The sequence below is a fragment of the Syngnathus typhle genome, linkage group LG14, assembly GCF_033458585.1.
Source record: "Syngnathus typhle isolate RoL2023-S1 ecotype Sweden linkage group LG14, RoL_Styp_1.0, whole genome shotgun sequence".
Lineage (NCBI taxonomy): Eukaryota > Metazoa > Chordata > Actinopteri > Syngnathiformes > Syngnathidae > Syngnathus > Syngnathus typhle.
The window spans coordinates 7,124,279-7,252,670 of record NC_083751.1 but is presented as its reverse complement, the minus strand read 5'-3'; the positions used below and the strand labels follow the sequence as shown (position 1 = coordinate 7,252,670).

The following is a 128,392-nucleotide window of genomic DNA, read 5'->3' as shown; positions in this document are numbered from 1 at the left end:
TTCTAGCAGCGATTACAAGCATGTATATTTTTGTTTTGCAAAAGTTTGAACAAAACTTGACTTGCTAATAAGCTCAAGCATCTATAGTTTGTATCATTATTTTTTTAAACCCTGGGGATCACCTTCTGTGTTTGGAACAGTAATGTTTTATGGAACTAAGCTATATGTACTTAAAACTTGTAATTGTGTTCCTTTATACTTTGACAAAGCAGTTACTTTTAATTTGGTCGAATTAATCGGAATCCGAAATTGAAGGGAGTAATGTCTGTCCACAATGATGAATGCTTCAGTAAGATTTTGCCTCAATTAAATTTCAGGCAATTATTCTAGAAGATTATTGACCTCTAAAGGGACTACTGAGGTCACATATTGTCCACTGTCTTTGCAGTGCAGTATTCATCTTCATTAGGGAGAACAATTGAAGTTGTTTCCTGCTCAAACGAGAGGGTATTAACGCAGACAGATTAGCCTCTGCACAGTTCACTAAGAAAGTTGATTTCTATTATGGTCACCACAGGTAAAATAAGATTTTCTTGCACATGTATTTTTTTTTCTCAGCAAATTAAACTTAGAGCGCTTAACCAGTAACACTGCTTACACTGCATGGTTCAAGTAAGACTATTTATATCTACTATAATTGTCATTCAGCAGCAGAGTTGTTTTGATAATGCTTCAGATAATCTTTCAAACTGTTCAGCGTTCACTCATGTAAAAAAAGTATATACTATATATTGGATTTTTACGTAATTTCTCACTGGGTCTGAGGAACATAGTCCTGGAAAATGTGCAATAATCATTAAAAAAAAATCCATTTAATGAAATGAAGACACTACCCAGGGTTGATTAGGAGTAAGTATACCAGTGAATTTGTTGTCAGAGACAGAATGCCATCTTTGTTTCTGGAAGCCTCCACCAGAGAGTAAAGTTTAACACTTAAGTATAACACCCGAGACTTGCAGTTTACACCCCCTTGTGTGAAAAGCATTTGTCACAATCACAAACGCTGGCATTGACATTGGCACTAATGGTTTAAATGAATAAAGTGGCAACTGCTTTCTGAACACACATGAAAGAATGTTCCACTTCTGCCTGGTTTTATCTGAAAGGCACACTGATACCATGTATACGATGTTGCGCTGCATGATTGAGGGTTAGGGTTAGGCCTGCCAACCATGTCCAGATAATACATAGTATGATCCCTTTCACTTATTTCTAAGGGACCTATTTATTTATTTTGCCTTGAAGCAATTGCACAAAAATGGGCTGCACTACTTTTTTGCAACCTACAGAAGTGCTGTTGATTCAACTATCGTAATTTCTGGACTATAAGACGCCCTGAATAAAAGACACACCAACTAACATTCGGGAAAAATCCTGTTTTGTTCCTATATAAGCCACTCTAGACTATGAACCGCAGGTGCTTTAATGTTTAATTTCCATATATAGGAGAATATGAACAAATCATACAATATCACATATGTCATAAAAAATCTAGAGATAAGACGCACTGGACTATAAGCCGCAGGGTTCAAAGCTTGTGCAAAAAGTAACACCTTGTAGTGCGGGAAATACGGTAGTTTGCAAAATACAACCTAAAAGTTGAGCAATATTAGCATAGACTTCTCTTAGAGTTGCCATTTCAGCTTGGTTGTAATTTCTAGTCATGCCAAGTCTTTTTGCATTTATTTTTAGTAAATGTGATTGCGCCATTATTTTTGTGGGCATGACGTTGTAGTCTTACACATTCTTCTTGTCGTGTGGTAACAATTGTGGATATTGATCCTCAAGTCTGGAGAAAATTGACGAGTCCAGTGGAAAAAATGCTGGTTTATTTTTTCAGATTTCTTTCAAAAGTCTTGCAAGAGAGGATGGAAACTTACAGATGTTCTCATTTGCTGGCCAATGTTTTATAATTCTTGATTATAATACATCAGTTTGTTGAATTCTAATTATGATAGCTCCATTTTTGACAGAGTGCCTGTCTTCCCCCCCCCCCCCCCCCCCCCCTCTACTTGTTGCACTTGTGAGTGAATGGGTGTCTCGCTCAATCATTTCAAAGCACACAGAGCGCGGGGCTGCGTTTACAGTGAAAATGCCACATCTTTTGAAAAATATGTCCATTTTTCCACAAGACAGACTTATAGCATGGCAAAATGAAGCAAATTGGAACTGTTGGCCTCTGCTGAACCATATTACTGGGGACCATATATCATTTTTTATAGGTCACAAGTGAAGCACATCTGTTTCCACTTGCCTAAGTTTCCATACAAAACATTTGAATAGAGATTCTTCATGTATATTCTTTGCTCCCTTGCTCTCGTTTAAACCAACATGCGCCTCATACATCAGCCCACCCGTCAAAAGAGCCAAAGGCTGTTCCACTACAACTTTCTCAGCTCGTTTGATTAAAGAATGTAGTCGTAAGAAGCCTTACGATGTTTACACCACAACACGATGATTTGTTTATGCAGCGCGGTATTTTAACAGTCAACTTTCCTGACAGTTGTGCAAGCCAGAGCCCCAACATGGCCAAAGTGAACCTGGCTTTTTCGCTCAAATTTGATCTCAAAACCCCTCATGTGTTTGACTTCTTTTTAATTACTTCCTGTCTGCTGGGTCAATTATAAGCCCTGGGTTCTTTTAAGGGGGAGCGTAGCATTTTTAACAGACAGAGTGATTAAATAACTGAAATGTGAGCACAATCATGAGATCATTCATTGGGGCTTAATTTGATCATATGTTATACCGTATACCATTTCTAAATGTACTGTTTAATTTTTATACAGAAGTTGATTACTCGTGCCGCCAATCTTGAGTCCATTTTAATTAAACCAGCAAAAAAAGACAAAGAAGTCTTTATTGATTGAAGTAGTTTGAAGGCATAGGACACTTGGAAGTCTTGCGCTGTTTTTCCATTATTGATTTCAGTCATATGCGTGCCACCCCGTTGTCACTTAATTAAATGATCGTATTCAACAAAAAGTGTTTAAAAGCTCAAACTGTCCCCACACATATAAGACAGGTTTCCATTAACACATTAACACACCCTAGAAGAAGTCAGTTTGTGTCACTCTGTGTAATATGGAAATGCTTGGGCAATTATTTTCAGCAGACAGTTGAATGCCACAAGGTTGTAAGATTTAGAATTTGATTTTAAAAAAAAGAAGAAAAAAACAGACCTCTAAAGTTATGCAAAACCTCAGCGCTCGGTCTGACACTGTGTATAACACTTTGCAAATCTTTTTCAACTTTTTGTGACACTTATTCAGAAAGGAGCAGCAAGAACAAGACGTGTTAAGAGAAGAAGAGAAATAAAGAATATTAACCGGAAGCTATATGAGGTCAACAGACTCACCTGGGATGAGTCATACATAATACTATTACCCGAATGTTTTTCAATTTTAGAACAGTGGTTCATTTCTTGATACATTTGTGCTAATAATTGTTTAATAATTTGGAGGCCCCGTTTAACTTAAAATGGTCCAAATCGCTAGAATATTTTGATTTGATGATCTTGATCTTTGATAAAGATTTTTGCCTTGTGAATAGTTACCGTGGACTGTAATCATGAAACAAGCACACAAGCCAACTTACTTATTAGTAGCGACTCAATGTGACTGCCGACCAGTCGCCTGATTAAGTCACTGGGCAGTTTAAGTTCTTAAATATTGGGGAAGGGGGTGACTCTTGCCGAATGCTCAAGTGGCACAGGGCAGCTTCTTAAGCCATGGCCCGGAAAATCCGAGCAACATGAAAAACAGTATAACGGTATATTACGACTTTGCACATTTTCAGCAATTATCTTTACACCCGTGACTTCTGTTTAGAATCAAATCCATGATTGCACTTTACAGTAAATTTGACAAGGTTAATGACAATGACAGTTTGACTGATTGCTTTTCTCTTTTCATTAATTCCTGGCAACAATTGATGATTAACATGAGCAAATTGCAGGGTAAGTATCATACATTGAATGGTTTGACCGTAGAGGTTCTGCTCGACTAGATTGCGACATAAGATTTAAATATTCTGTCAACTGTTAAATTCTGAAGCCCATATTAAATTTAATAGTTCATGGTTGTTCATGAGTTGATTCCAAAAAGCCATCTAAATCACACAAAATAAATAAAAAGTGAACCTGTACAGAGCCTATTGCTAACCCAAAGGAAGTCCAGTTCAACCCGTGCAAAAACAGGGCAGCTCCATGAGGAGGTGAAGAAGTAAGGTTAAGTCTCCAAGTAGCATGGTTGCCCATGGCTACATAAATATTAACCAAGTTGCCTCTGTGGTGAGACTAGACTCCTTTGATTGAAAGTCTACTGCAAGATCTTGATATATCCAAGGAGATCACTGAAGGCACCCTTTCAAAATTGATGCGTGAATACCAGGAGAGTCCATGTTGAGCTAATGTGAGGAACTTTCCTTCGGAAAAATCCGTTTGCTCTTTTTCATGCAAAGGGCAAAAAAAAAGCATTGTATAATAAAGTCTACATTAACATTTTGTTCTCTTTACCATACCATCGCCACACCCCCCAATAGCTGTGCCTGCAGCTCGGAGAAGTGTCTTGGAAATATAATTAAAAAAATGATGCCAATAATATTAATGCATTGAAGGAATTGATTTCTACAAACAGTCATAGAGTGCAATAAATAATAATATCATTGAACTATCCCATGATATGCTCTATGATGGACACATTTTAAAGCATTGGTAGCATTCAACAGTGAAAGTGAAGTAAAAATAATATAATTAGACTTGAACTTTCTTTCAAGTCTACTACTCCCTTAAAGTGAGGAGTCCATTTATACTATACTGTTACCAAAGGATCTACTGTTACTTTGATTCCAACCTTCAAAATCCCTTCAAAGCATGGATAATTTGTTTACTAACAATATGCGAGCACACAATGACCTTCTCAGTATTATATTAAAGTCTTTGCATTTTGCCAGCTACCTTTATTTCATTCCAAGTCATGCTACAGGCTGAAAATGTTGCAATTGTGTGCAACGGTGATACTTATCTGCATTGAAGAAATAAAGAGGCTGTTTTAACTGACTGTTTTTATTCATGTGTGCTGCCGAGTACATTTTATATCTTGCACACATCGATGTTTCGATGCAAATCAGTTAGCTCTACTTCTGTAGGAACACGAGTACATGGGTCAAGGTAGTGCATAAAATGAATAATATAAAAGGAGGAAAATAAAGAATGAAATCAGTGGACCAACAAGTTGTGATGCTTGTAAGAACCTTTGTTACTTGTTCTCTGAAACTTTAAATCTGACCAAAACCTTTGGCCACAGAGCTCTAACTTATCAGGGTCAGCCGCAGTTGCAGTCCTGTGACTGGTCATGTGTGCCTGAGATGTCAATCATGTGCAAATATTTTGGGAAGGAACCAATAAGCATTGTTCATGGAACAATTCAAGGTTAAGAGCCAGGCTTTGAGCCACATGAGAAATTGGGAGGTATGTTTGCTCACCGGGGATGACTCATTTGCCATTATCTCCACGTGATAAAACAATAGGGAAAAAAAAAATCAACAGGAGCTATGTCTTTACTCGTCAGCAAACAAACACACATCGTCTTTTGATTTTTATAGTTCGGGCGAGTCCTGGAATGTCGTACATACCCAGCGGATGGTGTTTAAGTTGGGTAAAAAATATATATATTTGATTAAATTGCCAATTTTCTTGTCCTTTTCGCCTTGTGAGGTAACAGAGCTCTTGAGCCCAAGTTGCCAATAAAACAGAGGAGACTGGCATATGCCAAATTCTGCCTTGCCCAAAACCTAAATATAGTAAATCTAAAATGATAATTTGTTGGCTGTTCTATATGAGTGACACTCACTTTTGGCTTTTGTGGGATAAAAGCCAAATAAAAAGCTTAATGCACACAATATAGGCATCTCAAGGCCCTTTACATTGATTGCGTCATGTAATATATTCAAATCAAGGTGCTAAATGACTGCATGTCCGGTAACTTTATGACTCAGAGAGCGATGGAATCACAGAGAATATTTTATTAATTTATGTATTCCAAAAAATCAGTTTCTGTTTATATATTTTATATGTTTGGGTGATAATTTCATATAAAGATAAAAAAAAAAAAGTCCAAGGTCCATTCTGAGTATATTAATGCCCACTATGGGCTGTAATCTTATTCCAGAAAAGAACACACCGTTAACACGTATGTAGAGGTGCTGCTGTATCAAAATGAGTTGTTACATCAGAATTCACGATGGTTATAATAATTTAGTTTGACCAATCTCCTCCTCTTTTACTGTGGCCCAACATTTAAATAACATTTATCAAATGTGATGGTTTAGTAAAAAAATCCCCAAAGATATGATGATTCTCTCTCATAAATGTGAGAATGAAATTAAAATGTACAAAACACCTAAATGTATCATGCCTGACTGTGAGCTCAGCACCCTTGAACTTCTGATCTTGTAAAATTGCTCCTGGCGCACAAAACTAAGTGCAGAATACGGAATTTTATGACCTTGTAACTCTTGTTCGTGTAGCAGATTTATTTTTCTTGCGAATGTCAAACCTTACTGCCTTTCAATTTGACATGAAATTGATGCTAATTTGATAAAACTTTATCCACAATATACGCTTCGTCTAATTTGCAGTTAGCAAGCATCAATTTGCGTTACATAGCTTCCCTTTGCAAGATACGTCGAGATGACTGTAACTCAAACACTTGTGACTCATATAACGCATAAAAGCACAAATACAGCACACGTTAGAAATGAGAAGAATATTACTGGGTGAATTCTGTAATAATAATCTGTCTTCACCTCATGATGGTTACGTTGAGTTAACTTTTCAAAGGAATGCCTTCTGTTGGCAATTTGGACTGCACACTTGTATGAATACAAAATTGCTGTTTAACAAAGCCATAAAGACACCACATGTGTTTTTAGTCTGTGCTTATAAATAAACATTTTTCCTGCTATGGATGCTTGCCACTGGGTGACCTTTTATTACATCTGTTTTCTCTTTTTTGTGCAGCCCCCCCCCCCCACACACAAAAAATGGCATGTATTATTATGTAAAATTATGCTTATAAAAATAAGTCAGCTACTTGCCTGTGTTCACCTTCACCTGGTGAGCATGACTCAACTTCACGTTTCCCCACAGTGGGTGAAAAGCAGTTTTTATTGAAGCCAGGTGCTTAGCCATGTCCTGCCTGGCTCAGAATATTTTAGGAGAGAACTCCTCAGCCACATCACAACATATAAAAATGCAACTCTTGTGCATTGACCTCCATTTGTTTTACGTAAGTAATAGAGTCCCTTGCTTAGTTGAATATTACACAAATTAAATTTTAGTAGATTTTTAATACAAAGCTGTATTACCCGGAAAAGCACCGGCTGTGAGAAATTAAGATCAATATTAAGACAATTTGAAAGAATTAGGTTATTAGGTTTTATTTATTGATTTATTCATTCGTGGGTGGTGCATTTTTACATTCCAGCTAGATTTCACATCAAAGCAATGACATCCGATTTTTTTAAATTAAAATCTGTTTTTGTTGCACCCCTAAGGTAGATGTCAAATCAACCCCTCTTTTATCAAATCAACCATTGCAAAAGCAGATATTTTGACATATACTCTCTATTGTATATCATTTTGATTATATTAGTGTGCCTCATTTTGTGTCTTTGTGTCAGTGGTTGTGATTTCCCCCCACTGTAATATGACAGTAGAGACTAAATCTTCGTTTTCATTGGTTGACTCAACAGGACTGCCCACGGTAGCACATCACTGTGCACACTAAAGCAAAGGATGCTTCTCAAAGCGGAAAAAGAGCCAATAAACGATGTATTGATAACATCCTCTCTATGATTTCATTTGAATTCCCTCAGAGTATAGAAAAAAAGATGGCAAGCTAAATAAGGCCCCTGCAGCTTGTCCTGCAACCGCCACACAGTCCAAATCCGACAGATCCAGTCCAGGCTTTCCAGCCGCCCCTGCCCTTAGTGGGTGCCCGCACACGGCAGTCTGCTCCCGGCCGTAGCACTGGCTGGCTGGCTCTCCTTACTGGAAGTCTGCTGCACGTCTGTTCCTCCTGTTCCATGAGCTTGGGCACCGATTCGGCTTCAAAACTTTCCGCCCACGGACGGAGAGCAAGACGTGGTTAGAGCCGGCCACCAATCATCTAGTGACACTTTTTTTTTTGTTTTGGTGCAGAAGAGAACTGATGGTGTCGGCTTGGTCCCGGCAAAGGTATTGACTAGAGCGGCCAGAGCGGCTTTTGGCAATGGAAGTGCGCCCCTGGAAGAGAGGCACGGCTGGGATGAGAAGAGAACCTGTCGCCGATTGAGAACCAGCCTGAGAAGAAAGACATGCCTCAGACCTGCAAAACCTTACAGGACCCCCAATCAGACATTATCTGACACCCCCCTATCATTTTATTCTTTTTTTTTTTCCAATTCTGACATTATTTCACCTGGTTTTGCTGCAAGGTAAGTTTCCGTGCAGTTTAATTGAGAGATGACTTTTAAATTTAATTGGTAGCAACTTTTGCCACTTTTGCACGCACACACCATCGCGTGTTTGCGACTCAATTAAAGGAAGCTTTTTGCAAGTTGTATTTTAGCAGCTTAAATGTCACGGGCACACGCTGACTGCGAGCGGATAACTCCAAAATACAGAAAGAAAATCCTTGTGCAACAGATGTGCGGCCACGTTTCAGAGATGGAAGCATCAGCGAAAACATTTATTTCTTATTAGTTCAGTTCTGTGATAACCTCCTCCTTTTTTTTTTATTATTATTATTATTATTATGATCATTTTTTTTTAAACAAATCCATTGATCCTCTTGTTAAATTCAGGGGGGATTTCTAGTGGAGCTGTGACCTAAGAAGTATTTTTTTTTTACCACATTCAATGACTAATCCTTTATAATTGGACAGAGGCTACATGAGGTTAAAAGTGGAGAAATTTAGCCAATGTAATAATTACTTTTTTGGGGGGGGGGGGGGGGGAGGGGGCGTGGTCCATCCGGCTGGTAAATGTCAGCGAAATGAGGCAAAATTGATAAATAAATGTGGCTGTTGGAGTCTATGCAGAAATACATCTACTTTAATTTTTGGCACAGGGTTGAATGCATGTGTTCCGGAGCTGGGTGAGCGGCGCGCCGCGGCGGGGCCGGTGATGCATGGCACCCCCCGAAGCACAGCAGCGCTCCTCGGTCATCCATCATTGAATTATTGGTCAAATTTAGCCGCGCATTTGGCAGATGGTCTGCTTTAAATTGTGCAGTATGAAAATGATGCTGTGATTTGGTCCGTGAGTGCAAGTCTATTTCTCACAATGAAAAGATTGATGTGCATTTTGGTACATTTTATGTCAAAGTGACTATTCAGTTTGGATCATTTGGGGATTCTTAGGAATTAATCAATATAGATTGAAAGATAACAAAACATGAGCTGAAAGTAAATCTTTATGCGGACAAATGCAATTTGTTTATGGTTTTGATTTAACCTAACCCATAGAGGTGATTCGCAGCTCTTTTTTTCAAATTCCATCCATAATCACACTGGAATTGGCTACCAATAGGAATGTTTTCAGAATTTTGGAGCTTCTCGGCTGTAACGTTGCCATGTCGCAACCGATTGTGCTGTGCTGTGCTGTGTGTGCAAAGCTTCTCAAAATTGCACAGTGATTCTTGTGTTGTGCTGTGTGTGCAAAGCTTCACAAAATTGCATTGTGACTCACCACCAGTGAGGTAAATTTAGGCCAAAAATGTTGGTCGATTTAAAAAAGTAGTCATTTTTCATTTTAGTATATTATTCAATACATTTCTTTTATGTTGTCTATCAAGAACCCTTTTCACCAATTCTATGTCCAGCCATGGATCAATACGGGCTTTCTCCTCCAAACTGTTTGAAGTGTCTCACATCCGTTTTCTCAACTTTTTTTTTTTTTTTTTTAAATTTTACACTCTCGCCAGTGAGTGTGAAAAAGGAGGGAGAGAGTGAGAGCTCATCAAAATTTGTGACATTATGGGCTGTTGCTTGATGCTTCCTTCTTGCCCATCCCACACTTGTTTTCTTATACAATAGACAGCAACTGAGATCGGCTTCTTCTGATGAATCGCTCACGCAAAGATACTTTTTATTTGAAATCTTAAATGATGATAACATGTCAAGCACTTTGCACTTTGGCTTTATTAAGGTCATTTGTTATTGGTTTAATATTGAATGGCTAGGACTGGTGGTAGCATTTGCTTGCTGTTGTTGTGTCTTTGTGCTGATGAGAAAATTGTTTTCTTCCTTCAGTGATCTCAAGCGTCGCATTGTAGGGATGCAGAGCTTTCAAATCCTCATTGATGACCATCCAAATATGCTCGGACTTCTTTTGTCTCTCCGCTCAGTCAGTCTTGTGTCGAGATTGTAAGGCTCTTCTTTCGTGAGCGAGTAGAGTGGAGGATACATAGAATAGGGAGTGGACTCATTTTGATTTACACTCCGTTGCCAATTCTGGCATATAAATTGTGGGTTTGTGGGTTTTTTCCTACATGGAGTCATGCTGGGTGGATAACTGCTCGCCGTTAAAAGGAATAAACAAGGCTGTAAAGAAAGGCAAGCATTGAAGGTGCGCGCTCTTTCAAGTACTTCCCTTTCTTGTGACTAGTTTTATTTTACGATTGCTAATCAGTAAAACACTGTGCGCTACTGTGTGCACCGACTCTACCACCACCAAACATTTGTTTCCACTTCCCAAAAGTCCCTGCAGTGCAACGAGGGAGGGGGGGTTTAAGGTTATTCGCGGGCTGAAGAAATTTCCCGTTTGCCGAAATAATTTCAAAGACGCGAACTAGGATAGCTTGCAACGGCTCTATTTCAACTACGATGACGAGAATCAATATGGCTGCCTTCCTCAGCTTTGTTAGATGGCTCCGTATTTGCCTTTTGTGAAATAGTAGTGCAAAGTGCAATGCATTGCACACACACACACACACACAAACAGACCCACTTTGTGGTTGTAAGTCTTATTTTACGACATGTTGCGCACATGCTTGGCTTTCACAACGGTGTGCATGATTTAAAACTGAGTATTGGTACACCGAGCAGAAGGGGGAAAAAATAGGCCAGCGGATGAATGACAGGTTAGAAGAAATATAATATTTTTAATGATGATAATAAAGAAATAATTGTAATCACAGAAATTAATTTGACCAATCTCTGTTGCTGGTTTAATATGAAGCAAGAATGAAGAAATGGACACAAACCAACATTCAAATTTTTTTTTGCGGTGTATGTAATAAGACTTGTGCTTATCTGTGCGCAGCTGCAACACTGTTTGGAGAAAATATTCAATTTGTGCATGTCAGAGGAGATGGGAGGCTGTGAGCAAACAGCATTTATTGCGGCTCTGCCATAGGAGCCACGAGCAAGGCGTGCATTGGGAGAAAATGGGGGATCTGCACGCGTCTGCCAGGGAAAGAGAGTCATGTCTCGGCTGGATTAGAAGAGAGCGAAGCACTTAAAAGCCCCTCCGCTGACAGGACACGGGCTGTTGTTCAGCGATGGTGTGGATAAACATGGTAGAGCAATATATCTGTCCTTGACTATTGTAACTTATTGCAACTGAAAGAAGTTCGACTCACTGCCTTTAGCATTTAAGAATGTTTAAGAAGGTTAAAAGAATAAGCTGTGGCTACGGTTGCACATTATTGAGCGCAGACTAATTTTGGGAATCTAAATGTCTTCCAAATGGATCTTGCACTTCGCCGCAGATCAAAATTAAGTGAAAAAAGTGTGTGTGTTGGGGGGAATATATGTATATAACAATAAAAATTATAGAATTCAACGTTTTAATGTTGAGTATTTCACAGAATACACATTTATATATATTTTTTTGCTGTTGGATTAGTTTGTGTTTGCAATTAACATGCATGACTTCCTAGGAAGATTTATCTAAAACAAAAATTGGAGACGGAATCCAACCAGCATTACAGAACAGTACTAGTAACACACAGCATGAATCATATCAATTCATTATTGACACAAAATCAATTAAATGAAATCATCTTAATCTAAAAAGTAATCAGAAGTTAGGTTGGCTACTTACCTTGTTATTCCTGTTTTAAATTAATCTAAGAAATATACTTTAAAATTAGCTCCACTGGACAATACTTCTAACACACAACATCAATCAGACACTATTATAATCAACAAAACAACAGTTTGCAATACAACAAAACAGTTTCGAACTTTACCAGACCACTAAAAGTTTTTGTTCAATTTTTATAATACACATTTAATTTCAGTTTAGTGGAATAGGTCTGCTAAGTAACTATTGTATCGTGCGGCGTGTGCTTGGCTGTGTTTGGAGCTTTGTTCTCGCACTGTAGCTTAGTTGCCAAGTCAGATGGAGTGGAGCGTCTGGCCTGGGACTTTCAGAGGAATATCACAATATCACAAGTCTGCTAAGTTGCTAAAAAAAAACTAAGCTAATCAGCAAAATAATTATCTGTTCAATTGCTACCATGCCAGAGACATCAAACGCACTAGAGAGGTGGAAAAACAATGAAATTATGTGATAATGATTGCTCACGCTGACAGGAGGCGCCCTTTTTTTTGCTGGGAGGTGGGGGTGTACGTGAGGAAAGATGGGACTGGAGGCTGCTCACTCACGAAAAAAAAAGAATGTGTACATTTTGAGAATGAGCATAAACGTCCATCATCACCTCTAATGAGCTTCTTATGTGTTTTTTTTGGCGTTGAAACAGAGAGCGAGAGAACAGTATTAGTCGATTAATTTCCTGCAGTGAATCATGGAACCTGCTGCTTTTATCTTCACACTGCGCTCCATGTGTGGGCCACCAAAAAAAGGTTTATGTTTGCCTCACACGCTCATAAGTTTGGCCCGCCGTGCGTCCCCCCCTCTACCCCTCCCCTGCTCTTCTCCTTTTCACTCTGGGCACAGATAATGTCTTTGCATATGAATTAACCGCCCTCGTTGAGCTTCTTTCCAGTAATTGAGAAAGCAGAAACCGTAAAACTATCATCATATCATATTTGATATGTTCTTCGCTGAGCTGCTTAGAGGGGTCTGCTTGGAATTCTTTCCAAAAAGAAATAAACATACTTTTAATTTTCTGGGTACAGTTAGAATGTTGTGCATGATTGAAAACTAGCAGGGGGGTAAAGCGCAGACTCAGCGGGTGCAATATGGGTCGCTCTAATTGTAAAAAAGTTAGGATGATGGATCAGGAGGTTGTTTTTTGACTGGCTTGTAGAAGAAAGATCAAAATATACCTGGTGATAAAAAATATGCCGCTTTATTAACCACTTTAATAAGATTTGACCTTTTTGCGATAGTAATGGTGATTAGTTAGTTATTTGACAATGTTACGTTTAATGTTTATTATTGTAGTTTTAGTCTGCATTCTATCATACTAACCAAATACTACTTATAATACATTTTATTTTGTGCAGCTAATGTTGAAAGTGTGTATGAGCAAAATTAGAGGAGTAAATAATACATACATGTCAGTCCTTCATGTTGTATGTTGATGCGCTGGTTTGAATGTGTTTTGTTGTCCTAGCGGGAGCCTTTCTGATAATGCTGCTGTAGCGGCTCACAATGTGCGTGCGTGTGTGTCACAATAAAGTTTCCGCTTGGTGCTGTCTTACCAACACAGTGCAAAATGGCCTGAGGAGGAGTTGTTCCTGACAGAGATGCATTGTTTGAGGCAGCCAATAAAAGCGTTTGCTGAGTGGCTACATCTGCGAACCTCCTCTTGACTACAGTGTGGGCCAAGCGACAACACGGCAACTGTCACTGCTGCACCTGCTGCTCTCTCCCCGCGCACAACACCTCGCTCTGTGCCGCCCGCTGAGCAGCCGCCGCAGATTCGCCCATCTCTGCCGTGGCTTTATCACGGGTCACCTCGACATGAGTTTCTTAGCTCTAGAAGACAAAGCAGAGAGAAAAGAAAAACAGAATTGAAATTGTTGCCCCTAAGGGTTGAGTTATAGTTTTGCTGAAGTGCAAAATCTCTGCCTGTAAAACAAAATAGGGTACAAGAGAGAGCTGGCTTAATATAAAGTGACCAGTCCGGAGAGTAATATTAAAGCTGGTTGTCTCTCCATTTTACTGCGGATGGAAAATCCATGACCTCCTTAGCACGCACGCACACATACACACACACACACGCAAAGAGCATTAAATGCTTATATACGTATGCTCAACTGCTATTAACTCTACAAATTTGAGTTCTGGCTCAAAATCTTTGCCCAAAATATGTATTGGCTATTATTTTCCGTTAAGTTCCACCTTCTTGTGTTTTACTAAAATGCATGACAATAATAACAATTGTGTGTCACTCTGTTGTTCAGTTTTATCAAAACAACTCGATGAGCAGCAGACATTTTGTGATTCTACTGCAGTGTGTGATGTTGGGTGTCACCTATCGTCCTTGCAGTCTTGACAGTAACTCGTTTTATTTCTATATTGTAGTGAAAGGCATTAGGGATTTTTTTGTGCATGATGTATGTTAAAATAGCTGAAATTGGTCTTTTTTTAAACATATTCCGACACAAAAAGTATTTATTGTTCAGTTGGAAGAGATTCAGACTAATGACATACATTTGGCGCGTTTCATTGAGAGATATGTGTGATAATGGCGTAGACTCACACATTGTGTGTAGGAGTGTGTGGGAGTGCGGGGAGGGGGCTAATTTCCCCCAGCTTTAGCCTTGCTTGTACAGCTGTGCCAGTCCCGATGGCATGGACTGCTGTTTTTTGGCTCCAGCTTCTCCACCTACGCTGCGGGGGATCTTGAGTAATAAACATCCTTAACATTGGTGATAAGTAACCCTTCACCTCCGGTCGGCATTGGCTTGATAGAGATGTCAAATGATTCATGAATGTAATCATGAAAATTGGAAATGAGAATATTGACACTTCTGATCTTTTTTGGCAAGTGTAGAGGAAATGTTCATCTATGTTGACTGGCCCACCCAATAATGCTACTCATACATTCCCTCGGTGCTGACACATTTGTTTCTTTCACTTATTGCTTTTTAATATTCTGTGTGTGTGTGTGTGTGTGTGTGTGTGTGTGTGTGTGTGTGTGTGTGTGTGTGTGTGTACAGGCTGCAGAACACACTTGTTTGAACAGAGAGGAAAAAAAATCTATTCCATTCTATCATATTTTAATTTACTTTGATATATTTCCATGTTGAAATAATTTGTGTGCAATAGTTTACCTTTAATTCGTTCAAGGCTAATAACAAAAAAATGACAATTGTATTTTCATATAATAAAAACAATTTCTACAACACGAGCCGATATAGTATTATTGCCAGCATGTTGTGAAGATGGAGCATTGCTCTTCCTTAGATTTTGTTGGAAGACGAGCGCCGATGAAATTTCTAGCTTCTCCTGGCATGCATCGGTAATTGTAAAAAAAAAAATAAAGTAATTTAACATTTTACAGATTGGTTTTATCCAGCTGTAAAATGTGTCTATATAATCCCAAATCAGTTCTCTCGCTGAAGATCGATCACACACCAATCAGTCCATACACAGTTCACAACACATGCAAAATTCTTTAGCCTTTTTAGACATAGTAAAGCAATAAATAAATAAATGTGCTAGTGCTTATGTAGATGTGATTGGTGGTCTTTTTATGCTTGTTTCTTTTTTTTTATGCGTATTTTCGTCCTGGGTTCTGAAGGTTAGGGGATCGTTGACATTTCAGCACTTACAAGGGAGCCACCAATTTGCCTCAATGTTACTGGGACACTCACTTTCTAACGACCAATATGACAAAATGTAATATGGACAAAATAAATGCTATAAAGATATTTCATTTTCTCATTGTTCAATGCACGTAAAAAAGAATCGTCCATCCAACGAAAAACAGCCACACACTATGTGAGAAATCCTTTGGTCTTTCTCTCTTCCCTTTTATTTTTGCTACTAAAATCAACTTACTCCAGAATCCTCCGGGATGCGGAAATTGTAATCTCGCGATCACAGCTTGCATGACATCACTTGCATTGACTGCAGAAGCTGAAAGTTGAACAAAACTTAAATCGGAAATATGAACTTTGACGAACAGGGAAAACGTAAGAGGAATGAGCCAGGCAGCCTGTTAAAACTCATTTTTTTAATATTATTTTTACGACCACAGATATTTCTTTTGACAAGGAGTGGTCTTAATAACGGATTAAATCTAAAATTATATATGAAATATTCAGGGCACACTCTCATGCGGCAAGTAGTTTTCTCTAGTCTTAATGTCCACCAACGACTACCGTGTGTTACTTCTTCCTATCCATCTGTCATACGGCTCTCCATGTGAGTCCAGTATGCTGTTTTTCTTTGAACTTGAGTAGTGCTTCAGCAGTGTGATGAGAGCAGGTCCATATCAGCTGATGAAAAATGACCATAAAGAGGTCAATCAAACGAGACTTGGAGAGAAAAAAAAAAGATGGTGGATTTTTTTTTTTTTTTTTATAAAGTAGAGCTGGTGGCATTTGTAGCATCATTCATCAGTTTGAGCTGATTACACTCCAAGTTGGTGAAGTGAGCTGAGGATGGAGCTTCTGTAGGCATTTCCATCACAAAAAGGTCTAGCCCGCCCGCGGACAGACAAAGAGCTACATTTGTGTAGAGACCAAGACCTGCCCACAGGATGGAAAAGTTTACTCCTACTTTGCCCGATAACATCTCCCTGACAGTGGAGGTGAGCTGCTTTCTTATTTAGCATATTTAGCAAAATAATTCCACCTATGCTGAAGCAGAGGACCTTAAGCTCTGTAAATGTAGCTACGAGACACCCGATGGTGAGAAGAATCGACATTGCAACGCCTCCTCACTTTTAGTTCACGGGATCCTTTATTCTCTCACCGAAGGTGGCCCCTGAGTTTCTTGTGCGTACTGGAGGGTTCTTGTTGTGGCCATACTGTAACTTGGGGAAGATAAATGCACTATATTCTGCTATCACAGACAAATAACTCCCTCGGCACATAAAAAGTAAAAATAAAAAACTGTGCCCAGATAGCTATGTCTAATGAAGCTGCGGTAACAGAGCACATGCAAGTAGAGCGTGCAGTGATAGCCCCAAACTGAAGTGCTAATTGATGCTCTGGATATTTTTGGCATGTAAGACAAAGATGGATGGCGGAGAGAAAGAATATTTATTAGTGGGCTACTCTTTTGAAGTGGCAATGTGTTACCGCTTAGAACGAACAAAAATGTATGTAAATTTAAAGTGCAGTGACAGATCCTTTAAAGGGCTGGAGCCATTCCTTTTATATTGCATCATTAAACCAGTTTGTGTTGTGCAGCTGGAAAACATGCTCTACATGTGGGAGTTGTTGAGAGCCTTTTATATATATATATATATATATATATATATATATATATATATATATATATATATATATATATATATATATATATATATATATATATATATATATATATATATAATTATTTATTTGGCCGACCTGTGAAAGTATCTTCCACTAGACTGAATGCTCCAGGTTAATATGTAATTCTGAAGTGGAGAATGTGTGACCTTGTTATCACATTCCAAGTGAGTTTTTATCTGTGATGCCATGATTCCGTACAACTTGCATTTGTGACTATAACACTTTGGTGTATTATCAATACAGATACCTACCTAGAGTAACTATAGTCACATTTTGACTTCATTCACATTCACAGGAGGTGGTTCAAAAGGTGCGACCTGAAATTGTTCTCCCTTTCAGAGTTTGTTTTGGAAATTAGAATCGCTTTGGTATTCAAAGTGAGAGCAGATAATTTTCCTTAGTGAATGTTTTTATCGCTCACGACTTTCCGGTCCCGTCTAGCTTTTCATCTTGTGTGGTTTCCTTGAAAATTATTCACTGCAAGGGAAAAAAAAACATAGTCCTTTTGCTTATCAGCCGGAAGCAAACACATTAAACACACACAAGGTGTAACACCAGTGATTGTCCAACTGTGGATGGTAAGACAGGCCATGAATGCAAAATGTGTTTCAATTATACTTGAATAATGTTAGAAAGGGGGTATCTATTCTTCTACACACCTAAACTGCTATATTTCTTTATTGCGGTTGCCGTCATTCGGCTGTGTTGCGCCAAGCGGAGTGACTTTCATCATGTCATGAATTTAAATATGTGCTTGACAACTTCTCTCTAAGCTTGGAACTGTCATTGGATCTGCCATGGCGCCCGGCCTTTTAAATTGCCTAATCCATTGTACAGTAAGCAGACTAGTGCTGAATTCAGTAGAACTTTAATTATTAAAATAGAGGAGTTGGTGGGGGGAGCGTGTTTGCATCACAATCCACCTCTCTGTCCACATGCTAATGAACAACTAAGGAAACTTCTCATCCTCTCACCTTGAACCCTTTCAAAGCGTTGCCCTTTACTCCAACTTGCTCCAAAAAAGAATGCAATGCGTCTTTTCCACACATATTATTTTATTCGTGTAGTTTTCTTGGAGTAAAACACAAAGCTGAATATAGCCTCACGAGGTTTAACAAGCTCCATTACCTGTCCGGGTGCTCTGATTTAGGACTGACAGGTGATTGCATTTACGAAATACAACACCGACCTCTTGGTGTGTGTGTGTCTTGGTGTGTGTGTGTGCGTGTGTGTGTGTGCATGTGTGTGTGTACATGTGCTTGCTGATGAGACACAGCCACGCCGGGTTTTGGGTTGACATACCCCTTCCCTTGTCTAATGAAGGCATTCATGCTGTCTTTGGAATTTAAAATAGATACAGCCGTGCCATGGCAGAAATTCTAAAATGCCGGAATGAAGCTGGCCACAGTAGCTGCTGTTGAAATAATTATTCGCTTATGGAATTGGTCTAATGAGTTTGTCTGCTGGATTTCATTGTCACTGACTGAATTAATTCCATTATTGATTGCATTTAAAATCTTACAAAGTTTGCATGGTCCATGGAAGAGCTCATCCATCTAAGTACGTGAAAGACCAAGTCATTTGTTTGGTTATCCCACACATCGTGTGGTACAGTGTAAGATCTTTTTGCTTTGTTCTATTTCAGTGACTTAATGTGGCACACATTATATTGGCCGTTTGTCCTTCATCTGGACTGCAGAAGGTTAAAAGCATCAATTAGACACCAAGTCATGGTCAGCCAAATTATGGTGGAAGCTTTTAATCTCAAAGAATTGGCACTCTTCAAGAATGAGTGACATACAACGATTAGCATCAGGTTTATTTTTATCATGTCATGAGGAGGTGGATCCAAGCCAAAGGTGCTATTGCATCATTGTTAGATGCAATTTTCACTAATGTAATGGGCTTCAATTATCAATTGCATGCACTGCTTTTGCACTCATTAACCCCGTCACACTATTTTTATTTTTGGAATACAGTACATTTCATTCACACACGCACACAAAATAGCACTAGGACCAATGAGGTCATCCATATCTTGCTGAAAGATTTGCCTCTGAGGAAGCTGCGGAATTTGACTGTAAAAGAGGAAACATGCCTCAAAACAAAAAAATAAATAAATGAATAAATAACTTGAACTTGCATAACAGTATTCCTTTGCTTAATTCAAAATCAACTCAGATCATGTTTCCTTTATCTTTGACACGTTTCTGTTTTTATTCATCATCTATTATGATTAGTCATTCTATGATTTCATAAGAAGGTTGTTAAGTACGGAAACTCAAATGAATAGCAGAACCCCAGCAGCCGTTATTTCTTATCAAAGCTGCTGTCATGTATTTTATAGTGGTGATTAATGTTTAGGTTTTTCCCCACTTGATGAGCAATAAAAGGTTTGGCACAAACAACATGTATTATGGTTTTATGCTATTTTATATTTGAGTCAAGAATTTACAAAGACTTTTAGGTGGATTTCCAGTATTCTCCATTATCTCCAACAGAGGCATTGACTGTACCTTATTTTAGCTTCCATCATACAGCATCATCATCTCAGTTACCTTGTACATGTTTTATGTCGCTGTCCTCTATATTAAAAATTAATATCCTGTTTAATACTGCCAGGCGATCACAGTGCATTATTGATGCTGGGCCCTTAATACAAAGACAGAGTCGTGTTTTTAACCACGCAGCTGCTCATTTTGAAATAAGGAGGGGGTTAGAGTGTCACACAAGCCGCTTACTGGTGCACATTCATGTAAATACAGCGGCGTTATTATTGTACAGTAAAACTACGCCGCATATAACCAAAGGGCTTGCTTCCTTTTTAGCTAACAAACATGGGCATGGTAATAAATAATTAAACCAATTTTTTTGTGAGGCCGAAAACAGTGAGAGTTTTACCTCACTTTTTGTTAGGCTGCGTTCACACTATGATCCTGGTGGCAACAGCAGCAAAGTTATTGTGCCATGAGAATTTGCGCCATTCAAAAAATAATCTTTATTCTATAATATATTATGTATCTTTTCTCACGGTTTATCACAGTATCGATGACGGGCTGTGGGGAAATAGGGCTAAGCTCGTACTGCCGTTCAATAAAGGTTTTTAAATATAGGCAATATTGAGTAATCAAAACCTTAATTGAATTACATGAGACTCGGTTGCTGAAAATATATATTAGGGTTTTCTTGTGTTGGATTAAGTAGTGTTTAGCTACACAGCCAAGTTCAGTCAATTTGGTTGCACTCATTTAGCCATGGCCAACTGGGTCCCACTGTAAATGTTGCTTTTATGGTGTCCTAATGTACTCTCTGATCAACAACCAGGCAGAGCATTTAAGTGCACATTCTAATTGTATTGGGTTTCTGGCCAGTGGAGTTTACTCTATAGGCATTGCATACATTTGGGTATTTAAAGGTGAATTATGGCTGATCAACTACCTATTGGGCTTGATTGGCAGCTCGTATCACCATGAAATGCCCATTTCCATTCATGATCTTCCTATTTATCCTACGGTATTAATGTCAGCCTAGTAATTACCAGACACGGGGAACATTTGGCAAAAAGACCGCTTAATGGTCCAGGCAGAATCAGTCTTATCTCAAGCGAGCTGAAAGAATAGTTTTGTGCTATCAGCAAGTGGAAATGACATTTTGAAATTCCCTTCCGGATAATCCACTTCAGTTGCCAGTTAAACATCAAAATTACAACTCAGATTTATCGAACCTGCATTACAAGTTTGTTGCTGTGTCGAATCATTTTGCGATAATCCCTATGGACGGACAGGTATAGGTATCTTGCGGAACTAATAGGATTTTCAGTGCATTGCTGAAGTGATTATAAAGCTATGGGTGTCAAATATATATATTCAGACAGAAAGTGATAAGGCTGAATCACAGCGCACACCTTTCCACATTTTCACTTATTTGCTGCTGTTTTGTCTACTAAAGTCTACCTGGACTGGATAAACTTTTTCTCTTTGTTTGTTGAGATGTTCCATTATTATAAATAGTATTGTTTAAACCAATGGCTCATGATTGCTTTATTTCATAGCCATATGTCCTGATCAGTGGGAAGCACAAATCATCAATGAATTGAGTGGCTCATAAAATTGATGAATGGTGCAAACACAAAAGCAATGAGCCCGACAGGCACCATGTTGCTGTCATAGGCTCTGTCGTGGAATTGTTTGTGCCTCTGAAACTGATGCTTGCATAGAAGTAAACTTCAAATTAGCTAAGATGGTATAAGAAATTATTGACTGCAATGTCTTGTCATACTTTGGGAAAGCTTTAAATGCAAATTTTCTCTTCAAATTTCTTTTATTTTTGCTTCCAATTTAGAGTCCCACTTTCCAACCCCCTGTTGCTTCACATTATCACCCCCACTGTACACCCCAATCTGATCCTGTTGCACTATGTGCAAGTTGGCCCTGGTATTCCCCTTGCGTGATCTCTGGTCAAGGCTGTTGTTTGGGGTGAGGGGAGGGGGGCACCAGCAGTCACACAGCATTTGGGAGAATGCCATTCCCGGGTTGCTCTCAATCATTCCATCTGCAGAATAGGTCAACGGATGATTCCTCCCTGCCCCATATCGAGCTCAGCGGGGCTCCAGACTCATCTGATCAACAGTCCACTCTGTCCTCGGGAGTGCAAATTTTCTGATATCCGCTTTCCATATTGTACTCGTACGTCTTCAGCCGTGGAGAAGCACGGACACAATCTATTCTGGGGAGAAGTATTTTCTTTCCGTGGAAGTGTCTGAGTGTTTGGCATCCTAGCTCTGAGTCCGCGGGTAGTTTAGTCCTTTCGAAGTTGTTGATGAGGGGGTTTTACAGTATGTATGAATTTATGTTTGCTGTTGGGAAGAACCAATAGAAACAACTTTCCGATTCAAACACGCGGTGATCCGTTGGCACTGATTTACATTTGAGGATAGATGAATGTCCAGGCCTCTTTTGCATCCCTGTGATGTTCTCTGACAATTAACATCCCAACTCTTTCTTGGAGTTTGTTGAAAGCAGAAGGGCTAATTCAAGGGTCAAGCAAGACTTGCAAGCTGTCAATCTTTTTATTGTAACTTGAATCCCCTCCCCCACTCAAGTCCTTTTATTCTCAGACACCCCCCCCCCCCCCTTCACCCTCCCAGACCTCTTTTAATAGAAAAGCCCAACTCTTCCTCTATTCTCCCGCGACCCTCTAACAGCCCAAGAGGGATAACCAAAAGCTTTGTCTTGGAGAAGCCATGCATTCTTTCACATCTGCCTCTTGTTCTCAGACCCCACCCCCAGCCCTTCCAATTCAAATTTCAAACTGCCCTTTTCAATCAGCCCTCCTCCTGTCTCTTCTAATCACCCCTTCCTGTTCGCTACAAAGCCCCTATTTTGCAGTTCACTATAAATGCAACTGATTTGTTTTAAAACAGTATGTCATACACACCCCTGGAGCATCTTCATTTTACGAGATACTTAAACACCTGCCTGTAATGATTTCATGCATAAAAAAAACTGAACAACAAAAAATGGCTCTCTCAATTTAACAACTGGCCAATCGGTGCTTTGATCATGCCTTTGGAATCAATCCAGTCTATTGCCGATGCCCTTCATCATCTGTCTGGCTCAAGTCTGTAGATGCAAACACCTGTTCGGTGTGGAGGGGGCTCAATACGATCACTGGCGGCGGCGCTGTTTAAAGGCTTGGGGAGAAAAAAGCAAGCTCCAGCAGAGAGTGGAGACTTTGGCGCGTCTAATGAGAAGAATACGTGTCAGTCAGTGTCCCTCCGGTCTGTGCTTTTGGTGTCTGTGCATGTTGAACACTCACAGCATGAGACAAAATACATTAAGTACAAGACTGTTATGATCGATTTGTAGAACAACTCTGTACATGTATGAGGGAAATAAACTCTGCATTTACTGTCATGGTGGCGGAGAAGTTCACTGCCTCCGAGGCAAATATGTTAAGATGCATTTGTTTTTTTGTCTTCAGGCAATTGAGGTAATGTGCTGCTCAGGTTTATGAGATTGTTTGGATTGAAATACAGACACAGAGGCATATAAGGATTAAAGTAATACGTAGTTCTGTGTTCTATGGAGACGATTTGATTTGACAGAAGACTTGCGAGTGTTCTCCTGGTAACGTCAAACAAGTTTGAGGTTAATCTTTTAATTCAGACCATTAATCTCAGCCGAACCAGGAAAATCTCTTTGTTAACATCCATTTCCATTAGAATTAGGGGAGGGCAATACTGTGATGTAAACAGCATAACCCCTCCACCCCACTCAAGGTCGTGAGCCGTCAGGGATCTGTATTTCATATTGCACATGACAAGTGAATGCTTATCTGCCATATTAACTTATTTGAGATTCTCTGCATGCACAGAAGAGGTCATAGAGTGAACTGGGTGCTAGATTTCTGGTATTTAAACATGATTTAAAGTAACCAGGGTAATAATTCATTATTCATTGGTCTCTAATACAAAAAAATCCATTCTAACAACTTCTAAAGGTCACAGCAATTATTTTAGCTAGTTTTTGAATGGGATTATTGTCATGCTTCTTTCTATGCACCATAAGTATTCTAAGTGGACAAAAGTCAATGCTAAGCCTGTGCGTGTTTACAAGGATCCCAAAAGCCTGTTCCCTTTGCAGCTTTATTGTACAGACGGCAAACACAAGGCCTCATCATATACACTAACAACTTGGAGGGAGAATGACACTCAGTAGAACTAAGACCTCCACCAAGGCGAAACAATCCAATCCAAATTTTGAAAACTTCATATATACCCTCCTCTATGTGTTTTCCAATTTAGGGGCTGTAAAACTTCAAATCAATAAAACTATATATCAATTCACTGTACCTAAACATACAATGATGTCGTGTCCCGTTTTCCCACTAACCTCATTATAATGGCTCTGAAATTAGAGGTCTTGTGTGAGGCATACTGTCATATTAGATGAGGTGATTATGGTGGACTTAATTACAACTTTGTTGCCTAATGTGTGCATGCTGCATGTTTTCATGCCCGTGAAGTACTACGCTGTCTGGGAACTAGCAAACACAAAATAGATCAAACGCTTTGCAGCCAAGGAATATTCTCCAGTGAGGAGGAGCTGGATTTTTTTGCTCTAGCTGCACGCGACAGGCAGAAAGTTGTGCATGAAGGCTAACATTCAGAGAACAGTTGCTGAGACATCAAGAAGGACGTAGCTGTTTTTGATCGGGCTGAATTTTTTTTGAGGGGAAAACAGTTTCTAATGTGCCCCGTTGCCTAAGTGATGCTACATCCCTTGGTAAATGTGCTGGACCGAGTTTAGCCCACCAATGTAAACAGGCCGACAAAAAGGGAGCTGTCAGTAGTGTGAGACGCCTGCCTGGACGTGCAGGTAGGCGTTAGGTTTCACCCTGCGTAGCCCCACTGGTATATCCATGACTTGGGAGGAGGCCATTTGCTTTTGTAGCGAAAGAGAGCAAAAACAAACATTCAAACAAAGTCCTACTAGTGGGACAGGTATGGATGAGGTGAGGAGACAGGAATCCTGCTCGGGAGTGAAAGGGTGGGGATGCGAAGATAACTTTGTGGTCAGTCACAACAAAGACTGTTGACCATTTGCTCTCAAGTGTTTATTTGTTTGCCGGCGCCTCGGGGGTGGAAAAGGCAATTTAGCTTCTTGACTTGCGGCTAGAATATCTTAAGCAGATAATAGTGGGGGATACTGACTCGTGAGTCGTGTAAGTCATATATTGGCCCTTTGTGATGATGCTGTAGATGTTTAACTGGTTCGGTGGGTTTTAAATATAATGTCACTATTTCACCAAACTGAAGATATTGAAAAACATGTCGGGTCGTGTTCACTAAGCCGTATGATTTTCGCATTTAACGCTGGCCTCAGCTGATTTAATATTTCTCGTGCATGTGGATACAAATAGCAGTGGAGCTCACAGTTGGCCGCTTCCTATCCGTTTGGCGCGTTTTCACTCTGGGCTCATGTCAACGCTCTGTCGGAAAGTGAGAGTCGAATTCAAATCGGAGATGTCTTCATAAATCAGCATCATTTTAAAATCTTTGTGATACGGCTCATGTGCTCCTGGGTGGTAGGCATGGGCTATGATATATAGATGGAAATTTAAAAAATATATAATAGTGGAGTGAGATCGAGGTTTGATAAGGTGTCACATCCCTCTTCCATTAGTCACAGTAGGGTTGGACAAGGGCGGGCTCTGTCTGTTTGACAGTATTGGTTGCACCCAGATCTGGCCCGTTAGGTGGTCCTGTTTCCAGATGCCATCAAAGGATTTCCCCCCTCTCACAATTATTGACTTCATGCACTTATTTGGCAGTTTGTGTGGGTTTGCAAAATGCTCAGCCCCCAAACCGCATCCAACACACATTTTGGAGACATCTTGTAGTAAATGTGCGTTCTTTTAGGACTCCAATTTCACCGTCAAACTGACGTTCCTTCTTGGTGTCCTCCCCTGACAGGTGAGAGGATCAATGACGACCATCTCTAAGATCGTTTGGATTGGACTTTTTCAATCAGAAGCTCTTTGTCACAACACAAAAAGCTGCAAGAGACCACCAACGTTTGGCGCCATGTGGAAACTACTCACCTTGTGCTGGTTTATCATCACCCTGGCGCAAGTCCACTCTACCGAGGGTAAGTGCACGTGAAACTCTTTGAGACTGTAAAAACCGACCACTTTGTTTTCATACCATCATTTTATAGCATCCTGTGAATGTGTGTTTCAGGCTCACTGGCAGTCAGGCACTCAGTGGGGAATTTTCGTTCTTATAGACTTATTTAGGAATTCTCGACTGAGCAATGAAAATGTAACGCTCATGCTGCTTCTCTGAGGTCCCACAGTGCATGTCTAAGTAATGTGGCTCAGAGGACCATAGGCTCAGGCGGTTGGGGATGATCGGGAGCTCTTTCATTAGCCGGTATATCTCAGACAAATTGTGATTTGCCAGAGATTTTCTGCTTGAGAGCGCCAGTTGTTCCCAGTGGCATCAGAGCTGGATGCTTTTTTCGAAATTTCAAGCTCAAATGTTTTGTGTTGTGGCCAGCGCTCACAGATTTCACACCTCAAATACGCTGATGTTTTAATCATGGTGCGTTTTAGCTTTGATTAAATCAGTCTCGGTTGTATCCTAATGGCCAGATTTATATGTCTAAACTGCATATCATAAACACTTTCCTCTACTTATTAGACTTTAATCATTGCAGTAGCGGTGCAGAACTTTGGTAATTGATGATTGGTCTAAAAAATGTTTATTTCTGTTTAGTGTAGTATATCAGAAGAACCATTATAGATTTGTTTTTCTTTGATGACAACTGTTTTAGCTCTTGCCCAGTCTTCCCTTCTGGGAATTTTTAACGAGTCCTATGATGTGAGATTATTGAAACAAATTGGTAGACTAATGCAGGATGTCATATAAGACGCCAATGACATACAATTTGTGTTTAGTTTATGTCATCTAGCTTGGATTTTTACAGTCACACTAGAAGTGGAGTGTGTAGCTGGCTCCTTTCAGCTTCACTGGGTTTGGCAAACACTGAGAAGCAGAATTTCATCAATGCTGGCAACATACATCATCTCATGTCTCACGTCATGCGGCGATAAGAGTTTGCAATTTTCCAGGCTTATAATGTGACTACACCTTGAGCAAATGGAGATTGCTGGAATCTTAGAGAGCTTGCGCTCTTACCTGGCACTACATGGATTCTTAACGCGGTGGTAGACTACTGTAAATCTAAACACGTACATAAGATAAACCAAACACATATGTAATTATGGCAATCATGATGCTGCTCTCAAGGTTGCATAGTTGTTCTCTGACATGTATTGCTGACATGTAAACGAGGTTTGCAGAAAACAAACAAACTGTCAGAAATATTTAGAAGAAAACAAAAAGTAAGTAGAAATCATAATTATAACATTCAATGCAAATCCCACTCAGTGACACTGTGTATGTGAGTGTGAATTTTTTTCTGTCTTCATACGTGACCTGTTGTGTTTTCAAAATTGTGTCATGTCCAACCCCACTTTTTTTTTTTCTTTTAAAGGCCAAAACTTGAAAAGTAGAAAAGTTTGACAGTTCTATCCTCTGCTAAACTAACTTTTGTCACATTTTAATAAGTTAAGCTTGTTTGACGTACATGTGGTTGTAAGTAGAAATATGCAAAAGCTATTAAATAATGCACACTCACTTTGGCTATTGATAACATTTGTCATTATTGTTAGTTTGCACCCCCTTGTTTCATGTCAGTCCCATTTCCCATCTCAGCTGCAGAGATCAGTGCTGAAACAGTTCATTACAAACAATATCCCCAAGTCCACACGCTTCATTAAACTGCGTCTATGCCTAATATCTTTTTAATGCATTTTTATAATTGAATTAAATGAGTTAGTGAAATGTTGTAAATAGTTTGAAGTTTGTATTTGGAAGGAAGACACACATACAACATTATTCCTTTTGCTGAAGGCCATTGTGTTGTGACCTCCAATTGCAATGTATGTCTCATCCTCCACGTCCAGGGATGTCACTTGGGTTGCGATCCACGTGTATACGTGTCTTTCATCTATATTTACACAGCTGGTTCACTGTCATCCCGAGCCTTTCATCCTATATTCCTGCTTTTGTTTTCCTTCACTACCTTATCTAGGAAAGAAAATGTGTGTCTATATATCTACAGCACAGAGCTAACAGACAAGTAAATAGCTTTTGTTTCAGAAATTTGACTACACTAGAGGTGTTTGTTTGTTTTTTCTTTCATTTTATGGGATTAAGTTTATATTATACTAAAATAAGAAAAGAGCATTTCCAAAAAATGTTCTTCCTTGCAGAAATTAATCATTATTAATATAGTCACATGTATAAATTTAATACCACCTTATCCTTTAAAACTTAAAATATGCAATTTTGCCTTACATGTTTAAAGAGTACCTATTACGAACAGAAGTCTTTTCCTTTTTCTTTTGTCATATCCACGTTTTGGAAACTACAGATAGCACCAAAATTTCATTACCTCACTCAGCGTGCATTCTCGAGCTTTGCTGTGACTTGTGTTTCTGGGCACATTGCACGGTGTGACTGTACAGTGATTGGTTGAATTTTTGTCACTATTCATGCAATCATTGGGTGGTCTTCATACAGATCTAAAAGAACGATTTGGAGCTCAACTGAAACGGCATTGTCTGGGAGGACATTTGGATATTGATTTTAGACTGCATACCAGGAAGTGCACATCATGCTGTGTGATAATAGAATTCGGATATAGTATTACTTAAGAGACAACACATTCTCTTTTCTAATCACAACTGTTGAATTTGATCACAAAGCATTTTAACTGTATTTCATATTCTGACCTAAATGAGTATGTATGAGGTCAGTAGTGATGGAGTCATCGCTGTGTTTGTAATGCTTCAGGATTGAGACTAATCGTTTCTATATCTCCTAAAAGCCTTTAGCACAAATTGGGGTGTGAAGTTGACATGGGTGTTTACCACAAACTGATAACGTCTCACAAAGGACATTCTTGCATTCCGTTGTGGGAGGGGTCAATGTCTTTGTATTTCAGGCTTGACCCATACCAAAGTCGAGATTTCTCAAAAGCACTGAATTTGACTTTCTTAAGCTCCCAAGTGACATACCAACCTGTTGGAATGCCTCTTGATAAATCACAAACTTAACACAGGTTTGGTAAAACATGCGTTGTCTCAGGGATAATCAAACTTGAGAAAAAAAAAAAAGTCCCTGTTGAAATATTAGAGAGCAAATAATATAAGTAAAGGCTACATTATGCCCCTTTAATATACCTTCCTTCTTGAACCTTCAGAACCAAATAGTATCGTTCCTTTAGATCCATAAAATAAATTTTATCTTTTTGTTCATTTTTTTTCCAAATAAATCAAACATACCCTACAGGAAGCACAAGAAAAGTTTATGTAATAAACAAAAACATCCAATGACCAGATAAATACTATTCAAAATACCTGTTAGAATGCCATAAAGTGAAGAATAGCAGTAAAGTACTTATGATTCAAATAAACACGTTTACAATCTGCTTTAAGAGACATTCAAACATCTCTACCCTTTAACCAGTAAAACACAAATAAATAAACAGTTTCACAGCTTCAGTTTTAGGAATGCAGGTTTGCCAGCTTGTTCTGAAAGCCCTGGTTAACCTGACTGTGATGTCTGAGTCTGAAAACAAAGGGAGCTATGTAAAAGGGGTACGTAAATAGGAGCGGTAGATAGTAGATGAAGAATAACTGAACTGAATAAGAAAGCAATACAAAACAGCTTTGTGAGAAAGCCACAGTGAGTTTCCTTTCAGGATGTCTTTTGTTGGCAAACTATACCACAGAATACTCCCAGAAAATAAAACATTCATCAGTCAATATGCACACACAAATCAACTCATTCTAGCAAAGCAAATGTCTGCATGCAAATATTACAATTCATAATAATCTAAAAATGCTGAATCTTCACTTGAGCGATTGAAAGCAATGCTCATCTTCAAAAGTCTGAATATTATTCCTGTGCTCACACAGAGGATAAAAAGTTTGCTTTTCAAAGGATTGTACACATTTATGATGAGCATTCATTGTTCAAGACTTAACATTTGCACATTCTGGATTGCGCACAGCACAACAAGAATTTTGACAATAGTACACTTAACACAAATAATCAAATTGTCTGTCATGGAAGGCGCTCAACTTTGATATGTAATCGCAGGTTCATTTCCTTTGTCCTCCTGGTGTCCTCTGTGGTCGTTACCATGGCAACCTCAGCAAATTTAGCCGAAGATGTGATTTAGAAAAGAATACTGTCATGTTTTGGTAATGTGTAATGCAGTGATGATTTCCTTCCGTAATACATGATTAAACTGCCTCCCAAGTCAGCTCGTGTTTTGTAGCCGAGCTGAGAGGATTTGTCGACCTCAGGAAGTGAATAACAATTCACGCTTAGCATCAGCAGTGTGTTCTCTTCAAAGGCTTTGCCTAAGATTGCTCGAATTATAGAGTGGAGCAATGTTTCTGTGTCAAGGAGAAGGGGGGGGGGGGGGGGGAGTTGCTACATGTCAAACACACAACTAAGAATCAATCAAGAAAAGATGTGCTCCGTTTCTCTGCTCCTGGTGTTTTAAAGTTTTTCTAACAGTGAACAATCAGAATAAGATGTAAGCAGTTGACAAATTACCATTGTGGCTTTAAAGGGAAACAACAATACAAATGGGATTTGTGTATCGAAAAAAACATGTAAACTAGGTCACTGGGTTTGTGTAGCTTTAATTGTAACTTTAATCATTTTATTCAGTCATTCTGTATCTCAGAGATGATTGACATGTTAATACTTGTCATGATTAAAAGCTTTCAGAGATCAAACTTTTATTTTTTTTTTAAGAAAAAATGAGTAACCTAACCAACTAACCTCACTTAACTAACCTTAACCCCTATCCTCCCTTACACCAACCCCTGTTTCTCGTCACAGCTTCACTTGTTTGTAGTACTTGAAATTTTTCAAGGACAATACAGAAGGGCACCTTTAAAAGTCCTTTCTTTTGAATCACGTGAAAGCAAAGGAGAAAAGGCTTTAAACCTTAATCTCAAAGTGAATGGAGTGAAATCGACAATCAGGGTGTCTCAAAATGTAATTACTGGAAGTAAAAGCTGAGAGCTTAATGCGAGCCAGAACCTGTAAGAACACCATCTTGCGCCACCCACTGCCATGCCACAATTTTCTCGGGTAGTTATAGCTCTTGACAAGCAAACTTAAAATTGCTCATAAAATGGTTTTCAAATCTATTATATACAAGTAAGTCCATTAAAATAAAGCTTTGCCACCCACTGCCATGCCACAATTTTCTCAGGTAGTTATATCTCCTGACTTCAAGCAAACTTAAAATTGCTCATAAAATGGTTTTCAAATCTATTATATACAAGTAAGTCCATTAAAATAAAGCCCCAAGTCCAGTCAAGCCCAAAAATGTTTCAAAAATAAAAGCACAATATTATCTGTCAAAATATTATCTTGTGGAACCTTAGACATTTTCTGCTAAATAGTACCAAAAAAGAAAAGAACCAAGACCTTAGTTCCCTCACGGTACGTATATGATGAGTTTATGTTATGACTAAAGTTGCAAACTTGTTTGGGTTACTTTTATAGAAATACCATAAAGTAACTTAAGTGTGTTTTATCTGATGTGAACTAAACACAAGTTCCTGAAAAAAAACTGCAAGCCTTTTAACAACACGCAACAACTTGTATTTGGTATTCTGACATCAAGACCGACAAACAAGTTGTATAGTCTGAGTTTTTGATCGAAACATTTTTATCTAAACATACCCTAAAACAGCAATGACTCACTGGTGAGTCAAACCAATCCTGTTGTTTTGTCTCTGCTTCTCTCGCTTGCTGTCATTTTGGTTGTCCATAACCAACTGTTGAATCTGGATCAACATGGTGCCAGGCAGGCAAGGGGGCCTTGTGTACGAAGGCCCACCGTGCTGTCATGTCTCTTTCATCACCAACCGGCTTTGGAGATAAGGAGACAATGAGCAGTGGCAAGGTGTAGCCACAGCCCCTGGGTCTCCTCCCTGCTGAGCACTTCAAATCCTCATTAGGATTTTCAGCAAAGGAAGGAGGGATTTTGTTGGATTAGTGCTTTGTCACAGCTGGCCCCAGGTTGGTGTTTGTCATGCAGAGCATTGCAGAGTGCTGACATACTCCCACCCATGCCAAACACACGTCTCTTTTCACCTGGCTACTAAGGAGAGTAATGCCACGTTTGGCTTGAACTAACAGTTTCATTCATGGGACTGCACTACAAATGTTTTTTTTTTTTTTTTCTCAGAGGTTGTGAAGGACACATGCCGACTGCACCACTTTTCAAAACCTGCAGTCGTTGCTCAAACGGTACAGCTACAGATTGATGAGTAGTCACCTGATACTTTTGGTGACAAAATGAGATAAAACATAAATCTGAAGAATGGAAATCCTATTTTTGATTGTGACGAGACATTGCCTCAGCCTCGCGTTTCCTCTTCTTTTATTGGCATCCTGTCTTTGCATCCGGTAGTGGAAACACCAGGTCAGGGTTTATTATTTAAAACCATACCACACATTCCAGTAACTTGAGTTTTCAGCTGATGTGTTAAGACTCCCTTTTGTACTTATTTATGCAGAGACCTTGCCAAGAATCATTAATTGGCTGTTTGCAGTCACCTTCGCTATCTCTTGTTACAGGAAACAGTTTTCTTTTAACTCTAATGTTTGTGAGTTATTACAAGGACATTACAAGTGGTGTCTCATTGATACCTTGATCCTTGCCAATTTTCTTGAGTTGTTGTTGTTGCTTGTATAATGAAAAGAAATAGTTTGTGTCTGTTTGCTTCGTGAGTCTTGTGGACTTCTCACATATAATACAAGATGACTTTGATCATCGAAATGTAGCCACAGCTCTAATGTAGTCCTTAACTGGAGAGTTTTTGTGTGAAGCTTACCTTTTCCCGTCATTCGCTGGGCTGATCCTTGTGGATAATGGCCATTCATGCAAGTCGCAGAAGGTCCTCACTGGGTGGGATCTCTGGGCCTCTTGATTAGTTATCTACCCTCATGCTTTCTCCGTCGGCCTTGTATTTTACCGTCATGCTTTGTCTAGTTTTGGTCATGCTTAGATAGAATCATGTGGGTTCCTTACAAATATATCCAAAGCAATCTGTAAAAACATTTTTTATAACCCACTGAGTCTCTTTTCTAAATCCCAAAGACAGGAAAAGATGTATGACATCACCAAGGCAGTGGTCTTGGGAAAATTAGCCACAGTTCTTATAACAAATGTTTTTGATGTGGATCTACAAGATGAGCGGAATGTTTTTATTATCAGATTTGGAAATTGATGTGCTCTCGTTTTAAAGTTGTGCTCTGTTATAATCAAGATTGTGTAGGTTTAATTCCGTTGCATCTTAGAAAAGAACAACCCTCTGAAATAAATAACAACATATAACCCACTTTTAAAACAGAAGTGTTGTGGACATAAAAGGCAGCAGATCTACCTCATATGATTGCTGCTCAAGTCCTCTGTGGAAAGGGCAGATGATGAGAATGTTTTTGATTATCCAGTAGATGGTATTTCAAAGCACAACCAGCATGGAGGCTTTGAGACCGACAAATGAACTAGCTTGTTTGGTCAAAGGGCAAATGGAGCTGACTTTTTTTTTTGCTACTGTATCATGGTGAGAATTTAATGTGACTGGACTGGAGTTTCGGGTCATATGAAGTTGCAATTTTCACTGGTCAACATGGATTGTGCTAGCACCCGACTGGTGCCAAGATTCAGTCTTACACCGCACATTGAGCTGTGATATATCTATCAAATTATAATCAAACTGCAAATTTTGAAGTGTCTGAAGTGCTGTTGTTGCTGCACTCAATTTACGAGCGTTTTGAGAGAGGAATCGTCAATGTTTTGGGGGAATGCTGAAACATGGCATTTGCATTCATTTCAATGGGGAAAGATGCTTTTCCGATAGCGTGTTTTGCTTTACGTACAGTTTCATGGAACAAATCAAATTAATCTTTTTTAAATGTAACTAGTCTCCTTTCATCACACTCATACAGCATTTTATGAAACAATTGAGTCCCCTGGAACATGAGCTCTTCTACTTCTAGCTAATTCAAGCAAGTGTTCAAGGGAGATGCTTTCACTGCAGATAAAAGGCATTTAGATCTCAGTATGTGAAAGTGCAATCTATTTTGTGTAGTGTTAAAATAACAACATAGAAATGAAAGATGTATATTTTACTGTTTTTTTTCAGATTTAAATGCAAGATACCACTGCTTGCATTTACCAGTGTCTTCTTTGTCCTTTTGCTTTCCTTTGTACTGATTTAGAACGGCTATAAATCCAGTTGAGGCTCCTGTAAACGAGGGGTGTTAGAAAGGTGGTCGTAAATACAAAGGATTTAGATCCAAAGCCTTTCAGAGGAAGTCTGAGTTGCCATTTATGAAGATTGTTGAGTAATTTCCTTGCCATATGATATAAATGGGCACAACTGACTCAGGGGAAAATGAATGTCGCATTAATACAATATATATATATATATATATATATATATATATATATTTGTAAGTGTTTGTAATTGGATCTGAAAGTCTTGTTCTAAATGCTCTGAGCTCCAATTTGGATGTCAGTGTCACTCAGAGCAGATTGATACTGCTAGAAGTAGTAGTTCTAGAGGAGAAGTCTGCAGTGATGGAGTTCATCGTCCCATACCTGTCTTGTTTCCTTCTTTAGACAGCAAACTTCTGCCGGTTGAATCTACAGTAAGTAGTTGGATCAACTTTTACCTCAATTACTTCCAATTGCTTCCAATTGTGACACAGTTGATCAAATTCATTCAATTATTACAAAATAATATATTGTGTAAATGTATGCAAATATTATTACCAGTTGTGATTACATATGAACACGTTGACATTAGTCTCAATCCAAGTGACTGTAGGCTGCCAGGGAAATCAAAGTTATTTTAGCTCATTATCCCATTTTCAAAAGTCACCATTTACTCAAAGAGGTCGTGAATTTCTAGTTTGGTTGCTGTCAGCTTTAACTTGTCAGCCCAGACCATTTGTCCCCTGACAGATCACTACGTCTTGACCCCCCGTGTGACTCAGCATTTGACCTTGTGAGTCATTATGACCCCTAAGTGTGTCCATATGTCAAGGGCTTGGGTCTCTTTTCTTAAGCCCCTTAAGTAAACTATTGCCTGAAGAAAACAGCAATCCAAGGTTTCCCATGTGGTAACATTACAAATCAATACTAATAGAGTCAGTCATCTTTAATTAACTGAGATAAATGTCCATACTAATACTATCTCAGTGTGGTGGGATTGTTTCTTGTTGTTGCTTTATCTTAATTTTTAATGATCACATATGGTTTACATAACACCTTAAAAATCCAGAAACCAGTTTGAATGAACCATAACCAGAAGATGTGACAGGGTGATGGCAGGAAACAGTTGCAAAACTGTGACTAGCAATGAGAAGGCTTAATCTCCTTTCGCACATACTGCAAATCTTAACTCTCTTAAACAGAGAATTTCTTTGTAGACTGGACATAGACCATAATTTGTCAATTTCTCACTCCATGTCATGTCCATGTGTTTAGAGACGTCTGTAACTGTAATCATTCATCACTTGTCTGGTCATTACACAAAAGTCCAAAAACTCAATTTGGAATGAATTTGAATTTTTCCGTATCACAATATGTCCTAACAAGATGGCAGCAAGTCTGCACTCTAGACTGAAAGGAAGTTGAATTAGGTGTGGTAACAGTGGCGTCCTAAGTGGGCTGGTCAGCCGATTTCAATGGCAGGTGGGGGTCAGTCGAAACACTAGCTGAACAAATGCATACACATGAGAGTGGAGTCTCATCTAAGGAGGTCCTACTTGAGGTAGTGCACTTGGGGAATGCAAACCAAGCAGATGGACCTCGCTCATTTGTGTGTGTGACCCACTGGGAAATGTTTCCTTATTGAATCAGGGAGCATCAAACGCTTCATTGGAGCAGAGAGCGAACCGAGTCGGAGCCGCTCGGCGTAGATGAGTCTATTTTTTTTCATCATTTGGAATGGAAACAATGGCAGTGAGCTGGCAAACACATCCCAAATCTAATTTGAAAAGTCTTTCAAAGAAAATATGGCTGACATCCTTATCACATTTAAACTTTTAATATGAGGTGAAATATTGTTAGTAATAAAGCAGCTTAATGAGGTCAAAAGTGGCTGCTCTCACCGGTAATCTTTGAAGAAACACTTTAATCCTTAATAATGACCCATTGGTTAACTTCACAACTACAAGTTAAAAAAAATATATAAATAAAAAATTGGCCCATTTTATATTTTCTTGACAGGGGATGTGCAAAAAGTAACTCAACAGAAGTATTATTTTCTTAAAGTCTTAAATAATACAGACAATATAAATCATCGAAACTTACTATATCATGACTATACAGGGACACTGCTATTTCTGATGAGGCCACCACAACATGGCTCAAGGTGCACACACAAAAAAAAGTGCAAAAGTATCACTAAAACATACTGGTTGGCCATCTTCGCCAAGGATCATGGCACATAGCAACATATTTGATGGTCATTGCAGCTATTTCATTACAAGAACATGTCCTTGTCTTTTTTATGGCCTAAAAAGCACTCACTCACACAAACACACACACACGCACACACACACACACACTGTGTCACACTCAGGGCGATCCGATATGAGACGGTGAGATGACAGTGTGTGCTTGTGAGAGTGCAGCCACCCGACATGTGCTGATGATGGGAAGTCAATAATGCATTATGAAAAAAGGGGGGATTTATGACCTTGATGAGCCCCATTGAGTTTAATTAGGCCTAAAGGTTGATTTACATACAAGTTTACATGGTGCTTCACCGGGCTGTGTATTTTCATTGCATTTCATCTCTACTGCTAAAAAGATATAATTTCCTCTCGGATTAATGAAGTAGCCAGTTATGACATTTTTTTTGTCTGGAAACAAAGACAAGACAAACCATAATGTCCTTGTAAGGACCTCCTTACATAAGAGTTTATACTTAAAACAGGGACAGATTCTAAATAGCATTCCCACATAGGCTTTTGTGCCCTAAAGAAGTGGAAGTGGTTGGTAAGAAGTACCCGCCGCGGTTCATTTTTTGGGAAAGAAGCCCACCTTAAACACCCAAAGTGTGTCCTGGCGGAGAAATGACAGCATCTTTTTCACAGTCATGTACCTATATCAAAGATGCTCTTGATAGCCCCCCTGCTGTTGCTATGGAAGTAGCAGAAATGTAAATGAACTGGAGGGACTTGGTTGGTGGGGAATACAAATGAGCTTCAAACACTTGTTTCCTTGCTGCTCTTTGCCTCGTCGTCTTCTACTATCCACTAGAATCATGTTTTCTCTCGCTGTCTTTGCAAGTACCCCTCCCTGAACCTTTCCTACTATAATCAAAATTCACACATTATATATGAATTAGGGCTCACAACAACCCTACACAAGTATAACAGCAAATGAAAGACAAAAAAAAATCACATAAATCCGATTTTCAATTGCTTTATTGACTCGTATTTTTCAAGAGACTATGAGACAAAGAGTTTTTGTTCTGCAAACAATTTTGGCAAGAAGTAAGACTTCAAATTGTGACAGCCAACATATCCATTAGTTTTTGTGTTTCTGTTGTTTCTCTGTTTTTTATTTTATTTTTATTTTTTTATGATGACCACAACCATTGTTAAATTTTTTTTAAAGAGAAGTTGGAGTACCACATCTGTGTTTCATTTATATTAATATATTTTATATTTACAGTATACATTTGCCATACAGTATAAATTTAAACTCTACCAACCAATCCAGAAAATGTCATAGTTTCTGTCTTAGAGAAATGCAGCAAAATGTGTCCTTTTATGTGGATATCAATGGAAAAGAAACGTCATAGCTCATCTGTCTCAAATGGACAAAAAAAATATTTCGAAACTGGCGAGTATGGCACCTCTAAAGTGAATAATGAATAAGTTGGAACAAACACTACCAGTGTAAGTAGTGCTTGTCCTTCATCCGCCACACAATAAAACAGCCCAAAAGGAACGTTAAGAGAATACGTTTCACACTAAAGTAACAATTTATTTTCTACAATAGGCAATGCAGCCCACCTCATATCCTGCTGTTTGCGGGATATATGAAATATTTTGTTCCTTCACCCCTGGGTAGACCTAACTTCTGTTGTTGTAAAGGATATCTGTGGATTATAGAGTCAGCTCTGTGGGAAGAGTCTTAACTTTAAGGTTTCTTTTCCCAAGTGGTTGTCCTTTACTTGTACCATCGAGAAAGGCCTGGGGGGGGCATAACTTGGAGGACTCAAGCTGTGTTTCCTGTAGTTGCCTCACTAATGCTGTGGGCCACATTATTCTTTCACCTCAAATCCAAGAGACCTTGTAGATTCGAGTGTACCAAATAATAGCTGGCCAGAGACAGATATTTTAAAAGCTGCTGTTTTGCCCTCAACAGCAGGGAAATCAAAGATTTTCGCTAACAGTAGACGACAAGCAGCAGGAGCGTCTGTGTCACACTCGCGACGAAAAAATTATCTGGTTTCCCATCAAAATAATCTGAGGACCTTTGTGCTCTGGCCACAGTGACGGCGGCAAGGGTAAAGGGCTGAATAGGCCTTTTGATCAGCCTTAAACCCAGGACTCTGTCTGGAAGCATGGGTTACTCAAGTTACAAAGGGTCATTTTAATAAGAAAACCTTTACTGGGTGCATGTAAGACTAAAGAGTTTTTTGTGTGTGCTGTTTCAGGTATGTTTGTGAACATCAATAAGTACAATTGAGATTTTTTTTTCTTTTTACATTTTTGAGAAATTAAGATATTTCTAAAATATTATTGTACTATGCATGTAAAACAATTGTGCTCAGTAGAGTGAACTACTGAGTACTGTACTGTACTGAGCATTATGTGCACTTTTTTTTTTAATAATCTTTGGCGTTGCTTGTTTCACGTTAAAATTTATATAAATAGTAACTATTAGAACTGTGCTCGATGCCATGGCCAATCTTTTTTTTTTTAGTTAGCACACTCACAGCTCTGAATAATAGCATGTATGCATTTTCCGTTAATTTATACGTGACTGTTTTAAGCACTTGATACACTTACATTGTTTTCCAAAACTTTTGTGAAGATCCATTTTCAGATGTCTGTGTTTCCAGGCTCCAAATTGTTTTCATGCAAACTATTTTTTTTGTTAAATCTCCAGTATGTTCTGAATGCCCTTGGTATGTGCAATATTAATGACTTGCTCTATGTAAGTACAAGGTTTAAAGTTTCTACATGACTGATGAAGACCCTAATAACGCCCTATTCCTATGAAGTGCGAAGGTACTTTGCTCATTACCCCCGCTTCAGTGACACTCAAATACTACCAGATGGTCACTTTACAATTGATTTGCCCCATCTGCATAAAAAAAAAAAAATCATTATTATATTATAGCACTAAAGAGACTGTCCATATAATGATTTTGTCTTCCATATGGGAAATTCTCTCAGTTCCTGAGCCGCCTATTCCATATTGGCCTAATGTCATTGCAAAGGTCACGCACGGCAATAAATGCCAGCTTAGGAAGCTTTAAATTGAGGTTCCTCATTGGTGCAGTAAAGTGCTATAACCCATGGACATAAAGGTCCGTTGCACCAATCAGAGTCAATTACCAGCATGTTATAACAACACGCGCGATAAGCAAAGGTTGAGTTGTCACATTGTAAACTACAACGGTCCTTAGAAGAGCAGACCTCCACCAATGAAGATCATCTTAAACTGTTTATCTTTATAGATGATTGATTCATACGTGTTATCTAACAAACTAACGAAAGTTCCCCTTCATGCCGCAAAGTATTTTCAAATAAGTAGTTTTTTATGACTTCTATGACTTATGACAATGACATGTCTCCACACAAGAGAATATGAATTGTGGATTTCTAGCAAAGTTGCCAGTATGAGAACGGAAGGAGAAAAAAATTGTCCCAATAAAGGCACATTGAATCTATTATGGTTGTCTTACATGTATCTGCAGTGTTTTCTCTGATTTAAATTTGTCACCTATATCTCTGTCTGACTGAGAGAAGCTGAAATGCTTTTCAAGTGCTGGGATGGATGAATTGACCAGAATACTTGATTAGGAAGCATGTCGACAAAACCCCGATAAGGATCTGGTCGGTTATCTTTCTGCTGCACCATGTTGCCATGGTCACAGCACTGTGCTTTCTACCTAATATGCTACTGAATATGCATTCGGTTTTTGCGGTTTAATATATGCATATAATTAGATTTGGCTAATCGATTTGTCAACATTTCTGCTTGCAGTCTTGAAAAAATAATTTAACATGTTTAACATGTACAGTATAGAGTGTTTACTATAATAATAATAATAATAATACATTCAATTTATATAGCGCTTTTCAATAACCCAAAGACGCTTTACATGGAATAAGAAAAAAAAAGAGTGGACGGGGGGGGAGACAGTAGGTTATAGTTAACAGGACATCGGTCAGCAGTGCAAAGGGGATGGATGGAGGAGCAGGAGGGGCGGGAGCGGAGGTTGTTGAGGTTGCCAGTACGGGAGGTGGGGGTGACGGGGGGTTGGTAGTCCAAAACCAGTACATTATTAGTACTATTACTATTAGTAACAAAAACTTGTGACTAACTACTGTGCACTATTTGGCCTCCATAACAATTGTTTATGATTCCATGCGTACAAGAAGTCTTGCTTGTATGACTCATTTGCATTCTCCAATTATTTGATTAAATGGCACAGTAAGTGTTGGATTTAGGTTGGATTTAGTGTGATCACACACAGTGATCAAATTATCCTGTTTTAATTGCGATTCATGAATATGCCAGTCCTAGATTGATGGTGCTGTGCTGTCTTAGTTATTTCCTGTGTATAAAATAGAGATGTGAATTGCAGATGTGTAAACACAAACACTGTTCTACAATAAGATGTGCAAGACCACTACAATAGTTAGGAATCATACAACCACAGTTGACCAAAATCTGCTTTTGGACGGGTTCGTTTGGAAATTGAAACAATGTTTCACATTGTGAATAATGGGAAATAAATCATTTGTTCCAAGTCCTAAAGTACCACCATCATAAAAAAAACATTATAAACTGCAGAGGCAAATCTACCTACATTTAATAAATATAAATTGAAATGTGGCATCACCTATTGCAGCTATCATGTCAATCTTGTGGTTAAACAGGCATAATACAATACAAGTGGTAGTCATGTATTTATTCTGTGAATGGTTACAGCTTTGATCGAAATTGCTCTGTGTTGTGTTCACTGTCCTGTTGAGTTCCTGGTCCACACAGTAGTCTGGGAAAGTAGTACAGCAATGGGTCTAATCAATGGAGAGCAGCTTTTGGACAATAATGTACTGAGACAGCTGAAGAATTAAGTGCATTTCGGGGACACACCAATTCTTCCAATGTCTGGATTTTGACTCAATAATCAAGCATTATTACAGGGCTTGTCATCTGCGTGGTTGGAAATACATCATCATTCCCGAAATACACGAGTGTGACTAGTTTAGTGTTCATAGGTGTCAGTGTATAGCTGCAGTCTGCTTTCCTACTTTAGTATGACGACTACATTAGTTTGGAATAATAAAACCAGAAAGAGAGTTTTCAAAGGCCCTCAAGTGATTTAAGTATTTTAACAGCTATCGCCTCATACTGAGCACAAGTGGGTTTGGCCGCCAAGCTGGAGATCAAACTCAAAGGTTCCTGCACATGGTAAAAGAGCCTTAATCACTTGCACTGGATGACCACAAAGAGAAGAATTTGAAGGAAAGTGGAAAGTACACCCATATAGTATACTGGGAGCATAGTTTCCAGGAAAAAAAAAAAAATAATTTGAAGTCAAGCTCTTAGTGTTATGCTGCAGTAGGCATTGGACATGATGCTATCGTTTAGTTTTGTGTTTGTGTAAGATGTGGCATTGTCTGATGTGCATTGCTTTTACACATTACACCGTTTGCTTTTAAGCACGCTGGAATGAAGTCAAAATTGGATGTCGACAGCTGTTCCTAACCTGGCATGTTTTCTTTTTTTTTTTTCCACACCGTCACACGAGATGTTTGTCACGAGCCAACATGTACACCAATAAATTGTTTAGCACCTGAAGCGTTTTTTGACTCCAGCAAGAAAAGGTTACGAAAATAAATATATATCAATGTTTCATTTCTTTTGGTCACTTTACACAAGATTTCCTTTAGGAGAGGAAGAAAATATCCTTCCTTGATTAGATGCCCCTAAGCAAATGAAGAGGTTAGTTCGGCTGCCCCCCGCCATACAAATATACCCTTTGTGTACTCTAAGCTCTACTCTACACTAAGCATCTTTAGAAGAAGAGCTTTCACCTGATTGGTACACAAATAGAGGATCAGGCTATAGAAAGTGACATTTATCTTCCTTTATAAAATACCACGGTAGCATTTTCAGGTTAGGGCCACAATTCAACAACTTAATCCCCCTCCCATTGTAACATAGCATTTAATCAGACAAAGATAATTGTATTTGTACTTAATTGATGAAGTAGCCACTAGGGTAAAATAAAGTGAGCCATTCCAAGTAGTTTTAGTAGGCCTGAAGTCAGTAGTTAAGGCAACTGCTGTTGGAAAAAAAGTGCTTTGTAAACACAAGCAAATGCAAGTATGGATTGGTCTCATTTGTACCGGTGCCAATGAAATACAGCAAAACAAGTGCATGCAACCCAGCCACAAAATCCTCATTAGAGAGCCTGCAGCTCTGGAATATAGCTAGCACACTGGCATTTAAAGGGAAAAAAAAGGTAACAGATGCTCAAAATGGGATATTATGATTCAGTGCTGCTTGTGGTTTTGTACAGAGGAGCAGCTGGTGATTTGGTTAAGCTTTATATCAATGTGCTGTAATACTTGACGACATGGTGCGCCATGCGTAACCAAAAATGTTCTCTATTTGGAACTTTACTTCTTTATATTCTCTATGAGATGGGCTTTTTATGCCTTGTTATTGATTTGGATTTTTTCCCACCCATACTCAAACACCATTAGTGCTGCTGGTGATACTCTTTCCAACTAAGTAAATGAAATTGCATACAGTTGATTTTAATTGTTTTACTCATTTTTTAGAAAGAAGAAATAGTGCAAAGATGTTTTTCCTTGTTCACATCTATCTCTTACATATTGTATGGTGTTTCTCAATGTCGACCCACTCCGCATTGATTCTCACTGATAAAGCTCTCTTTCCACTCCCTCAGGGTTCAGTCGGGCTGCCCTGCCATTTGGCTTAGTACGAAGAGAGCTATCTTGTGAGGGTTACCCCATCGATCTGCGCTGTCCAGGAAGTGATGTCATACTGATCGAAACCGCCAACTATGGACGGACAGATGACAAGATCTGCGATGCCGACCCTTTCCAAATGGAAAACATCAACTGCTATCTTCCAGAAGCATACAAAATCATGTCACAGAGGTAAACTTGAACCTTACAGTTGTAGAAGTTGCAGTTTACGTGGGTTGCCCAGAGCAACACACTCTGAATTGCTGTCAAATGTTTAGGTTTTATGCTTTGCCCCTTGTGTGTTTTCTTTTTCTTTTCTTTTTTTAAATCCCTCTGCTTCTCTTGCCTTAGGAGGAAAATCTTTAACACCGTTGTTGTCCGATTGATTGACTCCATCAAAAATAGACTGACTCAGTTTAGCTGTAGAACGGGAGAAAAAGAAACAGGCAGCGCTATCCCTTCTGCAAGAACACTAGAAACATTTTACAATTCTATAGTAACATCTGCAATATACATCAGGGGTCACATTACATTATATTTAATGTTTTTATATGTAATGAGGAATAATTTTGAGATTGAGCTTTTATACAACACAGATTGTGGACCTAACTCCAACTGGTGGTTTGGCTTGGTTCTCCATATCGCTTACGTGCAAAGCAGATGATTTAGTGTCTGTGTGTGGTGTACATGTATGTTCACATGCAACTCCTGTTGGGTTCCATTGCCATTGCTGTTAATATGAGCCCTTAAACATGAGAGCAGTTGTCACACTTGGATGCCGTTAGAGGCAAAGTGCAATGGATAGATGACCTTTGAATGCCACTGAGAGATACCGGATGGTAGAAGAACGTCAGCAAATTTGGTTAGCCGCTATGGGAAATGAAGACACAAAACAGCAGAGGTCTTGTATGCACGAGGCTTATTGTCAAGTCCTGTTTGATGAAGTCAGATAGCTGACTTGCGTTGTCTGTCTCGAAAGAGGATTGTCTCCCTCCTTTTGCCCCTGCGCATTACGGAAAGCTCAACCTCACTTGGGCAAGAAAAAAAACAAACTGAAGCACAAATGCTGCCCAGCAGGAGCTGCCTGTGAAACAAAAGTGGAACAGTGTTGTTGAAATATTTTTGGCCTGTATCTTTAAAAGAAGGATCAGGTTGTATGCACTTCCTGAGCGTGCCAGAGGCCTTAGTAATGTTAGTTATTTTCAGTGTTTAAGTCCCACTGCAGAATTGCAGTGTTTACTCTCTGTTTGAAAACTGCAGAAATGAAGTTCAGAGAACCCCAAATTATTGCCCAAAAATGAATAACAAAAATTCAATCAATATCCCATTTCTTGAGGTTTTGCAAGATATTTCATCATCTATTATGCACTCGATTATTTTTTGTTGTAAACCAACATATGGTATTTAAAAGCAGTGCAAAAACTTTACTGTTATTAAAACAATCCATGATATCGCAACAAGCCACAATTAAATTATGATTTATTAGTTGATTGCCATATAATCTAAAATGTCAAGCATAATCAACAGAACATTTGCACCCATGTGGAAATCTTTGTTCACGTTTCCACGTGTTTGGTAAGTGAGGAGAACTGGAATGGGACTTGGTCATATTTGATCAATCATTTTGGCGCTCTCATTGGTTGGCATATTGCATTCATGAGCACAATGATTTAATGAAAACAGCCTTAGGACTACTGCAGCTCGATTAGAACATTCACCTGCAAGAAATTAGAGGACTCGAGTGGCTGATAATCTGGACATGCTGCATTGGGGTACCATTTGATATAATTAATATGACGATAGGAAAATGTGCAAAGAAGCGTCTTCCTTTGAGCATTACATCTGATTATTGTTATTTAAATATTTTGTTATTTATGGATTCAATCATTTAAAAAATTGTAGGTGTGAGTAATTCAAAAATAATTATTTATGATGCCGCTGATGATTTATTGGCCATGTTTATGAGTAAAAGTCCAATTTCTTTTCCTTGCTTTATTAATGAGGAAACTTTGACAGTGCTGCTTATGCTCATCATTTCACGTTCATACTTTTGTCACATGCAATTTACATGCATTACCACACGTCCATTATTGAAAATCACATTATCTTTAAAAAAAAAAAAAAATCTACAATTTCCATTGGGGATTCTTGACATGTCTCACAAGTAGAAGATTAAAAATTTAGTTTTGTCCCCCCCTCAGTCCTGTAGCAAGAGTTGCATTTTATACCACAACAATGAACGAGCTGTTTCCATTGTTTGCATGAATAGATGAATGCCTTAAACTGAGGAGAGTGCTTACCCCATTTGCAACTTTTTTTTTCCTGATTGCTGGTACCCAATAGGAGATAAACCTTAGATAAAACCCTAAAAATTTAAAACATTAGTTAATGGTGTTTTGAATTATATGTTGTTTTTTTTCACCTACGGACAAGAGTTCATTTGAATGCTTCCCACCTGGGTTAATATGATCACTTTCACTTGACCAAATGAACCGCACTGCCAGAGCAATCACACTGGAGTTTACTTCAAAGTGAACCAAACCTGACTAGTGTGAACAAAGCCTAAAGGCAAGTCTTTATTAAATCCCACTGGTTCTTTTGAAAGATCGTGCCCTCCAACTTTTTATAACAATCCCAGGACAAGGATGATGGAGAAATCTAATCACCTCTAATCAAATGACGAGGAACACAATTAGGGCAGGAAAGGTTCCCATAAGAAATGGGAAGATGTCTTAAGTGTCTCTAAATGGTTCCGCAGATGAAAACATTTACAGATGTGTAAATTTGACAGTTCTGCATAGTATTAAAAGATTCTTGCCACACAATAGACAGAAGGAACTGAACTTTGTGAATATTTTATGAATATCTCTGGATATTTTAGGAAAAACCATCCTCCTTTTGGTATTTGGTGGTCGACGCTAAAATATCTGATGAAATACAATACTAAGAAGTGGCTTCCATTGATTGATGTTTTTAACTAATGAGCTTCATTGCAAGTATTCAATAGCAAGGGCATTGATTACTACACTGTAACACGGTCCAGACGCGCCATGCCAGCACGTCATAGTTCTTGCATGGAGTGAATCATCCACATAAATGATCAATGTTGATAGCTTTCTAATAGATGAGGTAAAAGTCATCAGACCAATACGTCCTGGAGTTGACGTAAAAATCATTAATAATTAAAACGATAAGGAACATTCAACAAGGAAACATTTGCCTTTTGATGATGGGATGTTATATAAATACAAACGTTCACATTAGGGGGTGAGAAATGTCACACGGCAAATCAAAGGTGTAATCATCAATGTTTTCTTACCCTTGTCAATCTTTGTAAGGCAGTTGAGGAGAAAACATTAGTGTTCACTCTATTTATATCAGTGACAGTGGTGCTTGCACGGCCCTCTGAGGAGCTCCATTGTTGCCGTCTGACAGCACAGCGTCTCGCGTATGCACGGCGAGTTTTATTCAAAGCACAGCAGATAAACATTTCATAAAGATCCTCATGCAGCCGGGCTATTGCAGAGAGCCGTGCGCAAGTCCACGGGCCATGAACCTGCCCCTGCTCCTTCGCCAGGGTTTCTTTGTGGGTAAACATCTATTACCCATAAAATAAATTACCTATGTGCTCAATATTGAAAAATGAAAACTAGTAGTCCCAGCACATAAACACAAGCACGTGACAGGAGTTACGTGTTTGTGAAATGCTTTAGCCCGATATCACCTCAGACCTATGCTGAAAGGAGGAGGCTAATTGTTAAATTCTAATTGGCTGTTTGGTGCAATATTATTGGGTCACCCCTTTAGAAAATAGTCTAACCATATACTGTTGACGGTTGTAAGCTAGGCAAGTGTGTATTTTGCATCCTGTTAATAATTGTGTGTGTTGTTTTGTTTTTCATTCTGTGCTCCTACAAATGATTTTACTTTTCAGTGGCCTGCCTACAATCAACAGGCCAGCCCCTTGAGAGAGATCTCTGGTTTGATAATTATGCCGTGAACCTCATCAGCATTACAGTTAAAATGAAGCGAGACAGGTCACTGAGTTGAACAGACGCTAATTTGATTGAAATTCATACTGGGAGCACTAGGACGTTGACTCTTCCATTTTCTGTGTTATAATACTCTCACTTAAGACCCTCTCTCATATTGCTGCAATGCAATGTTGTTCTTTTTTTATTTTTATTCATGACTGCTTTCTTCATGACCTCCCAATGGCGTCTTAGGATATTATAGACTGAGGGATGGAAAATTGAGCAGGGGGAAGAAACTCATCTGAGATTCACCGATTAAAGTGCGTCTTATCTGTGTCTAAAATATCTGCGTCACATGAGAAGTACCAGATGAATCAAATGAACGGCATTACATTGTGCCATGAAGTGCCCAATTGGGTTGCATTTTTAAGAAAGGATTTTTTTTAACAGTTGAACATTTAAGATTACTTTTCTCATTTCATGTTTACATTTGTGCTACATAAAACAAGACTAATGATACGGTGATGACGATGCAAAAAAAAATTGGTACAATGTTCAATGAAAGTAATATTGTAGTAATTTTAGAAATAAAAACAAGTCAATGCAATATAGAATGAGGGATACACTAAAATAAAAACAGAGTAAAAATAATGGCATGTTAGTAGTACGTCTCTGAGGGCTTATTTTATAAGAATGCAAATAAGTACAAACTGTAAATTTGCAAAGCAGAAAAAAGACCAACTACATGTACGTCATTCTTAGCTTCACCATTATGAAATAGCTGCATTATTTTGCCAGAAGAACACACAATTATTAATTAAAAATAAATAGCACTGTCTTTCCTTTTATTCATTATGCACATCATTAATTAGTATATAGCCTCAGATGATCAAAAGAGACTCACAGAAATCATATTGTACATGTATTTAATTCCAGTGCACTCTGAGACCTGTGCCCTGGCAGGATAAAATACTGAACTTTTTATGCTAAGAATTTCAATTACATGCGTAATCTCAAATGGAGGCCCAAGACTATGCTGGAAGAAGTCATTAAGCCTTATTCAATTGGTCTCAGGAGAAGCCCAAGATTTCCACAGATGAGACAAGCTTGGTCCCTCACTCCCATAGATCAGGGCGCCTGGCTCCACAGCTCCAAAATGAGGCCAATACATCAGAAACCTATCAACACTTACATCAACATTGTTTCACAAGAAATGGGAAATGTCGCCAACCAACTCCCCCCTCCCCCAACCCACCTCCAACCATCCTGTTGTTTAACACACATAGCTCTGGAATGTCGACAAGGCTCATTAGTGTCACCATTTTTATTTTTGGTATCATTCTGTTTCATGAGCCAAATGTAAACTAAATATGCATTTTCCTGCTCCCATTGGAATGCACTAGATAAACACCGTAATTCACATTGCTCCTGTATGATATGCTTATGCATGAGTAAAACTGGCAGAATCATGAAACTGACCATATAATTTATAGTATATAGCAAGTGCCAGCAGAGTTGTGGCATTTTACGTACCTTTTTTTTTTTTTTTCCAATAGATTGAGGATGATATAAATTCATGAAACACGCTTGCTCATTTCCCTACAAAACAATAATAAAAGTTAGAGATGTGATCTAGTACCAAAGTAATGAAGTGAAAGGGATATACATACACAAACCTAGGCTAAAGAAATACTGTAATAATATATCTTGTAATTCCCTGCAGAATAACAATAGGTACATTACATTTTTTCTGTCAGAAATAAGAACAGGAGGGTGTTAAAAAGCTGAGAAACAAAAACCCATAGTTTAATTTATTAAAAATGACATAAAAATATAATTCTTTCCCCGTCAATAAAAGCCGACTTGCGCCCTTAAGGTTGTTTACCGCAACGCGCTCATGAGTTTCTGTAAAAATGCATTCAGTGAGAAGCCAACACTCTTCTCCTGTATCCCCAGTGCCTTTAACTGTAACCAACTCACCTCTGTTCCAATACACTCCCTAATATTATATTAATAACATTTGGACACAGAGCAATGATGCGGCAGCAGCTTGGAAAAAAATGGAGGAAAACACAATACAAGGCAACCTATAATAGACTTTTCATTGATGTGCTGGGAACGACACAACTGTTATCTATGTCCCTGCTAAATCAGCAGAACACAATTATTGATTGGAATGTTCACTTGGTCAATAGAATTTTGCATCCCCTCAGTACCAAAGATGACTTGCTTGGGGTATTGATGCAATTATCATCATTTTTCCTGCTACAAAAAACTGTAAATTTATATACCAGACATTCACACATGATCTTGTCCCACACAATATTACGCTTTCAATCACCATGTTATTGACTGTCTGGAATGTAGTTTAGAGACGTTTTATTTTTGTAATTTCCTCAGATGTCTTAACTAAAGTCACTGTCTCTCTCGCTCTTGCTCTCCCTTGCACTCTGTCTGACTCGAGGCAAGTAGACGCCAGCGTCATGTGATGGCCAGATTTACTTCATTCTTGAGCCAACCTTCAGATCTTTAACCACTGTACACCACTTGAGTTAACTAAACCGATGAAAATACGTTTAAAACAAACAAGTAAAACCAGTTCAATGCACTCAGTTTTTGGGAATAATTTCACTTCCAATACTAGTACATTTAATATAAAATTATTTTTGATTATTCAGTACCTCAAATTTCAAATATTTAGATATTTACTCAATTAATAGTCTACAAAGTGACTAACTTCTACCAAAACCCGGTTCTGTTAAGATACTTTCTCAATACAATAAAAATAATACAGAAATATGTGGAATCACGATATATGTGATTTATATTTATGCCTATTATCGTTTAAAATGCACAACTTGCGGCTTAATCCTTGCTATATTTGTCTTCACAGATGCAACAATCGGACCCAGTGTATCGTGATTACGGGTTCAGATGTCTTCCCGGACCCCTGTCCGGGGACATACAAGTATCTGGAGGTCCAGTATGAGTGTGTGCCCTACAGTAAGTATAACCCCGCTCTCACCCCACGTTCATGAATTGAAAAGTCACCCTCCAACCCCACCATCACCCCAGTGCTTCTGTCTTTATAGTTTCTCTCACATCGTGACACATCATCGTCCCATTTCCTGCTCCAACCTTGTCCTTATTGTCTGCTCTCTTTGTCTGCAACACCTTTCAGCGCCCTTTTCCTCTGTCTCGTCTTCCATCCGTGTCACGCCATGAACTTTTCATGATATATGACCTGTAAGACATGCTGGGTCTCTTCTGTACTCGCCTGTATTATTGATGTGGTCACCGTGTTTTCAGCAGTCCAACGAGCCGGGTTATGAGTTAGCAGAACAGAGGGGAAGGTGGAGGAAGTCATGCTGACTCTCCATAATGGCAAGAGAGTGTTTCATTACTCTAGCGTGGAGAAGTCTGTCAGGCAAAAGCGCAGCTCACCTTGATGGCTTCATACACGTCAATAAAACAGGTGTGGAGGCATGCTAACAGATGTTCCATTATGTAAGTGAGCAGAACGGCTGCACTCATAAGTCAGCGAGATAATCTTTCCGACGAGAAGATATTGTCAGCATTTAGTCTTCTCCTGAGTTGTAAAATATTCATTGCCATTCATATCCCAAACAAAATTCAGATTGCCCTTTGCATTAGAAATCCCCTTTTGTCCTTTGAGCTGCCATGTTCATTTGCAGTTTGTGAAGAATATTCCCCCAAGTAACCTTTATAACCTGATTAACGACAGAGATTTACATGAATTGCCAGACAATCAGGTGGAACTGGAATAATTGGAGGGGAAATGATGGGAAGATGATATTTGGTGACTCCTCATTCCTCCCATCATTCATTTTTGTATGAAAGGATGATGGAAATACATGCCATAATGTAAATCTATCCCTATCCTAAAAGGTTAGCATTGTTCATTTGTGTTAGTATACCTGCCTAAGATACTCATTAGTGTGAATTCACATTGCACTGTTGAACATCATTAGGTGGCCTACACCTTGACAACCTGAAGGTCAACCTCTCCAAAGCTTGAAGAGCTTGTTGTTAAAAAGAGTAACCAATAATGAGTATTCGGATGAAGTTGTTAAAAAAAATGGTCTGTTTCACATCTTTAGTGTTAGTCGCCCACCTCACTACTACATAGATCGTCTTGTGCCACCTTAGGCAGATGAAACAGAGGGATTTGCCGAAAGGCGCAATCTCCTCCGCCCACTGCTAACTTAAGCCTCTTTCTTGCTTTGATGACCAAGGGCTACAGTATTTAATAGAACAAACAAAAGAGAAGACACTTCATTCTTAGCAGTTTCAGTTTGTGCATGTTTGTAGCACCATGTTTTTGCCTCTCAAAAGGTCCATGCCCACCCAGAATAGGAGCAAGAACACAGAATGTGTCCTATCGCAACTGTCCTGGTAAGTCTTTAGTGTACTCCCAGTGTGACCACCTCAACCTGCCCGCACAAGCCCAACGTTTCCCTCTCAACTCCGACTTGTGTTTTGTAAAATGTGAAATGTTTTGTTGCTCTCCTCAAACCTATCCTTGTTTCCCAAGTATTGTACACACAGACACACATAGTACACACATTTTTGTACTTGTCTTTCTGATTGGCCCCCAATGGAGAGAATTCCCTCAATCAGTTAACGAATCCTGAATTTCATTGGAGTGGAACCTCTAAGGTCGAACAAATAACATTAAGGCACTCTCAATTGAATAGTGTTGGATTTTCCATTTCCTTTTCTTGTCAAGTAAGGTGAAAACTTTTGTTAAATGTTTTTTCTGCATTAGATTAGTATTTTTTTTCGTGTTTTTTGCCGCATTTAGATCTTAGACTGAGTCAAATTTACTATAACAGTGGCATGGGAGGGATCTAATAGCATGCAGTCTTGTGCTGTTTGCAGACTAGTCAGATCACATGCCAAATATCGAGATTTGTGATTAAAACATTACAGTGGCTCAGAGGCTTAGGGTTCCCCGGATTTGCTGGGATACAAGACTGGAGAAGTTGATTTACAAGACAACATATTAAATCCCCATTAAGCTGATCAACGACGGGCCTGCAGACAGTGTCCTCATTTCTGATGTAGACCTAATGGTCCCTCAAAAGCTTTTTCCAATGAAAATTTGGTCCGTACAATGTTGGAAATGTTTGTTTTTTGGTTTTGTGACCAACTGAATCAGAGACTCATGAATAGAAAATTTGCATGATCACACAAGCAATTTGAGGATTTTTGCTTATGTGCAAGTGGCCTTTCCAGCACATTTCCGTATTTTCATCATTTTGGCTTTATGTTTTTTTTTTTTTTTCTTTCCATGGTCTGCTGTCATTGGCAACATTAGCTTCCAGCCAAGGAAATATTTGCCTCCGTACATTTTTACTTCACCTGGCACTGAGTCACTCTCTCATTTGGCTCTAATACTTTCTTGAGTCAGACCACTTAAAACATAGATACATCTTTAATAAAAGTGAACTTTGCATGCAATTTTGAAATGACAAAAGTGACACTAGTATAGACATGTGTGATGCTCAACGTTAAGAAACATTGTTTGGTGTCATTTGCTAAATACCACATATTTTATTGAGAGTTACCGGCCAAGTGATATAAATGGGGAAAAAAAAAAACATTATTCTAGTAAAGATAGTCGAACACATTTAAATTCATACTCAAGCAAATTTTTTTTTTACGATCATGTGACTGTATTTTGAAGTTGATATTTGAATAAATAACTCTTACTATTTCAGTGGCTAGTGGAAACGGTTGAGGGCTCGTTGTGGGACGGGAGTACCATGTTTTGAACTGTTGCTTCAGTAAAAGTTAACTGACTGTCTTCCCTTCCCTTGTGCAAGCCACAGGGAATCGCCATGGCTACCAGAGCCCCACTTTTCATCTGCTGATTTTTGATCACACTGATTTGTTATTTCCTCACTATATTTCAGACTAACCTTGTCAGCTTTCCTGTCATGTATCTACTTTGCTTTGCAGATTTTACTGTCTTCTTCTAATCTAGTTTGATGTGGCTGAAGAGACTTCTTACAATTTATTGTCATTGTTGTTTTCTTTGCATTGCTTCCCACTATATACGTTCTTGGTTATGATCTGCTATTGTCAAAATATGAAGTGCGGGGTAAGAAATATATCAGCTTCCAAAATAAAGTATTCTTTAGTCAAAATATGAGAATGTGATGGAATTGCAGACTTCCCTACAGCTTCATAATTTGATGCAAAAAGCATTTGTCAATATGAGTTGATAACAAACTGTTGATATCCTGAAGTCTACGTCAGACTAAATAAGCAGTGATGAAAAAGTCCTATTATATTTCATTTCAATTAAATTTTAATAGGATTGACATTACATTTCTCAACACAATATACAGAGTATTAAAACATGTTGTGTTACTCCTAAGGAATGAAGAATTTATATTTTATAAACAAGAGATACAAAGCAATGTTGCCACAATTGTTTGTACTATCTAGCAGTCTTTGCCAAATTTTACATTGAGGAATTTAATGTTTGAGTTTTTTTTTTTTTTAAATCTAATTCCACCATTTTCATTCCTGTTTTTTACTCAATCAAATAGATTGCCATTTGGGACAGATGTAATAATCAATTAATTGACCAGTCTGTAATTTTTATGTGGAACAAATTGTTGATTAGTTGCAAATTAGCAAATTAGGCAAAATGGAGTGCACTTAATGAACTAGTTTGAATATGAACCGCTATTTTCTTCTGAATAATGACGGATCCTGGCCAGCATATTCTTAAGAATATCATGATGCCAACTGTTACTATTTCCATGCAACATCAACAGCAATCCCTCTTTTCAATAGGCAGATTAATTATAATAATAACTACTCAAATGTCCAGACGTAACATCACATTGCTGTTTTTACAAACTAAATCTAAATAATTGCAGTCTGACCTAGACTTTCAAGTCTTTTTGAGAAATATATAATATCAACGAGCACTTGCTATCTGTTACATAATATCCTTTTGATATTTGATTCTTATTGATACAGTTAAAAGGTAATACCAGCACATAGTTATTGTAGCGACTGGGGACACATGAACCTATATGATAATGGGCAAAAAATGTTTTGCACATTTGAAGATGTATTTTCTATCATTATGAAAAATGATGGTGCCATCAGTGTATATTTGTGTTCATTTGTGACAACATTTTTTTTTTCTTCTCATCAAAACTTAACAATGCTAGGTGGATTTATTTTCTTGTTTTTAAAATGTCTGCAGACACGTAATTAACAATTATTTGGTCTCCCTTAAAACATTTATGCACATTACTGGATTGCAATTAAGAGGAAAGTTCACAATTAAAACAAAACAAAATAAACAAAACAATTGTCATAGTTGTTAACAGTGATCACCTGTTCGTCTTTTCTCTAAGATTAGTTGGATATCACATTAGAGGCACACGACTGGGCCAGAAATTGATCATAATTTTCTCAAATATATTCGGCATGTACTACAGTTAAGACATAATGACTATTTTAACAAATATGACAATAACTATTTTTTCTTTCATTTAATATTCAGTTGATGCAACATTTACATAAAATATTTGGCTTACATTTTCAGTTCAAACAAGACTATTGAAATTGAACATGCTTAACTGCTATCAAGATACGGGCATGAAAAACTGCACATTTCAGCAGTAATCCACCCAACACTGTTCTGATTCGTACGTCTTCATGAATTATGTGCAGTGCTGTACAGTGATCTTTACCTTCAACAGGACCATGGCAACAGATGACTTCAATGTTTTCTCAAATTAGGTCAAACCATCCTTATCCATATGTCAGTTGTGTCTCTTTGTGTAACCGTAGCAATGGAAAATACATATTAATCTCTTTTTTCCTCCCCTCCCATCCTTTTCATTCTCTCTTCCAATGCCTAAAATAGAAGTGGAGCAAAAAGGTAAATAACAGACACGATCCAAATCCTAGCTACTTTGTTTTATGGCATCGAGTTGTAAACTTCTTGTGGTAGCCCGCTTGTGGACTACAGTGGAACCTCCAAATTTGAAGGGCCTTGAGTTTCATCAGTTCAGAATTTAGCTAAAGTTCTCAGGCAAACAATGGTTACACAAAAACCTGGATTTTGAGACACTATCACGCATGATATTGGGCCATTGTATATCAAATGCACAGTAAGTTTGGGGCAATTTCAGCTCGGATCTTTATGTTGATACCACAACAGTGGACGCAAAAAGTATACACAACTCTATTCAAATTCCAAGTGATTGCGATATGAAGAAATGAGATCAAGAAAAATCAGTTCAAAATGCTTACCACCATTGTGGTCTATGACCAATTAAAAAAATTGGTTCCATTAGAGAGGGAAATAAATACAAACAACATAACTTATGTGTTTGCAGAAGTGTGCACACCCTCTGATAACTGAATTATCCAGTCACAATCAAAGTCATGTTCAATTCAGCATTCATCAACACATATCCATTACATTTGAAAGCCTATGAACCCCAAATAAAGTTGAGCTGCACCATTTCCCTCACATCTTATCACACAATATATTCACCAAGTCCACAAAAATCTTCCTCTGAAACAGACCTCTCTCTGTTCAAAGCTATAATTTAGGAAGTGGGTACAGAAGAACTTCCCAAGCAATACTGGATGGAACACAGTCACGACAGTCATCATCAAGTAGAGCAAATATGGCTCAACGGTGATTTTAGCAAGAACTGCGTCTCTCCAAAATTGAAGAAAAGATGAGAGGAAAACCGGTCAGGGAGGCTGTCAAGATGCTGAGAGCAGCATTACTCACTGTTTAGTACATTTGACAGCAATCCCTCATTTTCTTCATATAGTATGCCTGACCTATGGGGCAAAGTGCCACGATGGAAGTCCAGCTACATTTTACGACACTCTTAAACGCAAGCGAGAAGATGAGTTATAGTTTGATAAAATCAAGGTTGAACTTTTTGACCCTATTTCCAAAAGAAATGCTCATCACCAAAAAAATAGCATAACTGTAGTGAAGCTAAACTATCTGTAGATCACCTCTGAGACTGCACGGTCATTTTCTTCCGCGTTGCTCAGGGTGCCGTGAACTTCAGAGGTTTCACTGTATATTCTCATAGTGCACTAACTACAAAGTTAACCATTATTGCAGTGCACCAAGAGAAGTAAGAATGGCTGCGAAGTAAAGACAGCACACACAGCCAAAATAATGCAACTCGGGGCGAATTGGCTTCACTTCCTCCTCTTTCTGCCTGGGTGCTTTTACAGATCAGCACAATTTGCCTGGCTTCCAAATCGTTTTCCATAGCATGCCTTGGTAAAGGTCTTCCGTCCCCTTCTTTCTCCAAGGCCCCTTTCTTTCTCACCTTCTTCCCATTCTCACCTGACGACACACTGTTTTTTTATTGAATCCTATGCCTTAGCACCCGAGCCTATTTTCCTCAAGAGAATCTTTCTTCAGCTTTTTTTTTTTTTTTAAATATGTATTTTAATGGTTGTGATATTTACGCCACTTGCTAATGACGTGCCTCTCAAGATCTTTATTGTAGAAGAGGTGAGGTGCATCTTGACAGACACATGTATGTTCCCAGCTATGCTGACTCTTGCTCTCTCATAACCTTTTCTGTCTACTGCCAAGTAACTTTAATTTGGTTCTATTTATTTATTTATTTGTTTGTTTGTTTGTTTGTTTGTTTGTTTGTTTGTTTGTTTTTTAATTACAGAACTGATTTTGGTTTTGTTGCATTTCATTTATGTTGCCCTCATTTGTATTTTCCCTCCAGCAGTAAATCTCAGAACGTCTTTTTTGTTTCAGATTATTTCCAATACATACATATTATGCTTCGTTACTTTATTTTGCATTTCCTTGCTATGCACAAAACCAAAATCCAAACTGCTTGTGAGTATTGGCGATAGCTTTTAGTTGTTTAACTGTGCCTGTCCTAATTTCTTTGGACAACTCATGAGACAAAAATGCATTTTATTTTGAGATTTCATGTATGGTGGTTTCGGTGGCTATTAACATGTCTGCCTCTTATTCTACTTTCTTCTATTACTAGTTTTTCTTTGCCCTGGGACTCTGAAAGCTGTTGGAGAACCCTCTTTTCAATTTGAAGCGGAACAACAAGCTGGTGCCTGGTGCAAAGATCCACTGCAAGCTGCTGACAAGATCTACTTCATGCCTTGGACTCCTTATAGGACAGACACTCTTATTGAATATTCCTCGCTGGATGACTTCCAAAATGCCCGTCAAACAATTACCTACAAGCTGCCCCACCGTGTGGATGGAACTGGATTTGTGGTCTATGACGGTGCTGTGTTTTTCAACAAAGAGCGCACCCGCAACATAGTCAAGTTTGACCTGCGAACTCGAATCAAAAGTGGGGAAGCAATCATCAACAACGCTAATTACCATGACACATCACCCTATAAGTGGGGTGGTAAAACAGACATTGACCTGGGCGTAGATGAGAACGGCCTGTGGGTGATCTACGCCACAGAGCAGAACAATGGCATGATAGTAATCAGCCAGCTGAACCCCTACACGCTCCGTTTTGAGGCTACGTGGGAAACGGCCTATGACAAACGCTCAGCCTCCAATGCGTTCATGGCCTGCGGAGTTCTCTATGTGGTCCGCTCCACCTATGAAGATAATGAAAGCGAAGTCAGCAAGAGCATGATCGATTATATCTACAATACTAAACAGAACCGTGGGGAATATGTTGATGTCCACTTTCCCAACCAGTACCAATACATTGCATCTGTGGATTATAATCCGCGAGATAACCAACTCTATGTGTGGAATAATTTTTACATCCTGAGGTATAACCTGGAGTTCGGGCCACCTGATCCAGCTCATGGTAAGTGCGCTTCAAGTAATGTTAAATTATATCCCTCCAATTGTGACTGTCGATGTTTTATCACATAAGCACCATCATTAAAACGCATAGTTTCATCTACCAGACATTTTTATGATGTGGCGCTAATCCACCTTGTTCAATTTTAGCATAGAAAAACTGAGGTGCAGAATTCAATGTTGTTGCGGGCTCTGTGGTAAACAACACATTGAATCTAGCTGCCGTATCATAATGAATCAGTATCTTGGGGATTTAGGTTCACCATGGGGCATTCCCCGAGTTGTGTCAAAAGATCAAGAGACCCCTGCTTGCACATTCCCTTTTTTGGGAGGGGTGGGGGGCGGGGTGTTATACTCTGCCATTGGAAACAAACATGCCCAGACAGGTGCAAGTCTGGCCCAGAGCAAGGTTAGATCATTCCCCAAGTGATGCTGGAAATCCAAACCTCTTCTGGACAATAAATAAATTCATGCCAGTAAAAGAGTGTAAGGTTCTGTGCAAGAGACACGAAGGGAGAAAAAAATATCTAAATGTGTGCTTTAAGTAAATGAGCTGGCATGAAGCTGAGAAGGGGGCCTGCCATAGACCCTATATATAATAGCAGTCATTGAGGTCAAGCAACTTTTTTTTCACAGATTACCACTGGGCTCAGAATTCTGTAATGTGTTTGCTTCTTATAGACAGGACTAGGGCTAGGGAAGTCAAAACTATTTCAGCCAGTTGAACCACGTAGCTCAGGGCCAAGATTATTTGTATAAATGAGTATTATCTAGGTTTGAGAGCAAAGCAAAGTGGGAAAATATGCAGTGATCATAATCAGGTAGAATAATATTCTATTCCCTAAATAATAAAAATGAATTAGACTAAATGCATTTTCCATATTTTTTTTAGATATAAAATGTGTGCCGGTAAAGAATACACAGCAATTCAAAACATCTTAGTCAGATCAAAAGAAATAATTTAAGAACATTTTAAAGCAACCAAATCTGACGAGAAAGAAACTCATCATCGAGTCCACATATTTCTTTAGACCGCAACATGATGTGTACATTGGTGTGTGTGGGCTTCTTCACATTTATACCCAAAGAGCCAAATAAATACAATATGTTCGGATGAAAATTATTTACAAATACAGACGACAATATATTTTCCCGACAGTTTTCTAACGTTCTATTTTGTGCTGTCTACAAAAGTTTTTTTTTCTCTCCTTGATAAACGAGGCGTTTGCGTGGTCTTGCTGCTGACTAATGTATGTCGAACATCAGTCGATGAACGCTGGGGAGAATAGTCTGAAATAATCATCAAGATGTCAGTAAACTTGTCCTCCCACATGGCTGATGTTGACATATAAATGATGGGCACTTTCGTTTGCCTGTCGCCAGACAGTCTCTTTGCGATAGCTTCATGCTCGGCTCATTGAGTTTCCCGCAATCACAATGTTCGAGCAGCTCGTGTTTTGAGCTACAATCCGATTTAAAAAAGAAAAACAGCAATATTTTAAATTTGCTGGCGCCACAGAACGCTGACGATAACTCTTTAGCATCTAATTGTGCAGAAATTATTTTAACATGGCCAATTATGAATGTAATGATGACATTAAAGCTACAGACAAATGTTCTGCAGGGTGTTTTAATCAAAGCCAAGCAGAAGATGTTACATCTGCTAGTGAAAAGAAAAGAGGACCGTACTACGGGCCTCCTTCATTTGTCTCCATTTGTCATTTGCGCAAACGTTATGTCACTCGTTCATCTTGGAATTCAATTGCGGTAAAGTGATGTTAAGAACCTATGTGGCAGACAGTTGGATTGTTGTCAAGTCCAATAACACTGCTCATGTTGAGGAGATCACCTCTTGTAGGATTACGGGGGAGTGGATGGGGTCACATCCAACAAGCGTCTCCACTGGAAGTGGACATTAAATGGGTCAGTAAGTCCCTCGCTTGGCTTTGACCAGCAGCACCATAATCCACTCGTTTACTCAAGGCCCTGTGGTTTTGTTCCTTCTTGCATACGGGAGTTTGTAAAATAACATATCCCCGCGTCTGTTCTTTTAAGTGAAACAGTTAAATTGATTTAAATGCAATTTTCTTCCTGAACTCTCATTAAGCAGCAATTCTATGGATACTTTATTCACGCCAAGCTCTGATATCTGACATTAAACTGCCGAATAAGCATTTTGAAAGATGTTTTTACTACAATTGTGCACAAACAGCCTATATTTGCCGCCTTGATAGGACACAGGTGAGCTTTGCTAGCCTTTTTATTTATCCCGTGTTGGGGAATTATATTCCGAATCACAGCCATATAAAAGCCCTCGGCTTCACATTTAGTACCCACACAAATCAGGTCCTCCTCTTTTAATTGCACAGATGTCAATAGATTTGCATACAGATTCAAGCCTTGTTGCACAATGGAATTATACATCTGTAAGAAAGTACTGACGAGAAAAAACACATTTGTTTGAAATGGCAAGGTGCTGCTCATGAATGTCCTTGTCCAATTATCTTTTAGTACGGCCCGTGCAGCTCAAAGAGTACTTTGTGTACTTTGTATGTGTCTAATGGAAGTGCCGTACTGTGACCAAATATCCTGTTGCAAATGCAAAGATAATCATTCACCCCAGAGAGAAGCCTCTTAGTATTTGATGAATATAAGCGGCACTGTGATATATTCTTCTTATTGGCGGCGCTTCCATCGAGCTCAAACTTCACGCGGCAACATTTAGAGGAAACGCAGGGAAAACAGAGAATGACATAAGAGACTTTGATCATCGAGATTTCACAGCCAACTGAGGTGTTTGGCTAAAATGTCAGCCTTGTCTGTGTTGCCTCCGTGCCCAACAGTGCGACAGCAAGCAAGCATTAGGATGCATTTAAAACAACCAATTTGATTGTTTGCCTTGACATCTCCCCCTCCTTCCTTTTTCTCCCTCCCCAGCCTCCTGTCAGCTGCCCAAGTATACACACAAATGAAAAAAAGAGTGGCTACTGATGTGTAAAATCACACTTTTTGGTTTGTTTCTCAGTCCTGTCATATTCTTAGCTTTCACATCTTATTGTCTCCCCTTTTGACTCCTATTGCAGGTTCTGTTTTGGTGGTGTTCCCTCTAGAATACCTTACATTACCTCTTAAAACCTCAAGCCCCCTTTTCATTGGGCAGCTATCTTAAAAGGTACTGCTATTCTGCCCTGTGATGCTACTGCAGCTATAAATGCAGCATGTACCTTCTTGACTTTGGCAACACGTATAAAAGCACCATTGTTGTACAGTCATTTGCAGTGCATTAGTGCAGCTTGGCCTTTTACTCCAACTGTACTATATGCTTTGACATTGTTTTCCGCCTTCCTTCAAAAGTACACACATTGGTCATTTAATGCTTTTTTTTTTTTGACATTCTTCCTGAAGTCAAATCTAAAGCCTTCGTGAAACTGTTCAAATCATACTGAATGAGCACTGCAAACTAAATGACAGGATTTAAATAAATCCTTCGCTGTGCCTTTGGGAAACTGGACAAAGACGGCTGTCACGCATGTCTAGTTTAGACATTTAAAAATATTTATTCACTAGTGAGAGAGTTTTTATTTAACTGCTATACATTACTGCAGAAAAAACTGCCGTAAGCATATGTTGAACACGCCAGATCTTTTGGGAAGTGAATGTGTTATTGATTAAATGCACATTTCGCAATCCAACATTCCACCAGTCATTTTTCCATCCAATTGTGTCACCACCAGTAATCCTTAGCTTATTTAAAAAAAAAAAAAAATTTAAAAACTGTTTCGATAGTTCCCATCCCAGGAGAGTACAGTGGTTGTGTAGTCAACACTGCTTCCAAACGGTATGATGTGTCTAGATTTGAGTATGATCATGTGAGTGTGCGTGTGCGTGTGTGTGTGTGTGTGTGTGTGTGTGTGTGTGTGCATGTCATCATATCTCCAGTGTTAAAACCCACAACGTGACCACGTTGAAGGCCTCTAAATTGGCACCTGGTCTTTGCACATCACATGACGGGTAGAATTTCATCTCAGCTTACTGCAGATAACTGCAACTGTGAAGAAGAAGCTAGCAATGTAAAGGAATGCCAGCTTCTTTACTGCCGGGCCACCACTTGTTCATCTTCCCATGTAGCTTTTTTTAACTGGTCTCACACTTGGACTGCTGGCATTGTAAGTCGTCACGCTAAGTTATAATATACGGGTAAAGTTAACTGAGGCGATGAAATCCCACATTTGGGATTTACAGTCCTGCTCACAGGTCTGTGATGTGGTGTTATGGGAGAAGAAGCCACTGTCTGTTGGATTTAGAGTACGTTCCGTACATGAGGTGAGGGCATCACCTGTTTCCGACACGGAACATCATAAGACATAAAGAGCAGTTGTTGTTTCGCCCAGTCTGCTCTTCTTATACAACACATTTGCACAAAAACACCTCAAGATACTTTCTCAAATTTTCAAGTCTCCAGTGAAATGGCTACAAATGCAAAAAAAAAAAAAAAGAAAAATACCAGGCTGACTGAAACAGACCCGGGGTTAAGATTTACTCACAAAGACTTGTTTTACATGAAAGAAAGGAGAGAGTGTGATTATAGTTTCATGCTTTATAGCCAGCGGGATCCACGGACTCTTGTTTGATTACAGTCTGAGCAAGAAACAAGGCGTATTAAAAGAATTATTACTCCGACTTTACATTAGTCCCTGTCACTCCCACACACATCCTTTTGAAGGAATTTACTCCCATGAACCTTATTATTGTTTTCACTAATCTGCACCTCCTTATTACAAAATGTATGTAGGACACGGGTGCTTCAGTTTGTGAGCCCGAGTGTACAGTCATCCTTTGAAATAGACACCCCCTTGTCTGCACAGCATTAAATATCAGTCTGCGTGGTACATTTGGAGTTAATACTTGAAATTTGAGGCACGTAGAGTACAGAGAAAAGATGCCGGGGAAGGAGGGGTGCGTTCAAGCTGTAGTCTGGCAGCTGCTACATCGGCGCTTTATATTTTGCTGTCAAGGTGTAGATTTCGGTGCAATAGCGTGAATATGTTTATATGTATACACATTTGATGTGTAGGAGAGACAACAATAACTGACATAAATTAGCTATTAGGCTACGCGAGGTATGAACGTATCGTATATATTCTGCCACCGCTCCAATGGACATGGCTCCTGGGAAATTATTAGTTTTATTTATCTCTTTTTTGCTCCGCTTGCCTCATATTTACTGCATCTATGCAAGCAATCAAACACGCTCTTCCCGCTTCACATCCAGAAATGCAACAGAGAGTGAAAGACATGTAATCCAATTTCCTTTGGGTATTATCGCTGTTATTGGCAGATCTGTGAATGCATCACAAACATATTGTGAATTACAACACTGCTTTGTAGTCAACTCCATTTAGGTGCAGGTTATGTTGAGAAGATGAACTGAATGCATGCTGTGAGGGTGAGTAGTGGGTTGAATGGGTTATTTATTTATCACTCTTCTACTACTAGGTTCTTTGTACTTACATATAAAAAGACCAAGTGTGGCTTCACTCCACTTATTTGGCTCTCCATTCTCTTAACTTTACCAATTCTTTCCCATTAGGAGGTCATTATGACCTGAGAGTGTAAAAAAGTGCAGTAAGTCTCCTACAAACTGTAAACAAGGAGGTGAATCTTCAAAGATCCCTACTTTAAAATCATCTGGAGATTACTCCTTGCTGTCTTCTCATGACAGTTTAGTAGTGAAATGCATGTAATAACAATAAAATGTTGCTGCGCTTCCAAAAATATTGTGTTCTTTCATAAAACGCGCCACAAACGCAGCAACCTTGTTGCAAAAGAAAAACTATTCGACCGTAGTTTCATAGTGGATTAGGTTAAGACTCGGATTATAAAACTAAACCGTAAACTCTTGTTTGGAATGTGTTTTTATTTTCTCCTTGCTTTTAGGGATTTACCGGCTCTGATAAGTGTATGAGTTCAAATCTGACAACAGACAACAAACTAAAATTTAGTAGCCTAAAATAATGTGTGATAAAGCTTTCAATTTGTAAGGAATACTGTGTTCGCCGACAAAAAAGTACAGAAACATTTTATATTCCTTTGAGAACATCGCGTTGAGTAGCAAATACATTTTGGATAAATCTAATAAAAAGACGATGGCAACTGGAAGGAGCTGGGCTGAATGGGATTTTGTGGATAATTTCGCCGTAGAATGTTGGCATATAGTCAATAAATTGTGTCTTCAAGCAGCTGAAGTAAAACCAATCTCACCACTCGGGTGCAATAGGCCAGTGGTGCTGGTTGGTGTGAAATATGAATAAAAATACCAGTATAGTCATCCTGGGGGCCGGACCCTCAAATAAAAATTCTGAGTGTATTCACACCTACACTGTTTGGTGGGTTTTAAACAGCGTTTGCTTCCCACGCTAGGCCGGACCTTTTATACAGATGTGAATACACAAACGAATCCTAGTGCGGACCAAACAACCAGGCTGAGACTGAATTTTCGAGGTGTCACTGACACATATTGGGCAACAGTTCCAAAATGTAGCAACATATTTTCGCAAAACCTGCATTGAATGAGCTGCTCTTGACACTGAAAATTATTTTGGAGCAAGTAGATCATGCAAGTTTCCCTCCGCGTGCTACCCTCGACATTTACGTCCAACGAGACACGCGTCAATGTGTTTACAGAATATTGTCCACTTGCAAAAACTACAGTGTGAATACAGACTACATCAAACTAAAATAAAAAGTTTGCCTTTTGTCCGGCTGATAATTATAGAATCTAGTTGCGGGTGGAATTGGACGGTTCGGCTAGCGGCCAGTTAATGATCACTGCACAAATGATGCTTCACCTCCTGTGCGGCAGGTCGATGCCTTGCTCAGCACTCGTCAGGAAGCAGACTAGCATCTTTCCTACAACTAGCTTCCTTTTTAAATTTTACCGCTGCAGGACTCGAACTCCAGTCAGCCCAGTGACACATAAATAAAACCAAGCCCAAATCTTTACAGATAAGCTACTACCACCCCTTAACCTGAGATATGAGTCTGGAATGACCTCAGATTGTCCATTGGAAGGGAATCCATTAAGCATAATATATGACACATATGCTGTCAGTTTTCATTTGTTACCTACAGTGGGATGACTGCACCCTGGTAATGTCTCATCCGAGGCGTGTGCGTGTGTGAATGTGCGTGCCCGCTTATTTCGATGCATAGCCTATGCTCGCCAATCCAAATTATTCTCCTTTTCTTCTCCCAAGTTCCCATCTACTCATCAGTTGGTGACCTTTCACTCCACAGATGTACTCACAAGTGCAACGTGTGATAGTGTTCTCACACAAAGAAGTTAATGAATAATGTTTATCTTGAATATTAGCAATGCTTTGGAGGATTTAATGACTCTACGACAGCTAATTGAAGGTTTCCTTGAGCTGAGTGCAGCAAAGACAATTATCAAGGATTTTGTTCCGCTTTCACGACACAGCCAAAAAATTGGGATTTTGTCGTAATCAAAACTGCTATTCAGTCATGTGCTGCCAGACTCATAGCTAACAGCAGCTCGACTTAAACTTGTTCTCTTCAACAAATCTGTGAACAAGAGGCTATTTTAATACTTTGAGTTAATTCCTCACAGCTTTTATTGAATTAAATTAAACGGAGCTATGACATAAAGGTAATACGATTATTGTACTGATGGCTGTCTGGATTACAGACTGGCAGCATACTCTATGCACATGAACAGCAGTGGTCAAAGTGGCCGCATTGTTTATGCATGAATATCTCAGGGCAGTAGACCTTCCATTCACATTAGCCTCTTTCTCACACAGGAAAATGGATTTGTCTTCATTATAAACCTCCCAAATGGAATGCTTTAGCAGTTTAACTCATTTTGATTTCATTCGACTCATTTCATATTCGAGAGTTCTTTGTGTCTTTTTCAGAGGGGTTCTGTTTTCTCTGGTTAAATAAGTCACTTAGCCTAACTGGATGACTTTGATTCCCAGCATGTTGTGATAAGTGATCTAACCAATTTCATACAGAAAGCAAATTGGTGTAGCGGTGTACTTAATTTAATTTATATTTAGGTTTGTGAAACCGTACAGTACTGTAGTGTATACATAGTATATCTGTAGAACTAGTAGTGCTAATTATGGAGAATTAGAGCATATCACCGATAAATCAACATCAATCAATATGTAACCAGTGTTAACTGTTTTTGTTGCTCACACAGCTTCTGTTGCTATGCTCCCGTGTCCGTGTTTCACTCTGCACCAGGCGCCTCAATCACACATCTCCTCTAAACACACTCGGACCGCTGAAAGAAACTACATTTGTTTTACACCGTTGCAGCCACAAGCAACTTAAAATAGGCTACCATTTTTTTACGAGTGCAACTCGGGGGTCACAAAGGACAATGCACCAGTTACATAGTAAAAATATATATTTTTTAATATATATATATAATATATATTGTGCATGTCTTTTTGATACAGTCATACATATACAATATGTCAATATATTTTAACGGTCAAATGTCTATATAGAAATATATATATGTATTTTTGGGTGTGATCACCACAGATCAAAATGTTTGGGGGGAGTAATGGAACTACTTCGATAGTCCTCGTAAAACACAGCCAACATCTGGTATTTATAGGAGTCCATTACATGTTCACTGCTCATGGAAGATAGGAATGAAACATGTAAGCATGGTGGGGAAAAAAAAAGATGTTTTATGAGGAGACGATACTCGAGTATCAGCCTAAACATCCTGGTAAGCCATGACAAGTCCAGTTGAATGAGCAATGTTGACCGGATATAATACTAAATTGACGTGACGGAAGAATGTACTTGGATAACAGTGAATGCCACGTTGATTTACTGACTAGAATTGCAGGACCGTTATCTTAAATCATGCTGCCAAACTGCAGATTGAGTTTCATTTTATTTCTGTCTGGATTCCCCACCCATTGAGACCACAGATCCTTTTGTGTTGTACGCTTTGGACATAAGACACCAATGAAGAAACATGTTTGGAGGTGTTTTTAATTAAAAAGCTAGTCCAAATTTTGAAGAAGTAAAGCGACCGTGAAAGACTTTATTCTTCTTATATATGTTTTTTTCATTTGGATGAGTTGTGAAAAACATTGAGGCAGGCGTTTCTGATGTCCAGGTGTAAATACCGGTAGAAATTGGACACTAAGCACAGGTTGTCGCCATGAGTGATTTGACAGCTAACAATTTCTCTGTTTTGAGTAAAAGAGGAAAAAATGTCACTATGCTGAGGTTAAAACAAACATCTAACGGCAACATCTAACGCAATAAGCCAACCAATGTACGTGTGTGTGGTGTATTGTATGTCATCCCAGAAATAATTTCCCCAGGTCAAAAGAGCTAATACACCCAAAGGGTCAGCTCACCTCACACATCAGAGGGACGCTCTCTGTCAGTCAAATTATCCAATGGGGGGCAATTGATACAGGGGGTGTTGCTGTCTCTTTTCAATCCCACTCAAATACAGAATCTGTCTTCTTTGTTTCCAACCGTACTGCATTCGCTCAGAATTTTCTGGTCATTGTCAAGGACCCTCTCCTCTTCCCTCCCCCATTCACTGGCTTGCTGTCAGCTTGTTTCATCGATGTTTTCACCATGGGGGTTGCTCCGCTTCAAGCGGACGGGGGCTTGGCCGGCGCGCCGTAGCAGCCCCTTTTGCTGCATGCACTACAGGCATCCTAATGGAGTAAATCAAAGTACTGAAATGCGATTAGATTTGCAATGAACATTGCCTCCCGATTAGAGTCCCTACCTTTGATAAAAAGATGCCTCAATTCAATCCAACTAGCAAATACTTGTTGTTAAACAGCTTGCATTCTACATCACAATGTATTGTCATAGATAAAAATGAAAGTATCATTTAAACATGACTGCTTATTTGAAAGATGACTAGACAAAATCAGAAGTGTACTATTTTCTGGTTTTCTGGGACTAAAACGTTGTTCTTGCTTGAGGTGTTGCAAGCGTTACCGCACACGTGCTATATCTGTTGCAGAAAAGGGAAGCTGCCAAGTAAAAATTCAGAGCTAACTTGGCAACACATATTTTTGCGTTGCTCCGTTGAAATTTAATCATCCATCCCTCAAAATCTCCCAGACAGAAATGACTGCCAGCCAGGAAGATGTTACTGTAATTATTGGAGGATAAGTCATCGTCAACAGGAAGGCAAATACGCTTGTTGAACAAAGCACTTAGCTGCAATTTACACAACAGGATACTTGGATGTATAAGCATTAGCGTGTTAAACATGACGAAAACGGGCAAAAAAAAAAAAAAAAAATCGGAAAGTGTTACTTAGGGGGTAGCCATTAAATGTTAAGCAGTACACAAGGGCATCTGCCCACCAGAAGTTCCAGCGTTGACTAGCTGCTATAGTTTTACTGCTATAGTTGATATATTCCACATTAAGGACCACGGGGGTGCCACTCTAATGAGCTGACCTCAAAGTGCACCTGCACAACATCACGTTTTCTAGTTTGACTAATTCATAAGAATCATACTTTTTTTCCTGCTTCTCACTCGTTTCAACTGTATGAAAAAAAAATAAAATAAAAAAAAAAGTGTTGATTTTATTCATTCACGCACAAGCCAAAATTTTGGATGAAAAATTAGGTTAAAAAGTGCAACGAGGTTTTTTTTCGTGTAAATTGCCAAGTATTCACTCTGGCTTGACATAGATATTGCGTTTTATTTGTCAGTTTTCTGCAGCTGCAGCCTAAAGTCTGTACTAAATTATTCTGTCGTGTAATTACACCCTTCAATATAAATAATCATATTTTGTCTTTTGTGCAGCTCCGCCTTTATCTCAGGCCACCGTCCCCCCTCAGCCTCTAAGAACGACAACTACCACCACCACAACAACCACAGTGCACCGGGGCGTGGCCAACAACACCACCACCACAACAGGGCCCAAGGAGGGAGGCAAGGGAGCGGCCAGGCGCCCTCCTGTAATCCTGCAGACAACGTCCCCTCCGCCCCTAGAGTCGTTCCCGTTGCCAGAGCGCTTTTGCGAGGCTACCGAGAGAAGAGACATCATGTGGCCTCAGACCCAACGGGGCATGCTGGTAGAGCGACCTTGTCCCAAGGGAACCCGAGGTAAACAGGGCCCATCTCGTCTCACGGGGCTCCCGACATGTTGCGCCCCTCAAGAGAGGGTTATTTGATGTGTCTGATATACCAATGTGCCATGATCTCGTTATGTAGAAGCATAATGCGAGCGTGCGGAGTCACTGAAGATAATTTATAATAGAGTGCCTTTTGCCATCGTCACGTCCAAACATGATTAAGCAATCTGTCACTGCTCTGTTGCAGGCTCAGCTGTTTGGGCCCAGAACTCAACATGGCGACATGCAATCGTATTGGATTGTGTGTGAAATTGTGTTAGGCCACATGGCTAAATAGGACGGAAAAATGTTAAGCCATTTCTAGCAAAAAACAGACAGAAGGTGTTGTAAGAGTAAAAATGGTTGACTTGCTTGTACTTTTATTCCCTTACAGGCACAGCATCTTATTTATGTGTCCTTTCCACTGGGACCTGGCACCCTAAGGGCCCTGATCTCAGCAACTGTACCTCCCACTGGGTCAACCAGGTAGCCCAGAAGGTGAGTGTGAGCTCCTTATTTTTCTTCACCATCTTACTAAAAAAAATCACACACACATAATGTACAAATAAGGATTAGTTTTGATGATTTTGAATATTTTGACACTCACATTCATGTCTATTTTTAAATGACCACATAGTCAAACGCACAATTTACACTCTTACTCTAATGTAACTCGTTGTTAGAAACAAGGCTATTATTAATAGCAAATCTATTTTCTTTACCCCCTGCAGATCCGCAGTGGTGAAAATGCAGCAAACTTGGCTAACGAATTAGCAAAGCACACAAAAAACCCGATCTACGCGGGAGATGTCAGCTCCTCAGTGCGCCTCATGGAGCAGTTGGTGGATATCCTGGATGCTCAGCTGCAGGAGCTTCGGCCTAGTGAGAAGGACTCTGCAGGACGGAGCTTCAACAAGGTAAAAATGAATGTGAAAAAACAGGAACTTGGCATAGAGTGGAAACTCCAAAGTATCCTGGTGGTATTGATAATTATTTTGTGTTTCAAAAAAGTATCCCATCACAAATAATCATTTACCACTTAAATAAAATAAATTCCATTTCTGGTTCTAATCGTCATTATCCCAGTTTTACTCTCTGCCAACATTATTATTATTATTATTATTATTATTATTATTATTATTATTATTATTATTATTATTATTATTATTATTATTATTATTATTATTATTATTATTATTATTATTATTATTATTATTATTATTATTATTATTATCAGACAGGTTCTATTAAGGGTAAGTGATTTCATCAGCCTTGGGTGTTGTCAATGAAAATGCATTCAGCTTTTCAAAGTATGTGAGTAGCCATAGCCAATTTAAATTGATGTTAGGGTTTCAAATAAGGGTCACAAACTCTGGTTTGCGTTTCATAGTAGGGTTTTAAACTTTCAAGTCGGGTCAAAAATGTTAATAGTTGTTATAAAGTTGCATTAAAAAATTCTGGCGCCATAATATATGTAATTTGATCTCAGATTTTAAAGTAGTTAGGATTTATATACCTTTCCTACACAGGGCCAAGTAGGTTTAAATTATTCTTTTCATTTAATACAAAAAAAAAAGCATTTACTTGGGTTGTCTTTGATAGTTACATTTGTTTGAAGATCGTAAATGTTTAAGGGCAGAAACTGCAAAAATAAGAATTTGAGAAGTGATTACTCAATCATGGCACTGTACCATTTATACGGGAGCCAATCTGCTTTCTTTTCAACGTCAAAGTTAAAAGCAAAATACAAATCTTGGCTGCATGGATATCAGTCATACAATTTATGCAATGATCATGGACGTCATCCAAATCCCTTTTTATTCATTGACCTTCAGGTAAGACGCAAGAGTCATTGATGAGTTTGTGCATCCATTCTGTCAGGCTTACTTAGACTTCAAATCATCTGTCTTTCTCTGTCTTATCCCTTCTTTTTTTCTTGATGAATTAAAACCAAAAAAGCTTCAAAAACGAGAAAGGACTTGCAGGGCGTACATGAAGGTATTGGAGTGATACTCTTGACCCCTAAACCTCATGCTTGCTGCCGCCCCCTCCTCTCTGCCTGCGCTATATGACCAGTTCTGCAGCATGAACTTTTTTTTTTAATTTATTTACTAATATGTACTCACTCAATTCCATGTTTAAGTTATACTACTTCCATACGCACAACCATATTCAAGTAGAATGGAAACAATACACTCATCCTCACTTTCAAATTTGACACTGTACCATGAATGTCTTTTGTTTTGCATCTTAATTTGGATTATGACTGAAGGAACCAAAAAATAATCCCACTTTTCTCATACTTTTTTCTTTTCAAGGACCACCATCACCTGACTTTTTATCATCAGCAAAGTCAAAACTTAAGATCTTGTTTCACAATAACATGTTTGAGGTCACAGGAGTAATTGTTTTCCATAAATTGGTGCAATTTGTTCCACTTGGATAATAGGGTTACTTAGGCCAAACCATCTTTTTTTTCTCTCTCCTGAATGCTGTCAGGTTGTGTTTATGCATCACGGTGTTCTGTCCAAATATATCCCTCCTCCACTAGGGACGTCCGCGTCCTCTGCTTGCCACCAAAGTCAACACCTTCCTCCATGCAGATCTGTCATTTGGGACAGTATTAAAACAGATTGAGCAAAGTCACGGTGTATAAAGGCTAATTGCATGATGGAGGTACAAATACATAACTCCAAATGTGTTTCATCAAATCTCTGCCCTTATGTTTTAGGTATTAGACACATCGAATATATGTAAAATTCAAGTTGATTGTCCTTCTGCAGTTCTAACAACATCCAAAATTGTTGGTTCTTTCCCCACTGTTGCCATAAAAACTGGGAAAATCTAAAATTAAGAATTACCAATCCACGATTATCCCAATCCCTGATGGATTACCTAATACATGATACATTGCATCTGTCAATATTACAGTCTCCTAAAGCATACTGACAGTGCTATTGAAAATCTGTCATGGAGATTGATGACTTGGCATTATCTGATACCTGCCATATATGATGCACACGCATCACTTTAGCTGGTCTCTTCTCGCACTCCATCCTTCGCGCTACCCGTCTCTGGCATTGATTACATGATTAGACATATTGATCTGGTTATTTCCTGAGGAAAGTTAAAGCAAATGCAAGTTTAAAGGTGTACTTCACTCTAAAAAGTGAAGCTGGGGGTAGGTGTAGAAAACCGTACCTAATTATAACTAATATTATGTATGAGATCATTTTCACACAGTCACAGCAAGTAGGCAGTCATAATAAACAAGGGAATTTTCCCAGTTTGAGTACTTTGGAGTTAATATCCCATTATTGGAGTGGACCTGCTCACTCTTAGACCACAAGTGGGTGCCTTGATGAGACGTCCTTGAAAAAGAAACCAAATCCGCTTGCGCTTAGCATCCACAATTTTACTTTGCAACTCTTTTTTTATCATGATATGCTTGCAACTCCGTAAAGGCTGTTCAATTATTCTCATTTATTGTCTGATCATATTATGTGAAGCTTCCGCTCAGCTTTTTATTCATCAATGTCTGCATGACACTCTCATGTCTGTGAATGTTATATTTTTTCTCCTCCCCCAATACATTTTGTTTTGTTTTTCACTTTCTTTTGTGGTTTAACACAGGCCATTGTGGATACAGTCAACAACCTACTCCGGCCCGAAGCTTTAAAGTCCTGGCAGGACATGAACAGTACGGAGCAGACGCATGCCGCCACCATGTTACTGGACACCTTGGAGGAAGGCGCCTTTGTGTTCGCCGATAACTTGATGGAGCCCGCCATCGTCAAAGTTCCTGCAGACAATATAAGTGAGTTGGAAACCGTAAACTGACAGGCGCTCACAATTCAAACACGCTCAGCTGGTATAATTTAATTGCGGGAATTACTTGTAAAAGGAAAACAAGAAGGCCCTTTTTCATGAATACCGCCTTAACCTCGAGGGTACATAAAAACTGTACGTATTAGTTTAACGAGTCGCTTAGTGACAAAATGATGAATATCAGCCAATTAAAGAAGCTGGATTCTCTGATTGCAGATACTTAGTTTATAAATGAATGTGTCTAGGCCGTGTTAAGATATACATACATTAATGTGAGCATTAGTCTGCTGCGGGGTATTTTTCGTATCCACTACCTCCTTCTCATCCCCTCATTCTCGTTATCGATTAAAGCGAATACATATGGCTGTTTTCTTTGTGTGATTTTGCATCGCTTCATTAAGCAAGCGTTACAAGGATGAATGGATCCCGCTTTGATGGACGTTTATATTGTGTCGGGGTAATACGATCGAGAGTCTTTAAACGAAAGCCTTGACATTAAGCTCCGTAGTCTCGTTTCATCTTATAGTGATGTACCCAGTTAAACATGCCTCGTTATGACTGACAAGTGACAACTCCTTTTTTCCCTTGACGGTCATCTTCTGACTCCTCCTTCGGCAGTCTTGGATGTCTATGTACTCAGCACCGACGGTCAGGTGCAGGATTTTAAATTCCCACAATCCAACAAAGGGGGAATCTCAATCCAGCTTTCGGCCAATACCATCAAGCTCAACAGTCGTAATGGTGAGCTCCATTAAGAAAGAATTGACGTCAAAGAATAACATCTCAAGATGCCATTCATCCTCTTATGTTTTTTTCTTTTTTATGTAGGAGTCGCCAAGATGGTTTTTGTTCTCTACAAGAACCTAGGCCAGTTCCTCAGTACCGAAAACGCCACCATCCAGATGGCCAACGACGCTTATGGACGAAACGTGTCCGTCAATTCCGACATCATCGCCGCCTCAATTAACAAAGAATCCAGCCGTGTCTTCATCAATGACCCGGTGGTTTTTACTCTGGAGCACATAGATGTGAGTGGAGTGGGCAGAGTCATATTTAAAAAAAAAAAAAAAAAAAATCTATAAAGTAGATTCACAGCAGAAAGCACAAAGCATTTGTATTCTAAATGTCTGACTCGGTCAGTCTGTAGTTTATTTAAGTCATTGAACATCAAATTAAAGCTGTCTTTAGAACCTAAGTGAATTCTTAATGAAAACTAATTCCTTAATCAACATCAGGATATAAATGATAGCCATTTTCTTTTATTGTGGGGGGAAATTAACTCCTAGATTAGTTGTACAATCTAGGATGAAATTACTGGAGCGCCAATTATCTTTCTTCTTTTAAAGTTGTCACTGAGTTCCCAGAGGGGTACGCGTGGCTCCATTCTTTATCTGGGAAATTGTGCAATTCCAAAGACATGGCGTCAAACAATTACGCTTCACTGTTATTAAAGCCTCATATATCCAAGAATGTGTCGCTTGATTTGGTAAGCATGTGCTAAATGAGATACAACATATGAATTGCTTCATAAGAGCTGTGAAGTGAGAAATCGTCATCCGTATCAGTGCGGAAAAATACTTTGTACGAGCAGGGGGTAAATGGCCTTTGTGTTGTTCATCTACTTCAATTTCAGGCAGTCAATTATTGGGACACTTTAGCATATCTCTTGTTATCTTGCAGATGGAGCACTACTTCAACTCCAATTGCTCCTTCTGGAATTATTCCGAGAGGAGTATGATGGGCCACTGGTCCACGCAAGGCTGCAAGCTCCTTGAGTCCAATAAAACACACACCTCCTGCTCCTGCAGCCACCTCACTAACTTTGCCATCCTCATGGCCCACCGCAAAATCTCAGTAGGTCATTTTTATGTTCTCTGATATTCATCATCTTTCTGGCATTTGAGATTAATAATTTCTGCCAAACTGAGAACCCTTACATGTCGTTTCTCCAGACTTTCAGATAGATTTGTTCTGTGTGATGTAAAATGGCAAAAGTAAAATGTTCCACTCTTAACTGTATCCTTTTAAACCTTTTGACAGTTAATTATTATTTCAGATTTTTATTCTTGGCATTGATAGACAAGGGGGTCTAATTTCGGGTTAATCCCAACATTTCTCTAAAATAATTGTCTCTAAAGCTTGAGAGGTCCAAAAAGTTAAAATGCTTCAGTATAAACTGCCAAGCAAAGAGATATTTCAATGAGTTCAAGAAGAGGAGTAATAATGCCGTCCATTAGCTGCTTTCAATGTTAAGTATTCTGCGATTATTGTGAACATTTGGACAAAAAGCCGGTTTTGGTTTCTTTTGAGAAATCTGAGAAAAGCACCAAATGTGTGATACTATAATAGTGTCTTGTTGTTTTAACATTTAGTTGACATGTATCATTTTTTTTCTCCTAGGTCAACAGACAACATGAGCTGCTGTTGACTGTCATCACCCGCGTGGGTATCGTGGTGTCGCTGGTCTGTCTAAGCATGAGCATCTTCACCTTCTGCTTCTTCCGAGGACTGCAGAGCGATCGCAACACCATCCACAAGAACCTCTGCATCAATCTCTTCCTCGCCGAGTTAATATTCCTAATTGGTATCGATATGACAGAGCCCAGGGTAAGAGGGGAGGGCGTGCACCCTAATGATTTACTTTGCATTCATTCGCTTTCACGTTATCGCTTCACAATCCCACAAAACAAGGCAAAAGACTTCAGTTAAATGGATGAGATGAGCTTTTAAGTGTTGTTTGTTCCAAAGCCTCTCAGCTTGTCCCTGACATGACATGAGTAGAACAGCACCATTAATAAAGATTACTAAAGAGCCGCGTCCACCCTTTGACAGATGTTTTTTTTCCAACCTCTTTTAAAGCATAGTCGACAAGGTTTCGCTTGCTTCATGTCATGTTTAAGGTGGCCGAGTGATATACGTAATATATAATTTTAAATTAAATCTCAGCTTTGTACTAAATTCAGCTACATCGATAGACTTTTTCTGCTGACTCAAAATTAATACGGTTCACTTTCTTTTCTGTTTTCAATTGTATGTAATATTAACTTCAATTGAAAAGCAACGACTTGTATTTAATAAATTGTACCATCTTTGATTTGGACGTTTGTTCTCGTTCAGATCGGCTGTGCCATCATTGCGGGGATCCTCCACTTTTTCTTCTTGGCTTCCTTCTCCTGGATGTGTTTGGAAGGAGTCCAGCTATACCTCATGCTTGTGGAAGTCTTTGAAAGTGAATACTCGCGGAAAAAGTACTACTACGTATCTGGTTACCTCTTCCCTGCCATCGTGGTTGGCGTCTCTGCGGCCATCGACTATGGAAGCTATGGAACAGAAAAAGCGTAAGTAAATCATTTGGGTTTATTTTACCAGAACAAAACTGCTCTATTGTCTCTGTTTCTACTACCTGAATCATGTGCAAATCCCTCATAGGCAGCATCAAACTATTTGAGCTGCTGTCAGCAGGGATGTGCAGCTGTTCAATTTTTCATGTCATTTGAAAGTGTTTGACGGACTCAACACTGCGGTTAGAACGGGGCGGGGGGTTGGTGTGGGTACATTAATGCTTTTCTCCTAAAAGACCCTCAGGTGACCTCTTGTTTGTAAATGCTTTGTGCAGAAAAAGCTTTTTACATAGATTAATGACCGCATCGTTGCTAAGACTATGAAGTGGGGCTACTTAGGGTCTACCCTTTGTTCTGCGCCTATGGTCAATCGGTAAAAAAGCTTTTGAGGTTAAATATTGATGAGAAATCAGTCAATCCATCAGCCTAACCATGAGAAGCAGGAAAATGATGCTAGGGATAACCGGTGATTTGATTAATTGAAAAAATGTTTTTGATTGGTAGAAAAATAAAAAATGTTTACAATAAACATATTGTTGTGAACAAACATGGTCATTTAACATAACTTGAACCATCTTGAGTACAAATGGAGTGCCGGTTTTGAATGCAACCAGCAGAGACTGGGTTCATTCGGTCATTTCAGGAAACATATTCAACCTGTTGCTGAACCTAACCCTTTATTTATAAATACACGTGACTACCTAAATATATTACATATCAATTATTGTTATTGTATATGGAGGGAATATTTGGAATCTATTCTATTAAAGAAACAAAAGAAACAAAAGAATGCAGATGCATTTTCTCTTTCCCAAACTGAAGTCTGTATTTTGTGTCTTTCCTTCTCTCAGGTGTTGGCTAAGCGTGGATAATCATTTCATCTGGAGTTTCATAGGACCTGTCACCTTTATCATCATGGTAAGCTTTAAGTTGTATTTTCTGTGTGAAGAGTGAATCTGATGGAGTGAGTGGGGCGAGATGAAGCAGATGCAGGGAAGAGATTAAGGTGGTAGTGAGAAAAAGAATCAGCGGGGTTTTGCTCCGAACCTCCTTGTGCCGGAGAAATTTTAGGAGTCATCTGACAATAATCTCTCTGATAGTGTGTCTGTACCTTTACACAGCTCACGGGGAGGACAAGCTGTTGTTGTACAATGAAGCGCTTTGATGCGTGCATTCAAGTAAAACGGCACGTTAAGATTTTATAGCTGCTGTGTTCCTTCTCTTCACCAGCCTCCTTTTGTGTTGTATGTCAATTGTAAATAGCAGATGACAGCATCAGTGAAAGGCACGACTTGTTTGGTCAAGGACCGTTAGAGGTGAAGGACGTGCAGCATATGTCCCATTGAGCCATATAATGCTGGTCCTGACATTATTATCTCCCACTCCAGACAAGAGCATGTGTTACCACCATCATGTGTAAAACGACAAAGTAAAAAGAACATATATCATCTCTGGTTACCACACCGTGTTTTATCTTACCCTCGTGCACACTAAGAGAAGTGAGGACGTTACAGTCTACCCAGCTAGGATGAGGATGCAAACTTTTGTCTGCTTTGCCAGACGGCTGCATTAGATTTGTTCAGTGCTCTGTTCATTATCCAGCACCATGGTTGGCGCTGTAGCTACAGATGCATCCGCATCTCTTGTTGAACATTAAACTGACTATCAAATTAACATTTCTACTGAAGTACCGTATTTTCCGGACTATAAGCCGCTACTTTTTCCACAAGTTTTGAGCCCTGCGGCTTGTAGCCCAGTGCGGCATATCTATGGATTTTTCGTGATCTTTGTGTGTTGATGGCATGTCTGTACGCCAGGCAAACAGTACCGCGCAGTTGTCACGTACAATAGACCAAACGAGATCAAAACAGACATTACTGGAGAAAGGAAGCTTTTACTATACACAAACCCTCATTATGGGGGACAAAATAAATGCATATGATGCCGCTTTTAAATTAAAGGCAGTCGATTTGGCTCTTAATGAAGAAAATTGAGCTTCTGCGTTTTTTGTAGATGTTTCACTAGTGCCACTCGAGGGCACAAGGCTATTGTTGATGGCATCTTGTTGCGTCACCCTTTTCAGTATTTTTTTCCCCGGTCATGTCTTCTCCAGAGCTTTACGTGTAGCTCGTACCTCATTGCCAACTTTACAGTGGCTCCATTTTATTATTGGTTGTGTGTTGCTAGTGTTCCCTGCACATTGTTTATTATGGTCGTCGCAGAGATTTATACATGTTTTTATGTTTGCAGAGCTCCTTCATCTCTGTCAATAAACATTATGTTAATAAAAGGTATGCGTCACCAAAGAACCATCTCTTTCCTGACAATCCTCTTTGTGTATATTCGCTTACAAATGGTAATTAAAACATTAAAACACCTGAGGCTTATAGTTCGGTGCGGCTTCTATATGAAAACAAATAAAAGATTTTCCCCTAATTTTAGCTGGTGCGGCTTATAGTCCAGAAATTACGGTACATTCCTTTTTTTTTTTTTTTAAACAAAATAGTGAAAACTCAACTCTTATATAGGCCGAAAAATACAATGCAGTTTTGGGCGGAAATCTGTTTAATTTGAATGCACAAAAATGCAGCAGAAACCAGAAAAATTAACATTAAATGGTGTGTCAGCAGCAGTAAATCGGCTTTTTTACTGATTTGGAGTTCTCTCTGTAGCCAAAAAGTGTGTATAATTGTAAAATGGTACCAAATACAAGCTGGCTTGCCTCTCTGCGAGCACTCTTGACAGCCACACGGGAGCGCATTTTTCTTTTCTTAATTAGACCCTTATTGTTTTCCAATCGTTTGTTGTTGCCGTAATGATTTGCATGAAAAATGTGTCTGCAGTAGAAATGTTGATCAGGATCCCGGCGGTGATGACCGCAAAGATAGAATCATGACCCTGCAAGTCGCTAATGTATTGGAGGAGAGCTAATGTGTGACAGGAATGAGGTTTTGCAGAACTCGCTCGTCTGATTCGGTGCAACAAATGACTCAAAAAGACAAAGTACTGTGGAAAGGCTGATCTCCAGGGAAGTATGCAGGAGCAAGGTTTGCCTGCACCACCAGTAACCTTGGGTTTCTCGACAAATTGCTTTTGTTCTTGTCAATGAAGAAGACCAGAAACGCCCCAAGAGCCAGAAGAAAATGAGGGGAAAACAATGTGTTGTAGTTAACGTCAGCAGCGAAACAATGTTGCTTGGGTATTAATCAAGAGCAGTCATTTTCTCCCTTGTAGTCATTTGACTCTTTTGCTTTTCCTACCACATTATTGTATTCCACATATAATATCGTGTCCATGAAATTTTGTCTGTTTCTAAAATTTCAACAGGGCCCAAACTTACTTTCTCATAGAGTCAATATCATTCAAATGTGTGTTAACTTCATTGATCCGACTTTATTATCGGACCCTTGTCGAAACACTTTTATTGGTGCTTTTTTTTTTTTTCTTAATGGGTATCCTCGGACTGGAAACAGAGCTATTTATGGACTGGAAAAAAATTTAAAATTGTTTTGCAAGTTAATTAGATATAATGCAGTACAAGTTTGAGAAAGTCTTTTTTTGCAACATTTTAAACGATCTCAAGTTTGCTTCTCAGATAGACTCAGACATGTGCAGTGATTCTTCAACATATTTGTTAATTTAACTTTATTAGTACCACAATGGGGCAAAGACTCTTCACTAGTAGAATATTTAACGTGCATCCCAGATCGGAAGAACATTTTGGTGGGTATGGGTGAGAACATTTTATTACTTGAAGTGTAACTGCAACTTCCAGCAGCATTTCAAGCAGCTTCTCACATAAACCATGCTTGCTTTTGTAACATAAAAATTCATTGCTTTGATGTGAAAGGCTGACTATGTATTTTGCACTATCCTCAAAACAAGGTATCAGTAGTTCATTCTCAGTTCTTGAATGGAGTGCTCTGAAAGGCACTTTGTAATTATGTATACTTGAAAATGTGATGGTGTGTTTTTAGAACATCTTTTTTTTTAATTTGAAAACTGCTGGTTTCAGGGTGACAACGGATGATTTCTGAAAAAAGGAAAAATACAGCAAATAATGTGAGAATCAAATGTATTTTTGAATTGAAACATATTACTTTAATGAGTTTCCACCTAAAACAAATCACATACCAATTAGCAGATATCAACTCCTAATTTGGACAAACATTTTGGGGATGTGGGTTGGATAGATTGCAGTTGTGTACAAGTGTCCATTTTTGGTTTCATTTCTCTTTCCAGCCTTGGACAACACACGGCTATAGCAAAAGCTGGCGGAAGCCACTTAGATCATCGTCGTCTCTGGGCACAGGGGCTATTAGCTCCATGAAAGGGGTACATGGAAATAATGAATGTATGCTTGCGGTAGTTGGGGGGTAAGCCATTAGTATGCTTGAGCTAACATGAACACAAGGCCTTTTGGATCATGACACGTCGCAAGCAGTTCTTATCATGTGGACAGCTCCATCTGCACCTTTAATATTTTATCGCCAGCAGTTCATTTAGAGTTCACTGTGTAAACATGGAGGCTACCTTCAAAAATGTGAAAGGAAGCACGGGAGGGGAAGGAAGCTTTTTCCTGATGTCCCAATGTGGCAAGTTGCTTCTGCATGGCTTGCGGTGATGATTCCCAGACAGAAAAGACGGAGTGAAGGATGGAGGACGATCCTCCAGGGAAGCGTGTTGGTGAGGGGATGGGGGGGCGGGGGGGGCATGTGCCTTACGACTAGGTTACTTTAAAGCTCTGTGTCACACTCCTCTGTCTCATTGGATCCATGTCACCACTCCAGGCTGTGTGAAAAGGGGCTTTTGACAAGTCCTCCTTTCGCTTCCTTACACACCTCCCCCATCTTCGGTCTCCACCGCTGGACTCAGATGATGTAAATAATAGTGGATTTCTGTGAAACAAACCACAGATTCATTGCCATCTTTTGATACAGTCTAAACCGAGGTACTCCATTTTACGCCCTCCCCGAACTCCCTTATACAGGCTGCCTTATTGTATTGTGTTTCGCACCATGAGTTGATTGCATGAGGAGGGGTGATGTATCGATCACAGGCAGTCTTTTCATAGGAGCCCCCCCCCCCCCCCCCCCACACACACACAGTATGTTTAAGAATGAGTGGCCATGGTATGAACGGCACCTCCAAAGGTCATTTATTTCATTCCCTCCCACCAGGCAATGCATTTTATTCTCTGCAGGCTTTATTATGCTGTAGGTTAACACTTGAAATTTCTCTTTACGTGTATTGTCTTTGATAGGCACACATACTCTAATTCATCTTTCTCAGATATTCCTTACCATTCTTTTTTTTAAGGTTCGCCTGCTCGTTTGAGTGCATGAACATGCCGGGTTGGGTCTACTTTGTTCCAGAATAAATATTTTTTGGAGTGAATTTATTTGAAGCAGCTCTTCTCTGTCAGCCCATCCAAGCTTTGTGTCTCTAAATCACAGTATTGATTTTCAAGGTAGCAAAAAAAAAAAAAAACTCTGAACTCTCAGCACATCAAATACTTTTTTTTTCCTCCCCCCATTCTGTTATGTGCCACTGATTCCCTTAAGATTTAACGCACTAAAATGCTACCCCTCCCTCTTCTCTTCAACATTTATATTTGCGGTCTTTTCTCTAACATGCAGAGGAATCGAAAACTTTACTGGTTATAATATTTCAGTATGTGCACGAAACGATGGAGTTGTTTTGTACAACAAAAAGGTTTCTTATTACCCCTGCTCTTTTTTGTTCCCAACTGAATTCCTCAGACTAAGGAGCCACTTCTCTTTTTTTCCTTCTCTGATGGATTTTAATGCTTTCCCATGCTTTTATTGATATAGAATGACACTAAATTTGGCGCCAGTGGGCCCGTCTTCTCTCGGACTAGAGCGATAGATGTTTATTGGATTAGTCTGTAGACGTGCAGGATTGGCTCCCTGCCTTTTTTTTATTTTTTGAAACTTTGATACAGGATCGACCGAGATTGTTTTTTTTTCTTTTCTTTGTCAGTCATTCATCTTTATTTCTTAACACTGCCTTTTCTCTGATTTGACAGCTGAATCTGATCTTCCTGGTCATTACCATGTACAAAATGATGAAGCACTCAACCACCCTGAAACCAGACTCGAGTCGACTGGAGAATATCAAGTAAGTAAAGTCTCCACTGCAAAACAGCCACATCCTACTTACCAGCAATATAACACTGCTGCTATTCTACCAACTGCCCACGAAAACTGAGCCTCTTTTACTCTTGAGGAAAAGCTTTCTTTTTTTCAAGAATTTATCAGAGCAACAACTCTTTTAAAGTAGCTCACTTTTAAGAAATGGAATCATTTAAAAGCCCAACCTGTCACACCAAACCCAATATGTTTGTGAAATGATGATTATCCACTACCAATTTGGGTTTTAAGAATCAATTCTTCCCATTGGAAATAGAGACCATCCATTTGCGGAGTCAAACTATTATAAAATCAAATGGTATTTTAACTGTCATCAGTGAGGATAGGAATTACCGGCAACTGTTGCTATTGATAAAATGTAAGCCTTGTAAAACGGAATTGACTAAATTACCAATCCGAGGAGACATATGACATGTTTTTACATTTTAAAAACGTTTCTCTTTTTTTTATGTATATGGCAGGTTTTTGTCAAAAAAAATAAAAGGATCAAGATTTTTAACAAAGTATTTTACATCTCATAGAAGCAAGCCAGCCCTTAATGCCACCCCCCTTCTATTTTTAATGTTGTTTTATTTATTTGAGAAAGAGTGAGCAGGAATGAAGCAGCAACTGACGACTCACTTCCTGCTTCTACAAACAAGCAAGAATGAACGCGTTTGAAATCACGCAGCCTGGCATTTGCTATTTGTCCGTATCCCCTTGTGCCTTTCTTCACCAAACCCCCAAAAAAATCCCAGTTTTTGACCCAATAAATTAAAACAAGCTCTTTGACAAATCCGCAGTCGACAGTTTGCCGCTCGCCATTTTCTCAAGTCGTAATTGCTTATTTTTGTATACATTTGAAAACCGTATTTACAGGCTGCTAATCAGGGGTTACCCGGTGCTCGTGTTAACAGCGCAAGGGCGAAATTCAGTGTGATTTCATTATTTACTTTTCCTAGCAAATATGTGCAGCATGCCAACACCGCGGTGAGCGTGCAATCAAGAAGAACTGACAGGATAAATGCTTATTTACGCACCCGGGTGTATTTGAGTTTTTCTGATCTCATATTAAGGAAACCACAATTTGTGCCTTTCTCCTGGGAACCTTTCTTTTCAAATTGTTTATTCCTGCAAGGATGGTTTGTGTATTAATAGCTTCATTGTGGTCTCCTTGTTTGTGTTCACATGGCACCATTGTAGCGCCAGTGTCTCTGCATGTTGCATGTGAAAGCAAATTTAACACGCAGCCTCTCCTTTCTCTTCTGTCACTCTCTTCTCTGTGGGGCAATCCATGCCAGTAATTATCACGTTTGTGACGGCTACTATAATACCGATTTGCCCGGGTAAGCTTTGACTTTACACCTCGGCTAATTACACACACACACGCACGCGCACACACACACGCACACAGTCATGTAAATGTAACAACACACAGTCGAACCTCGCTGTGATCTAATTGTGCTTTTCTCTTCCTGCTTCTCATCCTAGCTATGAAGATAATAAACAGTTCATCAAGTAAGGATGCATTGACCAGAACTTTCCAATTTCTCCTTAATTCTATTTCCTCTCCTGCCTTTTTCTCGTTCCTCTTTCCAGTTGTCACCGGGTCATCCATCATTTTCCAGGCAGCAACTTTTAAACCACTCATTTTCTATCCTTGTGAATGCTTCCTCTCTTTGTGTCCATCGTGTTGTTGTTGTTGTTGTTGTTCTCCTTGAACTCGTTCGTCATCTGCTGGTAATTATTGGTAAGGTTCAGACACACAGCTATGTCGTACCCTTGGATTGTTTGTTTTGATAACACTGTACGTTGCGTGAAAAAAGGTCAAAATTGCAATTATAAGCTCTGTGATGAGTATTGTTTTGCAGAATATTGTGCAGGAATATTGGTCTGGTTGAACACATTTTTCAGCCAATTTAACATTGCATTTTCGACAAGGGCATATTTTGATAACTAACAAAGTGACAGAATAACAAAAATAATGGAGTTGTATTTTTTCCCCCATTTTCTTATTGTTTAGGCCTTAGCCAAGGTCTGCATCGTATTAAGTTCCATTCTGGTGTTAAGTGTTCCTATTAAAGAGCTACATTGCATTCTGACTAAACAGAGGAGATCCGAGCAGCGCAAAGCATTACAAATAGTTCAAGAAAAGAAAAAAAAGTTATATGGTTTGCAGGAAATATTGACTTTGTTTTTGTTAGAATGACATTTTTGTTTATACTTTGGAGGTCTGTGCCATTTTAGTTTTATTGGTTTGCTCGCATCTGCCTTGCAGCTTTCCTGTACCCTTTCTGAGTAATGGTGCCATTTATTGATTTGTCAGGGTCATGTAAGCTGTACATGCAAAATTTAACGTCTCCTTCTGTTTGTTTATGTCATCTTGCAGATCTTGGGTCATGGGGGCTTTTGCACTCCTCTGTTTGCTCGGCTTGACGTGGTCCTTCGGTCTCTTCTTCATCAACGAAGCCTCCATTGTCATGGCGTACCTCTTCACCATATTTAACGCCTTCCAGGGGATGTTTATCTTCATTTTCCACTGCCTGCTCCAGAAAAAAGTAGGTTTCATGTCATGTGGCAGTGAACTCATGTCACGCGGCACTCCAGCAGATTTTCAATGAGTCATGATTGTCTGCTCTTGTAGGTCCGCAAAGAGTACAGCAAGTGCTTCCGTCACACATACTGCTGCGGAAGGCTGCCGACTGAGAGCTCGCATGCTTCGGCAAAAACTTCCACTACACGGACAAGCGCACGCTACTCCTCTGGTACCCAGGTAGAACGTCAAGCTTGCACAAGCCGCATCCTTTCTTTTCTACTGGCCAACTTCTTCTGCCACTTTTCTCACTAATGCCATGTGCATGTGCAATAAAAGTGCACTTTTTATTTCGGTATTGCACACTGATTTGGGTCAAGCCAAAATGACATGATTTTCTACATGATCGGTTGAATTATTAGCGAGCTTTCAAGATTGTAGATTGAAAAAATAGGATGTTCATTTTCTTACATTCCCATACCTGGTACTCGACATTCCTACTTCTAACAGATTCACATTGGCACGATGTGATTGATCATTTCCATAAAGTCAACCAAATTGGAAATATTTAATTAACTAATTATGTCCAGATCTAACAGGAACACTTTTTTTGTTCAAATAGTGATGAACGCTTAAGGCATTCATTTTCAAAAGACAACTCTAAATTAGAGAGTAGAGACAGTGTTGCTGTAATTGTAAAATGTAGGCGGAGGAAGATGGTGCACACACTCAAATAAATGAAAGGAGATGTGAGCAGCGGGCTTGTTTAAAGTCCTAATGATTGTCCCTTGTTGACCTGACAGAGTCGAATCAGGAGAATGTGGAATGACACCGTAAGAAAGCAATCTGAATCCTCCTTTATCTCAGGTGACATCAACAGCACCTCCACCCTTAACCAAGGTCAGTTCACACCTCATTTCTCTCCACATCTCTCACACACACACACCCCTATGCACACATTTCATCATCCGGTTTAAAAATACTCCTCCGCGCCCGCCTGCTGCAAAGGATGGTTCCTTGGTAATCGTAATAAATGGCTGCGGCTTGAAAAGACAGAGGAGTGCGGTTAGAAAAGCGAAAAGAAATTATCTCAGCCTTCTGTCTAGTTTCCCTGTTGTGTCCGCAAAGGATTACCAAAATCCGTTCTCAAATAATCTGGTCAGTCGGTTTTAAAGTGAGGTGGGAATGGAACATTTCTTATTGAAGTGCTGGCTGTTCCAGCAACATACAGTGAACATGTAGACAAAACTAAAAATGAGAAAACTGAATGTCATTGTCAGAAAGCAGCCATTTGTTGCCTGCCATCTGAGGTGACCTTGGTTACTCTCAAAGGATGAGGGGAAAAAAAAAACTGTCATATTTTATTTAGCTTGAGCACAAATATGATGATGAGAAGATGATGTTCAACTCTGGCTGACCCGGAGCGCTTAGCGTGTTGCTCGGCTTTCTGCTGCCTCTTAAATGGCTTTTGGAGCAGGTGAAGGAAAAGCGTTCCTATTCCGAGGCCGTTAACATCCCGCCTTGCTTCGATGCCAATTCCTGCACATCTCTGCCTTCACTCTCTTTTTTCACTGTCACTTTTTACAAGGTAACTCACTGCTCCTCCGGCTCCGAGGCACATTGTGACTCGCTCATACACCTCTAACAAAATAGAAGTCCCCACACTGTCGAGCCGTGAAGTTGTTAATGTAAAGGTTAGATATTGATCACTCCGGGGTGTAGAAACCTAGCTACCCTGGAGAGCCGCTGCACTAAACGAGGGCTCTATCTCCTGGAAGCACTTCCTGTCATTAAAAGCATCGCTGAAGTCCTCCCAACAGACAGACAGATGGCATTTAACACAGGTGATTAATGGCACTGGAGATGCCTTCATTCCCTGAAATACATTAGAAGCTGGTTAAAAAAAGAAATGGACAGGAAGATGTGGTTTAAAAGAAAAATTCCAGTCTAAATGATTAAATAAATTACTGTAGGCCAACGATGGGCAACCTAAATGCTACTGGGAGGCCACATAAGACCACATACTTCCTAACCAGATTTAAAAAACGTTTTGAAAAATGAATATGGACAAAATATGTCAAATGAATTGGCAAATTAATAAAACATATCATCATGACTTATCAAAAAATATTATTGTTTGCCCTCACAATACATTTTAATAGGTGTCAGTTACACATGTATTTTTGCTAACTCGGAACTAACTAGGAACTCGCGTATATGAAATAATTTTCTCATCAACGTATCTTATATCTCCCTATATATTTGCATACGCTTCCAGTACCATGTCCATGTAATTGTGCATCAAATGCTTGTCCACCCAAACTTATTATTGATATTCTACTCGGTATATCCATTCAAGTGCAGAATTTAGTGTAGTACTCTTTGCATGAACAAAAAAACTATTGTCTATTCTCCTCTCACATTTCCAGCTGCTTCCAGATAACTCAAATAATGCCACTCTGAAAATCGCCTTCATTTTTTCACTGTTGGCTGAGTGCACATTATCCTCTTCTGTCTTTCTACTTCAGGAATGACTGGGAATTATCTACTAACAAATCCTCTTCTTCGACCACAAGGCTCTAACAACCCTTATAACACCTTACTGGCTGAGACAGTTGTGTGTAACACCCCTACGGCTCCAGTGTTTAACTCTCCAGGTGTGCATACTCATACGATCACCTGCTTTTTTACTTCTACGTTTTTTTTTTTTTACCTCCCTTCCCACAAGTATCTCGCTTTTCAGTGTAGTGTTGACAGGCCAAACAAAAGGCAGGATGTTCTACATTGTCGCGTTGTCATACTTGTCCACTTGTCTCCCATCAATTTCTCAACCTCAACAAACTGTATTGTTTGACTAGTGAGGTTATAGTGCAAACGTTATTAAGTCATCTGCTGTTTTGAGTGCTTTTATGGGAGATTTACCCTTAAAACACATCAAATCTATGTTAACATTACTAAGAATGCATTTAATAGAAATGAGATTCACTGTCAGCCTGTTGTGAAAACTGCAGTGCAGTTACAGTTAAGCCCACAATTATTCATACGCTGGCCATTTATTTATAATATTATTTTAAATTTATTGGAAGGATAGCTACTAACTGGAAATGGCAAAAGACTGTCACAATAGTTTTCATTATTTAGATTTTCCTGTTCTATACATACGATATTAAAAAAAAATTAGAATTCTGTTGCTTATACACAAACTTGCCAAGGTTCTTTCCAATGGGTGGACTTATTTCACTGTCACAGTTGTCAAGGATATTAATCCTCTGAAAATGTCAAATAAATTGAAAATAGAGGTTATCTATTTTAATTAATACCGTATATCCAACAAAAGTATTTTTATATGTTCTATATGTGTCATTTCCAGCTAGATGATTTCCATTCACACATCAAAATTGACTAACTAAAAATGTGGCCTATCTGGGTTTAACTGTACGTTTTCCCCACCATGTTGAATGTGAAACGGCATCTTTTGTGACGTTCCTGTGCTCTTCCCTTGTGCTTCCCCCTCTAGTGACCTACAGAGAGACAAGTATGGGAGTCAAACTTAACTTTGCCTATCAAATGTAAATTTTTTTCAGCATGCTTATTTAAAAAACAAAAACAAAACAAACATCTCACCCCTTCCCCACCACCGGCACTTTTACTGTTTACTTTAGGTCATTAACACACACACACACACAATGAGCAAGGGGTTCACAAAAGGTTCTTTAGAATTACTAATATTTTAAAGGCATTATCATTTTTCCTTGTTTTCTGTCCAACTGTCAGGCAGCATTCTGTCGAGCTCATCTGGCCCTTTTTTTCCAATCACTTATTACCAGTAATAAACACTCGCCGGGTGTGACAGCAGCTGTTTGATTTCCCCTTAATTTCTCTTCTTCTTACTTTCTCGCTGATAATAAGAGGGGCATCTCTGCTTTAACAATCCCAAAACCTGATGATCTCTTTACCTCATATTTTTTTATTATGGTTTTTTTTTTTTTACTTCTATGTACATATTTTACTGGAAGGGAAAAAAAAAACGCACCCATAAGTCTTCCTGCTAATGTTATCATCTGGTTTAGTGTGAGGAGTTACATTGGCCTTTATCTCCTCTCTTTATCATCGAATAACCAAGATTTGTCTTTTTTTTTGGTGCTGCTTTGCATGACCTTCGCGCTATGAGGAATTCTTAACATGACTGCGTCTGACCTCTGCAGCGCTTGTGTTATTTCTCAGCTGCTCCACCAGTGACTGGTGTCTCACTGGGAACTGTCACTGTGACGAATGCCAAACACTGGGCTGTTGGTGACCTCTAACCTTAGCCAGCTATGGGCGCACAAGCTGCCAAGTTACGGACAGAATGTATACCTAATTGGACAAAAACAACTGAGAAAAGCTGTTTAATAGCCTTTAGTTAATATACAGTTGTGTTAAGAATAATGGCCGTGTGTTTAAAAATGTGTAAAGCTTGAAATCCTTCAAATGAATTGGGAATACTAAATTCCTAACAAAATCGAAGAAAAGCATCAGATGTGTGAATCTGCTTTTATATTTGTATATGTATATATGTACGTATATGTACATGTACACGTACATGTACACGTATACCCATACATGTACACATACTTATATACATACACACATATCGACATATACGTACATATACAAGTACTTATAGTACATATACATACATATACACCTGTACTGTGTGTATAATATAGTACATTTCACAAATCATCTGTGTTTCTTGATTAAGCTTCAAAAAATATTTTTTTGTGGATCAACAAGTTTAGGGATTTGTGAACCCATGAATTGGGCTGGTATAATAGTATAGTGTATATTCATCTCATTGGTTTGAAAGCAATGCTTACTTCCTCTCCGGCAGGTAGGGTAACGATTTCTATAAGCTATTTTTAGGATTTTGAGCTATACTCACCTTTTTAGACATATTGTTATTCCAAACACAACTCTACTTGAAAGTTCATTTGATTTTCTGAACCTTTGCTCTTGCTATGTTGAATTTGCAACCTTTTTCATTTGTTTTTTTGGTTGCTCTTTTGAGTGTTTTTTTTCTTCATGTTACAATAAATCATTTTACTTTCTTTTGTACATCAGCTGCTCTTAGACCAGATAGGCTGAGCAGGCAGACATGAAGTGAGTCTTTTCACTTGCTGTGTGTGGTGATGGTGGAGTGCTGCTTGTGGGCTCCCCGTCGAGTGAGAACAAAGATGGCTGTCTCATGTTTACACATGACAACTTTCCCTTTCTCGTCATTCCTCCCCGTCTTTGTGCTTTTTCTCTCACCCTGCACCTTCAACCTATTTGGTGTAATGCAGCTTGCCCGTCTGTAGACCTCCACTCTGCCCGGTGTGTCGTGATGGTGCTTACCGTTCCTTTGGTTTTCTTAATGTTGTTTGGGATCCTATTTTCATTGTCTCTTTGTGGCATACTAATACACACAAAGTGGACTATGAATAAATTACGGTTGAAATAAAGTTATAAAAGCAATTTCTCAAAATGCATGCAAAGCATTGTGCCACACTAACAGATGTATGGCATGGCTTAAAGTTAACTATGTGCATCCTAAACAGCATTAAATTTAGCATTCGGCGGTACTGCGTGATTGAGATGTAAAATAACGGAAAGTCACTGTCTTTCCTTTGCAGGGCACTCACTGAACAATGTGGTGAGGGATACAAGTGCAATGGATACTCTACCGCTAAATGGTAACTTTAACAACAGCTACTCACTCCGCAGTGCGGACTTCGGCGACAGTGTACAGGTGGTCGACTGCGGACTCAGTCTGGACGACGCTGCCTTCGAGAAAATGATCATCTCTGAGCTTGTACACAACAACCTGCGTGCCTGTAACAAAAGCCACCAACAGCAACAGCAGCCACCCCCCAATTTGCATCACCCTCCTCATCAGCACCATCGACCTCAACAGCAGCATCCGCCTCCGCCGCCATTGCAGTACCACCACCATCGTCACCTCATGGCGGAGCGGGCTCCACCCAAGGTGACGGCGGTGAGGGGCAGCAGCAGCGAAGATGATGTCATCGTCGCCGACGCTTCTTCTCTGGTGCACGTGGGCGAAGCGGTGGGCCTCGAACTGCACCATCAGCATGAGCTGGAGGCGCCGCTCATCCCCCAGCGAACTCACTCGCTTCTGTATGCTCCCGAGAAGAAGGTGAGGACCGACGGGGGAGTGGAAACCATTGTGGGCCGCCTGACACCCGACAACGACCAGGAAAGTTTGCAGTCTCCAAACAGAGACTCCTTGAACACTAGTATGCCCAATCTGAGGGACTCTCCTTGTCCAGAGAACAGTCCCGAAGTTGTGGAGGACTTGTCCCCATCCAAGAAGAGCGAGAATGAGGACGTTTACTACAAGAGCATGCCTAATTTAGGAGCCGGTCATCAGCTGCAGGCCTATTACCAGATAGGCAAAGGGACGAGTGACGGTTACATTATTCCCATTGCGAAAGACGGCTGCATACCGGAGGGCGATGTACGGGAAGGACAGATGCAGCTCGTCACAAGCCTTTAAATGTATTACGATGAACACCCAACCCTCCTCCTGACCATCTTCAGCCGTGAACATTTGGTGGACAAATTAGTGAGGAAAGGTGTGTTATTTCAACTAGCCATTGACCACTCTTTTTCCCCCAAACAGATCACTCTTCCGCCCTTTTCAGCCATTGCTGCGCAACGTTTTAATAAAAATGTACATACATAAAACACACAGTCAAATTTTCATTTTTAGAGATAAGCCAATGATGTATTTAAATGTGCTGCTGCTGTCAAAAGTGTACGGTACCATAATAGAAATACAAAAGGACAAAAAAGAAGTGTTACTTGATTCCTCAGAAAAGCATTTAAAAAGGTTGTACATACACTTCCCAGCATCCTGTGTTTTTGTTTATTTTTTTGTTTTTTGATTGTGAAAAAAAATGACATTCAAGGACCAGGACATTGACTATAGCCTGTACAGCCCTTCCCCCACAAAGGAATATATACGGTCATGGTCATCCCTTCATCCCCATGCTGTTTTTTCGATTGTATGACCACTAGCAATCAAGCCCCGGGCCTTATATTTTCTCAACTGTACATTGAAACTGTAGTCAAGAATAATGGCTATAAATATATATTTTGTTGTATTGCTGGTGTAAAATACAGATTCTTGGAAAACCGTAATTATAAAGAAACTGTTTAACTGCAAAATTTAACATTTGAGAGACTATTGTCTAGAGGTTATACATAGTGGCTTCAACCGTTGATTCATGTTAGTGAGTTGGAACGTTAAAGACATACAGTATGTAAAGAAATAAATAAACTATACATAAAAAAAAATACATGGATGCTTTATCACATTTTGCACCAGTGAACAGTGTTTATACTGTCTGGATTTCATTGATTAGTATCACTCACTTAAATGTGTTAATCTGATTTTGCCAGAGTTGCGTTAAGTTATGCATCAGTACATATTTTTGCTGTTATGGCAAGTGATGGGCAGTTTGAAAATGAAGGGTTGTTTTGTTGATGGGAATCATTAATTTTCTTTTACTGCCTTGATTGAAATGGTTTATTTATTAAATCTTTTTTTTGAATAAATGGGAAAAAATTCTCAGCACTGGTATACATATTGTACTGTAGCTCATAATTTTGTGTAAACATATTAGAATGGGCTCGAATCTCCACTCTAAAACTGATGTAAAGTTCAACACTTGTTTGGCAAATACAATAAATGTGAGTTTTTTTTCGCAAATGTCATGTTGCTTATTAATGGTGTATTTTCTACTACAGGACACCACATTGAAAGGTAAATAGGTGAGTTTATGTTTATTTTCTCTTTTTTTTCTCTTCTTCTTCAATGGCTGCACATTTTGAGAGAGCTCGTTTCACCCATATTTGTCAAATACGGCAAATCTCTCCATGTTAATCAAAGACGAGAAACTCAGGTAGGAAAATTGCTATGTAAACGGTTCTGTGTGGTTGCAACACAAATAAAAACACAATGATTCTGATTTACAGTATTCCGTTAAGTATATTCTTGAATGACCCCTGCTTTTGATACCGTTAAGCAGCGCTCCACAAATCTTTTGTCTTTATTATCATGTAGGAGTGTATCCACAGAGCTTACAACTGCTCAATGTTAGTTAGACTTGGCTGCACTTGCAGGAATATATTATACAAGATCTGTCTATGTACGACACGTATTTGCTCTAATTGTCCGTTGCAGCTGAAGCCCACACCGAGTTCCTACCCGTGTTACACTTCAGGTAATGCTAATTTACGAAGCACTACAATGTAACACCAGTTGAGGCGAAGTGACAGGATCTCAGCTGGGGGCCTGGAAATTGCACGGATTACCATTTGGTATTGAAGTAAACTACGCGGACCTTTAAAAAAAATAATGCACTCTTTGTCAGTGAGTGGGCTACTGTTTTGACTCAAACCGCAATTATGTGGCATTTAAAAAGTGAAGCAACTGACAAAAGTTGTAGACATAATTATACATAGGTAGGCAGTTGACCATAAAAAAATGAAAAACTCAACGGGAGACAAATAGACATTTGATGGACCGTTTGGCATTGTGTTTTTGTTCTGACGGCTTGTCTTTTCAGTGATGGCTCCACAAATTGAATGTGTGACACTCAGTCGAGCCCATCATGAATGAGAATAGGTAGTCAATTTTAGAAATTAATTTATTGCTTCTTTCCTAAATCATGCCTTTATTTTTTTTTGAACCCTCAAATGCATACTGAAGTTTCAGTGCCTGAACTACAGTATACCAACAAGACTTTTTCTCAGGGCGACATTACAGAATATCACTCAAACTTTATGTTTATACTGCAACCCTAGTTTCAGCCTAAACGTAGCTTGCAAGCTGGTTTGTTTTTGTAATTAAGAGCATAGCAATATGATCCGGAATAGGATATTTATCTGTGATGGATAGTGTGGACTTGGCACCCTCTAGCTTTGTGTGTGGCCTTCCCACCACGTGAGAGCCTCTCTAATTCTCTGCCTCTTGCTCAGGGAGAGACTTGGCCTTTGTCAAACATCGATTTCAGAAGTAGGCCAGGAGCCGGGGAGCTGATTTTTTTTTCTGCCAAATGTGATGTGTTGTGAGGACTGCAAGTGTACAAAAAGTCACACAAATCATCTTTTTAAAGCAGTAAAAAGCCTCACAACTGCAAATATTACATTGAAATTCCGTTTACAAGGTGCTGAGCGCACATCACTGATTTCAACTACTAGTATCCCAATATATCTATGAAAATATATTGTCGCAATTTCTCCCGGTCAGGAAACCATATGCAGCCATAGGGGGCACATGTCAGTGTCTCCCTTGTGCCGGTCCCAAAAGGGAAAAGCCGAAAGGAGCCGTTGTTTTTCCAAAGAAATTATCCTTTGCACCGTATTTTGAGTGTATTTGAAAATGTTTCACTCCAACCCCCTGCTGGATCAGAAGTCAATAGTCACTTCAGTGGTGGTATGTGCGGCTGTATAACTCCTGTGATTGGAAAACACAGTGGCACTTACAGATGTCATCAGCATGGATGAAAGCGATTGCGTTCTCAAGTTGCACAGTATCTGGCAGCGCAAAACTAACTTGAGTCAAAGGGGACCCTTTAACTGCTTACTCTTTTCTTCCCCCAGCCTCTTTTGTCCTGTCCCCAACTTCAAATGTGCAAATTTGCGACCCATAGGCGACTTAGATCCGGTACTGCTGAGGTGAAAAATCCAATTAACCTGCAGCTCTAGCTGCCTTCGTTATAATCCCCTCCCATAATTATGAAATAACCAGATGCAGGGTTTCAAATGAAAAAACGGATGAGGGTGACTGACTGAAGAAGAGAAAATGAAATAAAAGCGTAGTGTGCCAGTGTACTGCGTTCCGGTTTAACCTCGGGGGGAAACAGATCATTTTTAAGACAGATTTTGAATGTGAGACCTGCAGAAGTGGCGGTAATCAGGATAAGTATGTTCTAATTATACACTAACAAAAATAAGAAGGGAGGATATCGGGGAATGTTACATTGTTAGACTGCATAAATCCATCATATAAAGCTGAGATGAGAAACTGAGGCTGTGGGAGCACTGAGGGATCATTGTCAGTCCTCCACAGATGCTCAAACAGGGCTTTAAAATGATTAAATACTTTGCATTGGGAGAAAAAGTGAAAATTAAAATCATTAACCCTTCACAGTCTGTCTTCCATTGTTTTGTTTGAAATAGAATAACATCACAGAGAGGTAAGGCAGCGTCTTTGATGAGAAATTGCTAAAATACAAAAACACCTTAAGCTCATCCATTTAAAAGCAATTATGGATGTTGTTGCAGCCATTTAGCATGAGTTCAAGAAAAACAGATATTATTCGCTTTAGGATTCCTAGCATTTAATCTTGTGTTTAAAAAAAACTAAAAAAAAAGTACTTTATCTTATTTTGCAGAAAGACCTCAAGCATGCAATTATTTTTACTTTCAAATGACCCAAGTGGTTCACTTTTCCAACAAACATTCGAAATTTCAATTAGGCAAAATCAGAGCAAACTTTCAGGCCAAAATTTGAATCACACAAATTAAAAAAAAATCTGGGTATTTATTGAACAAGCGCAATTTGAAAGTGCACAAAGGTTACATGAAAAAGGCAACCATGGTACAATGTACTGTACAACAGACCAGCAGCGGTGGAAACTCACCATAGGAACCACAATGAGTGTTGGATAAAAATAGAATTAAGCACCCGTGATACTTTACAATCTTTCTTCTCACTCAAGTACACCCTTACAAACAGCAATTCATAACATTTAGAGCCATTCAATGTTCTGTAAGGCGAAAGCCATACATTACAGTATTAAAGGCCAGTATGTTGTATTTCTAGAAGCACCCCACACCTGCCAATCATGTAAAGTGTGATACTTGAATCTCAAACATCAACACTTTGGCACCATCATTTAAACACCCAGGAAACCTTGACCGCTCCCATCAGGACACAGATGAGATCCATAAAGCAGCCAATGGACTCTGCACTGCGTTTATAATTAATAAGTAGAGGGAAAAGAGTTATAACCTTGAGTGCAGCTGCACATTGACACGGAATATTGATTCAGAATTTCCTTGCTGGTGCCAAAGGTGTTCTGTGAAGACAAGATAGAAAATATATTATGAATGTCTCTGTTGTACTGGAGTTTCTCATGACAATTCAAAGGAGCCGTACAAGAGAAAACCTTGTCATGCTGATATCGGCCAAGCGGTCCCACGGGGTCGTTATGACCGTGAGCTTGTTGACAACTCAAACGACAATTTTTGTGTCTGATCTTTGTCAAATCACTTGTGATGTCATTATTCTGCTTGCTTAGGTACATTGCTGTGCGGAACTACTACGGAACACTGACTGAAGCTATGCCCATCCCAAACAAACCAAGCCAAGAAATATTTGCTATATTCTATCCTGAATGACAAATTTCCATCTTATTGTGACATTTGGATACTTGGGAAATCTCTTGATATTGGTCTACTGCTAATACAATTATCCTTTAGATGAGAGTTTCCTTATTTTTTTGTTGAAAGATTTCAATCTGAACGGACATTACGAGGTCTTGCCAATCATGCAAATTCAATTTCCTATTCATTGGATCCCACAGCAGATAGCAGGAGGGTGAAAAGCATTATGTTGACTTGGGGAAAAAAGGGGAATAGCAGACAAGCAATTAATGATATCTGAGCTGAAGTTTCATATTGCCAGCAATCAAACCTACATTTAAATGATCTTATGGTCTAATGTCAGGTGTGCTTCCTCCTTTCAAGCCATTTCTATTTTAATACGGCAGATTAAATTGCTTTGGCTATATTTTGTGATAATTGTCGCATTGGCGCCCGGGACTACGAGTGATTTCTTTTGCAAATTCCAGCACGAGCTGTGGAAATAGACTTTTCATTTCAATGTATTTCAATAGCAGCAAGTGTGGTTATGGTGGCTCTGCACGATTGATTAGTTTCTCACTTGAAAGTCTACCTTTGCAGATCTTTGCATAAGGATGGACTTTTAATAACTGCATGCATACTCTTAATTATACTCATATTTTAGCTTATCGAAAGCTACAAACCTGCACTTGCAAGGTTCAAATGTGTTAAACAAAGCCAGAGGCATGTCGGCAGATGCTGAATGGTAGTTTTGTCTTGGGAGCATCAGGGATTTCAGCTCTAAGGTGAAATCAAACAGGAGCCACATTACAACTCACTTTGATGCGATGGCTTCCAGCTGTGGCTGGCACATCAGCGATGTACGACTTATGAGTATACCTGAAAGGACCTCAGGGCGGTCGTATTTCTACGATTATACAAGGTTGGTGCAGGGCAAACTGGGAAAAAACAATGAAATGAAATATATATATTTTTTCTTATTGCAGCAGGGCAGGAAATAAAGTAGTACAAGTGGCGGAAACTAAACTACTGTGGAGATCAGCAGGTGCCCGTGGCTTAACACTTTAAATCTTACGGCCTCCCAAGACCCAAACCATATGTCCCAACTTCCCACACTAAATATATTCAAGTAAAATTGAAGGCTGCCACAGCTGAGGAGGTCATGGTGTTGCCAGTGCTAGTTTGCCTTTGTCTCTGTTTAATTTATATGGGTTCAGAGGTGGGAAGAAAAATACTATCGAAAAACAATAGACAGGTTTCACTGAACTTTATAGAAGTCAAAGAAAAGCATTAAACCACAGAAAATTGTGTTCTTTTTTTCTCATGTCATTTTTGGATCTGGAATTGTATAAAACACTCCAAGCAGCTGCCCTGGTCACTCACTGACTTTTTATTTGAAATCTGTCTTTCCCATCCCAGAATACTTCTTTTGAAATGGGTCATTAGATAATATCACCGCTGACCTTCCATTTATATTACATTTCATTGTGAACTATGATTTCTTGGCGGCGATAGAAATGATAAGCTTTTCACTCATATTTATGAGAATGTTCCAACGTGAGCCTACTGCTAGAGATTTTGGCCAAATCGACCATTGAAAACTGTACAATTTGACATAATGTGTTGCTGGTATGGAAAAAAAAAACACAGACACTGAGTAGAGGCCACAGCCGTAATATTTACATGTGTCACCTTGGAGAGACGTGTCAATTTACACATGCTCCATGCAGTGTGTTATTCCTCAAACTGTGCATTAATTTCCTGTCGGGTTCAAAGCGTTTGTCACCCTGTGTCACTCACATTGCCGCTTTGTGCCTCACTTCTCGAGGACCTCGCTGCCACAGTTAAAGGAAAATGTGTTTCCCCTAAACAGTACACTGCCTCACATGGTCGATTGTGGCAGAGGTCCTCAGGGGTCATGGCAGCTGACAGGGCAACAGTGTTGCCATTGCGTGATGAAATGTTTAAGCAGTAATGGATAGACTGCATCATGGGAAAGAGGTAAAACTGCAGAGGAGAGTGGATGGAGTCATATCTAGCACTCGTCTGTGATTGATAATGAGGAAGTGAAAGGCATCCAGGACAAACAAAGTAGGGGAACAAAACAAAGGTCTACTTGATTGAAAACAGCACCGGTGATTAACCTTACTCTCTGTACGTTTCCTCAGTGGCATTAATCAGCACTGGATAAACTCATCGGAAAAATAAGTACAGTGATTATGCCTAACTGAGTCGGCACTCCTCTGCATGATTCCGAGCATTGGCTGGATTGCCAGACACGTACGTGTTGGTCGCAAAAGAAACCTAGTCACACCAACTGCAAATCAGTGAGCAATCAGTGTGCCGTGTTTGCTTACAGTTTTGCACATTGAACAAAAACATGATTTGATTAATGACAAGATGGCTGATGCAAGACATTAATGATTTAAACACAGTATTTATAAATGCATTCATTTATGTTCTGTGCCAATTGGTCTTCTTAGGGCACGTCATCATTTGCACTAACATTCACGCCCTGTAATTTGGAGTCTTTAGTTAACTTTCCGTGCATGTTTTAGGGATGTGGGAGGAACCCGGAGTAGCTGTGGAAAACCCACGCAAACAAAAGGAGAATACAGACAAGGCCTGAGCTGACATTCGAAACCCCAAACCTCGGAGCTGTTAGGCAGATTTGCTAACCACGCGACCATTGGGGTGCCAGCCACTGATTTGTTGTAAACAATTTGTTTGTAAATTACAGGCATTCAACAATGCTGCATACCTGCCAGCCAAGGGAAAAAGTTTGTCTTGTAATATCTATATAATTGGCACGCCTTTGTAATCCGACACCTTTCAGCGCTTGTTGCCATATGACAATAGGGAAAATAATGAAACACATCCTGTAATTAAGCTCATGAATATATATTGGTTTGTTAGGCTTTTTTTGTCCTACATCATAAATTTTCACATTTTGCATCTCATCGACACCCTCAGACGCAATGCGATGCAATCAAACCTTTTCCTGGGGAAAAAAAAAAAATGCTGACTTCTCTGTTCACGGCACCTGTACCTCCTGTTTGCATTGTGCGGAGTCAAACACAAATTCTTCACACTGAAGTCAAATCTCAATGGATCTAGTGACAGTTTTTCTCATGGTTCTTTGACATTACATTAGACTGACGATGATCACTTTAAATCCGACTCACAGGATTCCAGCATTAGAAGTAATTGAGATAAGCACTAATTGGGGTCAAATACGTTGTGCTAAATTCCTCGGCCTTTACATTTACAAGTAGATGGCAGGTTGACGCCTATCGGTGCCAGGCTGTTAAATCCATTACATCCTTTGAAAAAAGCTGACAGCCTTTAAATCACACAACTTTGTGAGCTGGTCACTAGGTTAATTCTCCAAAGGAAAAAAAAAACATGAATGAAGTAAAAAAGCCTATTTTACATGCTCTTTAGTCAGCCACTTAAATAGCCTATAATAATAATTTATTTGTTCCCTTCTCACTTGTGTTCTACTTAGTTATTTGATTTTAGTGCAGTTTTAAACCTCGAATAATTCACCGGCTTGTAATAGTGAGAATTTTTAAGGTCTAAATGAACATATTGTGTGCATCAATAACAAGTGGGTTTTGTGAGTTTTTGCACATTGATGAATTGAAATAGATGACCATGTGGTTGGGGTTAATTAAAAAAAATTATCATGGTTCATTTTTATTCATGACAGAGTCTTCAAAGTCAGGAATGCTTTACAAAAATAGTGGGCAGTGGCTTATTCAGGTTTGATAGCTCGTTTGAATGGAATATCTGCCTTGAATATTCATGCACAGTATAAATATTCATTATTTTCATATAGTACTTATTAACATTATTTTTTAATGTGAATTTCAACAGCAATATTTGAATACAAGTGTTGTTTCTGTTACCATTGTTAAAAATCGTCACAGGCGACTTCTACATTCATCATTAAGGATATCACCGCTGACCAATGATTCACAATCCACATCAGATGATGCCAAGAAAAGGGTAAAAACATGACTTTCCTCTCAAGATAATTAGCAAAAGCAGTGTGCTGTGCACCTATGTTTAGAACGGTCACGAAACCCAGATGAGCGGGGCAAATTGGGTCACTGTGAGTCCACCGAGAAATGTGACGAAGAAAAAGGTTGAACGGAGGGCAATGGACAGGCTAATGTCGAAATGGAATGTCATTCCTTTTCACCTTCATTAGTCTGAGTCACCGCAGGTTCTCACCCGGTCTTAGTTAGTTAGGTAGCCATCGCAGTTGCTGTCTTGCATAATGACAAAGTGCAGTAAATTGTAAAAGGCACAGGGTGACGGTTGCTTTGCCAAGAATTGGCTGTCAGATAATAGCACTCTACACCACTCATTTATTTTGCACGACTGCCTTCGCTGTGTGAGTGGGATGAAAGGGCAGAACTTTAACTCATGGATTTTTTCCTAACTTGGCCCCATCACAATAGTTGTAGAATGTTTACAATAATAAAGTTACATTATGTCTTGTTTCCACCGCATGGGATTTTATCTACTCACCTGTCAAAAGGTGTACTCGCCATACGGATGATGTAAACAACTGCTTGTCGCTCATTTGTCAAGTTACAGTCCTTACATTGTGTTTTTTTAACATGTCAGTTCAATGTGATGCCAGACACACAGTAGAAAAGAAGCATAAAACTGGGGAAGATTTAAAACATCCAGTTTGATGTTTAGTTTAGTTGTCCATACATAATTAGTAATTTTAGAGCGTTCACTGTTATTATAGTTTGGATTCCTCTGTTGTTGCATCTCCTGGTATATCATAAACACACAGACATGAGCTGTTTTTTCCATTCCATATAAAATTGAGTAAATTTAACGAAATTCCTTTTCAGTATAGTACTTTGTTGGTTCCAAAATAAAAAAATCCTTACAATATGATGTATACAAAATAAGGCCACTCTGATGATGATTGTTGAGAGTGAATTATTGCATTCACAGATCTAAGAATTTCTGAACAATTTCTTTAGACAGATAAAAGTAGCAATACAATGTTGATTTGAATAACTACATGGAATCGAAACACGCGTGGCAATGAAACAGGTGTTAAATCATTGAGATGACAGTAAAACTGTTTAGTGAAGGGGCTTTTTTTTCTTTTTGTGCATTTATGGATCGTTTTAATGGGAGTCTTTTATTGCTACAGCTGTTGTTTTCCATGTCAGTTGTTTTAAGGCGTGAAGAAAGATCCTCTCCCATCGCTGCAAACTGTGACAGCAGGATGACGAATAATCCCTTCGAATAATCTGAGACACGCACATTCAGTGCCCGTAGTGTGTGACACAGAATTTCTTGGTTGAGATAAAGTGCAACGTGTTACTAAGAATGCGAAGAAGAAAAATATACAGGATGATTCAATACTTAAAAAAAATATTTTCTAAAACTAGTTGTTGGATTTGAATCTAAATGTGTGAATCACATGGAAAATTGAGTTTGCCAATGTTAAAACATTTTGGCTTAAATACTCTATGTCATAAAATGGAAATTATGTTGGAATAATTGCATAGAGAAATGCTCACAGTGCAAAATCATTTTCTGTATTTGTTTTGCCACATGGATGAATCACTTTGGATCATAACTCAAATTGGTTTGAGATAAAAAAACAAAACAAAATTGCTCCTTCTGGTGTGATGCAATAGCTTTTGTATACATTTGCTTCATTTCTTCTTTTTTTTTCAGTGACCTTGACACTATTTTTTAAATTCTTTTGTCTAGGTTCAGTTTTAGCTGTCGTAACATAAAATATCCAGTTCAGCAAATCCATAAAAAATGTAGGTGCAGCTTTTTCAGTCGAGTACCTTAGTATATACAGTAGCACATTGGCCCCGGGGTTATATCAAATGTGCCCTTTTTCCGGTGCTCCATATTTGAAGACAATTCCTAGATCCAACAGACCTGCTCCCCTCCGAGGCCTGCCCCAGATGAAACAAAGCATACACCTCAATAGGTCTCCATAGGACTGGCCGCTCTCAGACTGGCGCTCGCAAGATTGACAAGTGCGCATTATTTTTCACTGGAAAGTGGCAGGCAGTCCCTTATGTGATATAGAGGCGTGTCAAGGGCTGCTCTCTGGCTATCTCTTTGTGTGTATTCTTTTTTTCTAACAACTCAAAGTGTGCCTGTGAGCATTTAAATGATCAAAATGTGCAACGAGGCTGTCTGCCCTCATGCTGTCAAACGCGGACGGATATGTTTCAGCAAGTAAAAAGAGACGGACGTGGTCAATACACACACGCCGCTGACCCATACATGAAGACAAGCGTTTGCCCAAAAGTCCAGCGTTGCCTTTCCAGACAGACAAAGCCCCCTTGGCACATTCGCTAACTCAGCTGAGTTGGGCAGAAAAGTGGAAAAGGTGCACCTCAGTGGAGATTCAGTCAGTTTTAAAGCTGTCCAAAGCGTTATGTTGAGTGAGAGCAACAAAGAGTAAAAAAACGTGCTTTTTCAAATCAGAGAGCGACAGTTTGTCCGTTTCTCAATGTGGACTGTGACTAATTGGAGAGAGATTAGATCAGATCAGATTTGCCTGAAATCAGCAACAAAGCAAATGTGGAGTTCTTAAAAATATTTCAAACAATTCAGATGTTAACTCATTGTGCTGCTCGATGTGATCTAAAATGTTTTCTGATGTTTTCTGGCTCCCCACCAATTGATTACTGAATGCACTGGTGTGCTTCAATATAACGCTTGTTTCAAATTATTCCACTGTTTCCATTGTTTCAGCCCAAATACAAAGGCTTTGCACAGCGATAAGTCTTTTAGGCAAGTGCGGACTACATTACACAAATGAATCACAACGTTGATGTGCCATCGGGCTTTGCAGCTGTTGCCAAACTTGAGCCAAAATAAATACATTTAAAAACTGCTCGAAAGACTAAAACTAACTGAACTAAAAAGAAAAAAAAGGTAAAATGATCGCTTTTTCACCAAACCACAAATCTTTTCTGAATCAAATGATATGTTATTATAATGTTATGCTAATGGTGGCTCTAGATTTCCATGTCCTGGTCGCTGTAGCAGGTGTCACATTCCGACTCAGGCATTTCCGAGTAACCTGATTACATAGTGTATGTAGAACTGCCAGGAACTGCCAGCATCACTTTAAGTATTTTTGCTTTAAGTAGTAGGCTACTATTAATAAACCCAGCCTGCAAGCCATTAAAGTCCTGTTTTCTCTCAAGTCAAACAGAGAAACTGAAAATGGCTGTTTTGGGAGGAAATACCTTGAGAAAAGTCGATATGCCCACTGGCCACACTCCAGCTTTGGTCACAGTGGATATTATAAATCATCTGGTAGATTTTAATGCACGCAACTATTATGACAGTATTTTTTTTTTGTCCACAAAATTATTATAATACACTCATGAAATCTGGAACATATTTAAGTTTCTGTCTGAGTAATGTTCAGCAAATATAAAAGTGACATGAGACTATTGAATGATTTTTTTTTTTTCTGGAAGAGTGTTTTTCTTGTTTCTATATTAATCATATTCCATTATCCCCACAATTTTTTGCCTTGCAAATTGTGCCACACACATTTGCCAATCTAGGAGCCAGGGTTCAGTGGTCACCCAGTCTCCCAGGAAGGTCATTAAGAAAATCTCATGAAGCAATATCCCCACACCGAAATGTGAAGCTTATCATGGTCAGCAGAACATGTGTTTGCTAAGCTGTGAGATGTCGGAAGCTGCCTTCTTTGGTCCTTTAAAATGCGCTGGAAAATTTGACATGTCGGTCACAAATAGATTCATCTGCTTGGGGAAATCCAATATCCCCAGGAAATCTCGGGGAATCATCCGTGCACCATTTTCTGAAGAGACCTCGGAGTCCTGAAGCGGAATATGCGAACATCATGATGGCTATGATACACAACATTGACATTCTGAAAATAGCCTGTTCTTTGGATTTTCACAGGAGTGAAATAGGACAAATCAAAAATACTGTATCTTGACAGTGATCTAAATCCTTTGAGCCCTTTTCAAACTATTTGGAAATGTGATGCGCTGCTAACTTTCACTTGAAGTGCCTCCACATGTCATGGTGTTGACTTTGACCCCACTGCAACTGTCTTCAGGGATAGATTGAGTTTCATTCAGTGGAAAAGTTCAATTTTGTGGCTGAGCTGATGTCTCTTGTGTCACTTGGGAAGTTAATTCCACACCCGATTATGAGCCCCATGTTTGCTAGATTTTCATAAATAGGGAATACATTCTCTCTATAAATCTGATGCAAGAAAAATGTAGGTTTCCCATCCTTTGGCTCGACTAAATTTAGAGGAGGGAATAAATATAAGATACTAACGCAAACTGTGAGTGTGAGGACATATTTACAAGAGTGCTCTCAGTGGTAGCTTGCAAAAAAAAAAAAAAAAAAAAGCACATCACAAATAGCTCACAAAGAAAACAAGGTCCGACATGACTAATCTCCTAATTCTCTTGAAAATAGGAGGAGGAGGAGGAGGAGGAGAAAATACAAAGACATTGTACGGATGACAATGTTGTCTTTGTCCTCCTGTGCTGGGAATGTCAATGGCATCCAAGGCAATATGAAATGATATTTTCCAAAATAATATCAATCCGATTATTTTGAGTTAAATGCTAGCTACATCGACCATAATTTACCAGCATTTATTTGTTCCTGCTAAAACAAAAAATCTACTGGGTTTGAACATATTTAATAACAGTCAATATGCAATGCATATGCACTGGGTCATTTTTGTCCCACCTTTTTTCCAATCAACTCCCTCAGCCACTCATGTCTTGTCCAGGTGGCCCTTGTTGTCTTTTTTGTATTTAGTTTCCTGGTTTCTTTCAGTCTTGTTGGATTGTTGTCGCTGTCACATTGCCGTGTTCCTTGTAAGGCTGTGTATTTTGTTTCCTGGTGTTTTGCTGTGACCTATGTTTTGGTCTTTCCAGAACTTTACAGTTTCCCCTGAGTTCTTTTTAGTCTTTTTTTTATTGGCCACGCCAGCCATGAATGGCATCATGTGTCTTTGATCATCCCCACATTGATTCATAAATAATTGATTTGATGAGGAAATCCATTGTATACTTATTTCAATGAGATTCATCATGTCTACGTGACGACTCTGAGGAAGACTGGAGTAGCAGTTGAAACTGTCAGCAGCGGGTAACAGCTAAAAAGTTTTTCATTGTCTGAACAAAATAATCTGTTCCATTGTATACTATTTACATAGTTTGTCCTTGCCATGAACTGCACAGACTTGGAAGTATGAGCTATGAGATATGTCTTTGAAATATCGCAATTTTAACATAAAGTATAACATACAGTGACAGCTGTGAATGGAAACAATTAGAAATTCTGGTGCTAGGACTGTGTGAAAAAAGTTGTTTTTTATTTTAAAAATATTGCTGTTAAAGTAAGAAACACTTTTTCTCTGAGCCTGAAGTTCAACGTTAGAACAATGTGGAAGGTTCATTGGCAGAGTTCCCAAGTGTTTACACTTGAACCGATTTTTCAAGGCCACGTCAATCTATGCAAATGAAAGCAAAATTGACTAAAGAATAATAACCATATCTAATTGCCTATCACAACAAGAGGGCTAAGTTTGAAAAGTTGCAAAGCCTGCAATGCATAAAGAAATAATGTTTTGCTGCCCCATTATTAGATACTTCCAAAGCCGATGATTTCCTTGTTATAAGAAGATCAAAGACACGGCACTCATTAGTGTTGTGCTCAGGAGTGTACTTTACCTGGATGAAAGGCTGGATGATTACGCCATTACTCTTGTTTTAGCCAAGAGGGACTGGCTATGCAGGGCATTGAGAAATTGTTCCATTGTCATTTTTACTGGTGAAAAAAATGAAGTAGGGGGAATTCCATTATTAGACACAAATAAAGGGTCTCTTCAAGAAGGGCTAGATTCAGGGAAAAAAAGAAAATAACTGATGGTTTTTGGCATCAGTGAACTTACTGCGGTCACCAGCGAGAAAACACACTGGTGCCTTTTTAAAGCAAATTTAAAACAGGATTCTTTCAAGAGGTGAAGTTCTTTGTAGTCATCTGACTTGAGTTTCTAAAGCCTTACAGACTTCAATCAAAGAGGGCAAACATTTTCTAAGAGTTCTGGAAAATCTCGACAATGGAATCCGTATGGTAGCTAACTTTTCAGCATAAACTGGAGGAATGATACAGTGGGCTCATAATGACTCTGGAGGAGAGATCTGTATATTGTTACACTGTGCAATATTTTTTGTATTAGTCATTGTTCTTGCGGTCTCTCATAAATATTAGAATGTGTTAGTGTTATTTTAGACATGGGTTTAAATGCTATAAAAACATGCCTTGGGTGTATCTAAATACTTTTCAACAATGTGGATTGCACTCACTGCCAGGGTGGTCTGGAATGTAACCCCTGCGCTAGAGGAGGGATTACTTTGTGTTCTTGCAGATATACAGCATATCTAATAATTCTCTTTCCTTGATATTTATTTCTAAACTCCTTTAACTAAAAAATAATGTTGGTTATGAGAAGAAAATATTAGTTTGAACTCTCATTTCCAGACTGTCACAATTACAAAGTCGCTATAGGTATGGAGATGCTGTCATAAAGTGAGAGAAAATTATTGCATAGTCACACACGGCTGTGACAGAACACTGTTATGCATAATATGATGGGAGGAGAAGCAGATTTGTTGGCCATCAGTCTTATCGTCTGTGTCGTTCTTTTGGAGTGCGAGGCGACGCAGAAGCGACAGAGAGAAAAAATAAACATCAATTTACAGCTGTGCGTCTTTTTCTCCTGCTGGGTTTGCATGTGCGGCATCAATCCATTCACAGTGGGAAAATATTACACAGTCAAGACATGCAGAGGCGGTGTAACAAACATGCTCAATACACTTCAGTACGGACATTTTCAACTAGTTGCTAATAGACCTGTGTTTCTCCAGCTCATCTGTCACTGTTTATTTATTTATTCTCTTTCTTTAGCTCTTTCTCTGCCACTTTCCGTGTCTCTCCCCACATGCACCATATGCCAAAGTCCAGTTTTCCATGTTTTGGCGCCACTTATACTAAAGGCAAACATAGTAGGGTAGTATGTGTTGATGATTGTCAGCAGTGGCCATTTGTCATCTGTCAAGATTCTGTCCTCCGAGGAGGTAAATACAACCCGTGAAATATGGTTGTTTGAGTCTGCAGGCGGAATATCGTATGACAGCCTGCAGAAAGCAGTGACAAAATCGTTTATGAGGAAATAGTTTATCATAGCCATGATAAACATTGTCCATCACACACGAGCGGAGCAATTGCTTGACTATTGGGATGCAGAGGGACTTGAATTGGAAACATTTTCTAGATAAATTGGAAGTGAGGATGGTGATATTTTTTGGCGATAGCTGAAAGCCCTTTGTTTCTCAATTTTTCAGGTTAATTCACCCATCTGGTTTTGGTTGCGATTCTAAATAGTATCAAAAGAGGACAGTTTGTATTGGATTATACATGGAAACATTATCAGCAAATTATCAAGATATATCAGGTGTTTAATGTCATTCAATTTGATAGTTTTTTTTAGCAGTAAAAGGTTTCATAATGGTAAGGCAATGTCATGAAGTCACTTATGAAGTGCGCTTTAAGCAGCATTTTACTCTATTTCCTCATTTGCAACGTATACAACCCTAAAATAAGATTCCTCGAGCAATTCAGAGAACCAAACAATGACCCACTCTGTTTCACACAGACATGCGATCTACATCGATGGTGGAAAGTCTTGGTATGGTTCAACCAGATGGAATGCAAATTGAAAAACAGGGCAGCAATGTAGTAGGGAGGACATATTCTGCACCTCGCCCAGGACATTAGGACAATCGTTACCAGATTTGACCCCTCCTTTGCATGACTGCAGCTCTGGTCACTTTTCCTTTTCCCTCAGAGCCCTCAGGCAATCCCAGCAAATGGCCAGCAACATATGGACCGACCGACGTACGTGTCAGAAACTAAAGTTGTGTCTCACTTTACTGAAAGCTCTAAACGATTTAAGGCGCAGTTATGGTGCCCAGTCACAACTGTGGTTGATGACAGCAGCATTAGGAATTTGCAGTTGTCAAATTTGTTAATCCCTCATGTCAAGTGAAGGCCAGAAATGCTGCTGCAGCAGTAACAGGTGCTCGTAAGAAGCCGTTTGTCATGCGAAGATGTGGTGCAGTATGACGTCCGTCAGGGTCACAATTGTGCTGCACATCACTCACCAACAGAGTGTAAACGCTCACAAAAAAGTTTTGTGGAGTGACAGGAACTTGATTGTTTTCATCTGTAATCTTGTAGAACTGGTTCCAAGATTCATGGAAGCAGTGGCTGGAAAATAATGAGTATTCCTTTCACTCTTCTCGTCATTTGGACTGCACAGCACGCCAACCAGAGCCATTTGCTTTGGGAAACTATGAAAGTTTCTCGTTTCTGTTTTGACCATGCCCTTAATGATTGGTTGGAAACTGGTATGTCCACCGTCAAAATGTCTAAAAATGATATTTCAGATAGGGGGGATCTTTAATGATGATGGAATCAAATTGTCATGTGACCCACAAACGTCCAGATAGTGGTAGGAGTGTCTTTTTTCTTTTTCTTTTGCCAAAACAAAATAACATGTTCAAGCATTGGGGCACTTTAAATTCCATTTGGAGAATAGAACTAGTCATGCTTTGAAAAATATAAAACTGCCAACCCTTTTGAAGTTTTCCATGTCTTGGTCTGAATCAAATACTCACTGAATTGTTTCTCTCAGTTTGACGTGTTGTCCCTTACAAAATATCACAAATAAATTTGTCTCGTTTGTGAACTCCTTGCACCAGGTTCAGGCTTAAAACTCATGTTGGCTACTCAAAAAATTTACCAATTGGGGAAATACTCACCTTTGTTGCCAGCAAATTAGACATTACTGTGTTGAGTGTTTTTTTTTTATCATAAATTTACATTGTAAAAGCTTTGAACGCTGTCTATATAGCAAAATGTTTTCTCATCACTGTTGCCCCATGAAAAGATGAAAAGATAGTTTTGGTTTTATACAGTACAATGATGAAGGGGGTGAAACAAACGTAGGTTGTTCTTTTGTAATTTCAGTAAATAAAGTAATCACATAGAGAGTGAGAGGTTAAAGAAGTTGTCAAGTAGAGGAGGTTTGTTTGTTTTAAGCTCTTGAGGCTGTCAACCACCAACCAACAAAATTAGGCAGCTTGCTTGTTTATTTTCCAGCATACATTTGATGGTACACAGTTAGTTTTCGTGTACAAGGAGCCAAAGTATGGACAGAGAGGTTATGTGGATCCTCATCATGCAATCAAAGAGATTTCATCAGACTCCTCTCTGTAAACATTGGCATTCGTCAGCAAACCACAAAGTGCTCAAGACGAGGCTGCAAGTTTTTTTCCAGACTTTTAACTTCTGCCAACGTTTTCAGAATGATCAAGAGAATCTCGTTGTTTTCTTTCTCCGTCTTGATATATTCAGCAGTCAATCATTGAAATTACAACCACAACCCCTTGCTGATCAACTCCTCCTTCACTTTCCTTGCAACATTTTTCATGATTTAGTTATGCAAGTGTTTTTCTGGCTTCTGAGGTCATATGAGTATGACTGTTACTGTTTCAGTCATTTTATTGCAGATGAAGCAAATTCTGTGTAATCCTGGCTCCAAATTCACCTTGAAATATTAATGCTGTGTTCAAAACCCAAGCGTTATCTCATCAATAGAAACTGAGCAGCTTAGTAATACACTGTCTTAGTTCCATGACGAAGGTCATGACCTGCTCTGATACCAATTTGACAAAATCCATCTGAATGTCATTGAACTCTTTTTTTTGCCATCTATTTTAAAACACAAAATAAAGAAGTGGAGCATTGGGGATGCTGATTTTTTTTTTTTCCCCCTGAAAATTGTCCACTGAAGTTATCAATTGACATATCAACATGCCCTAGCGTGTGATCGGTTTTCATTTATACAGAACCATTTTCTCATCAGAGCATATTAATCTGATACACAAAGGCGACCCGCTGTGAGAATACTGAGAATGGCTTGAAATTCATTAAGATATAAAACAATAAAACCAATTGAAAAATAGCTTATCCAACATGTGAGCTTTATATCTGACATTGTGCATTTGTTTGAGCTGCTTGTAGTTCATATCGATTTATTTCAACTACATTACATCCATCCCATTTTATGCCATGAAAATAGAATTTAATGAAAATAATTTCTTGGTTTCCTAACTCTGGTTTAGAATGTATATTAGACAAGTGTGTGGTTGTAAAAATAACTTTTGCACATCTTAATAATGGACACTGATAAAGATTAATCATAGTGGTACAACAAATGTGTTGTGGTTGTTGTTGTTTTTATTCTGCAGATGTGTATTTAAATTTGAATGTGGATGTACAGTCGGAGAGATTAACCCACCTTAACTGGGCCCACATAGCTTCTGTTCATGGGCCTCGTGCCCTAAACCATTTAAGACCAATACCTCTCTTGGGAGTGCTCACATGCAGCCGAGTTGACTGATGACTTAGCTCCCACAGAAGCCACACACACTTACCGGCTTTGTATAAGCACAGCTATTTCCAAAATAAAAGAGGCAAAGATAAATTGCAAGCAAATTACTTTTTTTCTTTTCTACAAAACACCTTACCGTTGACATTTCACACTATTTGCCTCCTCTAAAATCTGATCTGGTCATCTCACAGGTCTTTTTTTTCCCTCAATGTCAATTAAATATCACAAAGTTTTCTTTTTAAATAAATTTGCTCCTTCTTGTGAAAATCCTATCATTAGATTTTACTTATTGAATTACAAAAGCTATTTGACAGCTGTATAAAATGTTTTGCCTACTTTTAACTTGCTTCAATCAAACTTTAAACTGATGAAGAGGTGTTTTTTTTTTTTTAATCATTCTTTTAAACCTTTTGGCAATCAGTAATTCTAGAAGCGTCATAATGTTTATTTTAGGAATGTCATTGTTTTCTCTGAACTGGAGAATGTCTTTAAGTCTACTTTTTAATTGTAGTTTGTTTTTTTATTTGGGAACAAAAACTTAAACTGACTTTAACACTGGGTGTATATATCCTGCAAAACAGAGCTGCTTTTTAGGCACAGACTTAAACCCTGGATTCAATGTGACATTAAGATTCTCTAGACATCTTCACGGAATATTTGTAGAAGCTGGGTTACAAGTTGCATATACAATTGCTAAACATCAGGGAATTACGCATCCGTCAGTGATTCGAACGGCACCATGAAGTCTAGTGTTTAAAAGCAGGTGGGCTTCATAATGAATTCACAACATTGTCCTGGACAGTTCTAGCCTCAGGCCCTCAAGGTTTGTCAGAGTTTGATAGCGTGGGTTACATAGCGATGTGTGTCCTTGAGTGTCCAAGGGCAAGAGACTTGAGCTCATATAGACACAGCGGAAAAAAAAATTACATTCGGGAAGTCACCACAATTGTTTTGAGTGACAAGGTTGGTAATTCTCAGAGTGCTTTATTATTACCTTTCCGAACGGAGCAAAAGAACGCAAGAGTGTTAGTGTTTGAAATTCAATTGCGCATACATTCTATTGCATAATCTCTGCATTGTAATTGTGTTTGTGTGAGTATATATCCACAGCAGATGCACTATTACTTTTTGGTTTTATTAGCAATCAAGCCTACTATCAGAGCAACTGATATTAGCTGATGACTGACTGATTAGCTCAGTCAGCACTTCAGGGATGAATTCCATTTAAACCAAATGTTAGGACATGTCTGAAATTTATGTCAGTGTCCTAAAAGTTAATCAGTCTTGTTCAGTACATTCTTATTTTTCTTTTAACTTTGGATCTTCTGTGCCTGGGTGAAGTGCAAAGAAAAATCAATGTGGCCTGAAGTCGTTGTGAAGAGAGGGGTGGTCACCTTCCCTTGACCGAAACCTTGTTGTCGATCAATGCAGCGTTGGTTGTATGGCTGGGAATGATTGTCGAGAGACACAATTGCTTTCATTTGACAGTGTAGGTGGTTAAATTCTGAGTCTGTGGAGCAAGATGAATTCAAGTACGGCTACTTTTATACAGATAAAAAGAACACAGTGATCCAGAAAGATCAGACACGAGAACTTTCCAAGAAGATTATTTATACTACGAACTTTAAAACAAATGTGTCACAGTCAGCTGGGGTTGACCAGAGTTGGCTCAAACACACCATGCGATGCTTGTGCAAAACTGTTTTTTTTTTTCTTAATGATGCCTTTATTCTTTGCCAAGGTCAGGAGTTAAATATCGGATTCCAGGTAATTGGGAAGCCGGGTTGCATGAGTTAAGATTTGTTTGAGGAGCATGTCCGCCACTTCAAAAATGTAGATGATCTCTCCTTTTCTCGAGCTTAGTTTGTCAAACTGAGCAAACAAAAGTTCAAAGTCAAGGAGGATCACAAGCAAAAAAGGCTGCAGTGCAATTAACCTCAAGCATATTAGCTTGACTCTTTACAAATTGCAAAAATATTTAATGGCACAGATGTAATTACACTAAAACAGGAAATGCAACAATCTTAATTGTTTTGTGTTTAGGGCCTTTGCTGGTCGTAAACTCTTCTGCTAAGTTTTTTTTGTGTGTAAAATGTCGCATCTTTGTGCTGAGTGCAAATTCTACAATGGATTGTTAATTTTCTTTCTAATTCCCTCTGTCCTCGGGCAAAGAACGTTCTTTCGTGCATGTCCTCTCCCACTTTTGCTCTCTGTCTCTCTCCATCTATGTCTCTCTTCCTCAACCTCTCTCTCACTTGCTGTGCACATATCCAGATAATTAAACAAAGCAAACCATTTGACTAAACAAGTAAATTGTGCTAATCTGCATTTGCAATAATTAGGATAACGCTTTGTTTCCTTAAGAACATTAACTGTGATGGATGGTTCATCTACAACTTGGAGTGACTCAAGCCCTGATAAGAAGTTCTGTTCACATGCCAAGATAGAGTCTGTTTAATAATTTTGACCCAGATGGCCCTGCGAGGCCATTTGGTGGGGATCAGCTTTGATAAACATTGGATATGCACAATATGTGTACGCTTACTGTGCTGGGCTTGTGTTATGAAAACGATTTTACAGTGACATCATGTGCTGGATGGAGACAGCTGGTGAAATGGGCTGGTCAAAGAATTTCTAAGGCGTTATGGGCTTACCAAGCTTACCAAAACGGGCAACTGGTCTGTATTCCCGGATTGAAGAAGCTAATAGTGTGACACGGATACACTCATACAATTCTCTAATCTGAAGCAAATACTATTGGTTAGCACATGATAAATAGCGACATTATCTTAGATGATCAATGTGATAAAAGTTTGTACAGTCAGAAGCATCTCAAGCAACTTTCATAGATCATTCATCTTTCTATATTTTTCTTGTGTAATTTGCAAGATGAGATGTGGGAAAGAGCGACGAGGAGAAAATAGTCGGTTATGAGGGGGTGGAGGTCTTCTAGAGTAGGCGGGACCTGATTAAAGTCGGGCTTTGTTATGAAATTAGCTCCAAGTGAAGAAGGCCCCACTGCTGCAGTGGTGGAGAGCATCTGGCACCATGTTGTCTAATTGCCTCTTTAGATTCTTTCCACGTCTCATCCTCTGGAGCTTGTGGTGTGATGGCACGGATATTTACTGCTGGGAAGCACAGAGATGGTCACCGCTATCGCTTACCTCTGGCTTGTTCTGATGATGAGCCTCTCACCTGGGATACAAAACATTCTGGATGCTCTGAATAACTTCGCAGCTATAAAAATACCGTATTAACTTCATTCAATCCTCTTCTTTTTATTTCTTATGTATCAATGTAGTAGTTGTGTGTATGTGTGTATGTTAGTGAGTGTGTGTATATACCAATGACCTTTGTAGGAAGCTGTCGCTGAATGTTGCAATGATTTTCTCATGTGGTGATAACTTTTCAAAGGACAGCATCACCTTTTTTTTCATACGAGAGAACTCGTGGTGTTGAAGTCTCTTTTTTTTTTTTTTTAGCTAACCAAATGGAACAAATAAAGTTAAATGCTCTTGCTCCATTTCATTCCAAAATGTCAGCATTTGTCCCAAACGTTTTTTTTTTGCGTGTGTGTCATATCAAGTTTGGCATCTCACGTGTTCTAGTGCTGGCAAAGAAGGAAAGTGGGATAATGACCATTGAAACAAAAGTGTAACTTATTGCGGTGACAGATCGCAGCGCAAGAGAATATTAACTGCAAAGTGGGTCGTGTTGAGTACGTCGGTGAAGAAACTCACCTCACAGGCGTAAGCAGCATTTAATCTCAAAAGCTCTAGATGGAGGATTTTTTTTCTTCCTTCACTTACATTCTAATTGGGAGTGAAAGAACTTCTCAACAATTTCTTGAATTGCCCTATGACTAATGATACGTCCACAAAAGCCAGACACATAGGCAAAGGTCTGCACTCTACTTACAGTCATTAATAATTTTTCCAGCCATGAAAGTGTGTGTGCATGCATGTAGATGTGTGTCATTTGAGAAACGCAGGTAGCTTGCACAGCATTAGTAGCCTTTTGAGCGAAGGCCGCTAATGTGGTGATGATTTCCATTCCCATGTCGAAATGATTGCTCTCAATCTGAGATAGTCAGTGCTCATTTCTTTCAGTGTTTTCCATGAGTATTTAGCCTTATCCCAATGCGTGAAGTCAAACACACACACATGCACACACACACTGCGCATCTGTTTGGCAGAATCTGGCCAAGCACCTGGAACCTGTTCTCTCCCCCTGGTCTGCCCACACCAACTCATTTTTTCTCATTTCTATCTGACACAGCTTGTGAGTCTCATACGAGACACATTTTCATGATCGAAACCCACACGCAAACACACATCTAGTTCCTTGTTGTTTTTGCAGATATTAAAAAAAAAAAAAAAAAGAGGACCAGCTGGGTCTATGCAGAATAATGAAGTCCGTCATTTTAATAAGACAGAGTAGGGCAAGTGGAATTAGAAATGAGGACAAAAACAAATAAAAATGGGAGAGGTTCTCGGGACCAAATAAAGTGTCCATTGAAGGCTTGGCTGATTCGTCTGCTCGGGCTGCCATTGGCCACATTTCACAATTCATGGTCATTTACTCCTTCATTTACATAAAATGATGAGATTATACTTGTATAGATTGAAAAAAAAAAATTTCAAGAGTGGAACTACCTGTATAGATTATCCCCTATTTTTGTCAGGACAACATTTGCACATTTTCTTTATATTTGACTGATCTATAGGAATCTTGGATTTTAAAAATCCCAAAAGAAATATGATTTTGCTCTGATGATAAATGCAGCAAATAAATCAAGTTATTTATGATTGTGTGTTAACGCAAATTTTTAGGAAGTTGTCATTTACAGCAAGAATCCAGTACTGTTATGTTTCTCTGGCCGACCGGCTCACACGCATCACTGTATGCTTGGATGCATTGACCAAAGTACCATTTCGTAGTGACCATTCGTCATCTTTCTGCCAGAATGGAGTCTTGTGCAGACAGCAGTCTTTTTTTATCCAACAAACTTGCGACCTGAGAGCCACTGCACCAGCCAAAAGTTGTACCTTGAAAAGGTTGATTCTTTCTGAATTGAGGGGGTAATTTACCCTGTGCGACGCCTTTTGAATTATGGTTGTATTTGAAAGGAAGGGCGAGACTGTCAAATCCATCCCTACCATGATAAATAGCCATTTACTGTGGCATGGCAGCGGGATGGAGCAGATACACACGCTGAGACACTCACAATGTCTTTTGGGAGGTTTGTTCAGACAGCCCGTGTACTAAAATCCAGTCTTTGCCACACGTGTCCTTTCTTCAGACCCTGCAATTGCAGTTGAGTTTGACAGATTATTCTGGCACTGGCAGTGGTGTCTGTAAATCACAACACTGCACTGGGTGGCATTTGCAAACTGGAGTGACAATTATGCCGCTGCCTAAAGAAATCTGTTGAAACATTACTTCCTGTCTTTTTATTCCATTGTGGTTCTGAGATGTTCGAATGTTCAGATTTTTAGTGAAGAAAATATTTTTCTGGGCATCTCAGTTTTTATTATAGATTTTATTTTGTTGTGACTTTTTTTAATCTCTCAATTTTATCTTTTAAAGCATGTTTGTTCATTTCAAATATTTAAATTTTTTGCAAATGTTTCATTTTTGTTTTTACTAATTTAGTATTAGTTTTTTTTCTTGAAAGATCATAAACAGTATTTTATAATGAAGTAAAGGCAACTACAATGCTCAGCATTCCATCTGTACTGTAGCTGCTTGTGCAGTTCAGCCACTGATTGATTAAATATTTAAAGTCACTTTCTCACGCACCATGGCTGCAGGAATGAGCTGCGTGTTCCATCTGCATTCTCTAATTTGATGAATGTGCTGCATTTAATCACACATGGGTCAAACACCACATGTACCTTTTGTTAATTAGTTGGATCATCCAATGCCGCAGTAGGATCATCTGACAACATAGATACACAAGCTTATAATTTAATAATGAGACGGGAAAACTGTTGTATTGTATGTGTTAACCACTTTTAATGTGAACCCTTCAGAGGTGTCGGTTTTGATTCCGTCTCAGGAGACCAAAGTACAATGGAAATACTTCAAAAGCTTCCTGTTGAATAATTTGTGGCAACATATGAATTTTTTCGATGTTTACTTTCCTCAGATTGCAGCAAAATTCAATTCAAAATGTAATAATTTAACAGATGGCGTTTCCAGTCGCTTTGAATTTCGTGGCCTGTTTCCCAAGCACCTATCTTTAGCTATAGTGTCCCCTGTGGTCGTCGTTTTAATGGCAAATATGCCTACCAAATGTCTGTCGCGTCTCCCGAGGAGAAATCACTGTGTAGACAAATAGATGGGAGCATTCAAATGCATGCCGTGGCAAGGCAGACTCATGTTAGACACCTTTTGTTGCAGACAGCTGCTTCTTGCACTACTGGAGCACATATGGGAGTGACACAGTTTGTGGAGAATAGAGCTGACAACTGTCTGTTTCTGTGTGCGTTTGTGTGTAGATACATTTCCATACTGCATTGTTTGCAGTGTCAGGTTTCGACCTATATTTAGATATGAAATAAAGTATCAGTAATGGATGCACAGTGGATTGTGTTGCTTGTGCAGTTGAAACTGCCTTTAAATGTGACAGTCATTTGATCATTAAGTATAAGCAGTCACGGAATTATCCTTTTATCCCTCTTATCTCTTTTCTCGTGCTAATGTGCATCTTTATTCATTTATTATACTTTCCGGGATAAACCTGTGGATTACAGTCCAGTGCGGTTTATTTATGGAATTTCATGAATTTTATGATATTGTATGGTTTGTGCATATGGAAATTACTAAAAAAAAAAAATAGTACCGTAATTTCTGGACTTTAAACCGCACCAGAACATTTACCACACCATCTTAAAATCCTGCTTTGCAATTTTAGTATGGCTGTGATTTTATTGAAATGAATGTATAAATTAATGTATTCTGTGACTCACAAGAATATATCTTTATTATTTATTTCATCTGAATGTAGATATAAAGCACAGGCGTATTTGGACAGTTATAAAATTTTTAAGGATTTTGTCTTCATTGGCCACCAAATTTCAGGTTTGATTTAAGATTAACCAAAAAATAACATTTGCCAATTAGGAATTACCGCCATTTGATGTTGAGTGGTTCCAACTATTTCTGTTTTGTTTACCATTCATACCAATAAGTTCAGATCCAATAATGAATACATCATGACCCAATATACTATATGGTTGGATGCACTCTAGTTGTGTGAACCTCTGCTTCCTTTTACGGAGCGGGAGGTGAAAAGTGCACCACTCAGCAGGATGCAAAGAGCAGCCGACATATGGGGGAGTGTAATGTCAGATGACAGCTCTGGATATATGAGCAATATATGGTTGCTCCGTACGTATAAGATTTACCATGAATTTTCATGTCCCTTCCTTCCTCCTTCCCTCTCTCCCCACTCGTCCATGTGAGAAATGGCCTGATTCATGCACACTTCCTTGGGCTGTTAGTCTGTCTCCAGTAAATGGCCTTTTGGGATGCCACAGGTGTGCACTTTTCCTTTAAATCAAGTCAGTATTCATGGCAACTATTACAGCAGAAAATAAGTTTTCTCCTTTGGAGGAATCATCACTCATAATAATATCTAAAAGCTACTGAATGAAAGCAGAGGGTGAAGGATTTTCCGCAGCTGAACACACAATCACAGCCATACTAGAATTGCAAAATAGTCCTTCTCGGGGTCTACTTACATTGCAATCGAATCCTAGTTTCAGACTTGCAGTATACAAACATTGCGATTCAACATTTTCTTTGGACATCCAGTTTGGACAGAGTACATTTCCAGTGCTCATTTGTGACACATTTGAAGTGGATATTCACAACTCTGTCCAGGCCACCTGTTATGATAATGATGGGTTGCCAGTGGAGGTGCCAGCCTTTTAATGTACAATAAATTACTGTTATTCACATTTGGAATATTTTCATAAACTGCACAAAAACACTTATTTCGTTTTTTTATAAAAGCATTCCTCTGTCACTTTCAAAAAGCCCAACATTTTTTTTTTTAAAGTTTTTCAGGGCAGAATATTACAAGGTCAATGGTTCGACAAGTAGAAAACAGTCAAACTACTTTGTAGCCCAGTAGCTTTCATACTTTTTTACGATCAGGTAATTATTTTATCGCTATGTCCAGTAAACACTCAGATGACAAATGTTGAATTCTTTTGGAAAAAAATAAGTTACCAATATATGGTTTAAAGAAATAGTGCCTGACTGCCAGCTGTGAAGTACTGGGCACAGAATACAACTACTACTGATCAACCTTTCAACTAGATAGTCTTTCTGAATTACCGTGTGCTTGGTTTGACAAATGTGAAATGTTGTACACTGAAAACCATGAATGATTTTTCTATTTTTGTAGACGGCGCATGTGGAAGCTGATTTTTATGCAGGCACACACCTTCCTGCTTCTATTTGGAAATTGGACAGACAGCTTTGCACTTTGTGTTCTTTGACCCGGACTGTGACAAATTGGTGGCTCAAAGTCAGTTTGAAGGTAGGCCTTCCCAGACCATGTTGGACTTTTGACAGGCAATGCAACTTTAATGGGTGCATAGTGGAAAATTGAGGTGAAATGCTGGATGTTAAAACCTCAAAAGCTACTACAATTCTGCCAGCTGAAATTATTGTAATATAGTTATGGTTAAAATGTTTGCCAATGGATCGACATGTGTGGATTCAACATTTCACACAACAGACTTGAGATGTATTCCTGTTTTGTCAACAAAAAGAAAAAGCAGCTTACTTTCATTATACTATAGTATTCCACCTCTCCAGAACAGCATGTGGGCATGTTTTGTCGGGCGTGAAACGCATGTTCACAAACACAGGTATCCGGTATGTGTACTTTAGGGGCACGCAGGCCTGGACGGTCGCACACATACAGAACTGTTTGTTGAGAAACCTGCTTGTTAGTTTGCTGCCTTTGACTTCTCCAACATTCTGTCAGAGCAGACAAAGAGATTTGCACCAGACATGGTGGTTTTTTTTTCCATCTTTGGAAAAAAAACGTGTTTGATGAAAGTATTACCCCGACAGCTGAGCAAGCTGTGCGCCACAATACAGCGCAAACAACGACTTGACTACTTTTCCCAACATATACACCAAGCCTAATGTGATAAAATGCTATTACTGAAGGCAGAAACAAAAACGTTGCACTCGTTCCCTTCCATTTCTGTGCAAAGTTGACGAGTTTTAAATCATGTTTTGTGTTTTTCTGCTGCCCCTGGATGAAGTATTGATTTTTATGATGGTCTCTTACACCATGTCAAGTGAAGAAGTAACTTTGTTTTTCAAAATCATAACAAGCATAAACCCAGGAGTCTTTTATTGATAGGACACTTATCCCCATTTCTGCTTCAGTGAATGTCGAATGAATGCAACGGAACATTGGGACTCCTGATGCATGATTGCATAATTTTCCCTGGTAACCAAAGCATCCGGTTGAACACATCCTCCACCTGCTGCTGTGCAGAGCTGTCATTTACTCTCCTGACCTCATAATACCTCTAAGCTGTGTCAAGGTTCAGCAGTACTTGGTGACAGAGATGGACTGAGCTGCTAATCTCCCTAAACTGATCTCCTCAGACGCACTCACTCTGTCACCGATACCCCCAAGCAGCAGCCACATCTTCCCTCGAGAGCAGTGACAGGTGAAAGAACTGGATAAGTCTTATGCCTTGGTATCGCCTCAGATCAGTCAGCATAGGGATGGACGACTGCAACTTAGTTCTGTCAAGGTCACTTTTGCAATTCACTATGAACAATGTTGTCATTGTTGCCGGAACAAAAAGCCAAGCTATATCAGCAGGCGTTTACTCTTGAGGATGTGGCGTGTTGGCGAGAACGATATTTACTACATTATCTGCCACAAAGGTTGAATTTTCATCAGAATGTATTGGCATTGCTTGATGATTGATTGATTGATTTGGTTATGACAAAAATGATTTGACTGTTTCAACAAGATTTCAGGGAGTGATGGCATTAGGCCAGATGAATGTTCTTTTAGTTTTGGATTTAAACATTTTCATCACTATCATTGAGAATTCAAAGGGAATTCACAAAACTAAAACATTTTAGTATTGCCAGTGGTTATGTGTACTGATGAGGGTGGAATGGTAGTAGGTAAGGCATAGGGGCACTGCCCCCACCCAAGTGACTTTCGGGTATTTTCCAATTTTGTGGGATTTTCTTTTCTTTGTCGCTCCGCACCTCCCGTAGGGAGCATATAATGAATGTTTATAAGTGTTTTCCTAAGATTTGTGGAGGTTTGTAAAAAATGTTTTACGGATTATCTTGACTGGTATCTACACGTGACGAACTGTCTATAAATCTGACTTTGACTTCTTTTAGCTTTGCTTACTACCAAGTGCCATTTGATACACATCTGTCGCTACCTCTGGAGCTGGCTAGTTGGCGTAACACGTTTCGCTTCGTTGTCTGTGGAAAACATTTCCCGGCATCTAACGTCTGTGTAAATTGTAAATTGTAAATTGAGTGCTTGCGTCATATATTAATACAAAAAGATTGAAGTTTCATACCTGTTATAGTTTTCATCCTTCTCACAGCGAGGCATGTCCATGGCTTAAAGTGCACAAAGCTTCTTAAAGATCACTAAAGCTAATAGTGTGTTTGTAAACTGATTTAAACAATCCATTAATTCCTCTGTCTTGACCTGCAGGATATTATGCACAAAAATGATAAATGAAAAGCATAGGGAAAGCTTTGGGTAAAACACAAACGCAGAGATAAAAATAAAATGCACATTTGACTTTCATCTTGAAAGTGCTTTGATAAGTCATGGAGATGTGTTTAGCAAATCTCATTTTGGGGCATTTGCTTGCAGCGGGACAAACAAGATGCATTTAATCCCCTTTTAGATTATGATTTGTGTACCTCATTTGTAAGACTTTGAGTTCCCCTGCAAATATTTGCCAGAGAGATTTGAGTTTACACCCTGACTATTTATTGAGTGAAAATAAACTAAGGAGGAGGGTCATTGGTGCCCTTTTAAGATGACATCTCTCCTTACATTGTTGCATGTGTGTGGTCTGATCTCAAATATCAAATAGACTAATTTTCTTGAAAGGTAAAAATCTCCATGTAAGAATGACACTAATTAAGACGTTCTGAGCCATGATGATGGCGAGCAAATAAGCACGAAATAGAGTGGATCCAAAAATTGTGTAGACTTCAGACCTTGTGTGAAGTACTTCAATATTGCTGCCAAAAAACTTTGTGCGTCACCTTCACTCGTGACCTTTGCCGATAAATTGAGCAGAGAAAGTGAGAACGCCTCTTCGAGGGAAATTAATATTCACAGGGAATGCCATCCTCAGCAGCAGTAATCTGGATGGAATCTCACTTCCTTTCATTAATCAAGACAAGTATGCCCTGGTATCACAGTTGTTTACCTTCAGAGTTTGTTGTTTTTGCAGCCTGTTGACTTGAGGCAAACAATATAAATCACATGGCGACACATGACTTAACTACTCACAATTGTGCTGCAGGGATTTAGCACATCTTTGGATCTTTGTTCCATATATATATTTTTTTATGATTGCTCAATGGAACAGCTTTAAATACCAAAAATAGTACCGTATTTTCCGGACTATAAGGCGCACCTAAAAACCTAAAATGTTCTCAAAAGCCGACAGTGCATCTTATAGTCCAGTGCGCCCTCTATATGGACCAAATTCCTAAATTTAAACTGGCCCAAAGCATTGTGTCATGAAAATCAATCATAAGTGGCCCGCTGAAGACTATGAATCATGAATCAAAAAAACTATGGATCATTATTTTGTGATTATAAAGTAATTTGTTGCATCTGAAGTTGAAATAAAAAAGATAAAATGGAGAATGATTTGATTTGGATTACAAATCTGACATGATGCATTAATGGTGTGCCTTATAGTCCGGTGCGCCTTATATAAGGACAACGTTTTAAAATGGGCCATTCATTGAAGGTGCGCCTTATAGTCCGGTGCGCCTTATAGTCCGGAAAATACGGTAACTGAAATACGACGGGAGAGGCAAGGACAGAAGCCTTACTTTGATGACTAGTTAGATTTTCTCTCTCTTTCTCTCTCTCTCTCTGGATCTGAAAAAAAAAAAGAAAAACATCATTGACATTGAATGAATTTAGCTTTAAAGTGATACCAATGTTATCTTATTACCATTTATAGTTCAGCAGATATGAGGACTTACTATGTTCCCAAGACTTCTGAAACACCCTGTATTTAAATGAATGAATGAATAAATAAATAGATGATTGAATGAATGAATGACTGAATGAATGAATGATATTGTGAAATGTTACATCAATGAAATGGCACATTCAAACTTACGCATTTACTCGGCAGCAATTTCCTCCCATGACGTCTCTCCTTCACTGCTGTAGCCATATTAGATTTGCGGTTAAAAATACATTCGTACTCACCGTAGACCTGCATAAGGACATCCAACTCCATCGTGGTAAAATAAGGTGATCTGTTTTTCCTCAGTTGTCATGGTGACTCATGGTATTGGGGCTCCATTGATGATGGCTTTTTATAGTGGTTGTGCATGCGCATAACTCCAGGTTAACATACTCGGAGTTGATTGAACTAACTCAGATCAGTTTTTCTGGAACCAAATACTCAGAGTCTCCCATCTTAGAGTAAGTCGACTTCGAGTTCAGGGATAGACTCAGAGTATGTAGGATTTCTGGAATACCCCCCTGCTCTTCATTTCCAATTGTACCTAACAAAGTGTTCACTTTTTATGCTATTTTTTTACGAGATACTGTGATGGCTGGCCTGGTTTGTTTGGTGGTTGTTTGAAACCAAGGCTAACCAGTTTACTATAGTTTATTAATCCATTACATCATTCAGCCCCTGTGGGAAGTCTGTTTTGAGCTTAATAATTTTAGAAATATGGCTATACCAGACAAGGATGGAAGAGAGGACATTGAGGCAAAAATGCTCCTGGCGCAAGTTTGGTCTCTAATAAACTAATAAATTATGGGAACCTCATTTTATGACTTTGGGTGTGGAATTAAAGTATAAATTCCTCCCTTTTACCTTTCGATATGTTCTCTCATTAAGACAGGACTGAAATTGCACCACCTGCTGCTTGGGGTTCTCTGAGCAATTGTCCTTTTACAGTGTTGTGGTTTATCAAGCCAAGTGTGTAATCAAAATCGGAAGTGTTGTAATTAGATACGATGCAGTTACCTATTCCTGTGTGGGTGTCTGCTGAACAGGGTGTGGACTCAATATATATATATATATATATATACAACTGGCTGGGCATAGCATTCAGTCTTTCAAATAGATACAGTACGAGGAACACAATGGTGTGAACAAATTAAGGCAAATTTTTTCTTACTGGCAAAATCACAAACCACTAGAATAGAGAACAATCTTTTCTTTTTACAAAACAGTGGCTTCATCAAAGTACTGTACAGTACAGAATTTTTATGTACTGAAATATATATTTTTAAAAAGGCTAAGCAAAGAAACTGTGCAGATTGACGTGCAAAGTCAATGCAAACCAGATAGTCAAAACAATAACAGCATCAATTTGCAAGATAATATCACAGTTCTGGAAAATATGGCATATGTTTTAAATCAATGCCAGTTTTCACAGAATACCACATATTGTATTATCTTACAGTGCACTAGTCTCCTGATTTTGTGCTGTATTTTAAATACTTTCTTCTATATTATACCTTAGCTTCTAGTACAGGCTGTGATTAGACTAAAGTGTGGAATTGTATTTGTTAAAAAGTTCAGGAATTTAAGATGTGGCATCATGTGCTATGATCTCTGATCCACCCTTTACTCTTTCTGCCTTGACCTTTGACTGCTCCTCATTTCCTTGGTGGAAATATGTTGTGAGAAGAGGAATTATGGGGAAGGTACATACTGCTCGTCTCACCATGAATGTATCATGCATGTGTGATGTAGGGCTAAATCAGACACACATGTACATTGTAGAAAAAATGGAATAATAGGCTCAGGTGGGTGTTGGATTTCAACACAGTTGACCTCACGTGTGAAGAAGAGCAAAAACAATTTGACCCTAAGAGGAGTAGAGAATACCCAAGTAGTTGGTAAGTATGCATAGCAATGTAAAATTAAAACCGTGTTATTTATCGCACCGAAAACAATAATTTATTCATCTTTATGAAGCCTTGCAATTTAAATAACATTTATATCTACTCATAAATATTACAATTTGCACACATTGTTATGCATACTTAAGCCGTTTTATAGGTCTTAGGCTGTAAAATATACGCATATGTTATAGCTTCTATGAAACGTAATCATGCGCAAGAAGGCTTTCTGAGTCTATGTAATGCTTTTAATTAGCATCAGCAGAGAATTGTTGTGGTAAAGATTCTCTAAAGTCAGGAAGGAGCCAGTAATGAACAATGGAATGAACAGAACGAGTGTGTACAGCAGCCTGACTTCATGCTAATTAAGATCAAATTGCCTTGCCTGGTCTGTTTCTGTTTGAGATTTTACTTCCTGTTCTTTTTTTACCCCCGCGGTTCAATGATGTAGAGTATTTTTCATTCTTAACTGTTTCTTTGACCTGCTCTTACCTCTTCCACTCTTAACGTTTTGGTTATTGTGTAGTGACCTGCTAATGAAAAAGTGTATCTTTTAAACTTGTGTTGTGTTGCACGTTCTATGCTTTGCCTTATGTCTGTTTTACAAAGCAGGATATTCAAAGGAAGGAAAGTGGCTAGTTTTCTTTTAGGGGGGGGTTGCATTCTGTGCACCTAACCTAAAGCAGGTTAAATATCAGATACCAAAATCTAAAAGAGAACAAGCAGGCCCTTTGTGTACACATAGTCAAGCTCTAAGCTGTGTTAAGGAGTTTGTTTTTCTTTATCGAACACCAACAGAAACGAAAAACAAACAAACACCTGAAGTCACGAAACCTAAATCAAAACAAATGTTTTAGATTTTTTCTTAAGCTTTTTGTACTTCTATGTTGCCATCACAACACGAGTACCAAAGGTTCACGTGAAGGCAAAGAGGTGACTTGAACAGGCCATGATATCGTTACTGAAAAAGCGAAACTATCTAATAGAAGATGCCCATAATGTGTTAAAAAGCTACTTTACATTACTGGTATCCACAACAAAAAATACAATCGATTTATGATGGTGACTGGAGGGACTGTAGAAATAATCCAAATATTCCGTGATCAAAATGAAGTGCTCAACTGCCAAACCCGTATAAATACGTGTCTATCCATCTTTTCTACTGCAGAAGAGATTCCATAAAACCCTTCAAGCAGTGATACACTGAGGTGGTCTGATCCGGCTGATGCCAATCAGATAACATTGACACCATGGTGAGATGAACTTTGATTGGGTGTTGAGCCAAAGTGTGCCTTGGATCACGTCCACTTTAAACCACTAAAGACATTGTAGATGACACCCATACTCTCTGCAACTGACCTTAATTACAGAAAAGCACACGTCACTTGCAAGTGCTCAAGAAGTGAAAATATAAACACAGGCAGACGTTAAAGATCATTCAATTATCTTCTCTATGCACACACTGCATTGCTCACGCTGCAGATTTTCTGTAAAAGGGTCAACGCTGTGGACAGAATGAGATGCAGATGCCATCTGTGTGCCACATTCCTTTGGCATCCGACAGACGGCCCTTTGCCACTCTTGATCTCAGAGCCTGATTGCGGTCCGGCATGCAAGGCAATGTTTTCCTCATGCCTGCCGTGTTTTTCATTCAGATGTGTGAACAGATTCCGAGAAGTGGTTAAGCAAGTAGCACTCCACACACTTCATGCTTTACGGCCTTCCCGTATCGAAAAAGCATCACGGTTTAAATTAAGAGGAGACAGCTTCTTAACTGGCCTGGAAAATGTAATGTGACAAAGCAAACAGCTGACAATTAGGGACATTGCTAATGTTAATTTAACAATGTTTCCTGGCCTATTGCAACTCTGTGATAATGAAGACCTCCCAGTTAATGAGGAGTAAAGCAGAAATAATCAACACAGACAGTGGAAGTTGTTAGTCAATATCTTCCAATTACCCTCTTGAATCCCAAACTCGAACAATTGCTTGAACCTCTTATAGGTAACTATATTGACTCTAAAAGATAATAAACACAGTTGGTCTTGTTTTGAACGTTGACAATAACAAATTGTTAATAGCCCATAGTTGAGTGGTTCAGAAGTTCATATGGAATTACAGAGCAGGTGGACAGCTAGATAGTATGTTTTTATATCAACAAAAACATTGGTGCACTTGTAAGTTTGATGACTTGTGAGGACCGATGCTGAAAATGAGAAAGAGGAATATAGAATTGTGTGTTTTACCACACAGCCGAATGTTTGCAAACTGCCTTGCAAACGTGTTGTCAGAATTCAAATAATTGAGTGCAACTATTTGAATAGTCCAAGTATCTAATTATCAGTAATCAAGTGAAAATGATTGCATATATTAGAAAAATGTATTTTTTACAATATCTCTTAAATACACAATTTGCCTGGGTGATCTATAATCTCTAGTATTGATGAATTCAGGTTGGAGTGGATTTCAATGAATCTAAAATTTATTTGGCAATTGAAAATTTGCTTACAAGCCATTTTTTCCTCCTTTCAATAGAGCACTATCATTTCTTGTACATGTTGGTCATCTTTAGTAAATTTAGTAAATTTTGAGCAAATGGCCATTCTTCTTTATTTATAATTAAGCCCTCTTAACCACTCTATTTTGCAGCAAGACCAACTTCTATATGCGCTTTCGACTCCAAAAAATACGAACAAACGAGAGCCACTTTTTTATGGCGGTGTAATGAGTTGAGGCTTCAGCCAAGCACTTCAAGCTGAGGAGGCGAAGTCAGCTGTCATCCTTTGTGGACTCTAACAATGAAGGTATAAGCAATACAAATGGGTTCTCTCGTCTAACGAGATGTTAGCTCGAGTAGCACACAGAGCTTTTAATCGTCCGTAACATGCTCTGCGGGAAGATAACGCGAGATAACAAGCAAAGTCTTGAAGCTGAAAGGATGTCTTGCAGAGAGTGTCGCAACATGATGTTACAAATATTCTGATCTTTTATACAGTTAATTTCTAGTATTTAAAATGTCATGTTAAACAGTGCAGTTTTTTCTACTGTGTTTGTGTGGCTTTAAAAGATAAATGGGACTATAGTGGAACCCCCTCGACATTGATTCTATATTCAATTTTATAGACATTTAAATGTAAAATGTATGATTTGAAA

At 39.0% G+C, this 128,392-nt stretch overlaps 1 protein-coding gene across 19 annotated transcripts; it reads left to right on the top strand.

The window, feature by feature from the left end:
• The first annotated feature begins 7,927 nt into the window (after window positions 1-7,927).
• Window positions 7,928-92,880, top strand: adgrl2a (adhesion G protein-coupled receptor L2a). Of its 19 annotated transcripts, none has more exons than XM_061296896.1 (25): window positions 7,930-8,475; window positions 25,886-26,060; window positions 43,267-43,480; window positions 50,156-50,265; window positions 57,321-58,121; window positions 68,960-69,262; window positions 69,665-69,768; window positions 70,002-70,187; window positions 71,230-71,268; window positions 72,904-73,087; window positions 73,717-73,839; window positions 73,927-74,126; window positions 74,779-74,952; window positions 75,499-75,705; window positions 76,216-76,436; window positions 77,291-77,357; window positions 82,489-82,580; window positions 84,981-85,149; window positions 85,236-85,364; window positions 85,928-86,024; window positions 87,653-87,781; window positions 88,642-88,659; window positions 90,228-90,266; window positions 90,779-90,798; window positions 90,870-90,991. In XM_061296896.1, the coding sequence occupies exons 2-23, from the start codon at window positions 25,898-25,900 to the stop codon at window positions 90,263-90,265; spliced, it is 3,768 nt and encodes a 1,255-aa protein (XP_061152880.1). In that variant the 5' UTR covers window positions 7,930-8,475; window positions 25,886-25,897; the 3' UTR covers window position 90,266; window positions 90,779-90,798; window positions 90,870-90,991. The 19 variants fall into 19 exon arrangements, with proteins under 19 accessions (XP_061152877.1, XP_061152878.1, XP_061152880.1 ...); XM_061296907.1 differs by lacking the exon at window positions 90,228-90,266 and adding exons at window positions 51,619-51,678; window positions 55,184-55,198 and having other exon boundaries at window positions 7,931-8,475; window positions 90,779-92,880; XM_061296894.1 differs by lacking the exon at window positions 90,870-90,991 and having other exon boundaries at window positions 7,929-8,475; window positions 88,642-88,693; window positions 90,779-90,817.
• Window positions 92,881-128,392: the final 35,512 nt, after the last annotated feature.

Excerpts from the sequence above, each read along its gene's own strand:
- adgrl2a (XM_061296907.1), top strand. The coding sequence starts at position 25,898 with ATGACGACCATCTCTAAGATCGTTTGGATTGGACTTTTTCAATCAGAA. Across the intron at positions 43,481-50,155 it reads TACAAAATCATGTCACAGAG|ATGCAACAATCGGACCCAGT; the intron begins GTAAACTTGAAC and ends TTGTCTTCACAG. Across the intron at positions 76,437-77,290 it reads AGCTATGGAACAGAAAAAGC|GTGTTGGCTAAGCGTGGATA; the intron begins GTAAGTAAATCA and ends TCCTTCTCTCAG.